The 144179-nt window shown below is 37.3% G+C and overlaps 3 protein-coding genes across 11 annotated transcripts; all 3 read right to left on the minus strand.

Moving 5' to 3' along the window:
* Positions 1-31582: 31582 nt before the first annotated feature.
* On the minus strand, positions 31583-102277 carry LOC143853464 (Early-responsive to dehydration stress protein (ERD4)). 7 transcript variants are annotated; one of them, XM_077363242.1, is made up of 10 exons: positions 101955-102277; positions 96006-96152; positions 74739-74802; positions 70623-70835; positions 51114-51308; positions 42452-42750; positions 41772-42051; positions 37188-37466; positions 34978-35127; positions 31583-31974 (listed from the first exon to the last, which is right to left on the minus strand). In XM_077363242.1, exons 1-10 carry the CDS (start codon positions 102233-102235, stop codon positions 31819-31821), a joined length of 2064 nt encoding a protein of 687 aa, XP_077219357.1. In that variant the 5' UTR covers positions 102236-102277; the 3' UTR covers positions 31583-31818. The 7 variants fall into 7 exon arrangements, with proteins under 7 accessions (XP_077219357.1, XP_077219355.1, XP_077219359.1 ...); XM_077363240.1 differs by having other exon boundaries at positions 34894-35127; XM_077363244.1 differs by lacking the exon at positions 101955-102277 and adding an exon at positions 100402-100516 and having other exon boundaries at positions 34894-35127.
* On the minus strand, positions 80435-92725 carry LOC143853148 (uncharacterized). Its single transcript, XM_077362881.1, has 3 exons — positions 92581-92725; positions 80987-81191; positions 80435-80891 (listed from the first exon to the last, which is right to left on the minus strand). Exons 1-3 carry the CDS (start codon positions 92723-92725, stop codon positions 80579-80581), a joined length of 663 nt encoding a protein of 220 aa, XP_077218996.1. The 3' UTR covers positions 80435-80578.
* A 2185-nt stretch (positions 102278-104462) lies between the features above and the next one.
* On the minus strand, positions 104463-119898 carry LOC143853321 (mitochondrial fission 1 protein A-like). 3 transcript variants are annotated; one of them, XM_077363045.1, is made up of 6 exons: positions 119851-119898; positions 119617-119715; positions 107357-107495; positions 107052-107173; positions 105545-105608; positions 104463-104702 (listed from the first exon to the last, which is right to left on the minus strand). In XM_077363045.1, exons 2-6 carry the CDS (start codon positions 119707-119709, stop codon positions 104617-104619), a joined length of 504 nt encoding a protein of 167 aa, XP_077219160.1. In that variant the 5' UTR covers positions 119710-119715; positions 119851-119898; the 3' UTR covers positions 104463-104616. The 3 variants fall into 3 exon arrangements, with proteins under 3 accessions (XP_077219160.1, XP_077219161.1, XP_077219159.1); XM_077363046.1 differs by having other exon boundaries at positions 119846-119864; XM_077363044.1 differs by lacking the exon at positions 119851-119898 and having other exon boundaries at positions 119617-119839.
* Between the last annotated feature and the right edge of the window lie 24281 nt (positions 119899-144179).

Below are 144179 nucleotides of genomic sequence, written 5' to 3' on the forward strand. Positions count from 1 at the left end.
TCTTCAAGTCTTCATTTGTCTTGGATCTCCAATGTCTTTGACCTTCATAATGTGGTCCAATTGGAGAGCTTCTTGGCCTCAATCTAAGCAATCTTGTCTTTAAGCAATCATGATCTACAACTTAGATAATCAAACACATTAGTGATCTTAAATCACTTGTGTATTGGAATCATCAAAATAAGATGGGAATTGCCAAGGTGAGAACCATTGGCCTTACAATCTCCCCATTTTTTATGATGACAAGAACAAGAGATTTTTGAATAAAAGCAACCTATATTTCCTTACACTAGATTTCTCTCCCCCTTTGGCATCTATCAAAAAGATGGGGTAAAAGAAAATCAAGGGGATGAAATTTACAAATTTTAAGCTCCCCCTTTTTCAAGGAAAAAGACAAACATAGAACTCCCCCTATTTGAAAAAATAAATTCAATACAACAGGGGATTTTAAATAACCATAAAAAGATATTCAATTTTTAAGAGCTAACCCCTAATCTAAACACATATGAATAGAATCATATGGGGGCTTTGGGAACCCAAGATTTCTTGGTTCCACCACAATTCCTAATTTTAGATGCACATTGAAATTGGTAATGACCATTAATTCCACAATATCATCTAACATGGGGGTTAGATAGACTAGTCCTATCATAAATTGCATGATTAGGTCTATGACTAGTCTTCTTCAAGATTATGTCAATAATTTTGTCACCATTTAGGAATCCATGGAGACATAATCTTAACCTTTCATTTTCATTATGAAGATGTGTTAATTGATTTAAAGAATCATTAAATTCATCTTCATAAGATTTTGAAGAGCTTGCCACATTTTGAAATTGTGCTAATTGGCAAGTTTTCTCATCTAAAATACCCTTAAGGGTTTCAATCTCAAGTTTAAAATTTTCAAGTTTTACTTTAGCTTGAAATATGGAAGAAGAAGATTCATTTTTCAAAAGATCAAGTTCATTTTCTAATTTTGAAATAGATTTTTTTTTAACTTTATTTTTTGAAATTTGAGAATGCAAGGTAATGCATAATTCATCATAAGATATGTTTCCACTATCACTACTTGATGAATTACAAGAGGAGTTAGAGTTTACCTCAACTTCATGGGAGAGTGCCATGAGGCAAAGGTCATCTTTATTTTCTTCCCCTTCACTTGAGCTCTTTTCCGAGGTGCTAGTAGCATCCCAACCGGCTACAAGAGCCTTGTTCTTCTTCCAATCCTTCTTTCCCTTGTACTTTGAGGAAGATGACTTGAGAAGTGGACAATCCGGTCTTTTGTGTCCCGTCTTCTTGCAATTGTAACACCTTATTCCTCCATCTACTTCATTTTCTTCTTTCTTCTTCTTTTTATCCTTCTTATGTTTCTTTCTCCATAAGCTTTTAAATTTTCTTAACGCTTTTTCCTCATCACTATCCGCTTCACTTGAGGATGATGAGTCCGTCTTGGAGGCTTTTAGAGCTAGAGATCGACTTTCTCTTTCTTTCTCCTTCAGCTTCCTCTCTTCTTGACGGCTAGTGAGGAGCATCTCATGAGTGATAAGAGATCCTACAAGCTCCTCCATAGTTAGCGCCTTGAGATTCTTTGATTCTTGTATTGCAGTGACTTTTGGATCCCAATGAGGAGGAAGTGACCTAAGCAACTTACTCACAAGCTCATCAATAGGATAAGATTTACCAAGATTAGCTAATTCATTTGAAATTTTAGAAAAACGGGTATACATTTCGGAAATACTTTCATTTTGACCCATTCTAAACATTTCATATTTGCTCTTTAACAAGTTTATTTTGGAATCCTTGACTTGTGATGTTCCCTCATGGGTGACGGCAAGAGTATCCCAAATAAGCTTGGCGGAATAAAAAAGAGCTACTCTATTAAACTCCTCCGTAGATAAGGCGCAAAACAAAGAGTTTATAGCTTTGTAATTTAAATTTGCATGCCTTTTCTCTTCAACATTTCATTCTTCAAATGGCTTGGAAGGCAAAATGTATCTATTTTCAACAATATGCCAAAGTTCCACATCTATCGAAAAGAGATAGATGCGCATCCTTGTTTTCCAATGTCCATAGTTGGACCTATTGAAGAAAGGAGGTCTAGTTGTGGAATGGCCTTCCGGAAGTCCGGTTCCATTTATATTTGCCATTTCACAAATAGAAAGTTGCCAAAGATCTTATGATCTTTCCCTTGTTTGAAATTTTAAAGAAAAATTTACCAAACATTTTTAAGAAAAGAAAATCTTTTAAGAGCCAAGGCTCTGATACCAAGTGAAATTCCAAGGGTAGTCCCGAGTACGACAACTTAAGAGGAGGTAAAAATTAGGTTCCTAACAAGTTTTAACCTTCTGAAAAAATACTAACCCAATTTTGAAGATTAAGAGATCAAGAATGAAATTATAAGTACACAAGTTAAATCCTAAGCGCAAATAAAAGAAAGGCAAGAGATAAGAGAGATTGCACCCGAGATTTAAAGTGGTTCGGTCCTCAAATCGCGAGGCCTACTCCACTCCACCAACTAAACCCGTTGATGGCTTCACTATTTGATCTTCTTAACTCCGGCGAAGATCGGTGCAGATTACAATTCCAACCGCCTTTAACCTTGGTGGCGATCTTCACCACGGAGAGTGGGCTACGCTTCTCCAAACACTTGCCCGAATACAATGTTTAGAATAAGAAAGAAGGAACAAAAAATCCCTCACAAGGGTTTACAAAATGTAGAAGATGTACAAATTTGAGCCTAATGATCCAAATCCTAATTCAAGAGGATGAGAGGCATAAACAAGCTTTAATCACTCTTTGGATGTTCAAATGGAGTTTTTGAGTGTTAGGATTGATAATTTGGAAGTTTAGAATACTCATATATATAGAAGAACCAAAATATGACCGTTTGGTGGCATTGCCGTAAATCTGGCAAAGTTACCAACGGCTCTTTTTTCTTCCCGAAATAGTGGTCTCGGAGTTCCAAGAATTTTTCTCAGAGTTTCGAGAAATTCTCGGAGTTCCAGGAATACAAACAGAAATTGGAAAAATGCTACTGGACCATTTCTCGGAGCTCCGAGGAACATCTCGGAGTTCCGAGCTCAGAGCTCCGAGAATTCTCTCAGAGTTCCGAGAAGCCTATGTCAAGCAGATTTTCAATTCATATTTTTGGGCTTCCAACTCTACACAAAGTTGAGATTGTTATGAGGGTTCCAAAGTATTGGAACACCACAAAGACAATCACTTAAACATTTAGGGTGTGTGAGATTAACTTAATTTATGCCTCTTAAAATCTAAACTAAGATTGGATCATATACATTCTAAAAATGACTTCGATCTTCAATTGGATTCTTCAAGTCTTCATTTGTCTTGGATCTCCAATGTCTTTGGCCTTCATAATGTGGTCCAATTGGAGAGCTTCTTGGCCTCAATCCAAGCAATCTTGTCTTTAAACAATAATGATTTACAACTTAGACAATCAAACACATTAGTGATCTTAAATCACTTGTGTATTGGAATCATCAAAATAAGATGGGAATTGCCAAGGTGGGAACCATTGGGCTTACAATTACTTAAGAAACAGACACAAATGAACTATTGGGACTGAAATTTTATTTAAAGAAAAAGCTATTACATCTGACGACCTATCCTGAGCATGCTCAGGATTCACAACTCTACATAAAAATAAAAGCAAAAGATAACTTGCCTGGACTAGGCATTGACCTTGAACTGTAAGACCGGACTCAACAATTGTACTGACCATGATGACTGACTCAACATAAAATAGCAAATGACTAAAATTTTAACCGTTGCAACTGTCTAGCTTTGGAGGCTCGACGAAGGCTGGTTCACATGAGGATAGTAGCTACTAGAACATCTTCACTGTTTGTATCTTCTTCTTCTTCAAAAGGATCTGACCCAGACGTTCAGAGGTAGGTTCTAAGGCACAGATAAGAGTGAGATGATCAAAATTTGGGTCTACTATGGTTATAGCATTGATAGCAGCAGCAGGGTTTGCACGACCAGGTAATGGGTTATTGGTAGCATTGGGTCTTGGCTCGAACACAAGGCCTCTATTGTCGAGCAACCTCTGGATTCTGAATTTTAGGGCAATGCAATTATCAATGAGATGGCCGGAATTTCTATGGTATTCACAGTGTTGATCTGCTCGCCAATTTGCTGGCAAAGGATTGGGAGGAGCCCTAATGTCGGGTAGGGTTATGCGACCTGAGGCTAGACACTCCTTGAGTATCTCAGATGGTAGAAGAGGGAGAGGGGTAAATTTTGTCTGGGCCTGTAGTCGAGGTGCGGTAGCAGGTTGGGTATAGTCCATCACCATGGGGTTCTGAGGTTTTGGAGGCTGAGGCTTGGAGCGGGAAAGGTTATTAATTTCAGTTGATGGAGGCTTCCTGAATTCTCTGGTATTCGGGTTACTTCGGTTAAATACTCCTTGAGCCATAGCTTCCTCAATCTGTGTGCCTGCTACGATGAAGTGTTTGAAATCCGGATAATATTGGAGAGACATGTGATATTGGAGCTGAGAGGATATATTCTTCATAATCATCTGGACCTGTTCGTCTTCAGAAGGGCGCTCCATCATCTGCGCCGCTAACCTTCTCCATCTTTTCACAAAAGTTAGGAAAGACTCCTTCGTATCTTGTTTGGTCCTCTCCAGATCTTTTCTGGTGATCTCGGTGCCATCATCATACTTGAACTGTTTGATAAATTATTCCCCTATGTCTTTCCATGTCTTATAACGGGTTTTGTCTAAGACCATGAACCATCTTCTAGCAACTTTAGTGAGGGAAACAGGGAATAGTTGGGCTATTTGCTTGGGAGATAGGCCTTGAGGCTGACACATGATGGTAAACATCTGCAAGTGAGTGACGGGACAACCAATGCCGTCATATTTGTTGAAGTCTGGCATCGAGAAGTTTGCCGGGAGACTGATTTCAGGGAACAATGTCAGGTCACTCGGATTAAAACCTCCTTGATCTTGACATTGCATATCTTGAACCTGCTTGGTAAGACTATCCAATTTTTCCATAACCGACCTATCAACCATCGATTGAGAAAGTTTACTGTGATCTTCGTTGTACTTCTTTTTCTTAAACTCTTCTTCAGTTTTATCTGGGATAGGGATGAACATTGGCTGGGCTGGTGCTGCAGAAGTAGTTGTATGGTGCATGGGCTCTTTACCTTTAGAACTGGAAGGCGATGGCCCGAGTTTCTCAGCAAGTTGGGCTTTGATGGCCTGATTTTCATCTTTGATCTCTTGTAATTGCTGGAGAACTAAGGCAAGAGTTTCAACAACAGTAGCGAGCGGAGGATTCTCTTGGTTTTCTGCCATGGGTGAGGAGAAAAAAGGGGACACCAGAGTTCTCACAGAGGGTGGTGGAGAGACAGATTTCCTCTCCAACAGTGAAGAAGTCCGAACCCAAGGAGTGGTAGACTTAGCTATGGTGCCAACTTCCTGTCATTGAAACAATGAACACGAGGTATATGAGCTTGACATTCATGGAGTGTTTCTTCTCAATGACTGAAAAAGATTATGGAGTAAGCAAGTAATTGGGACAATAAGATGAATCCTAAAGGACCAAAACATGACAATGATGACAAAATCGTATAAGAAAATGCCCCTAGTTCAAGGATCATGAGAGTGAACTCTGAAGGACTTAGCAAAATATTCTTGAAAAAGATTGCCCTTAGAGTAAGAAGAGACTAAGGGTACAAGTACGATCAGATCATCAAGATTGCATAATCAAATGATTGAGACACAATTCCTGCCAATTGAGAAAGGGAATGAAGACATAATCGAATCCCACAAGAGGTGAATGATAGACACATGATCAAAAGATGAGATTGCATAGGATTGCTTTCAACGGGTAGATCAGGAATGGCTAATCCTAAGAGATCTTAGGAAAGATGGGATTTATATCATAATCCCAAAGGAAAAGTTTTTTAATCTTCGTACATTTTAACAGTGTTACCTGAAGGCATCAAACCCTAATCCTAATCTAGCGGAGTGGAGAGAGGATCTCGACTCAAGACTTTGTTAGTGTTCCTAAGAACCAATCTTAGCCATTGGAACATGGACTACGGCCTAATCTAGAAACCATTGGATAAGATATCCTAATCTAAGCTCACACACGTGATGCACGTGTGTTCGTATACTATATGCATGTGTGGGGTAATCTAGGGCTAAGGCCAAGAGTTCCCTTAGCGCGAATCCGTGCTCAATATACTGTACCAGTGTCCGGCATATCAGTACGTGAACAAGAGATCCGTTTACGCACCATAAAGGTACTAGGCTAAGAGTGGAATGCTTCTCTAGCACAGAGGCACCAGGTGATGAAATCCCAGTCAACCATGCTAGATAACACTCTGGGTTCCTAAAATAGGACGTGTGTGCATGTGAGATGCAAGGGTTTAGATGCAAGTGATGTAAGGGTGTGCAATAAGTTTGCGCAATCTATGATGCCTTCAGGTTTCGTTAGATTAAATTTGAGTAAAATGTGATGAGAAAATAAAACATACAAACTAATCTAACAAGTATAAGATATAAGATAGAGTTTTTAATGAGCCAATTAAATTAAATTCAAATGAGTTATCCTTTGAAGTTTTAATGAAGTTAGGTGGTCCCCAGCAGAGTCACCAAACTGTGAGACCTGATCCCGCGAGAGGGTCGTGAGCGCGCGAGGCGCTACACTCTCTCTTGGTCTCTCGTACCCACGCGAATGACGTGTGCTTTTTATTATTGATTTTAATTACCCAACAAAGCAGGCAGCAACCAAGCCATAAGGTGCAAACAAACGTGCAACCCAGTACCCATAAGGGCAGGGGTAAGCCGCCGAGCCTAGCAAGGTGTGATTAATTCATCTTTTCCGTGAACTTGGGATCTCTAAGGCAATCCGAATTCCACGCAAAAGAGAGCGACAGAGTCACCACCTAGATGAGGGATCTATGACCCATAATTGACCAGAAATCTAGATTCGTTACCTGGTTACAAGAATGGAAGCTATGGGGCGTTACCACCACATGCATCATTCCTGCCCGATAATCGGTCTTCAATTCCAAAAGTTACCTCTTTTAAATTTCTTTTAAATGGCTCATTTAACTCTATATTAATGTGCGAACTACGTGACATCCATCCTAAGATCTAATTTCAATGTAATTCCTAAATGTGTATCTTGATTTTCTTAATTTGTTCGAATTCAATCTAAGTGAAAGTTCTCCTAAAATTCTAATTTCATGGAAAGTCCTAAGTGATTTAATTAATTTTAATTTAAGGATTAATATACAAAACCCCACCACTTATGTGTGGAGCCGACTCTGGCTTGGTATGCCACTCAAGTATCCAAGTTGCCTATGTATCCCAGCCTCACTAGAATCAGAGTCGATCGTAGTTCGGTACACCTAAACTAAGCTACTTATGCCTAACTCATCTAGGATACCGATCTAGACTGGATTGACTGTTTCAACAGTTTTAAGAGAAATTATTTAGTTCAAGTTGAAGATTTTATTATCCTAGGATTTCATCTAAGATGCTACATGATCCTAGCTAAGTGCAAGATGTCCCTTTGACTAATGCAGGTTAACCTATATCCTATGTAACTAGGCCCGTCTTATGGGAAAATTGGGTTACTAGTGTTACTAGATCTATGGCACGGTTGCTATCCATAGCAAGCGGCAGTGAAGAAGCTAGACTCTTAACTCTAGGACTCCCTATAACCTAGGACATGACGTGACGTAAGTGTTCCTAAGGGGGCCCTAAAGGTCCTTACGAAGAGATACCGTTATCCAACGGTTCCAAAAGCATTGATCAAATGATCTTAATTTATTAAGTAAGTAATTTTTAATTTTTTAAAGATTTTCGATTCCTAACATCTAAGGAATACCAAATGCTCTATTGTTGGCAAATTTCAGCCCTGAGTTGCATCCATGAAAGGGCATCGTGCTCACAATCCTTGTATAATTTAACACATAAATTATAGTATATTATTGCCTGGCATGATTCTCAGGATTTTCGTGGATAGTGGACCTCGAAGCCAACAACATACTATAATTTACATGCTCAAATTATGGAGGAACGATCACAATTAGTATACAATTATGAATGCGATCTCGGCAGTTAAACCGTCACAGCATAGCCAATTTACAAAAGGAATCTATAACCTCTAGGGTTTCTGTTTCAAACAATTTTAAGATTAAATATATGATGAAAAATTAGGATTTTTTGAAAGTTTTCACTGACTTTTGTGCTGATTTACTATTAAGTTGTGATTTATTAACAATAAGACCGGATTGCTAGGATTACACAGTAACCCTAAGCAATCGAACTCCAAATTCATTGCAACCTTTTCAGTAACAAGATATGAATAAGTTTTGCTATCAATTTCGAAATTTTCAAAAGTTAGGTCAGATTGGAAATTAACAAATCAACTCATAGCATACGAATCTCAAATCAAGTAAAATTGTTACAGTATATATAGAATCATGATATTAGACTACTGTAAAAAGTTCAAAGGTGTTTATTAAGATTTGATGCCAATTCAAATTCACACAAAATTCGGATAAAATCAATGAATCAATTAAAAAGTAGATTAAATGGTATCCTAAATTCATGTACAAATTCCAGAAGATATAAAATAGGTTTTATGATTTACTGTCAAATTTTTAAGACCTAATAATTAATTCCCATCTATTAAAATGGATTTTTGAATAAAAAGGGTATTTCGTTTCCTAGGAATTAAAACCCGTTTGTTTTAAAGAAATTTGTGAAATCATATTAAACCTTGGTAAAATCTTTTGAAATTTTTTTACTAACCTTCTAATGGCCTAAACTACTGGTTTGTAGGAAAAAGATTCAAATTTTCATTAATTTAATATAAAAAAGAATTACGACATGTAAAATGAAGAAGCGATTAGAAAACAAATAAAAAAACATTTTTTTGAAAAAACAATATCATGAGAAATTCAATTTATTATTGAACATTAATTCTGGAGAGTTTCATCAATTTTAAAAATCTTTTGATATTTATTAAAAATTGCAGAATTTTAAACTAATTTAAAACCGGATTAAAAAAATTCTAAAAAATCCAAAAAAATTTGGGTGGTCTGAAAATCAAAAAATTGATTTGGAAACAAGATTTCACAAATTTTGGACATGGTTTGATATACTTGTGGCTTCGTTCAATGAAAAATAGAATGAAAATTAAAACGGCCAAACCGCGATTGGAAATTAAGTTTCCAGTAGTATTTTATTTTATAGAAATCCCAAAAAATATCAGTTTTTAAAGAAACCAACATTTTCAAACACTTGCTTTGATAATCCGATTTAAATCCATATTGAATAAAAAACGAAAGAAAATCATTATTAAATGGAGAAAAATTATTTTTTTGGTGAAATTTTGGATTTTGAAAACTTATAGTCTATATTATAACATACAGGAATTTCAAAGAAAAATTCATTGATTTGATCTATCAAAATTAAAACCCTAGCATGCTTTTCTACTTTTGATATTACAAAGATAAATATCCTACCGTTGATCGTGCTCCTTGTCTCTAGGGTGCGTAGATCCGAGATATATGCTTTGTCGCACCCTTTTATATGATGAAAAAGACCCAAAGAACACCCCAAAGATCCTTGATGTGTGATTTGCTGAAGAAAAAAAGGGAATTCAAGAATTCCTTTTGTGAAGAACCCGTGAGAGAGATGAACACACTTAAAGAGATAAGAGGTTTTTTTCTTTTTTTCTTTTTTTGGGAGGAGAGAGAAAAAGGACGAATTTGGATTTTTTTTTTATCCTTCTAGGATTGTTTGCTTTGATTTTTATAGTTAGGGTTATGAGAGAAATAGTAGTTTCCAATGTGAGAGGTCCCATTTTTGGCTTGTTTCAAATTTTTCCCTCTTGCTTTTTTTCTTTCTTGTTTTCAAATTGGATTTGATTCCAATCTTAATTTCTTGTCATTCAAGACATGCTATTCTCATTATACATTACTTCTTTGGAAGAAAACCTTTTTAAGCAATCAATAATCTTTTCCTTCTTTCCTTCTTTTCTTTTTTTTATTCTTTTTATTTTTCTTTTAACAAATATGATGTCACCATCGTGATGATGGTGACATCATCAAGGTTGGGTGCTCAACTCATGTGCGTCAGCCATGTGGGACGCCCACCATGGTGGTCGACCCATATGGGTGAACCCACATGAGCTCCATCTTTGCGGGCTTTAACCCAATGGGCCATTTCACACGAGTTTCGGGCTTTTCCGTAAAATTTCAATAAAATCTTTCTAAATTCAACATTCTATATATGGACCAAACCCATTTGACATTTATAGTGCATCCCTCACACATGATCGAACCATCTTTTTTGGGAAAATAATTTTTCGGACCAAAATGCCCCAATTTAACAATTACACATCCAAATGTGACCAAATACCCTTAAATTGGTTCACCCTTAAAGGGAAAAGTTAAAATGGAAAGTCTTTGTGATCAAACTTCAAAAATAGAAACTTTTAAAATTAGGTCCTTTCGGTGAGTAATATTAAATAGGATCATTTGGTATTCCCTGAAATACCCAAAATCCTCAACACTCAGAATTTTCAAATTAAGCGAAACCCCTGAGAAATTCTAATTTTAGCAGGTTTTCAAAATTCAGAAAATCATTCATAATCTCTCAGACATATTTCGGGGATCAAAAGAATTTCACAGGAAAAGACCAAATTACCCCGAGGTGCTAGAATTTGGCGAGACAAGGGAAAACCCTGAGAAATTCCAAAAATAGCAGATTTCCCAAAATTTATGAACGGACTCAAGATTTCTTAGACACAACTTAGGGACCAAATATATTAAGTTGAAAATGTCTAAAATACCCCCGAAATGCAAGACTAAGAGAAAATCTTGAGAGGTCTAAATTTAAAACCCGTTTTTCTTAAAGAAAATTGTGAAATCATATTAAACCTTGGTAAAATCTTTTAAATTTTTTTTACTAACCTTCTAATGGCCTAAACTACTGGTTTGTAGGAAAAAGATTCAAAATTTCATTAATTTAATATAAAAAAGAATTATGACACGTAAAACGAAGAAGCGATTAGAAAACAAATAAAAAAATATTTTTTTGAAAAAACAATTTCATGTGAAATTCAATATATTATTGAACATTAATTCTGGAGAGTTTCATCAATTTTAAAAACCTTTTGATATTTATTAAAAATGGCGGAAATTTAAACTGATTTAAAATCGGATTAAAAAAATTATAAAAATCCAAAAAATTTTGGGTGGTCTGGAAATCAAAAAATTGGTTTTAAAACAAGATTTCACAAATTTTGGACATGGTTTGATATACTTGTGGCTTTGTTCAATAAAAAATAGAATGAAAATTAAAACAGCCAAACCGCGATTGGAAATTAAGTTTCCAGCAGTATTTTATTTTATAGAAATTCCAAAAAATATCAGTTTTTAAACAAACCCACATTTTGAAACACTTGCTTTGATAATCCGATTTAAATCCATATTGAATAAAAATGAAAGAAAATCATTATTAAATGGAGAAAAATTAAGTTTTTGGTGAAATTTTGGATTTTGAAAACTTATAATCTATATTATAACATACTGGAATTTCAAGGAAAAATTCATTGATTTGATCTATCAAAAGTAAAACCCTAGCATGCTTTTCTACTTTTGATATTACAAAGATAAATATCATACCGTTGATCACGCTCCTTGTCGCTAGGGTGCGTAGATCCGGGGTATACGCTTTGTCGCACCCTTTTATATGATGAAGAAGACCCAAAGAACACCCCAAAGATCCTTGAAGAAAAAAAGGGAATTCAAGAATCCTTTTTGTGAAGAACCCGTGAGAGAGATGAACACACTTAAAGAGAGAAGAGGTTTTTTTTCTTTTTTTTTTCTTTTTTTTTTTTGGGAGGAGAGAGAAAAATGACGAATTTGGATTTTTTTATTTTATCTTTTCTAGGATTGTTTGCTTTGATTTTTATAGTTAGGGTTATGAGAGAAATAGTAGTTTCCAATGTGAGAGGTCCCATTTTTTGCTTGTTTTCAATTTTCCCCTCTTGCTTTCTTTCTTTCTTGTTTCCAAATTGGATTTAATTCCAATTTTAATTTCTTGTCATTCAAGACATGCTATTCTCATTCTACATTACTTCTTTGGAAGAAAACGTTTTTTAGCAATCATTCATCTTTTCCTTCTTTCCTTCTTTTCTTTTTTTTTATTCTTTTTATTTTTCTTTTAACAAATATGATGTCACCATTGTGACATTATCAAGGTTGGGTGCTCAACTCATGTAGGTCAGCCATGTGGGACGCTCACCATGGTGGTCGACCCATATGGGTGAACCCACATGAGCTCAATCGTTGCGGGCCTTAACCCAATGGGCCATTTCACACGGGTTTCGGGCTTTTCCGTAAAATTTCAATAAAATCTTTCTAAATTCAGCATTCTATATATGGACCAAACCCATTTGACATTTATGGTGCATCCCTCACACATGATCGAACCATTTTTTTTGGGAAAATAATTTTTTGGACCAAAATGCCCCTATTTGACAATTACACATCCAAATGTGACCAAAATACCCTTAAATTGGTTCACCCTTAAAGGAAAAAGTTAAAAATGGAAAGTCTTTGTGATCAAACTTCAAAAATAGAAACTATTAAAATTAGGTCCTTTCGGTGAGCAATATTAAACAGGATCATTTGGTATCCCTTGAAAATACCCAAAATGCCCTCAACACTCAGAATTTTCAAATTAAGCGAAACCTCTGAGAAATTCTAATTTTAGCAGGTTTTCCAAAATTCAGAAAATCATTCATAATCTCTCAGACATATTTCGAGGATCAGAAGAATTACACAGGAAAATACCAAATTACCCCGAGGTGCTAGAATTTGGCGAGACTATGGAAAACCCTGAGAAATTCCAAAAATAGCAGATTTCCCAAAATTTATGAACGGACTCAAGATTTCTTAGACACAACTTAGGGACCAAATATAATATGTTGAAAATGTCTAAAATACCCCCGAAATGCAAGACTAAGAGAAAATCTTGAGAGATCTAAATTTAGCAGGTTTCCCAAATCTGGAAGCCCAATGAGTTTATAAAAATAACAGCTTTTTCAAAATTTGTAAAATCATGCAAGATTTCTCAAATATAACTCGGGAGTCAAACGAGACACATCGGGAATGACCAAAATACCCCTGTAGTATAAAAATGGGCAAAAATGAGGGAAACCCCAAAAATTCTAAAAATAACAGGTTTTTTCAGTTGGTTGGAAACTTAAATTTTCATCTTCTAGATACCATTGGAACACCCTAGAAACCTTCAGGATCGCGAATGAACTTCAGAATTCCTTCAACGAGGTAAAATCTACCTTAAAATGCATAGATGCTTACTCGAAACTTTATAAACTACCAAATCTTTTGCTTTTTAAAGTATTACAAAATTGGGGTGTCTACAGTTCTGCAGGATCTACCGTTAAATCCCTGCTACGATCCCACTCACTACTCGATTGACCTATTACAATCTATTAGATAGAGGTCCCGCATTTATTTGGTTGGATATACGAACTAGTTTCGTGGCATTTGATGCATTGAAAGGATATACACAATATATATATAGTGTATTTGCACTATGGGATACATTGGGAATACCAAAATGGTTAATTATTAATCATAAAGGTTATTATGAGAATTATAGAAAAATATGGATGCAGCTTTTATCTCATTGGATGGGAGGAAATATGTTTATTTAATTAATTAAACAATTGTAAGTTTAGCTTATATACTGGTTTTACTAAAACATTAATAACTTACTCATCTCTATGCCAAAATTAGTGTGTAAGTACTTGCTTTGAAGAAGTTTGAAATATCTACAACTTTGTAGTTTATGACATTTTCTAATTCGCCCATTTACTTCTCTAAAAATGAGGTCAAAATTTGTCCTACAACATTATAGCGGGAATGTAGAAAAGGAAAGAGTATATGAGATATTTTAGGGATTGTTTTTATCCAATAAAGCAACCACGTGTTTTACTTGAAAAAACTCAATTTAGGAATTTCTAAAAGTTCAAGAATTTCTAAAAACATTCCCCACATTGTTTGGTTTCTATTTTGAAAAAATAAACTAGCTTGTTTCCAAATTGTAGCTTCCAATTGTTGCTAGTTTCCATTATTTTTTGGATTTCTATAAAAACATTGGAATGTGTAAATGAAAATTGAGAACTCTATAAATACAAGACAAAAGAATAGAGTTTGCAACAGCTCTTCCATAATTCAATGTGCTGGAAATTGGTAGAGACACCCCAAAGTCTTTCTCTTCTTCTTCCTCAATCCATCAACTAGTTTTGTCTTTTCTAAGTCGAAGACAAACATCCAACCAAGCTCCATTGATCTAAATACATATTCCCATATTATAATTTGATTTAGATCTAATTATAAAGTAAATAAAGAGTTGTTTACAAGATCCTTTGTGCAACAAAAGGAATCCATCGGTTCAACTTGCAGTTTCGCATCGATTAGATCGTTGCCGGATTTTCGAGGGTAGATCACGCGGACGTTTTTCTTCTTATCAGTAAAATAAGGTATTTATATTTATGTTTATTAAATCACTATAAAATCAATTAGTCCCTAGGAATCCTGGGTTAGAGCAAAAATTTTGTTCTACACGGTTTAATTTTCCGCTACGTGTAGCAATTTTGCTCGGAATCTTTCCAACCTTTCTAACAAGTGGTATCAGCGCTAACTAGGGAATAGATTAGGAGGCTAACGAACCAAAGATAGATCATGCAGTAATCCGCTGTGAGACCGGACGTTTATTCCGGCTATCCGAGATTTATAATGTTGGTGTGTTTTTAATAAACATAGGACTGTTTATCAGAAAATAGCAAAACTGAACCGAACGGTGGATTTTTTTAGACTGGTCTCTTTACATGGTTGGAAAGTACACTCGAATACGAGTCCAACGCATCAAGAATCATCAAAATCCAACAAGCGGTTTACGACATATGATTTTTCAAAGTTTCGTACAAGTTGGTGGAATTTAGGAAATTAATTCTGAAAATTGATTTGGGTTTTTATTTCTCCACCCCAAAATGATTTGAAAAGCCTATAACCCAGGCATAGACTTTTGAAACAATGTCTTGGGCCGTATGTAGCATGATCAGATCCTTGAGAAAGCATTCGAGTAACTATATCACACTCAAAGTTACTCGAAAGGTCATGTTATCCGGAATGTGTTCCACGTATAGAACAATTTTATTTTTCATAAATCAAACGATCTTGTTTTTGCACAAAATTTTGTACCCTGATTTATTAGACCATATAAAAGTGTTTTATGATGTTTCTAATTAAAATCAGAATGGTTGTGTGTTAATCAAAATTGAATTAACTCGGTATTTGTGCGAATTGATCGTTATTAGTGAAAGATGGGCAAATGGAGAATGGACCTCATGTAAAAATTAGCATGTTTAATTTTAGAGTTTTTACCCTAAAAAAGCATGTTAAAATCTGATTTGAATGTTAAAATAAGCACTCTTTTTTACCAAAAAAATATCATGTTAAATTCTAATTTTAATGTAAAAGTCAGAATGCAGAATTCTGGATCTTAGCTTTATGAATTCCAGGATAACAGTTGACTGGAAATTGCATTTTGGATTTCAATTTCCAGGAAATATTTTTTTCTTTTTTCTCCAAATTTGGGATGGACGGATTGTCCAACCCCTTCCTTATTTATGTTGCTTTTTAGCTTCCTTTATTATTATTCTTTCCCTCTCTTTTATTCTTCTAATTTCATTTCCTGTATCCACTTTCCTTTGTTTTTTCTTTTCTAACTTGCTATTGACTTTCGAATAAAAGATTTTTTATGATCTTCCTATTAATACTTTCCCTCAATTCTTGTTTGAATTTTGAAAATTATGCCAACATGCCAAAAATGTGGGAGATTTTTGTTTACTTTCTAAGTTAAATCTCTAAAAGTCAACCTCCTATAGTTTACCAATATTGTTTAGATTTCAATCATTCCAAACAAACTGGTATAGAATTTTAGTCCAAATTTGGAGAAGATTTTCTATAAATTTTAAGGAAAATAGCTTACTTTAGATTTAGGGAAATTTACAATTAAAATAAAACCATGATTTCCTAGATTAGATGAAATGAGGAGCCTTGATTTTCATTTTTCTCGATTTTTAGAAGATCAAGAAGGATCCACACACGGTGACATGATCTCGCATCAACTCGAGCTTGATCGATGAACTGATCCGATGATCATCCGACGGTCCGGATTGATTAGATTTTGTATCCAATTTATGCGGCCTTCGATCAAGAGGGATCAAAGCGACCTCCCGACAAATTTGAGGGGATCGTCCACCGGCTTGGGCTAGCCAATTAGTTCTGAGGGTTCTAAGGATATCAGATCATAGATCTAGATCGTTAATCTCTAATTTAAGAGACCGATGCGATCAGATCTATCGATCAGAAGCTTGCTGGACTGGGCTTCTAAGGCTCAATCCAATCCATCCATATCGATCAGGGAATCTACAGTCAGGATTAACTAAATTACTTACATTACCAAGCCATGGTGGGGTCAGGCGTTACAAAAAATCATGGAAAAATGCAGAGCCCTTCGTACAAACCCTACCGCATAGCGCTTCTCTTCTTCCTCTGCATCTATGGTTGTTAAGTCCCCATAAATCAAAAAACCCTCAGTAGATTGAAGGAATTCATCGCTCCCGATCTGTCATTCCATCTGAAAGAAACAAGAGGGAGAGAGAGAGAGAGAGAGAGAGAGAGAGAGAGAGAACAAAGAGTTGCCTTCTGCCTGCATCTAGTCTGATTAAAAATTTGAATTAATTAAAACCCTCATCTCCTCTTTTCTGATATCTTTTATTCTACGGCATGCAGTTCTAATATCTTTTCATGTTTTTACAAAACTGTAGGACCTGATCTGGGAGGTTATCCCTTCACACTCATGAGAGTGGTGTCATTTTGCTTATCTTTTTTGGCATTTTGATTTTTCTATGTATTTCTTTCTTTTCCATGAATTTGGGATTAAGGACAAATCCAAACTTCACGCAAAAGAATGATGACCAGAGTCGCCACCTAGGTTTGGGACCTATGACCCATAAGTGACACTGTAAATTAGTCGCAACCCCATATGTTCTAGGTCAGGTACCTAGTTACGAGAATGGAATGTGCTAGGCACCATTATCACCCGGTAAATCGATTTTCAATTTCGAGAATTAATTTACTTAAACTTGATTGAAAGGCTATTAAATCCTATGAATGAGAGCTAAGATGTGATCTACGGGACATGCGACCTAGAAAGTCTAATTTGATGTGGACTCTAAATTAGTTGACTATTTTAATATACTTGCAAGGTAATTATAATGGATTTGAGAAGGGAATTGAATGATGAAGAATACGGAGTTTGAAAAAGGTATGACTGAACTTAGGGATCGCCAAGTTGCCTATGTCCTAAACATTAGGGATCGAGTCAATACGTAGTTCAAATTCCAAAAGGAGGTTTAATGAGCAATTCTTCCCAAATTATGTCAAGAGAGAACTCGCATCACAGTTTGCGTCATTAAAGCAGGGGACTATGACAATGGCTCAGTATGGAGCCAAATTCAGAGAATTGTCAAGGTATGCACCAGGTTATGCCTCTACAGAAGAAGATAAGGTTGAGAAGTTAATGGATGGTCTTCGCCCTTCCATTTTGGAAAGCATCATCAACCTTGATCCTCAAACTTTAGCTGAGGCCTGTGGAAAGGGTGAGAGGGCAGAGCACATGGAAAAGAAAGGTCAGGCGGCATGGATTCAAGCATCAGGAAGTAAAAACCGACACCACCTTTAAAGAAGCTAAGAATTGATGGCAATGCTCAAGTAAGGGTGCCATGTGCCTTATGTGGAAAATATCATGGAGGAAAGTGTTGGAGGATGATGGGAATTTGTTTCAATTGTGGTGACCCAAATCATAAGATACAAAACTGCCCAAAACCAGTTATTCCACATTCCCTGGCACCAAGGAGACAGAAACTGAATTTTCAGTCGGCAATGAATCAAGGCAACATAAACTTCAATAGTCAGCCACCTCAGCAGCAGAGACAGTCAGTTCCGCCTAGACCGCCAGTACAACAGCAACAGAACCAGTGGAAAGGAAATCAAATTCGCCATCAGGACCAAGGAAAGAGTGCACCTCAAGCACCAGTTAATTGAGTCTTCGCACTCAATCAGCGAGACGTCGAGGCATCTGATGCCGTGATAGAAGGTCAGCTTCTAGTTAATTATATTTCAGTCCATATTCTTGTTGATTCTGGTTCTACCTTGTCGTTTATATCACCTGCTTTTGTTGAGGAGTTAGATTTGACTCCTATCCCTCTATTGCATCCTTTGAAAGTTGTCACACCAGTAGGAGATATTGTAGTTACTGGTTTGGTTTGCAAGGGCTGTGTGATTAAGATTGGTGATAGGGAGCTTCTGGGAGATCTAGTGTTGCTAGATATGAATGATTTTAAAGTTATTCTGGGAATGGACTGGTTGGCTTCCTACCATGCCAGTGTCGATTGTTTTCATAAACTAGTAAGATTTAATATTCCTGGAGAAGAAGAATTTACTTTTGAAGGGGTACAGCGTCCTAGAAAGATCAAATTGATACCGGCTCTGCAAGCTCAAAAATTATTAAATAAGGGTTGTGAAGGGTAATTGGCATATGTAACGGACGAAGATGGTAAAGAAGAGCTTTTTGTGACAGATGTTCCTGTGGTGAGTGAGTTCTTAGATGTTTTTCTAGAGGACTTGACGGAATTACCTCCCCATAGAGAGGTTGATTTCACTATTAACCTTGAGCTAGGAACTAAGCCTATTTCTAAAGCACCTTACAGAATGGCCCTGACAGAGTTGAAGGAGCTGAAGGACCAGTTAACAGAGTTGCTTGAGAAGGGATTCATTAGACCGAGTTCGTCACCATGGGGTGCCCCTGTGTTATTTGTGAAGAAGAAGGATGGTAGTCTTCGTTTGTGTATCGACTACAGACAGTTGAATAAAGTGACCATCGAGAATCGTTATCCACTCCCTCGGATTGACGATCTTCTTGATCAGTTGCAGGGAGCCGGTCACTTTTTGAAAGTTGATTTAAGGTCTGGGTACCATCAGCTTCATGTTGAGATGAAGATATTCCTAAGACAGCATTTCACACTCGGTATGGACATTATGAATTTGTGGTGATGCCTTTTGGGTTGACGAATGCTCCAGCTATATTTATGGATGTAATGAACAGGGTATTCAAGCCTTTTCTAGATCAGATTGTTGTGGTTTTTATAGAGGATATTCTCATTTATTATAAATCCAGAGAAGAGCATGCTGAACATTTGAGGCTGGCACTAGAGACTTTGAGGGAGAATCAGTTGTATGCAAAGTTCTCAAAATGTGAGTTTTGGTTGGAGCGCGTGTCATTCTTGAGTCACGTGGTATCTAAAGAAGGAATAGCAGTTGATCCCGCTAAGGTTGCGGCAGTTACTTTATGGAAGCAGCCAACAAACGCACCGGAGGTCAAGAGTTTCTTGGGATTAGCGGGATACTATCGGAAATTCATTGGAGGCTTTTCTATTCTGGCGGGACCGCTGACTAAGTTGACAAGGAAGAATGCTAAGTGTGTTTGGATCGAGGAATGTGAGAACAGCTTTCAAGAATTAAAGAAGAGGTTGACTTCTGCGCCAGTTTTGGTACTTCCTTCTGAGGAAGGGGATTTTGTTGTATACAGCGATGCATCTTTTAGAGGCTTGGGATGTGTTCTCATGCAGTCGGGAAAGGTTATAGCTTATGGTTCGAGGCAATTGAAATGGCACGAGGTGAATTATCCTACTCATGACTTGGAGTTAGCAGTGGTGGTTTTTGCTTTAAGGATCTGGCGGCACTGTTTATATGTAGTGAAATTCGAGGTTTTTACATATCATAAGAGCCTCAAATATCTTTTTGATCAGAAAGAGTTGAATATGCGCCAAAGGAGATGGCTCGAATTCCTTAAGGATTATGACTTTACTTTTAACTATCATCCGGGGAAAGCGAATGTCGTGGCAGATGCTCTTAGTAGGCAAGGGTATTCTAAGTTGGCTTGTTTAATGATTGAGGAGTGGAAGTTATTGGAGCAATTTAGAGACCTCGATTTAGAGACTTGCGAGGTTGGTAACAGTTCTTTTATTGCTAATCTTCGAGTTAAATCGAGTTTTGTGGAGGCTATTAAAGAACCTCAAGCAGAGGATGACGAAATCAAGATGTTCAAGGCTGAGGCAAATTTAAAGCCCGATTTCTCTATTGGAGCAGATGGTGGTCTGTATTTCAAGGGCAGAATTTGTGTACCAAATAAGGAAGGACTCAGAAATAGCATCTTGGAAGAGGCTCATAAGCCTTGTTACACCATCCATCCGGGTAACACCAAGATGTATCAGGATCTAAAGAGAAATTTTTGGTGGAGCGGTATGAAAAGAGAAGTGGCTGAATATGTTTATAAATGCCTGACTTGTCAGAAGGTAAAAGCGGAACATAGGAAGCCTGAAGGTATGTTAGATCCTTTGGAGATTCCTGTCTAGATGGACTTCATCATGGGCTTGCCAAAAACAAAGAAAGGATTTGATGCATTATGGGTTATTGTGGATCGACTTACTAAATCGGCTAACTTTATCCCTATCAAGAAGACTTGGAAATTAGAAAAGCTAGCAGATGAATATGTGGACAAGATTGTAAAGTACATTGAGTGCCTTCAAACATTGTTTCAGATCGAAATACACGATTTACTTCAGGATTTTGGAAAACCTTGCATACAGCCTTGGGGACAAATTTGAGTTTTAGCACCGCCTATCACCCTCAGACAGATGGTCAGACGAAAGGGTAAATCAAATTTTAGAAGATTTGTTGAGGGCTTGCATTCTGGATTTCAGAGGAGATTGGGAGCAACACTTATATCTTTGTGAGTTTGCTTACAATAACAGCTACCAACAGAGTATTCAGATGGCTCCATTTGAAGCTTTGTATAGTCGTGCTTGCAAATCTCATTTGTGTTGGGCAGAGGTTGGTGAGAAACAATTAATTGGGCCGAAGTTGGTATAGGAATCCACAGAGAAAGTTACATTAATCAGATATCGGTTAAAAATAGCTCAAAGCAGACAGAAAAGCTATGCAGATCAACGACAGAGAGAGTTTGAATTCGCTGAAGCAGATATGGTGTTTGTGAAAATTTCTCCGTTCATGGCGATCCACTAAACTCCCCTTCAATTTTCTTAAGTTAGTCAACTAAAATAATGGTAGGGGCAGTAACTAAGGACATATAAATAGCAATATCTTAGAGGCAATCATAGAAAGGGATAAGAAAAAAATAAATTGGAGCATGGCAAGCATTGCGCATGTGCACTCTCTCATATGGAGAGTGCCATACCTTTAGTGGGCCTCCCTATTATTTTGACGTGAGAGTTAGAGAGAGAGTGAGAAACCAAGAGTTATATTTGAGCTATTCCACTCTTGTTAGTCTACTCCCTCGATCATCCACTTCTCTGTGTGAAATTCAATCTCTCTCCAAGTAAACAACTCGTCTTTTTACTTGTTCTTAATTTATTTTTATTTTTTGTGGAAGTATCGATCTCTTAGCTGTAATCAAAATTACTTCTCTAAATTTTTCTTTACTAGACATGATATAGCTTGAATAATCAACTATTAGATGTAGAATTTTAAACCCACAAATCCCTTCAAATACCAAAAACCCACTTGTTTGAAATTTCACAAACTAGACAACACAATGTCTAGATCCAATCACAAATATATATATATATATATATATAAGAATTTAATTTTACCTAGACCCAAAAATTCAAAACCCACTTCAACAGACCGTATTTCGCACTCAAAAGTTACAATTTTTCAGTCTCAAATATTAAATTTTGCAGCCCCTATTATGCAGCCCAACTATCCACTTTTGAAGCCCAATGATCTAATCTTGCAGTCATGAACCTAAAAACCCCAAATCTATATATATATATACACTAGTAAAAAACCCCGTGCGATGCACGGGCCGACAAAGAACTGTACGGACCACGTCATAGGTTGATCCAAACCGTCCATGTGATGGAACACAACATCAATACATGGTGCTCGTAAAATCATTTCCATAGGTTGATCCTAGCCCTCCAATCTGTAGAGGTTTCCATAATTCCTCTTAAATCGGATGGTTAAGATCACCCTATAGATTTTTTTATTAAAAACCCATAAAGGAGGGGGGTAAGATTGAAATTATGTGGCTGTAATGGGTGCCTTTGTTAAAAAGAATAAAGGAGGGGGTAGGATTGAAAATATGTGAGTTGAATGGGTGCATTTGTTAAAAAAAGTCAAAAAAAGTGATGTGTAATTCTCATAGAATTTTGAAAAAATTTAAAAAATTCTCTTCTTTTCTCTTCTGCTATGTAGTATAAGTATATACTAGTAAAAAACCCATGCGATGCACGGGCCGACAAAGAACTGTACGGACCACGTCATAGGTTGATCCAAACCGTCCATGTGATGGAACACAACATAAATAGGTTGTGCCCCAAAAATCATTTCCATAGGCCGATCCTAGCCCTCCAATCTATAGATGTTTCCATAATTCTTCTTATCTTAAATCGGATGGTCAAGATCACCCTATAGTTTTTTAATTAAAAAACCATAAAGGAGGGGGGTAAGATCGAAATTATACGGCTCTAATGGGTGCCTTTGTTAAAAGCATAAAGGAGGGGTAGGATTGAAATTATATGATCTAATGGGTGCCTTTGTTAAAAGCATAAAGGAGGGGGGTTAGGATTGCAATTATATGAGTTGAATGGGGGCATTTGTTCAAAAAAGTCAAAAAATGTGAGGTGTAATTCTCACGGATTTTTCAAAAAAATCGAAAAAACTCTCTCTTTTTATCCCGGCTTATTATAGTAGATACTAGTAAAAAACTCGTGCGATGCGCCTTCAAAGAACTGTACGAACCACGTCATAGGTTGATCCAAACCGTCCATCTGATGGAACACAACATAAATAGGTTGTGCCCCAAAAATTATTTCCATAGGCTGATCCTAGCCCTCCAATCTAGGATCATAATTCCTCTTAAATTGAATGGTTAAGATCACCCTATAGATTTTTTATTAAAAAACCAACGGACCACGTCATAGGTTGATCCAAACCGTCCATGTGATGGAACACAACATAAATAGGTTGTGCCTCAAAAATCATTTCCATAGGCCGATCCTAGCACTCCAATCTATAGATGTTCCCATAATTCCTCTTATCTTAAATCGGATGGTCAAGATCACCCTATAGTTTTTTAATTAAAAAACCATAAAGGAGAGGGGTAAGATCGAAATTATATGGCTTTAATGGGTGCCTTTGTTAAAAGCATAAAGGAGGGGGTAGGATTGAAATTATATGATTTAATGGGTGCCTTTGTTAAAAGCATAAAGGGGGGGGTAAGGATTGAAATTATATGAGTTGAATGGGTGCATTTGTTCAAAAAAGTCAAAAAATGTGATGTGTAATTCTCACGGGATTTTCAAAAAAATGGAAAAAACTCTCATCTTTTCATCCCAGCTTATAGTAGAGATTAGATTATATATATATATATATGAGGAAAGTGAAGCTACACCACCGGTGTAGCTAACTTAGCTACACCGCCGGCTTAAAATACAATGGGCCCACATTGTTTTGGTGATCCAAAGAATTCATTTGATTGGCCCTCACATAGATAGAGTGTCCACCAAAAATCAGCTCCATAGGATCATCCCAACCCTACGATTTATGGAGGCAAAAATGGACGTGTAAAAACCTTCACAAATTTGTCCATTTTTGCCTCCACAGTTTGAAGGGTTGGGATGATCCTATGGAGCTGATTTTTGGTGGACACCCTATCTATGTGAAGGCCAATCAAATGAATTCTTTGGATCACCAAAACAATATGGGCCCATTGTATTTTAAGCCGGTGGTGTAGCTAAGTTAGCTACACCGGTGGTGTAGCTTCACTTTCCTCTCTCTCTCTCTCTCTCTCTCTCTATATATATATATATATATATATATATATATATATATATATATATATATATATGAGGAAACTGTTGGTGAGCTTAAGCTCACCAAACTTATGGTGAGCTAGCTTGCCCAATCACATGGGGGCCCACTTTGTTAGGATGATCCAAACCATTCATTTGAAAGTCCCTTACATAGATGGGGGGTGTACCAAAAATCAGGTCCATAGGATCATCCTAACCCCTCCATTTGTGGAGGACAAAAATGGACAGACACAAATCTGCCCCATTTTTGTCCTCCACAAATGGAGGGGTTAGGATGATCCTATGGAGCTGATTTTTGGTACACCCCCTATCTATGATAAGGCCTTGCAAATGAATGGTTTGGATCACTCCCCAAAATGTGGGACCCATGTGATTGGGCAAGCTAGCTCACCATAAGTTTGGTGAGCTTAAGCTCACCAAGAGTTTCCTCTATATATATATAATATGAGAAAACATTTTCTACACACTTGTGTAGGTAAGTTACCTACACACTAGCTTAAAATACAGTGGGGGCCCACATTGTTTGGGTGATCCAAACCATTCATTTGAATGGTCCTCACAGAGATAGGGTGTCCACAAAAAATCAGATCCATAGGATCATCCCAACCCTACGATTTGTGGAGGTAAAATGGACGTGTATAAACCTTCACAAATTAGTCCATTTTTTGCCTCCACAGTTTGAATGGTTGGGATGATCCTATGGATTTGATTTTTTGTGGACACCCTATCTATGTGAGGATCATTCAAATGAATGGTTTGGATCACCCAAACAATGTGGGCCCCCACTGTATTTTAAGCTAGTGTGTAGGTAACTTACCTACACAAGTGTGTAGGAAATGTTTTCTCATATGAGAAAACATTTTCTACACACTTGTGTAGGTAAGTTACCTACACACTAGCTTAAAATACAGTGGGGGCCCACATTGTTTGGGTGATCCAAACCATTCATTTGAATGGTCCTCACAGAGATAGGGTGTCCACAAAAAATCAGATCCATAGGATCATCCCAACCCTACGATTTGTGGAGGTAAAATGGACGTGTATAAACCTTCACAAATTAGTCCATTTTTTGCCTCCACAGTTTGAATGGTTGGGATGATCCTATGGATTTGATTTTTTGTGGACACCCTATCTATGTGAGGATCATTCAAATGAATGGTTTGGATCACCCAAACAATGTGGGCCCCCACTGTATTTTAAGCTAGTGTGTAGGTAACTTACCTACACAAGTGTGTAGGAAATGTTTTCTCTCTCTCTCTCTCTCTCTCTCTCTCTCTCTCTCTCTATATATATATATATATATATATATATATATATATATATATACAGAGAGAGAGAGAGAGAGAAAGTGAAGCTACACCGCCGGCTTAAAATACAATGGGCCCACATTGTTTTGGTGATCCAAACCATTCATTTGATTGGCCCTCACATAGATAGGGTGTCCACCAAAAATCAGCTCCATATGATCATCCCAACCCTTCAAACTGTGGAGGCAAAAATGGACAAATTTGTGAAGGTTTTTACACCTTCATTTTTGCCTCCACAAATCGTAGGGTTGGGATGATCCTATGGAGCTGATTTTTGGTGGACACCCTATCTATGTGAGGGCCAATCAAATGAATTCTTTGGATCACCAAAACAATGTGGGCCCATTGTATTTTAAGCCAGCGGTGTAGCTAAGTTAGCTACACCGGCGGTGTAGCTTCACTTTCCTCATATATATATATATATATATATATATATATATATATATATATATGAGAAAACGGTTCCTACACATATGTGTAGATAAGTTATCTACACACTAGCTTAAAATACAGTGGGGGCCACATTATTTGGGTGATCCAAACCATTCATTTTTAAGGCCCTCACATAGATAGGGTGTCCACAAAAAATCAGATCCATAGGATCATCCTAACCATTCGAACTGTGGAGGCAAAAAATGGACTAATTTGTGAAGGTTTAAAGACATCCATTTTACCTCCACAAATCGTAGGGTTGGGATGATCCTATGGATCTGATTTTTTGTAGACACCCTATCTATGTGAGGGCCTTTAAAATGGATGGCTTGGATCACCAAAACAATGTGGGCCCCCACTGTATTTTAAGCTAGTGTGTAGAGAACTCTCTACACATATGTGTAGGAACCGTTCTCTCTCTCTCTATATATATATATATATATGAAAAGGGTTAGAGAGGTGACCAAAGATAAAATGGAGGTTGAATATAACATCTTCCCTTTTATGAAAATAAGGCTTTACTATTTCCTCTTCACATGGAAAGAAATATATTAGTGTAATTATCAGTTTCCCCCTTTTAACATAGTCTTACCCTTTAACATATTCTTGTTCTCACCTACCAAATATAATATTAGATTAAAGAACCTTATGTGACCTAGTTCAACTGGTCATGTTGACCAACATAATAGATTTTATATGGTGAAAGCCCTTTAATGGGCTTGACCTAATTAAGCCCCTTACCTCTCTTTTGGACAATCCCATAGTGAATTCTTTACACTACAAGTGGGTGGCTAAGGGATTAGAGGGGGGTGGATATACCACTACTAAAAGAAGGGCGACATATAGAAAGCTATTGATGATATATTGACCCTTTTTATTCCATGGATCACCCTCTTTATTCACTTTGACTACTCTTTTACATGATAAGGAGGTGGCTCTAGAAACAAATGTGGGGCGAATATCATTAAGAGCTTGATATTAACATAATACAGTTATGATAACTGCACCCACGCATCTTGCCTTATTAGATTTGTTACGAGTATTAACGCTATCATGCTTTAATAACTCTGCCCCACCTTGTCTTTTCTGTGTCCAGGGGTATAGTGGCAGATTTTGAGAACTAGATTGTCTGTATAGCTGTCCATAAAATAAATAAATAAATAAAACTTATTAGAGAATAATGGTTAGTGCAATTATCAAAAACGTAATTGAGTTGATATCACCTGGTGAGATGCTACAATAATTGGATAACTGTATAAGTAATAAAATGGTAGCCCATTGTCATATTGTAATAAACACTCCCATTCGATAAAGACGGCGCAAGAAGACGAAATTTACCCAATTTACATAATATGATAAACAGGTTAGTCAAAAGAAGATTATGACTATTGAAATGTAATTTGTACAGGGTATTTTCCTGATTCAGTAGTAGAAACTTTCTCGCTAGTTCTTACAGTCACAAAAAGGACTCGAGACAAGTGATAGTTTACTCATTTTATAAGATCAGTTTAATGAATTGCTATTATAATATCGTTCATACGTCTTTCCGTTCTTATGTTGTTTCTAGCAGATCATTTTAAAAGAAAATTAAGTAAGATTATTGTCATATGTATACAGTAGTGCATTTTAGTGTTACTTTGGTAACACTATGGCCTATATATATATATATATACTATATTACTATGTATATATATATTAAACTTACCGCATGCAAAAGCATGTGAGGTTATAAAGAAAAAAAAAAGGGAAAATTATATACAACACTGTGTATACATATGATGCAAGTAAATAAGAAATTGTTAGTCTCTTGATTTGATGTTTCTTTTCATCTATTCGATATTGTTTTGACTACTATTCCTTGGCATGATATAGTGACCTTCTTGTTTCTCATATTGTACATATCTTTTTGGGTAGTCTACATGCCTCTTATTGAGATCTTTGTATTCTTGTTTTGCTCCAATTTCTTTATACATTCTGAATGAAACCTCATTATAGTACAGACTCATTAAATTGACTTTTATTTTATGAGTAAACTTTGCTCAGTTTATACTGACCCCAAATTCATCCACAGGTGAAAATGATGAAAATAATGAAAATGAGGGAGCCTTAACAAACGAACAAATATGAAATCACAGTAGGATGGGGATGAGCGATCCGTTTTGGGAATGACAATATAGTCATACCTTAGAGATTGAGTGTTTGTTGAGCTTCCGCTGTTTTATTTTAAAACTATGTACTGTTGTGTGAAATAAAGATCTCTCACTCATTTATAAAAATAAAAATAAAAAACTGTCTTTTTATCGATATTTTCCCCGTAGTGACCCGATGCGGAAATTGGGTCGTTACAATAGGTATACTAATCCTACAGTTTTTTAGCTTTGACATAGATTTTATAATGAGAAAACATAAAAACTTGAAAAAGCGGTCATAAACATGGATTAAACTTTGCATAATTAGGAAACCTAATCTAATATGGATTCTTAACATGCAAACTTCATAAACATTGCTAAATGCATAAAGAACTAACTGTAAACATGCTGGAAAATATGAAGAACTTGAAAAACTACTTAGTCATGCTTGAATATGAAGAAACTAGCATATATGAGATTTTTTGGAAGAAATATTCATGGACATGCTTTGATCTTGTAAAAACTAACTATGGACATAATCTAACTTTTTAAGTAAAGATCATAGACATAGTCTAATCCTTATGAGCTTAATCATGCATGAAACCTAAGGGGTTGCATGGAGGGCATAGATCAAAGGGGTTATGATCTAATGTTGTGGTGGGTTGGTGGAGAAAGGATACGGTCAAAGGAAATGGTGGAGCTTTGTGGTTGGCTCACTTTAGATGAGCTTGCGACATAAGCCTTCATGTAGATGATTTTTGATGGCTAAGATGATTCCACCATCAAGTGATGGCTCTTGGGTGAACTAGATCGTGCTATGCAATGGAGATGGATTGATTTTACACAAACCAACCAAGAGAGGATCACTTCCAATTTGATCCATCTTAGGGAAGGATTACATGTGCACAAAAGACAAGATCTTATTCAAAAAAGGTGAAGTGAGGTGGCTCATCAAAATGAGGGAAAAGTCACTGTGTGGCTTTTGGATTTCTTGGGGGAGGAAAAATAATGGGAGAAAGTGTTGTACAAGGGGTGCCTATGGGGCCTTGGGGGCTGGAAAAAAGAGGGGAAATGGGTTATTCCTTTTATTAATCCCTTGTTAAATGCGAGTCATCGATTTCGCCGGCAGTCCAATCATCGTATTTTCAACATGGTCGAAGCGTGTGACTTATCCTCACTCCTAATTGATGATCTAAACCATTAATTAGTGGATTTGATCACTTTAAATGGATAAATCACTGTTGTGTAAATCAGCCCTTTCGATCTCAACAGCTCTCATCGATCCGTTGTCGGTCCGTGTTTTTCCTATTCGATTGCACTAGCCTTTAATCGGGTCCCAACCATGATCCTAGGGGCCGTGGTACTGACCTAACAACCTTACGTAACCATGAAAATTCTTTAATCATTTCTAGCCCTTGATTTAGGATCCTTCGAAAACTGAGCTTCTGTATGTGAATCGGGGCACACAGTATGTTATTTGTTGTTCGGCCAAAAAGCAACCACAGGTAGTTTTGACCAGATTGAAGATCAGTACAATCGAATTAGTGAGACTTTCCTAAACTTTAGGAAATGGTCCAAAATGACTTTAAACATGAGAAATACACTAAAATATAGGACTTTTCTAAAATTTAGAAATTTTCCTAAAATTTACGAATGGTTCAAAACGACTCAAAATAACTCGAATCATGGTAAATACTGCAAAACTTAAGGGATGCCCTAGAATACAAGACTTTCTTAAAATTTAGGAAATGATATAAAATGACTCAAAATGACTCGAAATATGGAAAATACACTAAAACTTAAGGAATGCCCTAAAATATAGGGCTTTTCTAAATTTAGGAATACCCCAGAGATGGAGAAAACTTACACGTAGGGGAGGGAAAGTGAGAAACGGAACAAATATAGGGTTGTCGACTAATGTAAAGCAAAATGGGGGTGTCTATAAAAACATATTTCTTTTCTTTTCTATAATTCATTAGCGTGTAGAGCACCATAGTAATCCTAATCTACACTAGTGTGTAGAAACTAGTGTAGATTAGGATTAAAACCGCTTGCCTCTTATCTACACTAGTGTGTAGAAACTCTTTTGTAGAAACTCTTTTCTATATATATATATATATATATATATATATATATATATATATATATATATATATAGAGAGAGAGAGAGAGAGAGAGAGAGAGAGAGAGAGAGCCTCATCCATGGTAGCCCAGAATAATCCTAATCCCGATTAGAATTGTATACCAAAATTTCCCTCAAAATATCTGCACTTTTCAAAGGCATAATAACCATCTACAATTTTATTGTAGTTGTGCCATCAATTATCTGAATTAAAATTTTGCCAATTATATTTTGTGTTAATTCTCAATTTGCCTAATACGAAAGGTAGTCAAACCAATGCTACAAAATCAACCATTTACCAATCCTAACCATCCATACCTCATCTCAAATACTGAAACCTAAAAGGTGAGACCTCATGGACCAAATCACCTTCTCAGCACTGAAGCACCGTAGTAAATCTCCATCTGACCAGCACAACAACATCCCAATCCCATTCAGGCCCTAGACCCATATGATATATACCAAGATGAATTTTGCTTTAATCCCTGAGAGCCTCAATCCACCTAAGCATGCACTTGTTCATTTGTGAGTAAATTGATGCTTTGCAAACCCATTTTCTAAAATAAATATATTTAATTAAGTAAATAGATTTAGAAAAAAATTTGCAGAATGGGTGCTAATAAAAACCCGATAAAAATGTCGCAGCCGATAAAGAGAAATAAGTACATGTCATGACCCAACCATAGAATATCACTGGATCTTTTCCAAGCACATATGCTACTCCATATCAGCCTGCACTAAACAAAATACAATATATTTTCCCTGCTTTTTAGCTACTTCTAACCCACTTTTCATCCCCCACACTCCCCAGACCTCCCTCAGCACTTGATAAACTAATATATCATAGAGAAAAAAATTCACGATTGCCAAATGTGGCCATAAGCAAAACCAAATGTTGAAAAACTAAAACTCTTGGTGTACAAAACAGACAGCTTCAAATTCACCAGCATTGCCTATCTAAAGTTGAAAATTACAGAAACAGTCTACGTCCACAGATACAGGCAAAACCGCCATTTAAAAAAGTTCTCAATCTTTAGAAAACTTTGGAAAGAATTGTCATTGCCGACACTTCTGGGCTAAGGTCAATTGATCGACTACACCAAACAGTACACAGTTCCGCACCAGAGATGTCCAACCATGGTCGAGAGCCCATGGTAGCACTTCACTAGTTCTAACACCATGGAGAAGTTATATAGTTCCCAGTTACCTTTTGCCAAGAAAAATAAGGGAAGGCGAAAGTACAAGTGGGTATGTCACTCGTTCAACAATCTGAACCATTCATTTACTGGCCCAAACTGTAGATAGGCTTGCCCCAAAATCATTCTCCATTGAGCAATCCTAGCCGTTCACATTGTAAGGTGTAAAATGGATTGCCCAGTGCCAGAGAATGTAGTGTATGATCAACTATTGTAGGGATTGAACAGCATATAACACAACTGACGGAGGCTTCCAATTTGTGCACCAGATAACAATGATAAAAAGAACATATAAATGGCAACTGCTGAATGAAAAATAACTTCATGGGTGCAACAAGAATAAGATTGTCTTCCAGACATGCAAATCATCATTGAACCATTATCCTTAAAAGTAAATACAACATGATAAAAATTTACTTGAATGTCCAAAATAAAAGAATTATCAAGGAACATTTGAGCAAATATTGTACATATACTCCACAACAAGCTTGGAGAGGCAGTTGAATAGTTTGGTGGGCATACTGGTTCAAAGCTAAAAGAAAGTATTGGAGCTCCGACTAAACTGAGGAAGATACATCATGTTGATGACACCAAAGGCTGCATAGAGCTAGGTTTTGGAGAAGTGAAGTTCATCGGCCGCAGACAAGGTGGACGATAGGCATTGATTACATTCTCGCGGTTGGCTTCCATCAGACCCTCCCTCTCATCACTTTCATCAGCTTCCATTGCATTCTTCAATCAGAAAAGTCACACATTGGACTGTAATTAGTAATTATCCTGCATGATGAACCTTTTGACATAGTAAAATTTTCGAAGTAACAGTTTAATAATCTAGGAAGTCGTTGCTGTTCATGGGCTATAAAATATATATTTGTGAAGGAAGCCAGAAACTGTGCTTGAAGATTGGCAATTGAAAGATATGAATGCCACTAATATGCATCACCAAGTTCTCATAATCAAGCAGAAAACTACAAGCTGTTTTTGAAGATTGGCCATGAGGGGTGCTATCTTCGGTTGAAAGATTAGGAATATTTTTTAAAATGTTTCATGTACTTCCAACTTATCACAAGGGTTCCTAACGATCATAATTGTAAAGATAGAAATGTAACGCCTGATTGGTATATGAATAGAAGAGGTTACACGAACAGGTAATCACAAAACCAAAAAAATTCAGAATATTTCCTTCAGTGAATGTAACATCCTTTCCCCACCTATAATTTCAGGCTTTGTAACTTATTTAATTTACAAAATACCCTTAATCTTTTGACAGAATACCCTGGCAAGTGGGACATAACACTAGGTTGACTAAGGAACCCCAAAAATCTATTGAATCAGTTACTATTCATGAATCTCAAAAGAGAGATTTAAATCACCCGATAGATTTAAAACAGCAGATTTTTATTGAGTTATGAGTTTTCTATATGAATTAATAATGTATTCTGTGAAGTGGAAAACAACTAAATACGAGAGAATATAAGTTTTTAATATTTCTGTATGAAATAATATTGTATTTAAGTATGCTTTCAAATCATCACATATGATGCTATGATTTAGTTGACGCTTTGCTGACACCAACATGACACGTGTCGACACACCTTTCGACACTTAAATGTACTTCTAGAAGTGTCAAACTTAATGTGGATGTGTTGACACATTTTTGTACAGTATCAAGTGTAGCCTTCTGTTATATTATTGAATATTGTTTTTAACTCTTTTATTATCAACTCTTCTTTTATTACAAACTCTTCCTTTAGTTCATCTTTATCTAATATTTGATGTTATAAACCTTCCCCTAAACCTAAAACCCTAAACAAACTCTTATTCTAATATTCATTGTATTCTGTTGTTCTACCTTTCTCGCTGCATATTGGAGATTGAAGAGAACTAGATCAAATTGATGAATGCGTTGTTATTCGATTATCTCATGTTTGTTTTAATAATACTTCATTAAATCTAATATTTATTAGTTTGTTAAATGAATGCCATGTTTACATTGTTGCAAATTATGATAGTAATCAGTAATTTTATATGTACGTACGTGTATGGGCATGTCCATTTCTAGATTTTTAGGAGTTGCCATGTCAGACACCTCATATCAGCGTCGAAACTTGACAAATGAATCTGTGTCCACAAATCATGGCTATATATACTTTCTGTTTTTGCCGTGTCACTGTTTTTAAATTTTGGGGATTTTCCATGTCCGACACTCCGCGTCCTTGTCCACAAATCATAGATATGATGTGATTGATTTTATATGAGGATTATCAAATAAGAATACCCGTAATTTCAATCAACGCTATAGTGTAGAGAAGAAAATGGTGGGCACCCTTCTAAAGTCGGTTATACAAGTTGTTGCTCACGAATAGGAGTACTCTCTGTGTGTGTGTGTGTGTGTGTGTGTGTGTGTGTGTTCGTCATCCCCCCCCCCCCTGCTGCTCCTCTATTGTACGAACTCTTTTTCACTAGAGGGGGCTGTCCCAAGTAAGAAAAAGTGCCCATATATATGTTAAACTGTAGGGTGCCCGTGCAAAAACCCAGCCGCAAGGTTGCCCCATTGAATCCACAATCACTTCTCCATCAGCTTCTCCTATCTCATACTTAATATCTTTTGATATACAATGGCCTATCCAACAACTTGGTTTTCTTTCCTTAGCTATGGAGTGGGATCTCAATAGTTTTTATAGACAATGTCTCCACCTTTTGCACAAACTTCAGTATGTTATGAACTCACATTTAGACCTATAATAGGAATCCAAAGTTTTTGTTAGTCTAAATTATGCTTATCCAAATTTCCTTGAACATATTACAAATCTAATTCATAAACTCTTCATTGTCTAACATAAATATCTTTAGACTTCATTTTTCATATAAAACAATTTGCTAATGATAATAAAAGAAAGATAACAAAATTTTGACAAATAAATTTGAAAAAATTACTTACAACAACCAAAATTAATTAACGAAGCTTAATTTAAGTTGATGCATAATAACTAAGGTCAAATTATGCTTGCTGATAAGGGTTAAAACTTAAAAAGTACATAAAATGGATTCCACTTGCCAATCAGGTTTCCAATGCATTTAGTAAGTCCTAGGCCATTAGTCACTCTTTTATTTTCGGTAGCACTTCACATTCCACAACCAAAGAACGTATTGCATGTTTGGTTTCAAAGATTGATTCTATGTCAAAGGTAGCTTAGATAATTCTTTACTTGAATTCAAGTTGCTCACTGGAAGAAACAATGATTTCATGTGACAGCCAATTATGTCAACAGTAACAAATGTACATGGAACATGTCATAACAAGGTCTCTCAAAGAGGCAAAGAGTTGTATAGGAACGAGGATTTCTCTGGACATGAGAAAAGCGGCTTGATGTGTCAATTATTACAACGAACATGAAATTTGTACCAGATTGATTAATATAACTTGAAATAGAAAGCATACTATGAAACAAAAATAATTGAATCTTTGTTATCTTCATACATTAGTTTATCATTCTTAAATCTCAAAACATAGAATATTCAGATTAATCCAGGGTTGATTGATATGTTACTCTTGTTATCAAATTCATACAATTTAACAAAAATCCCAGGGCATGCCATGTTAAAATGGTTCTACACTCATAAAATTCTGTATATAACCATTCAAGATACCTGGATGGAGTAATAGAAAAATGTTGGAAGAAACCGCATCTTGCAATACTCGTTAAATAATAAAGTTGTCAAAAGGAGTAGTACTGTTGAAATGGATGCCGCAGGCTTTGACTTCAATCCAAATAGACCAATCATAGTGATTTGCATAAGAACAATGGCAATGAAGATATAGTGATGAATGTATGGCCAGTACTGTCCGCATGTCTCATAAACAATGTCATATACATCTTGAATCTGGAAAAAGTCACGCATTCACAGAATCATTAAAAGTTGAAGAAAAACCAAAGTGACTATTCAAATCAGGGTTGCTATCAGCACATTAAATACTGAAAGAATGTAGTAGACTATTACCCTAGGATATTCATACTTATGAGGGTAAGCACTACTAAGTGATGACTACATAGAAGTACCTGAGAGAAAAATGAAACAATTCTATTGATGAAAGAGAATTTTTTTCATATAGAAACATAAACCCATAAATAACGCGATATAAATAATAAGGAATGGAGATAGATATTTCATATGCTGAAATCTAATCAATAGGGACAACACATTTGGAGAGTTTATCTTGGGATGGATGAGTGCTTCTTTTCCATTGTAAATGGTTCGAAAATACTTGGGAATTTACCTAGGGATGAATCTCTAGTGAACTAATTTTCCCCAAATTTTGGTTTCAGCGAGGAAATAAAATGTAGATTTATGTATTATACTCACCGGTAGTATAGTTCTTTGATGGAAATTTAACAATAAGAAAGATTGCAATTATCAAGAGTTGATCTCACAATAAATACAGAAATGTATTGCAAATCATTGTTCAGGTATCCCTTTATGAATGCGCCAATGAGTCAGTAAGGTTCACCTCAAGGTTAAACATTGAAAAAAATACTATGATATAGAGAAAAAATGCTAGGATATCGAGAACTAGCATTCATATTCCATTTTACAGGCTTGCAAAGAGATAATAAAGTAAAAGGTAAAGAAGATTAGAAGCAAGCAATTTTCAAGACAATAAAACATGGGGAATCATGAAATAAAACCCAGCAGGTAGAAAAAAAGCTATTTCCCTGGTTCTAGGTATTTGCTGAGGCATCCTCCCTACAAATACTTTGTCAGTTACTCTTTTGTGAACTCCACAACCATGCAAGGCCATGCTAAATAGAATACAAGGCTATGGAAATGTCATTAGAAATATTTCTTGCCAAGATTGGATTTGATATCGACCTTCCAATTTCATTATATTGTTACAACTAGAATGCCTCAGATAATGCATCTAATCCAGTCTTCATGGGACTACTAAGCATATAAATGTTGACTATCACTTCATCATCGAGGTGATATGGGAGAGATATGAACTCCCTATGAGCAGTTAAAGGAAATGTACTCCCTATGAGGAGTCAGAGGATCTGCAAATAGATGTGCTCACAAAACCAATGACTAGAAATATTTTCAGAGGACTTGTTGCAAGGTGGAATTGTGTTTACAAAGGCAAAGGGTTGTTACATAGAAGGTATATATGTGCCTAAGGGCACATTGGTCCTTGTACTCCTTCCTTTATATAAATACATAAGTGAGTTGAGGAATGGATCCCCCTCACTTATGTATTTATATAAAAGAAGAAAGAGTACAAGGACCAAAGTGACCTTACACCTTCTAACAAGGGTACACATATCTTCGTGTGATTTACTGCTAGTTGGATACTGGATATCATTGCTCCATCTTGTGGAACATTATTTTCTTTAGTGGTATTTTTCATATTACATACACAACTAATGAAAGAAATTTCTGTAAGTTATTCAAGAGGGGTGGTGGTGAGAAAAGAGTCAATTGAGACTGAGTTATGCCCTTCCTCTCCTTTCTGTATTCCACACAATCAGAGATCAAGCAGAAGAATCATGTGACATAAGCATTAAAACCAAAAAAAAAAGACAAACTTTATTGAATACCATTGTTAATTATGTTATAAATAAACTCTTACAGAATTACAAAAAATGCTTAGAAAGATTTTGCAGTAAAAATCAAATTCTATGCAATAACCAAATTCTATGCAATAACGAAGATTTTACAAGATAACTGGACTTTTAGTACAAGACCTAGCATAGAATGCTGGTACAAGGATTAATAAACATAAAAATCTGTGGTTCCATTAGAATGTGACAATTTAAATTAAGTTACCGAAAAATATTATAAAGAAATTAAAAGAAACACTTATCAGACAAAGCTGCCATTTCTCTACATGAAAGAAACAATAAAGGAATTGAAATTACAATTAGTGGAAGATGAAGAGGAAAAATAACCTGATTCAGATACACCACGTAACCAAGAAAGAAATAAACGATAAGAAATGGAAGCAGCAACGGGGCGATGACGGCATATACCATTCCAATTAATATTGATAATGAGACAATAGGAATAACTCTGTAGTATGGTAGTGAATAAAGATAAGGTTTTCTCTTTGTTCCACCACAACATGAATGAGATTTCATACAGTGCCAAATTAATAAGCCAGGCTGAAGAACTTCCAGTGAAAACCCTGACAATCCATCTGTTAAAATATATGTAATAAAGAAATCTGCCTGCATTATGAATATGAGAATGTTAAGACGCCAATATTTGAACAAATTGAAGTTTGGGTACAGTCAAAAGCTATCAAAAACTAAAACTAATCACTACGGTAAGTAGGCCGCCCAAAATTCTTCACGCCCTAACTTCAGAACTAGTTTAAAATATTTTGCATCACCCTTTTTCTACTATGCTCAACAATAAATTTTTGATTGTATAAACATGCCTTTTCCATCAATAACTTGTAATCTAAGGGCGTGTTCAGTAAACATCGCGATAATGCGTTCTGCCATTTAATTAGGTGGGGATAATGAAAATAAATAGGAAACATAAGAATCTTGTTCGGCATCCCAACCCGCAACGTTTCTAAGTTTTCCCAGTTTTACATGGGTAAAAAATAGGATTTCGCTGAGAGACTTGGAGTTGCTTTTGCTGATTCTCATCTACCTGTTTCTGCCCGATTCTTTTGGCGAAAATGAGAAGTGTTGCCGAACATGCCCTAAGACAGTGAATCTAAGCCCGTCCGTCCTTAGTGATTAATAGTGTGATTGATTTTACTGTTCTACTGGGAGTCCATAAACTTTATCTAAATTACCTCAAGCAACAGCAAAGATTTGGAAAGTAAAAATACTTCCTATATATTTGACACGTAATGATGCAGCCTCAAATTTAGCACAAAATAAGGCACAATAGATCCCACATATCAACCAAGTGAAACCATAGGAAAGGATAATTCGGAATCTGCATAGAGGGGCCAACAAATTGGGCAAAACTGGTGACATCAACTTGATGACATGCGACATCAGTAGGTGGCCTATAGGTTAGTTTCAGGAAATAGAAAGAATTTTAATTTTCAATTTAAAGAAATATTAGGAACTTCTACTTTTCTTTTTAAAATTCTTTTTCTTGGATTTTATAAATTGGTGTTTTTCGGAAAGTTTCTTGGACTGATTACAAAATCCCCTTTCTACTCTTGTTTTGAAGTTGGATTTAGACTAGAAAGTCAATTTTGGAAATTGTTAGAGGTGGTTCGAGTCCAGAAAGATTTTAAGTTGAATTTGGAAGTTGAAATTAGGTTAAAGGCACTTATATATAGGACAATAAGTGTGGTTTTCTGCAAGTAATGAAATTTTCTTGTCTTGTTTATTTTTTATTTTTTACATTATATTGCAAAGTTTTTGAGTTTCGTAGTCATTTTCTTCGTGATTCTAGATTTGATTGTTTAGCCTATTCTATTCTTTCATCTCTATCTCATCAACTATATTCACTATGAGTTGCATAAGGTGGAGGCAGAAATTTCAGTGAATTTTCATGATTTCAATAATATTTGAGTCGAGGTGTCCAAATGAGCAAGCTACACAAACTCTATTGCAGCATCATAAAAAAAGGATTAAAAATTCTATATAACCTCTTGAACATGGCCTCTTGATTAAATTAAGATAATTACAATCTTCAAGCCATCGTGTGATGGAGATATGAAAACTGGGCTAATCAAAGGGTAAAAAATATCAATTACAAAGTCAGATTGTTAGAGTTTGATTGACAACAAAAGAATTCTTGGTTGACTTAGTGGTGTGAAGAAAATTCATTCAATACATGGAGGTTCGAACTACAAGGAGGTCAACTTGAAAGTCTATGACATAGCCTGATGCGATCAACTACAAGTTACACATTATTGAAGATACAGATCACGGCATGGAAAAAGATGAAAACAATATCTGAACAATTATTCTTTCACATCAATATTCTTTGGAGTTAACTTTTGAGATACCATAATTTGAATATAAACTTATTTAAAGGATTTCAGCATCTATTTGCATGTAATGACTTGCCTGAAATAGAAGAGAAACTGATATAAGAATCTATATATGGGATTCAATTGCCAAACTGGAACCTTGTGGCTTGACAAACTGTTTGGTGTTTAAGAACAAAATGCGATCTTTCAAAAAAAAAAGAAAGGAACAAAATGTGATGAACGCACATCAAACAGGTTTATCTCTATGAATGGTGTTACTTTATATGGTCACATGCACTAACAGCTTAAGCTTTTGGAGTAATTGGTCGTTTCACATGGTAGCAGAGCCGAGGGCGTGGTAACCCTAGTGTGCCTCCGAGGACGGAAAAGTCCTCCGGGGAAGATTTCGGTAAACCCGGTGTGCCACCGAGGAAAGTAAATTCCCTCGGAGAGGATCTTTGGGTTCCCACGTTGCCGTTACATGGAGGGGCGAGATTGTCCACGTTGCTTCTGCATGGAGAGAGAGAGATTGTTGGGGGTTCCACGCAAAAGAAATATCCCACATCGGAAAAGTGTAGTGATGTGGATGGGCTTATAAGGGAATGGGCACCCTCCCTTTAAAGGCTAGCTTTTAAGGGTGAGTTCTACCCAGGTCCCTAACAAGTGGTATCAGAGCTGAGGCGTGGTAACCTCAATGTGCTTGGGAGGATGGAAAAGTTCCTCGGGGAAGACCTCAGTATCCCCGTTCTGCCTCCAAGGACGGTGAAATTACCTCGAAGAGGATCTTGTAGTTCCCACGTTGCCGTCACATGGAGGGGTGAGACTGTCCACGTTGCTTCCGCATGGAGAGGGAGTTTTAAAATATAAATGATTAAATAATGCCTTCTCCTACAGTTTAAGTTTTTGGAGTAATTGGTTGTTTCACATGGTATCAGAGCTATTGCCGCACGGTAGGTCCTGGGTTCAAAACTCAACAACTGTTTGATATTAAAAATCCACGTGTATGGCCAACCCAAAAAAAGTGGGGACACGTGTGAGGGGGAGTGTTGAAGTACAAATGATTAAATAACACCAACTTTAACAGCTTAAGCTTTTGGAAATTTGGAGTAATTGGTCGTTTCACATGAAGCTAGAAACTTTCTATGACCAAACAATATTCCAACACAATTACCCATTTAAATTTGATGGGTAGTATTAAAAAGAAGTTTCTGATTTTCATTTTGAGTTGTTTCCTCTCATATGTATGCTAGGGGTAATATTTATCTTCTGTATGTATTGCTTGGGGTATTTATTTCTAATGAAAAATGCCTATTATTATTTTAAGTATTTTATGATTCATGATAGGAGCAAGTTGTTTCCTCTCATATGTATGCCAGGGGTAATATTTATGTTCTGTATGTATTGCTTGGGCTATTTATTTCTAGTGAAAAATACCTATTATTATTTTAATTATTTTATGATTCATGATAGGAGCAAGTTGTTTCCCCTCGTATGTATATTAAGGGTAATATTTATCTTTTGTATATGTTGCTTGGGGTATTTATTTCTAAGGGGGCGTGGTTTCTGAGCTCAAGCTCAAATAGCTTATCTGAGCTAGCCACTATAAATATGCCATCTCCCATGTTGTTTCACTCATCCAACCCATTCATTCCATACATCCTGACATAGATAGGGTGTTCCTAAGAAACCATCTCCATACGATCATCCTAACCATTCGATCTGCAGAGTCACAAATGGACCCAATTTCTAGCCGTCCATTTTAAACCTCCACAAATCAACACTTAGAATGATCCTATGGAGATGATTTCTTAGGGACACCCTATCTTTGTTAGGTCCTATAAAATCAATATCTAACATAACCAAAACAACATAGGCACCCACCCTATTTCTGAGCTCTAGCTCAGATAAGCTATTTGAGCTCGAGCTCAGAAACCATTTCCTATATTTCTAATGGTGAATCCTATTAATATTTATGATTTGGCCGACACTTCGAATTTCTTGTTGACACACGTGTCAAAACTCCTTTAGACACTTTTAAATGTACTGCTTAAGTTTTATTAACTTTATATGTATGTACATGTATGAGTGTGCCACTATTTCTAGATTTTAAAGGGTTTCCATGTCAGATTCCTCATATCCGTGTCAAAACTCGGCACACGAATCCGTATCCACAAATCATGATTATATGTACTTTCTATTTTAGTCGTGTCCCCATTTCTAAATTTTGGGAGTTTGCCGTATCCGACACTCCGTGTCCATGTCGACACGCGACACTCATGTCCGTGCCACAAATCATAGGCTTATATTAAAAATTGCCCACTTTATAGTTCTTTTTTTCCCAATTAATAAATGATTGGTTTTTACAACAATATGATTCATGAGAGGAGCATTCCTTTTTTTTTTCAAAGAACGCATCATATTAAGTTCTCTTTCTTTCAAAGAACAACTTATATTAAAAATCGCCCACTTTATAGTTCTTTTTTGCTTGAGCATAATAGAGATCAGCCTTTTTCGGTTTTTCCAATTTTTTGAATACAAAGAACCCTTGAACAACAAATAAGAGTAGAAAGATTGATAGAGTTACCTGTGCAGAGACAGCACTTGCGAGATGACTAGGAAAGCTCCTGGGATGAGTGAAGGATTCTCCAATTTGGTCTAGTAAAGACCCTGATAAAAGGCTCAAGAAGAACACATTTCCAACTAAGAAATAGAAGACCATGCTGCAAGCTTTCATCTCCTTCTTGCTCCTTGACACGCAACCTTCTAGTGTCGCCATTGAGCGCATTGCATAGGGAATAACATATATGAAGCTGTTCAGAATGACGCTTGGGAGGTACCCAGTTAAAACGGAGCTCAATCCTGGTCTAGAAGATTGCTGGAAGATGTTAGAGCAAAACCATGGAAAAATCTTCAATTTGTCATCTTTTAACCAATAAAAATCATGAAATGAAAATATTCAAAGCAAATATCAACTTACCTATCACAAGAATAGCAAGTACATGACCGAATCATAAATGGAAATAAATATTAACATAAGAAATATAAAAGTAACATCATGTAAACTTATTTATTACAGAAAGTAACAACATAAAACATTTTAATAGGCTTAACATCAGATATAAATTATACCAAACTATTAACAACCAATGAAAGTTTCATCAAATGTGGAAAATTAAAAAGAAACTACAGTTTAAACATGGCTTAAAAAATGTATTCATAAGACTTATAAATTTCAATGAAGAAACTTCTCAATAAAATACTTACATCAACTGTACAGCTCTTGCTGGGGGGAACCACTTCTTTATTTTCTCTAGTTGGACGATTCCTTGAACTGTGGTGACTGGGAGAGCAAAGAAAATAGTAAGAACTGCGGCTGCAATAAAAACTCCAATTTTGTGGAATATCAAATGACTATATGGTATAGCCAAATTATTCCACAGTACATCCCGTGGTTCTGGGGCCGGTTCAGTGATCCATAAAATAGGATTTACATGTTGGCGAGTTTGGGAAGCTATTGCCGCACCCCATCGGGACTTGAATGATACAAATGCGACAGGCAACTCCTAGAAAATGAGTGAACTATGAGAAGTAAGAGTTTGTATATGCTTGGTAGAATCTATAATGAATGGGCATAATATGCTTGGAAAGAAGACAGTTTTTGAGTACTTGGTCGACATAATAGACTTGGAAAGATAACCTAAGTTGTAAATTTCGTTTTGGTGGCCATTTTGTTTTGGCCACCGAAATGAAATTTCAGTGAATTTCATTCGAAACTTTTCGGTCACACAAAAAAATATTAAAAAATATGAGAAAAATCCCAAAAAATAAGAAATTGAATGAAAAAGATAAAAAAACTAATAAATAGTCCAAAATATGTAAACCAAAAGGCATATTTATTAATTAAACACTGAAAGGTCTTGCACAAGTCCAACTGATAGTCTGATACATAGAAAAACTTTAAAAAAAAAGAAGAAATATATGAGACATAGACAGGAGGCAGTAGCTCTCAACAACAACTCTCATTCATAACCCGAATGATCATACTTAATGTCTTCTTCTTCGTCGTCGTCGCCGCCGCCGCCATCACTACCTGGACCACCAGTAGGGACATCTTCTTCAAGAGGCATGTCGTCCTCGGCCCCTGTCCCAACCATAGTAGTAGGTGCTTCAAGATTTTCCCAACCAATGTCTTTCGGCGTGAAACTAACAGTGTGAAACTAACATCTTCTTCTTCCGCAACCCAATCCATGATGACATCCAGATGATCTATACTCATAGGGTCATTAGTTGTAGAAGATTTCCTCAACAAATCCCTGAAAAGGAAAACATTAAGTTTAATGTCAAAGTTTAAACTTAAAACTTAAAGTGATAAGGTGAGAGTTGAAAAAATTATATTATGTTGTATACATTTGGCGAAACTTGAGGTTGTAATGGACAAACACCAAGTCATTCAATCTCTGGTGCTCCAACCTGTTTCTCTTTGCGGAGTGGATGTGTTTGAAGGTGCTCCAGTTCCTTTCACATCCAGTCGCACTACAGGTCTGACTGAGGATTCTGACGCCAAAGTTTTGTAATTCCTCCACGTCACCTCCGAATTGATTCCACCATGCAACTGTAAAGTAACAAATAGTAAAGCATTTATTTGTTGAGAAACTGAAAGTTAAAATGAAGTAAACTTAATTAAACAAACAAATCAAATATACCTGGTCCCAACTTCGATCGGTTACGGATTGCAAGCTTCATTCCAAACATACCACTAATCTCTCGATAACTCTCAATTTGATGGCTGATGAGGTCTTGTGTAGGTTCATCAGGTACCAGTCGAGTGATGCATGCCAGCAAGCCTTTGGTGACTTCACTGTACTTAGAGAAAGTAGGAGTGAAAAGGAGAGCAGGATTAAGAAAGTATCCTGCTGCATGGAGGGACTGTGGAGTTGCCTATCCCATCTTTGGTCGATGATCCTCCAGATGGACATATAATCTTATTTTTTCTTCAACCTCTCCTTGATGTTCTCTTTGGCCCTATTCATGGCCTCATATAAGTAAACCATCATCGGTTTGTCCTGCCGATCTACCAAAAGTAGCACTCTCACTAAAGGCTCGCTGACGTTTAGAATGTACTTCCACTGGTCCCAAAAACATTTGTCTAACACAGTACTAACTACCTCGTCACTCAGTGGGTGTTGGACAAACCTACTAGTACTATACTCGTCAGACATGAACATTTGTTAAAGTACTTTCCGATTTAACACCAGACTTTGTATGCTTATGAAATTTGTAACAAATATGGGCCAAGCAGGACGGCACAACTCCCTCCCACCTGTGAACTTCTTCCTCATCAAATTCAAGAGGCCTCCGTGGTTGTAGATGAACTTTGTAATCGTTGAGCACTCTCAATTGTGCTTGTTATGTGAGAAAATATAATCGGTTTGCTCAGGTGCTCCAAGATGAGATCTAAGCAATGGGCTGCACACAGAGTCCAGAAGAATGTACCATATTTGGCTTCTAATCTTTTCCCAGCAGTTTATAACTTGGCTCATTGTCAGTTACAAACTGCACCACATTTTCAGGATTAACTTTGTTACAATTTATCAAAGATATTGAATAATTCATTGCCATTCTTCACTATGCCAAATGCATCAACAGAATTTAGGAATATGACTCTTTTAAGGCAGTACACCAAAAGGTTTATTAAGGAATGTTGTTTGGTGTCTGTCCATCCATCGGCCATAACGCTGTACAGCCAGTGTATCTCCATGACATCTTAATCTCCTCCAAGTAGTTGTTTACTTCATCTACTGTATTCTTCAAAATGGAACCCCTTAAAGCATGATAAGCAGGTGCCTTATAATCCGAACCCACGGCATTCACAGCATCAAACATAGGTTGCCAAAAAGGTGAATTGGCAACATTGAAAGGGAGATTGGAATCCTAGCAAAGTATGCCAACTGCCATGTCTTCCCTATCCACTATTTCTTTTGTAGCCAAAGCACTTTTAATGCTTGGCTGGGCTCCCGGGATTGTTCGTGATGCAAAGAAATTCCTGATCCCTCTTGTGATTCCCTTCTTCTTCCTTTTGTACCACTCGGTTCTTCAAGAACTTCCTTACCCTTTCGCCGAGGCAATGGTCTAGTGCCAATGTCTTCTTCATCATCCTGCTCTTTTCCTCTTCTTCTTCTAGTGTGCCATAAAAACCTCCAACCTCTGCTCTGGATACGCTCTTCCTAGCCCTTTCTTTTCTCTTTGAATCTAAGAGTTGCTCCATTCGGTATTGTACATCTTCACTCTTTTTCGCAGGCTGCTACCCTACCAGGAATAGCCGCTAAATGTTCTTTCAAGCGGGTTATACCTCCACCGGATATGACTGCCACAAAATATGCAAATTACTTTGTTTTTTTTACCCGGAACCAATGTTACGTAAGCCCATGCCAGGTCATCCGATCTAGCAGGTGCCGAACCAATAGAGGATGCTCCTCCAGAAGGTCCTAAACCACTCATTTTGTAATGAAAGAAGAGTAGAAGAAGGGGAGAAATGAAGTTTGAAATGAAACTGAAATTAAAGAAACGAAATGGAAACAAAAGCTTTTAACTTTCCTAAAACTAGAAGCCTTTAGAGGAGAATCAAAGCCCTTGAACTTGAACTTGAGTTGAAGAAAGTAGCCTTCAGTTAAAGTGTGAGGGGTGTTGTAGTTGTAAACCTTCCCCTTGCACCAAAATAAGCTTATATTAAAGATTATAATAGTTGAAGACGACTTAGTAGAAGGGTGTAAGTGAGAGTGTAAAGAGAAGTAATGAAAGATATATGTGAAGGTGGAGAAGTTGGCGGGGAAATGGGTATTTATAGAGGTTTAATGGTTTGTATAAGTGAAAATGACAAAAATACCCTTCCCAAAAGCTATAAAACAGATATAGACGGTCACATTTTGGGGCTAAAACAATAAAAAAAAGCAAAAAATAGCCGTTACAAGGGTATTGTGGTAATTTCTTGCAAAAACCAGTCAAAAGTAGCCGTTATGGCCAATTCCGGACGAAATCTGGAATTCTGTCCATTTCGGACAAAATTCTGGATTTCGAAAAATTTCGTCCGAAATGTCCGAAATTTACTGAAATTCCCACCGAAACGAAATTGATGGAATTTTGTTCCGTTTTCGGAACGAAACCGAAACGTTTCGTCCATGAAATGTACGAAACGAAACGAAATTTACTAGAAGATGACAGTTTTTTAGTACCACATAATTACGTATATCGTTTTAGAATCACAGGTAAACAAAATCCGCAAAAAGAAACAAAAGCACAAAGCATACACAAATAATCACAAGTACAGAGTAGCATCCACAGGAACAGACCCACAAATTTACAAATTCAAATGCAAACATGGAAATCAGTCTGCAGATTTCAAAATCTGGCAGGCGAGTTGTCAGAACAGTACCACAACGCCCACTAACAGAGAAATTCCGTTTAATCTCTGTATGATGTGATCTATAAAAAACATTATTTTTCAGGAAAACACATTTACCCATATTTTATGAAATATTGAGAGGGCCATCCAAGTACATATCATTACATATCTTAATTTTTAAGTTTTTGGTTTGAACAAATATGTATAATTTATGTTTCATACTCATTATTCTCAACCAAAAATGGGTTTCTTGCTGATTTATATTTTCCTCAAAGCTTCATAAGCATGACAAGGTCAAACACTAATTACATTATTAAGAAGAATAGAAGATAAATAATCTTCCCAAAAAATGCTTAAACTGAGATTGTATTTGAACTAGTGCTCAGTTCTAGGTCAAATGAAGCAACTAGGACGAGTACCCTGTCTTAGTCCCAAGTTTATAAACAGGGAGAAGAGAATATCCCACGTGTGAATATGTGACACTAGATATCTGCCAACCTGCATGAGAGTACAGGGACACAACGCCTCACTCCAAGCACTCACGTAAGCACATCCATATAAGATAAAAATGATAGCAGAAGACAAATGATAAAAAAAGGTGGAGTCACAAATTAGCAATGGCAAAACAATTGAAATGGTCATACACGCAAGTCATTTTCTTCCTAATTTTAAAAAATGCATACATTGATGGGTCTATTAGTGTGTTTGCTATTGTTAAGACAAATGAGCTTATCCCTGACAAATTTTATTTCACAAGCGATCATAAATTTCTATTCAGTTTCAGTTATTTTATTTGTAGATCTTAAGCTTCTGACCATATCTCCCACTAAATATATTGCCTCACTAAATAAATTGTTTCTCCATGCATATAGTCTCAGATTGCCTAAAGTTATCATCATGAGTCAATTGAAATGGAGAAACACAACAATTAATCAAACTTTGGTATTAAGTAGACGTTGAAGTTGAGCAAATTCGTAAGACTGACGCGTAAACTTATCACAATTAATGGACTTCAAACTGGAACCAAACACTTGAGACTTAACAAAGATTGGATGCCCTAAGCATCCATCTTTGGATGCCCTAGGCGAGAGTGCCAGTGATGGAAATCATCTTTATCACAATTAAGACTGACGCATAAACTTATCACAATGAATGGACTTCAAACTGGAACCAAACACTTGCGACTTAACAAAGATTGATGCCCTAGGCGAGAGTGCCAGTGACGGAAGTCATCTTTATTCCGACCCAATAAATCAATATAAGGTTGTGAAATTAGAGGATCTAAGAGATAGACTGACTGTGTCATGACCTCAACCAATATTTTTTTTTTGTTCACTGGAAAACATACCTAGAAGGAAAGTGATGCTAATTCCAAATTTTAGTCAAGGAACTTACCGACAGAAGATTAGTGGACAGGCTGAGAACATGAAAAGAATAAGTTAAAGCAGCAGAAACAAAGACGGATCCCTCATCAAAAATCTTGGTAAGACTACCATCTTCTAGATGAACATGACAAACATTATTTGAACTGAAAAGAAATGAAAAATACTGAGATGTACCATACATGCAATCATTAGCCCATGAGGGGTTCTGGGATGGACAATGAATAATATGAAGGGTCATTGAAGTACTTGACTGAGAAAGGGAGGGTGTGAACATGCGCCAGATGTAGTTCATCTGTTGAATCAAGAGTTATAATCACCTTGGGATACCTGGATCATGTCACCATAAGTACACAATTGAGAAGCTTCTTGTCGGATTGAACCATGTGAAGTAGTAGTCACTATAGACTCTGAGGCAGCATTGTTAGCCATAGATGGTTTTTGTTGAGAATTTGAGATCCCAACAACAATCTCAAGTGTGGTTACTTACTATTAGTCCTACAATAGGAGCACTTCTCACCTACTACTCATCCTTGGCCTCAACCCAGATCTTAATTACAATTATTATTTTAATGACCACTTAAATCATTGTTTCTGCCACGTTGTCTACGCTTTTTGATGTGTCCCTCCAAATAAGATGATAATGCAGACATGTCATGTATAGGGGGTGATTTATTCATAACAATCCATCTATGATCATCTCTGCAATAAGGCACACACTGTTTAGGGGATGGAAGTGTAGCTCAGCCAAGAATTTGTGCCCGAACAGGATAAGAAATTACATATTCAAACCAGCCAATAACTCAAATTTTCTTTTGTACTCTTGATGCATATTGAGTTACTCCCTGCATTTGCCGAACAATGGAGAATTTAGGAGCAAAGACATCACCAACAAATTATTTGATTCCCAATCACAATATTTGGGGTCCTAAGGTTTAGTAGGTTTAATTGAGCCATTTATATAACCTAACTTCTACATAACAAAATATATATTGCGTTACTCTCCGCATTTTCCGAACAATGGAGAATTTAGGAGCTAAGACATCACCAACAAATTATTTGATTCCCAATCACAATACTTGGGATCTTCAGGCATAGGAGGTATAATTGAGCCATTTATATAACCCAACTTCTATTTAACTTGACCAAACAATTTGACAGTCCGTGACCACTACAAAAAATTAACACAATTCAACCAAGATGTAGTATCTATAATCCAGGATTTTTAGTGTGGTTGGAAATGAATATCCCACTATCTGATGACCTAGTGGATACCCGTGATGATTATTCTTCGGCCATTAGATGCTCACCAATACCAAACAGCAAACTACACTAGAAATCACCACACTACAACAATTATAGCAGGCACACTAAAACGTAGGTTTAATTGAGCCATTTATATAACCTAAGTCTCTATATTGCGTTACTTTCTGCATTTTCCGAACAATGGAGAATTAGGAGCTAAGACATCACCAACAAAATATTTGATTCCCAATCACAATACTTGGGATTTCAGGCGTAGAAAGTATAATTGAACCATTTGTATAACCCAACTTCTATTTAACTTGACCAAACAATTTGACAGTCCGTGACCACTGCAAAAAATTAACACAATTCCACCAAGATGTAGTATCTATAATCCAGGATTTTTAGTGTGGTTGGAAATGAATATCGCACCATCTGATAACCTAGTGGATACCCGTGATGATTATTCTTCGGCCATTAGATGCTCACCAATACCAAACAGAAAACTACACTAGTAATCATCACACGACAACAATTATAGCAGGCACACTAAAACCGGTAACCATCACATTATTCTTCACAGAACAATTCACAAACACTTCATTGGACACCAATTATAGCAGTCACACTTGACACATGTAACCGGCAGGTTATTCTTCACAGAGCAATTTACAAACACTAGTTGGGAGTTGGGACACCACACCACACCACAGCAGTTTCATTACATAAGCACAATACTACCCTTCATAAAAATATAAAAAGAAATCTGAACCTTCAACATCATAATATAATTTTCCTTTATGAATGGAGGCACTTTTGGCTAAGGAAACATCACAGCTCGCTCAAACTGAAAGACTTCTAATCACCCTTATAGATCACTCTATCATTGATTTGATCAAATTGAACAGGACTTGTTTTAGAAATCAATGTTAAAGAGATCTAAATCTAAAGATCTACATTAAAACTGAATTATTTCTAGATTAAAGAAATTGGGTTTTAGGTTTAACCCTTAAATCTTTCTCCAAACAGCCAACAACCACTGATAAGGGTGATTGAAAAGGATTTATTCAAACGAATATATGCTTCAAAGGAGATTCCCTTTGGAGCCATATGAGTGATGATGTCAGTTATATGAACATATGGAAGCCCTGGGAGAGATCTTCTTTCAATCCCAAAGGGAAAAGAAAAAAATCATGAATCTGAGATGGATGAAAATACATTGAGAGGAACCCTTGGATTTGAGTTTAGGACTTATCCATGCGTTCATTTGAGGAGAAGGAACAAAAGACAACGTAGTAAGAGGAGAAGAGAGACGTGAAGCTTTGGGAGAAATAGTGAGGGCTCCTATCTTGGGATTTCCTCTCTTTTATTATAACTTATGTCATTACAGGAAAATTACAATATTTCCCTTGATGATGGGAAATAGACAACAAGGGAAAAACAACTACAGCAAACATGTCACACGTGTAATATCTCAAGCGCGGACAAGCCAACCAATCCTTTTAGAAAGGAAGAAAATGTATCAGATAGATATAGAAGAGACTTTCAAAGATGAAAATTTCAAGCTAAAATTCAGATTAGTTGAAAAAAGTAGGATAAACAGAGAGAACAACCTTTCTGCATCAACTTGAAAGATAAATGAGCCAATCTTTAACTTTCTAGGAGCATCTCAAATACATGAAATTGGATTTTGATTTTTCAAAACAATACCCAATCAATCATTTGTTTTATGAATTAAAACCGAGAGCCATTATTTAAAACAATATAATACATATAAATTTCCAACAACATTACTTTGATGCTCTGATCAACATATCTACTGCTCAATTAAACTTGAAAATAGAACATAAAATGCAGCTTCTTTTTAAATCATAAATACTTATAGTGACTCAGAATAAACCTTTTGTCTGAGCATATTTTCACATTGTAAATGGCGTAACTTATGACATAATACTTGAAACCTTTCCTCAAGTATCCCTATCTGTGAAACATTTTCTCGAAATATATTCAAGAACCCAGATGCTCTGCTGCATTTATTTGTCATAGATCTCTGTCGCAAGTGTTTAATCTTCCTTGAAATGGATGACGCTTGATGCTGCATATACAGAAATTATCAAAAACAAAAGATGGTGAAAGACACCCTTTAAAGAGATCAAGACATAAATTAAGAAATGGAACATCCAAATATGAGATCTTTTGCATTCCATAATGTTAAAGTATAAAAGATAAATAACGCCTTTCTCCAACAACTTAAACTTTTGGAGAAGTAGGTAAGCTAACAAGGTATTAGAGCCAAAGGTCTCGAGTTCAAACCTTCCGGATAGCAAAATTCCACATGCGATGGTCGGCCCAAAGTGGGACCACATATGACGCAGGGAGCGTGGAGCAGCAGCACCAAGATAAAGATCAACACAAGAAGCGACTAAAATAATCTCGTTGGGGTTTGAAAACCCATGCCACGGTTTTGGAGAAAAACTCCAATATAACACGTGAAAGGAGCGAAGCTCCTTCACCCACGTGAAAGAGCCAATGCTCTCTTCACAAGTGATAAATAAACTTTATTCAATCTTCCTTCTTTCCTCATGCCATTACATTATATAAAAAAGCCAAAACCTACGAATAGCAACCCTAAATTCTTGCCTAACTATTATTCTCAATCTTCTAACTAAAGCAACATAAATAAAAAGTAGAAACATGACTAAAACTTTCCTAAAATAGTAATCCTGTAATATAACTATACCATATCCGTAAAATGCCTATAACTTAGCCAAACAAGTCCAAATCGCGTAATCTTGGGATTTTAGATAGGTAATCGAAAAACCTTTCTAAAAACACCAAAATCATGCCAAAAGAACAAGATTTGATGCCCTACAAATAAAATGACGAAAATAGAAAATAAAAATAAAAGACTTGTTCAACACCACGCGTTCTACATCAACATGCGCCACGTGTTTGCCAAGTGGGCCACATGTACGGGGGAGTGTTAAAGTATAAAAGATAAATAACACCTTTCTCCAACAGCTTAAGCTTTTGGAGAAGTTGATAAGTTAACACATAATATTTTTGTCAAAGAGTGACTTCAAATTAACAGTAACTGTGAGCAGCATGCATAGAAATGATCAAAAACAAAAGATGGTTAAGGACAACCTTTAACGAGAGTAAGACAAAAACTAAGAAATGGAACATGCAAATATGAGATCCTTAGCTTACCATAATATTTTTGTCAAAGAGTGACTTCAAATGCACAAAGGAAAGCAAGACTCATTCAAAAAGTACTACTATTTGTCATTTAATAGGTCAGCATTCTATAATTTAGTGTTACATTACAGAGTTCAGCTAGGGAAGAAGTAAAGAAGAGAATCTCATCTTACGCCACGAATATATATAGCAAGACGATCTTTCACCACAAATATATGTAGCAAGATCAAATCTAGGTAGAACTCTCTGTTTTCGTCTCTCTCTTCGCAATTTCTATCAAGTCCCTCTACATTTCCTTTTCTTCCTGACACATCCTTATTGTTGACGCATCACTTCCAGTCTGCCCCCTCTTTGCCTCCATCCCATGTGTAACCGACCCCGTGCCACTTAACGCATAAATGTCGTCCCTCCCTCCCCTTGTGAAACTGCAACTCTCACCAATTTCTGGATCTATCGGCATAGCCACCTCATCTCTCTCATCCATAGGACGGATTACCCAGAAACTAGCTAACGTAGGATGGGAACAACTTCTATGATTTAACCATGAAAATATGATTAAACGGTTGAGATTTTAAGATTATCCATGAGTAAATTTAATTATGTAATCAATCTACACATATGCATGCAAATAGCAAGAATTCCAAAAAGTAACAATTCTCACAAACAAGAAATTTCGTTAACCCCACAAAATATATTTCAATCCCACGTACGAAATTTCACAAGGTCTCACACAATAACAATATGCCTATGAGGAAGGTTTTGGTCCTCAAAAGGGGTAGCTGTCGAAGGATGCCGGGATGGTGTACACTATTGGGCGTAGGGAATATGGGTAAAAAGATGAGTAAATCTAGGGCTTGGGTTCTAAAATATGTGATTAGGCTAAGGAAAAATTCCTACAAGGTTTACAATAGGTTTGGATGGTGTTTTAAGGATTGAGGATTTTTTTTATTGGGAGGTAGGTGAAAAAGAAAATGCAAGATAGGTTTAGGGTTTTCTGAGGAAGGTAGGTTATGGGAGAAAAACTAAAACAGAAGACAGAAAATAGTAAATCGATAGATGAGAAGTAATAAAAGTATGCTACTTATCTCAAGGCTTCACACCATGAGTTTCTTTGGCATCTCACCAAAGAAGATGACGAAGAAGATGAAACCATTTTCTTCAAGAAGCTCTCCATATCTCATAACAAAATGAAAGTAGTGTTCTCTTTTACAAACCCAACATAAAGTATTATATCAAACCAATAGAAAACCCTAAGGACCAAACTACCCTTTTTATAAAGACTCAAAGACATGCTCCCACTTAAAATCCCATAATACATGTGTGGGGCCAATTTAAAACAACCATAAATCACATAACTTGAGTTATTTTGATGCAAAAAGACCCTATTACCCCCATATAACTAAAAAGACTCATAAAAGACTATTTTAACACCCTAAAACTCAACTCAACTCAACTCAACAAAGCCTTTGTCCCAAACTAATTGGGGTCGGCTAAATGAATCCTTTAGAAAAATTTCATGAAGAATGTGAAATTTAAGACTCAAAGGGCCCGCATAATCTATGAACCATCTTTGAAAATGTACATGGACTGGTCGGGCATCTGAAAAGTATCTGCAACATCTGTGCTGTCAGATCGTCGATCTAAAACATCTAGATCAAAGAATCTAGTCGTCCATCCAGATCGAAGTCAACCCTGCCCCTATGTCTCCTCCAACGTTGGTATACTCGAAATCCTGATTCTGGATCCCCATCACTAGCTTACCTCCTCCTCCTCCGCCCCTTCCCTTTTCCTTCTTCTCTATGTCCTCTTTGGCTGACCCACAACCCCAGCGATCTCCGAAAGCCACCAGCAGCCCCATTTCTCCCTATTTCCTCCTAAAGTTCCGTTTTCGTATTCCAAAATGACCTTTTCGTATTCCCCACTTCGGCCCGTAATCAATCATTTCCTAACACCAAACGAACAAACTGATAAGAGTTTGAATGAACAAATTGACAAGAGTTTTATTCATGGATTCAATGATTCTATTTTGTTTGTGGTAAAGATCTAGGGTATATAATATTTTACCTCTTATCTATATATTTTATTATCATATGCCCCTTTTTTATATGTGCTAAACCCTAACTCCAAATTTTCTCTAGATTTTTTTTTAACTATTCTTTTTAAACTCCTGTGTTAACTTACCAACTTCTTCAAAAGCTTAAGCTGTTGGAGAAAGGCGTTATTTATGTTTTATACTTTGAACTCCAGTGAACTACTTTCCTCCTCTCTTCTTTTCTTCATTCCATTCATTCCCCTTTGAAAGAAGTCAAAAAAAGAATCTAACGCTCTAGTCTAATTGAAGACTTTCAATGCTCATGCTATTGGAAAGAGCTTTCAACATGGAGTGGAGACTCCATAACGTACACAAAGAGTCACTGATCCATGAATAGAATCCTAATTCCGGTCTTGTTCCGCACAACAATGGATAACTCCAACCCTTACCTTGACCAATTTGTAGTGGTCTACCTTGATTACATAAGTACGGTACTCCGGGTGTAGGAGGAGAAGAAGCTTTATGTGAACAAACTCTCCATGAGATTCAGAGTTGCATTACTTATAGCTTCCTTGTTCGTAGACAAAGCTGATTCGGAATTGTCTTTCATTCCAAGGCATAACTTGTATCCAAGCGCTTCATATTAGCCTGGAGTTCGCTCCCGGCAATATAGCCATCCCTACCCTCTCACGTCAATCCCACGAGCCTCTTATCCATTCTCATTCGATCATGGCGGGAGAGCAAGTCCGAACAGAAAAACTCACATTGGGTTTAGGGATCATCAGGCTCGAACTGATGACTTCCACCATGTCAAGTTGACACTCTACTGCTGAGTTATATCCCTTCCCTGCCCCCATCGAGAAATAGAACTGACTAATCCTAAGGCAAAGGGTCTAGAATCTCAACGCCACTATTCCTGAACAACTTGTGGAGCCAGGGATGCAACCCATTACACGTGAGAAGGATCTCATTGTTATGGATGCTATTTCAAAACTATAACAGTCCCCCACACGTGTGGCGCCTTGGAAAACACGTGGCACATGTGGTCCCACTTTGGGCGACCATCGCATGTGGATTTTTCCTATTCGGGAGGTTTGAACTCGAGACCTTTGGCTCTAATCCAACTTCTCCAACAGATTAAGCTTTTGGAGAAAACTGGTAGTTAAACAAATCCACATGCGATAGTCGGACCAAGGTGGGACCACATGTGCCACGTGTTTGCCAAGTGGGCCACACGTGAGGGGGAGTGTTAAAGTATAAAAGATTAAATACTGTCCTTCTCCAACAGCTTAAGCTTTTGGAGAAATTGGTAAATTAACATGGTATCAGAGCAAAAAGTCTTGAGTTCAAACCTCCCGGATAGCAAAAATCCACATGCGATGATCGGCCCAAAGTGAACTGTGAAACCACATGTGCCACGTGTTTGCTAAGTGGGCCACACATGCGGGGGAGTGTTAAAGTATAAAAGGTAAATAACGCCTTTCTCCAAAAGCTTAAGCTTTTGGAGAAGTTGGTAAGTTAACATCATGCAAAGGAAAGCCCTCTCACTTTTCAAAGTTTATAGTGATGATTCGTTTCATTTATTCTCTGACAACCCAACCCATTTTTAAATCATCTGTCTCTTCTTTAAATTTTTTTCGCAAAACTGAATTACAACATTCTAAAATATATGGATTCACTTTCAAGTTTAATTTCTACAAATGCAACAACTGGAAAATTTTGGGGTTTTAATTAAAATATTTTCACCCCAAAAGTTTATGATACGGAGTGTGTTAAATTAACCTAGTTAATATGTTTCATAAAAAGGGTTTCAAGACGAGCCTTTAATTTTCAATTTTTGGTGGGACCCTACAATTTAACTGTGTAACCATATCCCTTCTTAACCGACCCTCTTGTTTATGTCTTGTAAAACAAAAAAATTGATATTTCCACCCCAAATTTAAATTAAAGTGGGTGTGTCAAGAATGCCCAAACAAGATTTTTCCGCTAGGCATAAGTGAAGGGGCATTCTTGGCATATAAAGTTAAGTTGAGAAATAACTTTTATGATTGGAGGCCTCAAAAGGTTTGCCGAAATTCAATCCCTTAAATATAGCAAATCAAATCTTAGCCGAAATTCTTAGGCCTCTAATATTGGGCAATTATTTCTTAATCCCAAAATTTATGGGACGTCCCTCTTTTTCTCCAAATTTATTGCCGCCCACTCCAATTTGAAGTGGGAACGACAGTTAAATTTCCATTTGGGCGTCCCATGTGGCCCCTAGTTATTCATATATTTAGATAATTATATTTCTTTTGCAAAGGTTTAAAAAAAAATTATATATATATATATATATATATAGATTAGAAGATCTAATTTTATAAAGAAGGAAAGCTAATAAGAGGAATTAAAGGAAGATGGTAAAAGTGGAGAATTTCAAATCTCTTCAAACAATATTGGGCATGTATACTTTCCCAAGTTGGGGACGTGTGCACTTATGCCTTCCCATACTCCCTTAAAATATTGTGTGGGCCACCTTCAAAATTTCAATCAAAGATTTTTTCATATAAACCTTTTAATCTTATTGGTGGGTCAATTAGAAATAAAGTAAAGAAAATAGGAAGTTGAAGCAAATAAGGGGTTGCTTGGGGAGGAATCCAATTGTTAAATTTAGGAAGTTTTCCTCTCACTCTCTCTCCCTCTTGAAAATATATGTACGTATTTTTGGCCCTTCTTCTCTGCCCCAAAAGCAAAATTCGTAAGAGAGAGAGAGAGAGAGAGAGGTGTTCGGCCATTTAAAAGAAAAAGGAGAAGGGAGGTTCATATTGACTCTTTGACTTCAAGTAAGTGCTCAAATAATTAACTATTCATTTTCTTTCATAAAAGTATTATTTTTGTTTTCATACCACACTTGTTAGATAGGTATAAGCAAAAGATTTTAACTATCAAGATTGTACTTTGTCCATGTAAAATAAGTTCATAAATTCTTAATTAATCGATATTTTTATGCCAAACAAAATTTTATTTAACTGATATCTTTTTATAGCTATGCTTCCAACTGAAACTTTAGTACCTTATGTAAATCAAGTGATTTTATATAATAAGTCAGTACAATATCTATATAAACATGCTTGTAGTATGAGATTTTATTTTTATCCGTTTCGTCATCAATATATTAACTTTGAAATTTCTGCGTGGCAGTATTATTGTGTAGAAAATAGGTACATAGGATCGTTAAATTATTCATCTCAAAATCATACGATGAACTTTATCATTTTCTCTAGGATTCGGAATGTTATCTGGTGCAAAGTTTTTTTTAGAAAATCTTGTAGTACCTTAGGACAATACTATTATACGTATAAAGTATTGGAAATTTTGTTAAGATATATATATATATATATATATATATATATATATATATATATGAGAGAAGAGAAGGTACTCCCTGGAGTAGATAACTTATCTACTCCCTACCTTAAAATAACAGTTGGGGCCATATTGTTTAGGTGATCCAAAGCATTCATTTGATGGGCCCTCACATAGATAGGGTGTGCCCAAAAAATCAGCTCGATAGGATCATCCTAACCCTATGAACTGTGGAGGCAAAAATGGACGTGTATAAGCCTGCACAAATCTGTCCATTTTTTGCCTCCATAGTTCATTGGGTTAGGATGATCCTATCGAGCTGATTTTTTGGGCACACCCTATCTATGTGAGGGCCCATCAAATGAATGCTTTGGATCACCCAAACAATGTGGCCCCAACTGTTATTTTAAGGTAGGGAGTAGATAAGCTATCTACTCCAAGGAGTACCTTCTCTTTTCTATATATATATATATATATATATATATATATATATATATATATATATATATATATATATATATAAACAGGTAGATGTCCACTAATAAGAAATTTTTTTAATTTAGTACTTTCATATTAAGTTAAGGAAATTTCTTATAGTTTAGTTCAATCAATGTTTTCGTAAAAGTTAAAATTTAAATAAAACAAAAGTAGACTTTTCTATCGCGATGTTTTTAATATCAAATTATTTTGATATCTATGATCAATATATAAGTAGTAAGGGGCTGGTAATCAATGGTTAATTTAAACCCATTAGATATAAGTAATCACTTATTCAAATAAATCGAAAATATTGGAGTAAAGAGAACTAGGTGCCTGACTTAGGACGAGATTTAACGATTCAATGAAAAGCTTAGTTGTTTGTGCGGTTCCATGATCCCAGGATTTGTGCTTCTCTGATTCTAGTTAGAAGCGGCTTCGAATTTCCCAAGTTCTGACATCAAGGCAAGTTTTGGTTACTCACTTAATAATGCTTTTAATGTTGATGTGCTTTTATTATTCTATTTTCCATAATAATGAAATGAATAATTTAGCATGTGTAATAAGAGTGGATTGTTCTAGCCATGTTATTCCGATTTCAATTATTTAATGCTTGGAATTGGGTAATGATTGGAAAAATTGAGATTTGGATTGTAAAAGAAAGGCTTTATTGGAAAATAATTGTACACATATTTAGGATTGGGAATAATGGGAGGGAGGACTAAGGAGAACCCTTAGATCCAACCTTGGGCGGAAAGCCAAAAGCCAACCAGTCCGAGAGCGTACGACAGCTGATGGGCGATGCATTGGGAGGAACCCTTGTGGTGAACCGATCGAAATCCTAAAGTGGATCACGTTCCATTAGGGAACGGAGGGTCCTTGATGGTCAATGATCACCAGCCAGGCTAGAAAGCCACTGCAGTACATGAGGAGAAAATCAATGGGAACTACCGCATGATCATTGGGGAAAAGGAGAGATCATTTAAAGTTTCACTCGTGCATTGCATTTTACAATTATTTGTTTTAGTTTTAAGTTGATAATAAGACTGCTACAGTTCATGTTTTATTATTGTTCCATTGTTGTAGAAAATATTATAGTGAAATGCATGTCGCTTAAATTCATTATTCAGAGAGTTTCCTTTACTTGCTTCTAACCCTCATATCCTACAGGAATGGTAGGTGAAGAAGAGGGAGCTTTTGCGAATGAAGACATTTGATGAGACCAATGCGGGCATTTGGGGTGCTAGAGTCATAGAGTGCGGATTGACATCATGGTCACTTCCGTGGTTTTGGTTATTTGGATTTAGGATTTATTATTTGGGTTATTCAGACTTTGGGTTTAATTATGTTAGTGGGTCTCAAATTTGGAGACATTTTGTTTATTGTTAGTTGTTCACGAGAATAATGATGATGGGACGGTTTTAATTTATTTTGTTTTAATTAATCGCTTCCGCTATTTGTTATCTGCTTAAAAAAAAAAAAAAAGTTTCAATGGTTTTGGTAGCGACCTCAGGCAATGGAAGCCGGGTCGTTACAACAAATGTGAATTTTGTTGAATATTTGAACATTTTATCTGAAAATTAATGATGTATTTTATTTTTCTATTCCACAAGTCTAAGATTTTGCTTTAGCCTTCTATATAGCTTGTACAGGTCTTTAGGCTGGATTTTGAATTTATTTGAGATATGGATTTTCAGACGCAAGCACCGAAATCTAACAATTCCATGGAAGTATGTCAAAGATGGGAATAGGCAAATTCCAACAATTCAATGCTATCCTTTGTCCCTTTCTAGCAGTTTTTATGGATCAGTATGTCAATATTTAGATAATTAATTGTTGGAATTTATGGATGATGGAAATTCATGTGTGAGTTAATTTACCCGAGTTGTTTTCTAAAATAACTGCAATTTACTTTGTAATCCTGGACTGTGATGATGTTTTAGCAGCTGTTTATGTAGACAACTGTGAGCGAAATTGTAGGAACTGTGAAGACTTTTTACTTCAAGTAATTGATTGCATCAAACATGTATGCACTCATATTGTAACGACCGACCCTTTAATTGGGTTTTGTAAATTAAAAATTTTGATAATTCCACCCCAAATTTTAATAAAGTGGGTGTGAATAAATTACCCAAATAAGTGTATTACATTAAGTATTAGTTTAGGGGTCTTTTGGACTTGCAAAGTTAAATTGAGAATCCACCTTTAGGCCTCCAAAAAAGTTGCCTCCAAAAAAGTTGTCGTATCTCAACTCCCAAAGAAATAGGCGGTGTGTTCCATTATTTTCTGCCCAAAATTTGATCGAAATCCCAAATCCTAAAAATATTGCCGCCCACTTGAAAATTGGAGTGGGTACGGCAAATAAACCTCTTTCCCTTTTTGGGCGTGTATGGTGGGCCCTCAAATCAACCATAAAAATGTATAATTATAAAAGCAAAAAGCCGACCAGTCCGAGAGCTTACAACAGCTGGTAGGCGATGCAATTGGGAGGAACCCTTGTGGTGAACCGATAGAAATCCTAAAGGGGATCACATTCCATTAGGGAATGGCTCCTTGATGGTCAACGATCGACGGCCAGGCTATAAGCCATCATTATACATGAGAAAAAAAAAATTTGGGATGCCGCATGATCATTGTTGTTACATGAGAGAACCATATTGATTGTTCATTTAGATTTGCTTTCAGTTATTTATTTCCTGTTATTATTAGAATAATTGATTCAGTACACTGTTAATTATGATGCAAAATATGTTTATTCATTTTAATGAAGAATTGTGAATAATGCAATGGTTGTTATGCTTGATTTTTATCCCTCTGGTCTTCCAAATGACCTTGCTCTCTGACTTAGTTACCCTACAGTCATTTTAGGTGAGGAAGATGGAGCATTCGCCAACGAAGACATCTGAACATAGGATCAGGGAAGGGGAGAAAGATCGTGTCAAGTCCGCCTGACTATATAAGTCATGGAATAGTCAGTTGTTTTGAATTTTGGTTATTTTATTGGTTTTAAGTTGCAACATTGCAAAGTTGTGGATTTGTTTCAAGAAATTTAAAAGAGTGTTTGAATCTTGGAATAAGAATTTATTGCTTCCACTACTTATTTATCTTGTTGTTATAAAAAAAATTTCCTGTGGTCTTTGGTAGCAATCCCAGTCGATGGAAGCCAGGTCGTTACACATTCATGCTAGAAAGATATCTCTGTAAATTAATCCAAGAAAAGGATTTTTGGTTGAGATTGGGAACTTAACAATCATCTCCCTAGCCATTTACTGATATTGGCCTGATAACTGAAAGAAGCCACCATTCTATTGCGCTCAAAACAACTTTAAGAACCCCCAAACAGCACAGGAACATTCGGGCGACATTATTTGGCACAAATTGTTGGAAATGATGCATAAACAAAGTCATATTCAAATAAATAACAGTTTCGGTGTCATAAATCAGTTCAATTATACATTTTTCTTTTATTTTTATTCTTTGATCCATAATTCCAATATCTGTCCATCAGTCCATCTCTCTCTCTCCCTCTCTCTCTCTCTCTCTCTCTCTCTCTCTCTCTCTCTCTCTCTCTACACGCACACACACATAATGTGCCACCACATTGTAGACATGCAACATTTGTGGCTGGAATTAACTAGTGGTTACCATGTGAAAATATATCCTGCCAAATTTGCAGGGTGCAAATGTGGGTAGACTGTTATATACTCTTGTCCTCTTCTCCAAATTGCTTTTGATGCCCTTGCATTTCAATTTTTCTTCTGTGTGTTGCCGGCATGGTTCTAGGATAATCAGATGGACCTGCCTTCTGTCTCCAGTATTTCCTACATTTCTTCCCTACCATTCTGACCAAATTTCGTGAATGTAATGATAGTTGTTTACCATTCAAAAAAAAATGATAGTTGTTTACGCTTTAGGTATTGGCTCTGTGCAGCAGTCAAGTTGAAGTGTTTGCTTGTGACGAATGATAGAGAAGGGAGATCACATTTTTGAACTGTAAAGACCCGGCCCCACACGGGCCTAGAAAGTTAATAACCTTAATTAATCTGGACCGTAGATCCCTAGACCAAAAATCACAGTGTATTTTCGTTTTTTTAGTATAACCAATTTTTGGGGCATCAAATCTTGTCCGTTCAACATAATTTTGGTCCCGGTAGATAGGTATTTCGAATACCTATCCAATGGACCCAAGATTTAGCGATTCGGACGTGATTTGAGTAAGTTATGACCTTTTTTCTATTAGGATTAGGCATAGTTACAAGTTTTGTCTTATTAGGCAATTTTTTAGGAGTGCCAATATTAAAATTTAGTATTTTCCTTTTTAATTAAGTTAAGTAATAAGATAAAATGTAAAGAGTCCGAGAGAGACTAGGAAACTTACTAACTAGTAGTAGTTGATTAGGAAACAACTCTAAACAAAAAGGAAAGCTAGGATTTATAAAAGACCCTTCATGTGGTTCTCCCCTCTCATGCATGTCCAAAAACCGAGAGAGAGAGAGAGAGAGAGAGAGAGAGAGAGAGAGAGAGAGAGAGAGAAGAGAGAAAAAGAAGAAAAGAAAAGAAAAAGGAGAAGAGGGATTGATTTTCAAACCCTAATCTTGTTTCGAGTAAGTGCCTAAAATCTTTCTCTATGTGTTTTTTATTGTGATTCATGGTGTTTTATTTTTTATTTCCTTAAATCTTTTTCGAATTAGGGTTCAAAGCTATTTTTCCTTCAAATCAAGATTTTCTTATGATCTTTATATGTAAAAGATGATTTTCTTGGAAGACAATTCATGTGCATGATCCGTAGTATATATATGTGATTTTTTTTAATAAAAATCAAATCATGTGTGTCCTATATTAAGCCCCATGGCTGTTTTTCCATAAAATCAGCATGATTATAATGAGTATCATGTAGAAAAGATGTTCTTTTAAAATCATATATATATATAGAGAGAGAGAGAGAGTGTGTAGATAACTTATCTACACATATGTGTAGAGAGTTCTCTACACACTAGCTTAAAATACAGTGGGGGCCCACATTGTTTGGGTGATCCAAGCCATCCATTTTAAAGGCCCTCACATAGATAGGGTGTCTACAAAAAATCAGATCCATAGGATCATCCCAACCCTACGATTTGTGGAGGTAAAATGGATGTCTTTAAACCTTCACAAATTAGTCCATTTTTTGCCTCCACAGTTCGAATGGTTAGGATGATCCTATGGATCTGATTTTTTGTGGACACCCTATCTATGTGAGGGCCTTAAAAATGAATGGTTTGGATCACCCAAATAATGTGGCCCCCACTGTATTTTAAGCTAGTGTGTAGATCACTTATCTACACATATGTGTAGGAACCGTTTTCTCATACATATATATATATATATTAGAAGCTTTGGTTTTCTACAAATTTAATCATGCGCATGCTATATATATATATATACACACACACACACATACACACACACACACACTAAAGAATTGTTTCCTAGATATATCAATGCATGTGTGTGATTTGAATATGAAATAACAACTGTTTTTCTTCCAAACAGTGTGATTTTATTTTATGTGAAAATCATGTCCTTCAAAAATCAGCCCATAGGTGATATGCTTGATAAATCATATAATTATTTTTCTTTCGGAGAAAGGCCTAGTGTTTATATAAATTGTTCGTACTTGTCTTTTTGTTAAAAACAGCCCCTAACATGATTTTTGCCCAAGTATATATATATATATATATATATATATATATATATATATATATATATATATAATGCAAATAATTAAGAATCTGATCACTATATGAATTACGCATAGGTATTACTACCCATGAGTGTATCTTTTTGATGTATGACACTGGAATCTTTGGAAATAGAATTTAAAGAACAAAACCTAAAAAGTTATGACTCTCCAACTATTCTAGGGTCAGAGTTCAAGTATAATTTAACGGGAAACTTAGTGTGAGTACATGATTTTTGTTTCAGATTTGGTAGCGCATTCGACTCTGACATTAAGGATTTCTCACTCTCTCACACCACAAGTAATTAAGGTAGGTGACGGTGCCCTAAACTTGTACTCTTAAGCAATGATTGATTTATACGCATGCAATGAAAATTCTTAGTAGACATAGAATTGTTCATGCTAACGATGTAGTTAAGATGATTGTTTCTTATTAATATGCATCTCGCTCTCGTGTTTGGTTATACTAGTAGCATGCAACAAATATTGGAAAATGATGTTATGTCAGTAGCTTACAAAAGATGAATATTATGATTCCTTATTAAAGGAAAAAGAAAAAAATGTGGGAAGCAAGAAAACTGCTAAAAATATCTTTAAGATATTGATAAAAAAAGATATGGATGATATGCTAGAAAAACTGGTAAGAAACAAAGGCATTGGGAAAATAATTTTGTGGATTGGGCGGAGGTATGAGTCGTCCAGGAATAATGAAATTCCAAGCCGGCCTTCGCTTTTAGCGCACCCCCTTGGCGGTAAATGCATCATCTTAGACCATGCTGTCAAGAGGCGGAGTGGCTATTAAGCATGTCGTAAAAAGTCCTTCATGCCCACTACTTGTAGACGAGGGTAGTGGAACGTATTGGAGGCAAGGTAACAAGCTATGAGGAGCTGGATTGCCTTGGGGAGTCGTCTCATGCATTAAATTAATAATAAACACAAACCTCTTAAATGTAAAATGTTGTCTGTTTATGAAATCAGTAGATTCACATTCAATGGATATTATGACGTGTTCTTTTATTAATATTTCATGTTTCAATTTGAAATAATTGTTATCACATGTTCACCATTGAATTGATTTGTATGCTTTTAAATTCAAGAGTTGTTTAATTATATTTGTTTAGGTACCGAATGAATCTAAATAGTTCTTTGAACTAACATAAAAAATCCCCCACAAGTTTTGCTACAATTGATCACATTGAGACAAATGCTAATGAGGAAATCGAGAAAAAAAAAGAGGTCTGCAAGAGCGAGGATAGAGTAATTGGTGTGGCCGTGTGGCCTTGGCAGCTATTCGTCTTATTCTTAGTTTGTTTCTGTTTTTTGTAATTATGTAAAATACTCTTTAGTAAGCTTTTAAATGAGTTTTCAAATTTGTAAAAAAAAAAAAAAAAATTATTGTCTTTTGTTATCGGTCCGGGTTTAGAGTTATCTAAAAATCCAGGTCGTTACATGAGCTCCTAGGAAGAAACTTTTATCTCAAATGGAAGAAACGATATCCCGTACGCTATGTAACAACCCTATCTTGATATTTGATTGCAATTTGCATTAAGGTATTCATTTTATAGTTGCACTTAGATTACAGTTACATTCAGCTTTATGTAATCCAATGCTTCACCTGTGATTAATAAGCAAATTCTATGGATGAATTTTGTATGAGATTGTTTGTGAAACCAATGTTTTTTAAAGTTGTTATTAACTCAGAAATCAGTCTTTTCTGTGTGTGACTTGGTCAAATCAATGAAAAAATCTCCACTTCGTCTATAATTTTTGGGAGATGGGCATTCATGGTAGCTAGGAACCATCCATTGGTTAGTAAGTTCCTTCTAAGCCATTTTTATATGCTTTATTTTCAGTCACATGTCTGAATACCAATTAAAGCCCTACGGTAGGGATCGGGTATCCACACTATGCCATGGTAAACTACAGGTGTTACCAACGGCGCGAGCAGTCGATTAAATTGTCTTTGCAGAAAAAAAAAACTCCCAAATCTTGCTCCGATACCAAGTAGGGGTTCTAGAAATGATGTAGCACCACAAGAAGAAGATAAATGGAGAGAAAAATAGAGTGAGAAGAAGGTTGGAGAGAATGGAATAGATCCGACAACAGGTGATTCCTCTGTATTTATATGAAATACCCCAAAATACACTTACTTCGACGCTTATATACGCAATAATATGATATATAGATGATACACAAAGGTACAAATTAGGATGATTTCAACAGAAACTAATCGAATGGTTACAATCTGTCAAGATGTTAACTGGTTATATAAATGGATAAATAATAGATCCAAAGGAAGATGATCCTAATTATGCGAAGTAAGAATCTGAGAATCTTACTGTGATTATGTAACCCGGCATCAGCAGGGGATTGTTCTTATTAAGTACAGTACAGGATGGTGCATTGTTGCCAAGAAATAATCCCGTAAATACGATGTTGTTAGAATCTATTACTTCAAGACAGAAAAAATCTTATTCGAGGGGAGATGTCTATTGAGGAATATTATGGTATCCTTAGAAGAAGGGAAGAGCTATATCACAGCTACCTATCCATTGCTCTAAGTATTGAAGACATAGGGAAATATAAAGAACATAAGAATTTTTGAATTTTGATTGGAGAGATGTCTATCAGGGAATATTATGGCATCCTTAGAAGAAAAAGGGAAGAGCTATATCACCGCTACCTATCCATTGGTATTGAAGACATGGGGAAATATAAAGAATATAGAAGAATTTTTGAATTTCTAAATCGACTGAACTTTAATTTACCACACCATCCTCTTGACATCGCCTATGTTGTATGGTTAGCACATATATGCACTCATCAAGGTTCCAATATTTGAAAGTGGTTCAAAAAATATTGTGAAATCTTAAGGGGACACCTGACAAAGGTGTTCTATACGCCAATAAGGGACAGATGACCATAGAATGGTATGCAGATAAATAATGGGTTGATCCATGTATTGATTGTAGATCTATGAGTGGTTACTGCATATTCATTGTAGGTAACCTAGTAACCTAGAAGAGCAAGGAACACGTTGTGGTTGCTAGATCCAACATTGAGACTGAATGCTAAGTTATTGGCTCATGTTACATGAGAACTTATGTGGCTCCAAACACTTCTAAGAAGTTAGGCGTAAAGTTAATGGTCCCATAAACCCCATTGTGATAACCGGGAAGCCATTCATTTCACCCCTAACGTAGTCTAGGATGAGAGAACAAATTATATAGAGGTCAATTGTCACCTTGTGAGAGAAAAAGTTAAGCCGAAGATCATCATTGTTCCTTAAGTTGGAACAAAGGATCGGATTGCTGACATTCTAATCACAGTGTTCTCCGAAAGTCATTTAAAAAATATTCTTAGAACGCTATACATATTTGACATTTGTGTGCCAGCTCGAGGGAGAGTTTTGAAAGACTCTAGTTACATGGCTTTAGTATAGACTGTATAGTGGGCCACATCTTACGGTGTATTCATTGTTTATTTCTTGTTTATTCATGTAACATTTTTTTAATTCATGCAACTTAAGTCGGGGTATTTTTTTTATTATGTAATCTTTCACTTAAGTGAATAAAATAGGGCATGCCCCACATGGAGCAAACCCTCATTCACAAGCATTCTTTCCCTTCTGTTCTTCTCCTTACTTCTTGAGATCAACAAATTTCAACATATACTATTATAATTTTAGGGAAATTTGGTTATTTTTAATTGAAGATAGGAAGGAGTTTCATTTGGTTTTAGTGGGCCTCATAACAAAAATAGTATATCCATGATAGATCTTTTCACGGGTTCGAGTCACGGAAACAGCCTCTCTGTAAGGTTGCTCCATTGTGACCTGGTGGTAACGGATTCGAGTCACGGAAACAACCTCTCTGTAAAGCAGGGGTAAGGCTGCGTACATCTAGCCCTCCCCAGACCGCGCAATCGTGGGAGCCTCGTGCACTGGGCTGCCCTTTTTTTTTAGTGATAGATCTTTTCAGTTCTTCATATGACAATCTCAATAGGTTTATGGGGAGTTTCATTGTTCTTGAAGGACCCAAGCTTGTCTGGGATCATTTTAGAAGTATTTTGCAGTTAAAATGTCCGTAGGAAAGGCTTAGAAAATGTGTTGGACAGTGTGCTGGTGGTGAAAAGGGCCTACACTTATTATGTAAAACACTCTGTTTTGAGATTTTGATTGATTATGAGGCTTTAAGTTTATGAAAATTATCGTTGCTTAGCAGCTGATTTTGTCATTGAAAACAGCGCCCAATACTTTTGTTCTCTATATCATTTGTTGTTTTCTTCAAGTATCATACCGTCTTTGCTAACCTCTAAATATCAATATCGTGAAGTTGTGAAATCTTTATCACTGGTATTACAGTTGGTATCAGAGTGGGTTAATTGTTGCATTAATTGGTATCATAGCAAGATTGCCTCCTGGGCTTTCTACTAGTTGCCATGGCTATAGGTGGTGCAACAGGAAAAATCATCCAATTCTTTGGTGCAATTCATGCCTTGACAAGAAAAGTAAATGCCTTGATGGGGTAGATGCATAGAGTACAACAAGAACTAGACTACGGTGGGCTGTTCAAGTGTTGAAGCTGAATACAACATAGTGGTTGTAACTAGTAACTACTTGAGTTTATTTGGTTAAAGGAAATTCTTGGAGATGGGGGTTTTAATGCAGGAGACAACACCTAGCTAGCACCTGGCTTTCCTGAACCTTGCTCCTACGCCTCAGGATCGCTTGTTCGTTTGACCTGGAGGATTGAACGGATCCGTCTTTGGTGGTAATCAAGTTATTTACCTCGCATAAAATCCTGTTTACCCTGAGAGAAGAATATTGGCGTTAATTGTCACTTCATTCAAGAGAAGGTGGAAATTGAAGAGATTTCCATACCCTACATTTGTAGGGCTGAACATGTAGCTGTCGAACTCACCAAAGCTTACCAAGAAATCAGAATCACATGATCACTACCAAGCTGGGACTGATGGATATTTGTTCGTCATCCTGAGTGAGAGTGTGAAAGGTATATGGTGTAATTAGTTTAATCTTAATGTTAAGATATTTCACCCTCACTAGGGGTATTTGCATAAATACATCATAAGTGATTAATAAAGAATCTCTCCATGTATAGAAGAGGCAATATTGCCTTCTCCAAAAAGGTCATATTCTTCTAACTTCAACATATAATTCCAATGCAAGGTGGATAAATCTTTTTGAGATACTGCTACTCCAATTTGTAGAAAAGTACCATAGTGAGCCCAAATATTTGATCTCACATGTCTTTCCAAGTCTTCCGAGATTGGATATAGGTTCTCCATCCTAAATTACAATAATATCCTTATTATGCTAGTAAGATGGTAGTCATTTGTCTCCTATTTACAATGGTAGTATAGTTAGAACAGAATCTTCAGAACCAAATATAGAGCTTTCCCTCAGTAAATATATCTAGAAAAACCCAAGGTGTTAATTTTAGAACATAAATAGCCTTTGACAATGCGTATACCGTCCTCCCTCTAAAGGTGGCAACATATATCTTAGGTGCATCATAGAGCTTTCCTTAACTAAATATATCTAGAAAGACCCAAGGGGTTCATTTTAGACCGTAAATAGCCTTTGACAATGTGCATGCCGTCCTCCCTCTAAAGGTGGCAACATGTATCTTAGGTGCAATTACCTAAATACACCTTCATACATTAATAGGAAGTTATAGATATAAGAGTTCAAGTCCAAACGTAGTGAGGGCATTGACAATGCGCATACCGTCCTCCCTCTAAAGGTGGCAACAAATATCTTAGGTGCAATATAGAGCTTTCCCTCACTAAATATACCTAGAAAAACCCAAGGTGTTCATTTTAGACTGTAAATAGCCTTTGACAATTCACATACCGTCCTCCCTCTAAAGGTGGCAACATGTATCTTAGGTGCAATTACCTAAATACACCTTTATACATCAATAGGAAGTTGTAGATATAAGAGTTAAATTCCAAATGTAGTGAGGGCATCAGCACAAAAAATACGAAGTTTTAGATACAAGAGTTCAATTCCAAACATAGTGAGTGAGTCGGCACAAAAAAAACCCATTGATGTGAGCTCCTACCAATAGGATATAATTGCTAATTTCAACTCGTCAAAGTGGAATATAGCATCTCACTATGCTTTCAACTCCAATATTTCCTCCAAATGTGCGTTCTTATCAATGACCTAGTTTCCGTAACATGTATTTGCACCAGCCTATGTTAGCAGAAAGAGACAATTTCAAAACTAGGATCGGTAATAAGCCATCAATGGGTCCTACAAACACCATGCAGTGACAGTAAAGAATGATATTTAATGAGCAAGAAAGATCCAATTGGATGCTTGAGCATTGAAGTATTCTATTCTTTTCACTCTTCCATAAAAAAGATTGTCATGCTCATAAATTCTCACCTTCAAAATTAATCAAGGTATACTGTATAGGCATAGAAACCTTTTGGTATGAAGTATTTTCACAATTTAAAAGCTTACGTTACTATTCATAAAACATGAAAATATGAGTTCTGAAAATGCATTTTTTCTCATGAGTTCTAATTTCACAAATGGGACCAGACCCTGATAATTATATAAACCAAATGAAACCATTTTAGCATGGTAAATGATCTAAAGAACATACCAACAACGCCTCAACATGTTTCCCATCGTACAATATCTGATATGATTGATAAGAATATGGATGGTGTTTGGAGAAGAAGTGATCCACGCAACACCCACGAGTCTGGTGTTCAGGGCAAAAGGGTATCTCTCGAACTAAAATGGTGAACCGGTCAGGCCGATGTCTAATATTATAAAGGTGTTGGATCCTTATGTCCATGATCTCATTACACTCCTGTATATGAAAAAAGAACAGAAAGCATCATTCATATCAGATTGCCTAGACCTAAATTTCAAACAACAGCTCAACATAACAAGCATATAGATTCCATTTTAATTTAAAGAGCATCATAAGAAGCTCGTAGCAAATAAAATCACCAAAAAGTAGTGGAAACAATACAAAATGAATATATGGGCACTGTGGAGGACAATGAGTCTATTTCATATGTTGAATTCAATCACCATCTCGAGTACGAGTATCGAACGGATGAAGTCAAAATATTTGTTGCCACTCAGAAAATATTTGACCAGCATGTAGGCTGTTAAAGTATAAAAGAATAAATAACGCCGCCTCAAACAACTTAAGCTTTTGGAGTAACTGGTTGTTTCACATGGTATCAGAGCAAAGGTCCTGAGTTCAAACCTCCTTGATGCCAAAAATCCACATGTAATGGTCAACCCAAAAAGTGGGGTCACATGTGCCAAGTGTAGGCAAATCCAAAGGAGGAGGGGCCACACGTGAGGGGGAGTGTGTAAGTATAAAAGAATAAATATTTCCTTCTCCAACAGCTTAAGCTTTTGGAGTAACTGGTTGTTTCACATAGGCATATATGCATTAGAGGCACTTTAGGGACAATGTGATGCAAGATAAAATCATGTAGTCCATAATTTAGCAAAGCTGATCTTGGAGAAGAAGAGGGTCTAACGAACTCAAGAAGTAGGGCCAAAGGTGGCCAAAAATCATGCTAACGTCAACGGTGAGTCCTATAGATCTCTGTTATCACAAAAATTGCCACTCTTTATCATTACGATTCATGGATATTTTTAGTATTTTTTATTTTTGGGTGAAGTTTCATTAGATGGGCACTATGAAAATAAAACAGAATTTTTTAGGTTGGAAATTGGAGATTTTCTAATTTTTAAAGTTTTCAAGTGGAGATAGTGGAATATCTAGGCTGTGAAAAGCATCTTCTGATAGGGGAAAAAGTCCAAAATTGAGTTTAGCAAGTAAAGATTCTAATTTTAGAAGTCCGTTTATCGTGTTCGTCAGACCACAACATGTAATACAGTTTCTATATTTATTTTTGGTTGCTCTAATTTTATTTTTGGGTGAAGTTTCATTAGATGGGCACTACGAAAATAAAACATAATTTTTTAGGTTGGAAATTGGAGATTTTCTAATTTTTAAAGTTTTCAAGTGGAGATAGTGGTATATCTAGCCTGTGAAAAGCATCTTCTGATAGGGGAAAAAGTCCCAAATTGAGTTTAGCAAGTAAAGATTCTAATTTTAGAAGTTTGTTTATTATGTTCGTCAGACCACAACATGTAATACAGTTTCTATATTTATTTTTGGTTGCTCTAAAATAGAAATAAGGCCTTATTTAGGTTGATCTAAGGGATGGGATTGATCTTATAGCAATGCTTATTTATTTGGAAATAGAACCGATGCATAAAATTAAACTAGGGGTTTAAGGTATTTTGGGCATATATATATATATATATATATATATATATATATATATATATGTGTGTGTGTGTGTGTGTGTGTGTGTGTGTGTGTGTGTGTGTGTGTTAAGTGTAGAGAAGAGAAGAGAATGGGAGAAAATGAGTGAATTAGAGACTTGCCCTCCCCCCCCCCTCACTAATGTATTTATATAAGAGAAAAGAAGTATAATGACCAAAATGCCCTTAGGCACATATACACCTTCTAACACTCCCCCTCAAGGTAGAATGTATATATCATACATTCCTAGATTGTTACAAATATCTTCAATGACTTGGTAAATATATCGGCTAGTTGGTCCACTGATCGAGTGGAAGTGGTGCTTATCTCACCTTCTGAATTCTTTGAAGACTAAAGTGACGGTCCACTTCAATATGTCTTCCATCTCCTACTTTCCCTGTGAACTCTCTTGTTGCTTCCGGTACTCGTTCCCATTCTAAAGCCTATCCTATTTCTAATTTTGTGTCCTATGATAATCTCACCCCTGTATTTCATAGCTTTGTCTATTATTTGTCTTCTGTTTCTTTACCGCAGTAAGTGGCCGAGGCCCTTGCTCACCCAGGATGGCACCCCGCTATGGACCTTGAGATGGGTGCCCTTCAGGCCAATTAGATATGGGATTTGGTATCTCTTCCTTAGAGTGCTCAACCTGTGGGCTGTCATTGAGTTTTCTCTATCAAATACTTGCCAACTGGGACATTTGAGCGCCTAAAGGCGCGCTTAGTTGTGAAGGGGTACACACAGACATTTGGGGTTGACTATACTAAGACTTTCTCCTCAATTTCCAAAATTCCTTCAATTCGCCATGTTGCTTTCCTTGGTTGTTAACCGTGGTTGGCCCCTGTATCAGTTAGATGTGAATGACGCTTTTCTTCATGGTGACCTCACTGAGGAGGTGTACATATAGCAACCTTCTTGGTATGTTGCTCAGGGGGAGATTGTGTCGATTGCGGAAATCTCTTTATGGCCTAAAGCAATCTCCTAGAGCATGGTTTGGGATATTCAGATATTCGGATATGCGGTTTGGCATGAAACATTGTTTAGTTGATCACTCAGTCTTTAGCCATCAGTTTGATGCCGGATAAGTCCTAATAGTATACGTGGATGATATTATCATTACTAGGAGTGACTCAATGGGAATAAAGAAGTTAAAGGCCTTCTTGCAGAAAGAGTCTTCCATCAAAGACCTAGGGTGTCTAAGATATTTTCTGGGGATTAAGGTAGCTTATTCTCGTAGTAATCTCTCCCTCTTGCAGAGAAAATATGTTCTAGATCTATTGGATGAGACAGGTCCTCTGAGTCTGAAACCAGATGTTGTTCCCACTGACCCACATACAAAGCCGCTTCCAGAAGAGGAAGACTTGTTCGATGACCCTGGCAGGTACAGACGGCTAGTTGGGAAACTTATATACCTCATAGTCACTCGTCCAGATATTTCATATGCAATAGGGGTAGTTAGCTAGTTCATGAGTACACCACATACCTCCCACTAGGCAGCCGTGATTCAGAGTCTTCTCTACGTAAAAAGCATGCCAGGGAAAGGTCTATTGTTCAAGAAACATGGCCATGAGAAGTTGGAGGGATTTTGTGATGCAGACTGGACAGGTCACCAGCAGATAGGAGATCCACTACTGGATATTTTACCTTTGTTGGGGTAACTTAGTATCGTGGCGAAGTAAGAAACAAGACGTAGTAGCCAAATCAAGTGCAGAAGCCGAATACCAAGCCATGTCACATACAAGTGGAGAGCTTATCTGGTTGCACTCTCTCCTCCCTAAGATTGGTTTCTCTTCATCATCCCCAGCTCGGCTTTATTGTGATAATAAGGTTGTTATCCACATTGCTACCAATCCAGTTTTTCAGAAGAGAACCAAGCACATCGAAGTAGACTGTCATTTCATCCGTCAAAGGATCCAGAAGGGAGAGATGCACAAAATTCACTCGATTGGTGGATCAACTAGCCGATGTGTTTACCAAGTCATTGAATAAAGCAAAGGTAACTAATATTTGTAACAAGCTAGGACTATATGATATATACAATCCAGCTTGGGGGGGAGTGTCAGAAGATATATATACCTAAGGGTACTCATCTTTTATAGATATATGTATATATAGATATATCTGTGTTTGAGTGGGAGATTACCTCTAACTCACTTCTTCTCTCATTCTTCTCTCCTCACCCTTCTCTTAACGCCAGTTTTAAGTATTACAACTTGAAGAAATGAGCTAAAAGATAGAAAATTGATTAGGAAGACATTTTCTTCAAGAAAAAAAAGATTAGGAAGACATTAGACCATTCCAAATAAGAAAATCTTCCAATATTTATCAGTTAATATTGCTGTCCAAAATATTGCATAAAATGCTTCCACAAATAACTTCTGCAAAGTATCAAGAATGATTGAGTGAAATCCTCACCTTATACAGTAGGTACAATCCATAAAAAGATATAAAACATAGGCATGAAAAATGTACCCAAAGCCTGCCACATAAGAAAAAGATCCAGAAATTGATTTCAAGGAAAATTTTCCCAGGATGAAGTAAAATAACTTCAAAGAAAAATAATATATAATAGGCATTGAAACATGTGAAAGAATATCCAGATTTCAGCTTGCCATTTCTAACCAAGTGTATTATGTATGAACAAGTAAACATGCAGGGGATCTTTCAGAAGATGGAACAATCAACTGCTGAAAAACAAAATCTTTGCCAAACTTATTTAGTGAATTCATAGTGCAATGAGGATGACCAAATAGGATGAGTCAATAATTATGCCACCTAATTCAACATGCCAAATCGTGGCACACTGGGGAAAAAGGTATAGCTTGCAAATGTACTATAAAACACAAAACCAACTCTTGTAATCGTTTCTGACTAAGAAATTATTTGAAAATACGATTGACTCAAAAACGAATTATAAGAAAATGGGGAAGATAATAACTAGAAAATATCCAGTAGGAAGCTTAAGAAAGTTTTGTCAAGATTATGTGGACCCTTTGTAGGTGTGGACCATACGGGCAATAGGAGGAATATCAGATGCTGCTGTCTTATTAAAGGACTACTTTAAAAGTATAACTCAAAATTTAGTGGGAAATGTGTTTCACCATATCTTGTTTTTCCTGAATTTTAAAACCCTTAAGCATCAAATTTTAGTCCCACATTGGTTGGGAATAAAAACTTTCCACGTTATATAAATGTTGATCGTTTTCGTAGAGTTGCGATCTAGAGAAGAGAGGAGCCTTGGGAAAGATCTTCACACCATGTGTGGTGGGTGCTGCCGATCCAAGCTGGGTTGGGCAGTGGCTTGTGCATGTGTGTGTTTACTCTGTAAGGAGTAAGGACCCCTCCAGCATTCTATTTATTTAACTTAATTTAGGTTATTAACCTTTTTTACCATATTTAGGTTATTAACCTTTTCAATGATGGTTTTATGCTACTTTTTTTAGAACATTTTCTAACGTTCTATTTTTTTTTGGTTAAAACGTGCCTAGTGCGGAGCATGTGATTAGAATGATAACGTCGTTGGGAGACAGTTAAGGGAAATAGTGTTCTAAAATAAGTTACTCTCTTCTTCAATAGGCTCAGAAAATCCTACCTCTCTTTGCAATGTATTTTTCTGCTTTCTATTCACTTGTGCATCCCCTTCATTTAGGTTTCACAATCAAGGAAACATAAGCGCACTCGTTGATATTGCAGTCTGCGTGAGTGCACGTTAACATCGAACGACATGTCTTTGGTTTTAGGAGGCAGTATTCAGGAAACCCATCTACACCTTAGAGACCATCTAGTTTGGGCAATATTTGGTTTAAGGGCAGTAAGCTTTGACTCGTGGCTCGACTAAATTGATAAGTTTATCTTCCTTGATTTTCTAATATTCTTCATGATTTATCTTTTAAATTTCTTAGAGACAACATTTGTTCTATATTTGCCTATTCATCTCAATGAACTTGGACAATAACTTGTATTTACTTGCTTGAGGACATACAATTTTGTAATTTTTACGAGTATTATAATACTATATTTGCAAACATCTCAGATTAAAATCTTAAGCCAAATATTTTGAATTTCCTATTGGTCAAATATGACTTCTCATCCCAATAGATCTAAAAATTCTATAGTTTTAATTTTAGGAGAAGAAAACATAAAAATCTTTTTCTTAACCACTCTAGAATTGGATTGTGCTATGGAAATCAGATATTAACTACCTACAGAATGAATTGATTAGATTTCCATGAATTGATCAGAATGAATCTTTTTTTTAAAGGATAAGAGAAGAACCACTCTAGAATTGGATTGTGTTATGGAAATCGGATATTAACAACCAAGAGAATGAATTGACTAGATCTCACATGACACAAAAAAGGATAAGAGAAGAATATTTATGCAAAGCTTATATGCTGAATTGTTTAAGTTTAGATAATAAACTTTATGATTTTATTGTGGGATCAATACTGCAAAAGAACTTTATGAAACCCATGAATGTAAATATCTAGTTGAAGCAGCTGGATCAAGAAACATGTATCAGGAAAATACTTTTGATTTCAAATGATTGATTATAAATCAAAGATGGACCAAGTCAGTTGAAGGCATTTCCACCCCATCTTTTTTTTATCCCGTGATGTTAGCTTCACCAAGTTTTTATTTTAAAAAACTGATATGCTAAGGCATGGCCAGAATCCATTTTCATAAAGAATAGAATGAGCTACTCTCCATGAAAATGGGTTGAAATTTTGAGTCCCATTTGTCTAGCAACAGACGCTTGTTTTTACACTTCCAAGTGACAAATTGCCTCCAACTTGAAGAGGTCCAAGGGATTGGTGGTGTAGAGGCTTCAGTTCATCATTTTCATGAAGTATAGCGCATGTTTCATTTACTCAAACAATTAGTGTTAGTATGGGATGATGTAATGACCCGCCCCACAGGGGCAGGTAAAGTTAACAATTTTTATTAAATCTTGGCCATATATCCTTCGATCAAAGATCAACGGTCTAGATCTTTGATTTGGAGCCGTTCGGACTATCAGATTCGCACTTACTATAAATAGTAAACCCCGTTTTTACTATAAATAGTAATCCCACCACCTTATTTATAATTCACTTTTGGGACATCAAACGTTCGATGTGATTTAGGCTTCATTAGATGGGTTTTCAACTATGTATCCAACGGGCCCAAAACTTTGCAATTTTGACGCGATTTGGCGAAGTTATGGGCCTTTTTTCCGTTAAGGTGGAACCTTATGATGGGATTTGTCCTATTAGGCCACATATTGTTTAAAAATTTTATATTTTAGTTTATTTACTTCATTTACTAAAGATAGAATTAAAGAGACCTAAACAACTTGAACTCTTGCCATTCTTTTAGACTTAGAATAGGAATCATACACTAGGCCTAATAAAAAAAGAAAAAAATATACATGGACTCTCAATTCACGCCCAACTTGTGCGCACGCCCATTGTAGAGAGAGAGAGAGAGAGAGAGAGAGAGAGAGAGAGAGAGAGAGAGAGAAGAAAAGAAAGAAGAGAAAGAGAAAGAAAAAGAGGAGAAAAAAGAAAAGAAAAGAAGATCAGAGGCTTTTCTTCAATCCGATTTTTCTCTTTCGAGTAAGTACCCAAAACATGTATTTTTCGTATTTCTTGGTTTAAATTCAATCTTTTTGTTTTTGTTTGAGTCAATTTAATCTAATTAGGGTTTACACCATGTTTACTTAAATGCTTTGGTTACTTTAAGGATCAAGAACCTTATTTTGGAATTTCTTTTCAAAATCTTATACCCTAAATTAGTATATATTTTGTTTTCTTTTTGTAGAATTCCACTAGGAGTAAACCCAAAGTAATTAAGGGTTGCTTTTGAATGATTAAAAGCCATGTGTGTGATTTTATTGGAAATTTGCCGCTGCTTGTCGGAAAAATCAGCACTTAAAAGTGACTGTTTTGCATGGGTTGCTTTTGAATGATTAAAAGCCATGTGTGTGATTTTATTGGGAATTTGCCGCTACTTTTCGGAAAAATCAGCACTTAAAAGTGACTGTTTTCCATGGGTTTTAGTGAGTTTTTGAACCCTAAGTTTTATAGGTTGTTTTTCATGTAAAGTATGATACGTGGGTGTATATGCCTTAGAGGTTTTATATGGGTTTTTAAGAGTGTATTTCCCCAAAAGTCAGCATATAAGCAGTGTAAATATGGGCTGTTTTGTGATGATTTTTTTACTTATATACTTTACAAGTAATAGGTATTGTCTTATGTGAAGTATGTGTCATATATATAGGATATTTAAAACTTGCAAGGGGCTGATTTCTATAAAAATCAGCAAGTATTATTGAGTCTAAGGACTGTTTTTGTGTATTCTATTATATAAAATTGATATATGGGGTATAAACATTGTTTTTCAAAGAGGGTATGACATATGAGAAAAGAGTAGGTACTCCCTGGAGTAGATAACTTATCTACTCCCTAGCTTAAAATAACAGTTGGGGCCACATTGTTTGGGTGATCCAAAGCATTCATTTGATGGGCCCTCACATCGATAGGGTGTGCCCAAAAAATCAGCCTGATAGGATCATCCTAACCCTATGAACTGTGGAGGCGAAAATGGACATGTATAAACCTACACAAATCTGTCCATTTTTTGCCTCCACAGTTCATAGCGTTAGGATGATCCTATCGGGCTGATTTTTTGGGTAGACCCTATCTATGTGAGGGCCCATCAAATGAATGCTTTGGATCACTCAAACAATGTGGCCCCAACTGTTATTTTAAGCTAGAAGTAGATAAGTTATCTACTCCAGGGAGTACCTGCTCTTCTCTCATGATATATATATATATATATATATATATATATATATATATATATATATATATATAATCTACAAGCTTCAGGGCGTTATTTTGATTAAAAATCAGCACTTAAGGTTATAAAAAAATTAAGTTTTGATGAGAATCGTAAATACGACATGGTTACGATAAGCTTCTTTAAGGCGGAAGGTTATGTTTAGGTTTGCATGTGAAAATAGTTTGGAAATAGATTTAGTGAGGGGAAACAAATACGTTAGGAGGAACAAATAAAATTAAAGAAGAATTTGAAACACTAAAGATAATTGGATTGACACCCACTAACACGTCATATTTTCACGTCATATTTTCAGGTGACCTTCCAAGTGACACAGAACATCATACTTCATCTCTTTACACTAAAAAAATTCAAGGTAAGTGATAGTGGACTATATGATAATGGTTCCTTTAATAGCTTTGATATTATAGTTTTATTCCCTGTGATCATGCTCATGTCCTTCGTTTCCTATATTTTAGAACTACAAAACAATAACCACATGAAATAGTTGTTTTATATCTTTTTTATTTTTGGTCATATGCATATACGTGATGACTTTGTGCCGCATTACTTCGGTATGAAATGGATATTGACCCATATATATACACACACATATATATATATATATGGGGGCGAGGTATCTGAGGTAGAGTTTTTATATAGGGCATCTCCCATGTTGTTTGACTCATCCAAGCCATTCATTCCATAGAAGCTGACAGAGATAGGTTGTTCCTAAGAAACCATCTCCATAGGATCCTCCTACCCGTTTGATCTGTAGAGGCACAAAATGGACCATGTTGTAGACGTCCATTTTAAACCTCCACAAATCATTGCTTACCATGATCCTATGAAGATGATTTCTTAGGAACACCCTATCTATGTTAGGTCCTATAGAATCAATATCTAACATAACCCAAACAACATTGGCAGCCACCCTATTTAAAAACTCTACCTCAGAAATTTTATCTGAGCTTGAGCTCAGAAACCATTTACTATATATATATATATATATATATATATATATATATATATGGAAAAGGTTTATGAGGTATTGCGCAACCTGAGCAGCACTCTATATATGCCATCTCCCATGGTGTCTGACTCCTCCTTAGTTGTAAATTCCGTTTCAGTCGCCATTTCGTTTTGGCCACCGAAACGAAATTTCGGTGGGATTTCGGTAATTTCGGTCGAAACTTTTCGTTCACACTAAAAATATATTAAAAAATATGAGAAAATTTCAAAAAAAATAAAATCAATAGAAAAAGATGAAAAACTAATAAATAGTCCAAAATATGTGTCCCAAAAGGCATATTCATTACTTAAACACATAAAGTCTTGCACAAGTCCAACTGATAGTCTGATACATAGAAAAACATAAAAAAAAAAGAGATACATGAAAGTGAAACATAGACAATAGCTAGTAGCAACAACTCTCAGTCATCATAACCCGGATGATCATACTCAATGTCTTCTTCGTCGTCGTCGTCGTCGTCGCCGCCGCCGTCATCACCACCTGGACCACCAGTAGGGACATCTTCTTCAAGAGGCATGAGAAAGTCGTCGTCGTCGTCGTCGTCGTCGTCGTCCTCGGCCCCAACCACAGCAGTAGGTGCTTCAAGATTTTCCCACCCAATGTCTTCCAGCGTGAATATGACATCTTCTTCTTCTGCAACCCAATCCATCATGACATCCAGATGGTCTATGCTCAAAGGGTCACTAGTGGTAGATGATTTCCTCAACAAGTCCCTGAAAAGAAAAACATTAAGTTTAATGTCAAAGGTTAAACTTAAAAGCTTAAAGTGATGAAGTGAGAGTTGAAAACATTATATTACGTTATATACCTTTCTCGAAACTTAAGATTGTAATGGACAAACACCAAGTCATCTAATCTCTGGTGCTCCAACCTATTTCTCTTTGCAGAGTGAATGTGTTCGAAGGTGCTCCAATTCCTTTCACACCCAGTCGCACTGCAGGTCTGACTGAGGATTCTAATCGCAAAGATCTGTAATTCTTCCACGTCACCTCCAAATTGATTCCACCATGCAACTGTAAAATAACAAATAGTAAAGCATTATTTGTTGAGAAACTGAAAGTTAAAATGAATTATACTTAATTAAACAAACAACTCAAATATACCTGGTCCTAACTTCGTTCGGTTGCGGATTGCAAATTTCATTCCAAACATACCCTTAGCCTCTCGATAATCCTCAATCTGATTGGTGATGAGGTCTTGTGTACCTTCATCAGGTACCAGTAGAGTGATGCATGCCAACAAGCCTCTGGTTACTTCACTGTGCCTAGAGAAGGTAGGAGTGAAAAAGAGAGCAGGGTTAGGAAAATATCCTGCTGCATGGAGGGGATTGTGGAGTTGCCTATCCCATCTTTGGTCGATGATCGTCCAGATGGGATTGTAATCTGATTTTCTCTTCAACCTCTCATTGATGTTCTCTTTGGCCTTATCCATGGCCTCATATAGGTAACCCATCGCCTGTTTGTCCTGCCGATCTACCAAACGCAGCACTCTCACTAAAGGCTCGCTGATGTTTAGAATGTACTTGCATTGGTCCCAAAAAGATTTATCCAACACAGTACTAATTAGCCCTTCACTCAGTGGGTGTTGGACAAACCTACTAGTACTATACTCATCAGACACAAACATCTGCTGAAGTGCTTTCCGATTCAACACCAGACTTTGTATGCTAATGAAATTTGTAGCAAATCTAGTTGCAGCAGGGCGGCACAACTCCTTCCCACCTGTAAACTTCTTCCTCATCAAATTCAAGAGGCTTCCATGGTTGTAGATGAACTTTGTAATCGTCCGAGCCCTCTCAATTGTGGTTGCTATGTGAGGAAATACAGTCGGTTTGCACAGATGCTCCAAGATGAGATCTAAGCAATGAGCTACGCACGGAGTCCAGAAGAATGTACCAAAGGCGGCTTCTAGTCTTTTTCCAACAGCTATGTAACTTGGCTCACTGTCAGTTACAAATTGCACCACATATTCCGGATTCACCTCTCCGACAATCTTTGCAAAGATATTGTATAATTCATCGGCATTCTTCACTATGCCAGACGCATCAACGGATTTGAGGAATATGACTCCTTTAGGGCAGTACACCAAAAAGTTGATTAGGGAACGTTGTTTGGTGTCTGTCCATCCATCTGCCATAATGCTACAGCCAGTGTATCTCCATGACATCTTAATCTCCTCCAAGTAATTGTTTACCTCATCCACTGTATTCTTCAAAATGGGACCCCTTAAAGCATGATAAGTAGGTGCCTTATAACCCGAACCCACGGCATTCACAGCATCAAACATAGGTTGCCAGAAAGGTGAATTGGCAACGTTGAAAGGGAGATTGGCATCGTAACAAAGCATGCCAACCGCCATGTCTGCTCTATCCATTGTTTCTTTAGTAGCCAAAGCACTTTTAATGCTTGGCTGGGCTCCAGGGGTTGTTCGTGGTGCAAAGAAATTCCTGATCCCTCCTGTGATTCCCTTTTTCTTCCTTTTTGTACCACTCGGTTCTACAAGAACTTCCTTACCTCTTCATTGAGGGACTTGAGGCAATTGTGTGTCAATGTCTTCTTCATCCTCCTCTTCTTCTTCGTCTGGTGTGCCATAAAAACCTCCAACCTCTGCTCTGGATAGGCTCATCCTAGCCCTTTCTTTTCTCTTTGCATCTAAAAGTTGCTTCATTCGATATTTTACATCTTCAGTCACTTTTTTGCATGATGCTACTTCACCAGGAACAGCCGCTAAATGTTCTTTCAAGCAGGTTATACCTCCACCCGATATGACTTTGCCACAGAATATGCAAGTTACTTTATTTTTTTGACCCCGAACCAATGTACCGTAAGCCCATGCCGGGTCATCCGATCTAGTGGGTGCCGAACCAATAGAGGATGCTCCTGCAGAAGGTCCCGAGCCCGACCCACTCATTCTGAAATGAAGTAGAAGAAGGGGGAAAATGAATTAGAAGAAAGAAAATTGAAACAAATTACAAAAAAATGAAGTAGAAGGGGACAAATGAAGTAAGAAATAAAGGAAAGGAAATGGAAAGAAATAAGGAGAACCTTGAGGTTGAACTTGAGTTGAAGAGAAAAAGAAAAAATTAGCCTTCACTCACTTGAAATAAGCCTTTGGAAATAGTTCTTGACTTCTTGTAGTGGTAAGTTGAATGTATGCCTTCCCTTTGCTCCAAAATAGACTTGGATTGAGTTGAAGAAGAGGGTAGACTTGTAGGAAATTTAGTATAATAGATAACGTAAGTGAAAGTAAAGAAAGAAAGAGAATCACTTATGTGAAGGTGGAGGATAAGAAGATAGGGAAAAGGCTATTTATAGAGTTTTTAATTGATTGTGCATTTAAAAATGACTAAAATACCCTTCCCAACAGCTATAAACGGTCACATTTTGAGGTTAAAATGGTCAAAAACCAAAAAGAACCGTTCCAAGGTAATTGTCGTAAATTCTGCAAAATCCAGTCAAACTAGCCGTTATTTTGAATTTAGGACGAAATTCAAAATTTCGTCCATTTCGTCCGAAATCCGGAATTTCGGTCAATTTCGAACGAAATTGACCGAAATTTTGCAGATTTCGTTTCGTTTTCGTTCCTAAACGAAATGTTTCGTCCATTTCGGACGAAACGAAACGAAATTTATAACTATGGACTCCTCCAACCTGTTCATTCTGTAGGACCTAGCATAGGTAGGGTGTCCCTTAGAAATCATCTCCATAGGATCATGGTATGTGTTGATTTGTCGAGTTTTAGAATGGACGACTAGAAACTAGGCGTCTATAGATTGAATGGTTAGGATGATTGTATGGAGCTGGTTTCTTAGGAACACCCTATGTAACAACTGGAAATTTTTGGAGTTTTATTTAAAATATTTTCACCCCAAAAGTTTATGATTCGGAGTGTATTAAATTAACCTAGTTAATATGTTTCATAAAAAGGGTTTCAAGGGATATTTTTGGCACTTTATAAAAAGTCAGTGGAGGCTTTAATTTTCGATTTTTGGTGGGACCCTACAATTTAGCCTGTAACTCATATTCTCTCATAACCGACCCTCTTGATTTTGATTTAAAATTTGATATTTGCACCCCAAGTTTTAATTAAAGTGGGTGTGGCAAGATTCCCAAACAAGATTATCACACTAGGCAATTGTGTGAGGGGCATTCTTGGCATACAATTTTGGGACGTGTTCCCATCTTTAGCAAGAAATCTAAAAATTTCAGCTGTGGGTATCACTTTCAAAAATTTTGGCGCTACTCCCATTTTGGATGAGATTACAATTAATTATTCCCTAGTTGGGGCGCCACTTGTGGGCCCATATTTTATATACATATATTATATGTCTATACTCATACATCATAAGTGAAGAACCGGCTTCCTTTTTAAGAAAACCTCTGTACATTTCTCCTTAGAAGGAAAACGTACAGTATTAACAAAATTAGAGAGCCACTTGCTTTACAAAGTGGAATTTTGGGGAAACTTACTTCAAATTTAATATATAAAGAAAGAAAGAAGTGGGGACGTGTGCACTTATGCCATCCCATACTTCCTTAAAATATTTTATGTGCCACCTTCAATCTTGCAATCAAAGATTTTCTTTCGTTAACCTTTTTAATTTTCCTTGGTGGATCAATTGGAAGCATGGTAAGTAAAAATAGAAAACTTATATAAATAGGGATTTCTTAGGTAGGAAATCCAATTTCATAAATTAAGAAGTCTTCCTCTTTTTCTCTCCCTCTTATGAACGTGTATTGCAGCCTTTCTATTCCCAACAAATTTTTAGAGAGAGAGAGAGAGGTGTTCGGTCATTAAAAGAAAAAGGAGAAGAGAAGTTCATATTGATTCTTTGACTACAAGTAAGTGCTCAGTGAACTAATCATTTCTTTTCTTCGAATAGGCTTATGTAACAAAAATAAAATGAAATAATGGGATTTCTAAAACCTTCTTACAAAGCCCATATCTTATCTCCTTGAGTTATAATTTGTCTTTTTCGGAACAAGACTATATACAGATAAATGGCAAATTAATTAATGTTCAAAAGAAATTAAGAAAACTTTTTGAGCACACATATTAGATAGGAGCCAAAGATTTTAGTTCCAAGATTTGTGCCTTGCCAATGTCAAATACATCTGTAAAATTTTTGGTAATCGACATTGGTATGCCAAACGAAATGTTATTGATAGTTTTCTTTTTATATCTACGCTTTCAACTGAAATTTTAATACCTTATGTACATCCAGTGCTTTTGTATTACGAGTTAGCACAGTATCTATATAAGCGTGCATATAATGTGGGATTTTATTTTTCATTTCGTTTCGTCAGTAATATATATTAATTTTGAAATTTTTCTTCGTGACAGTATTATTGTGTAGAAAATAGGTACATAGAAACTTCAAAATTTTCATGTCAATATCATGCGATGAACTTTATCATTTTCTCTAAAATACTGGAGGTTATCTAGTGCAAAATTTTTAGTACCTTAGACAGTACTATTATACGTATAAATTATTGGAAATTTTGTTATATATATAAACAGGTAGATGTCCTCTAATAAGATTTTTTTAAAATCGGTACTTTCATATTAAGTTAAGGAAATTTCTTATATTTTAGTTCGATTAGTGTTTTTAATATCAAGTTATTTTGATATCTATGTTCGTTATATAAGTAGTAAAGGCTGGAATGGCTAATTTAACACCTTAAATATAAGTAATCACTTATTCAAATAAATCGAGAATATTGGAGTAAAGAGAACTAGGTGCCTAACTTAGGATGAGATTTAGCGATTTAATGAAAAGCTTAGTTGTGTGTGCGGTTCCATGATCCCAGGATTTGTGCTTCTCTGATTCTTGTTAGAAGCGGCTTTGAATTTCCCAAGTTCTGACGACAAGGCAAGTTTTGGTTACTCACTTAATAATGTTTTTAATGTTGATGTGGTTTTCTTATTCTATTTTCCATAATAATGAAATGAATAATTTAGCATGTGTAATAAGAGTGGATTGTTCTAGGCATGTTATTCCGATTTCAATTATTTAATGCTTGGAATTGGATAATGATTGGAAAATTGAGAAATGGATTGCAAAATAATTGTACACATATTTAGGATTGAGAATAATGGGAGGGAGGAATAAGGAGAACCCTTAGATCCAACCTTGGGCGGAAAGCCAAAAGCCAACCAGTCCGAGAGCGTACGACAACTGGTGGCCGATGCATTGGGAGGAACCCTTGTGGTGAACCGATCGAAATCCTAAAGTGGATCACGTTCCATTAGGGAACGGAGGGTCCTTGATGGTCAATGATCACCGGCCAGGCTAGAAAGCCACCGCAGTACATGAGGAGAAAATCAATGGGAACTACCGCATGATCATTGGGGAAAAGGAGAGAGCATTTAAAGTTTCACACACGCATTGCATCTTATTATTATTTGCTTTAGTTATAAGTTGATAATAAGACTGCTACAGTTCATGTTTTATTATTGTTCCATTGTTGTAGAAAATATTATGGTGAAATGCATGTCGCTTAATTTCATTATTCAGAGAGTTTCCTTTACTTGCTTCTAACCCTCATATCCTACAGGAATGGTAGGTGAAGAGGAGGGAGCTTTTGCGAATGAAGACATTTGATGAGACCAATGCGGGCATTTGGGGTGCTAGAGTCATAGAGTGCGGATTGACATCATGGTCACTTCCGTGGTTTTGGTTTATTGGATTTAGGATTTATTATTTTGGTTATTCAGACTTTGGGTTTAATTATGTTAGTGGGTCTCAAATTTGGAGACATTTTTTTTATTGTTAGTTGTTCACGAGAATAATGATGGTGGGAAGGTTTTAATTTATTTAGTTTTAATTAATCGCTTCCGCTATTTGTTATCTGTTTTAAAAAATAAAAATAAAAAATTTCAGTGGTTTTGGTAGCGACCTCAGGCAATAGAAGCCAGGTCGTTACACCCTATCTATGTGAGGTCCAATGGAATGAACAGGTGGGATCATCGTTTTAAATTTCGGTGGAGACCGAAACCGAAATTTGGCGAAATTCAGAATTTCGGACTTTACCAGATTTCGGTCCGAAATTTCAAGAAAATATAATTTAAAAAAAAACAAAAAGAAACGGACCGAAGTTTTGAAATAAATTAAATAATCTTTTTAAATTTTTACGAAATTTCGGATTTCGCCGAAATTTCGGATTTCGGTGGGGTCCGAAATTAGTACCGAAACCGAAATTTAAAACCTTGGGTGGGATGAGTCACACAACATGGGAGATGGTGTTATATAGAGGCTTGCTCAGACTGCGCAATACCTCAGAAACCTCGCCCCATATATATATATATATATATAGTGGGAAAACTATTTTTGAGCTCAAGCTCAGATAGCTTATCTGAGCTCGAGCGTCAAAAACTCATGCGAGCCCACATTTTTGGGGTGATCCAAAGCATTCATTCGAAAGGCCCTTACATAGATAAGGTGTGTACCAAAATCAGATGGTTAGGATCATCCTAACCCTTCCATCTGTGGAGGGAAAACGGACAGACACTGTTTCTCCACAAATCTGCCCATTTTTTCCCTCCATCAATGGAAGGGTTAGGATGATCCTAAGCACGTGATTTTTTGTGGACACCATATCTATGTAAGGGTCTTTCAACTGAATGCTTTGGATCACCCCAAAAAGGTGGGCCCACACTGTTTTTGAGCTCAAGATCAGATAAGCTTATCTGAGCTTGAGCTCATAAACAGTTCTCCCATATTATATATTATATTATATGAGAAAAAGGTTCCTGCGCTCGAGCGCAGATAGCTTATATGTGCTCGAGTGCAGGAAACAAGGGTGGGGCCACATTGTTGGGGTGATCGTAAGCATTCATTTGAAAGGGCCTCATCATGGATGGGGTGTGTACCAAAAATCAGCTCCATTGGATCATCATAAGGTGTCCAAATGTGGGGGTGAAAATGGACAGATATGTTTGTCCACTAATCTGCCCATTTTTTCACCCCACAAATGGACACCCTAAGATGATCTAATGGAGCTGATTTTTGGTGGACACCCTATCCATGAAAGGGCCTTCCAAATGAATGCTTTGGATCCCTCCAACAATGTGGGCCCACCCCTGTTTTCACTTGAGCGCAGAAACTCTTTACTCATATTATATTATATATATATAGAGAGAGAAAAGTGTAGCTACACATACGTGTAGCTAACTTAGCTACACCGACGGCTTAAAATACAGTGGGCCCCACATTGTTTGGGTGATGCAAACCATTCATTTGATGGGCCCTCACATAGATACGGTGTGCCCAAAAAATCAGCTCCATAGGATCATCCCAACCCTACGATTTGTGGAGGCAAAAATGGACGTGTAAAAACCTTCACAAATCTTTCAATTTTTGCCTCCACAGTTTGAAGGGTTGAGATCATCCAATGGAGCTGATTTTTTGGGCACACCCTATCAATGTGAGGTCCTATCAAATGAATGGTTTGGATCACCCAAATAATGTGGGCCCACTGTATTTTAAGCCATCGGTGTAGCTAAGTTAGCTACACGTATGTGTAGCTTCACTTAACTCATATATATATATATATATATATATATATATATATATGATGACTTTGATCCACATGCTTCGATATGTGATGGATATTGCTGTTGTGTATATATACATATGATGATCTGGATTTGGGACCGTATACTTATGTAAACGATGTGATTTTTTATTGTGTCTATCTATATCTTTCCACCTATACGATACTTTGGTTTTTGCGTTATTTTTCTCTACCATGATCTATTGATACTTGCATGTTCTCATGTCTTTTGGCTATCGTCCCCATGATCTTATTGTGATTCTCATGATCCTAATCTCATTCTGTTGCCTATCTGATAATTGACATAAGGACCATTGTTGTAAAGCAATTTCATTATTGTGCACTCTCATTATGTGAGCCCACTATGTGATCTTGCCCAGCTTGTTCTGACTCAGTTACTACATACAGATTTTGTAGGTTGACATGATGACATGAACATAAAATAAGGGAGCATAAAGGGATCGAGTGAAGAGTGTCCGGTCAGGTGGCCTTGTTGGTTTGACTATCCTTGTCAGGGAACTTTTGGATTTTAATGATAATGGTTAGAAATTTCAAAAAGAAATATAATTAGTAATTTTAGATGTGTGTCGGCTTGTTTCCCTTTTTAGGTAGCGATTCGGATTTTAGGATTTTGGAAAAAGGAAAAAAATCACGTTTAAAAACAGCCCCTAAACTATTGATATCACCCAAAGGTAATTATTATAAACAAAGATAATTAAGAATAATAAAAGGAAATGGTCGCACATAAGCCTTTGGTGTGTGTGTGTGTCACTTGGAAATACGGATTGAGGAAACTTAGAATTTGGTATATCATTGTGTTTCAGATTCGGTAGCAATCCCTACTCAGACATAGAGGATTTCTTACTCTTTCATATCACAAATAACTAAGGTAGGTGACGGTACCCTAAACTTGTACTCTTAAGCAATGATTGATTTATATGCATGCAATGAAATTCTTAGTAAACATAGAATTATTCATGATAATGATGTAGTTAAGATGATTGTTTCTTATTAATATGCATCTCGCTCTCATGTTTGGTTATATTAGTAGCATGCAATAAATATTGGAAAATGATGCTATGCTAGTAGCTTACAAAAGATGAATGTTACGATTCCTTATTAAAGGAAAAAAAGATGTGGGACGCAAGAAAATTACTAAAAATATCTCTAAGATATTGAAAAAACAAGATATGGATGATATGCCAGAAAAACAGGTAACAAACAAAGGCAATGGGAAAATAATTTGGTGGATTGGGCTGAGGTATGAGTCGTCCAGGAATAATGAAATTCCGAGCCGGCCTTGGGTTTTAGCGCATCCCCTTGGCGGTAAATGCATCCTCTTAGACCATGATGTCAAGAGGCGGAGTGGCTATTAAGCACGTCGTAAAAAGTCCTCCATGCCCACTACCTGTAGACGAGGGTAGTGGAATGTATTGGAGGCAAGGTAACAATGAGGAGTTGGATTGGCTTGGGGAGTCGTCTCATGCATTAAATTAATAATAAACATAAACCTCTTAAATGTAAAATGTTGTATGTTTTATGAGATCAGTAGATTCACATTCAATGGATATTATGGCGTGTTCTTTTATTAATATTTCATGTTTCAATTTAAATAATTGTTATCACATGTTCACTTTTGGTACAATTGATGACATTGGATTACATGCTAACGAGGAGATCTAGAATTAAAAGGGGTGTGCAAGAGCAAGGATAGAGTAATTAGTGTAGCTGTGTGGCATTCGTGGCTATCCGTCTTATTCTTAGTTGTTGTTTTTTTTGTAATTATGTCAAATACTCTTGTTAGATCCTTTAGTAAACTTTTAATTGAGTTTTCAAATTTGTTAAAAAAAAATTGTTGCCTTTTGTTAACGGTCCGGGTTTAGAGTTATCCAAAAATCCGGGTCGTTACAACATTTCTTAGCCTGGTTTTCATGGCCTTGAATCAAACCTTGCATTTTCTTGGTGATTTTTTTGTTTATCTCAACTTACAATTATGTTGGTTAATATTAGAGCAGATCGGTTCGAGGTAATTTGGTGTCCAAAGATGGCTTAAAGAGGAGCATGTAAAGGAGTCACAGCCTGATTTTCATGGTACAAAACCTTCTTCTGATCTGTAGTGAGCAGATCTTCGAAAAGTGAGCAGATCATCGAAAGGTGCTAAGTTGCCTTTCCCATCAGCACAACCCATCATAGAATGCATTTCATACCCCCATCTTGGTCATCATACTGATGGATTTCGAATCGTAGAAGGAGATGGGTAAGTCAGAATCACCTTCCTAATCTTAGGCCAACACGGAAGACACAAGCACAAACTTCATTTGATAAAGAAATATTTTCCCTTCTGCTTGCGGCAAGCTTTCCGAACTTTTGCGACGGTAGAGGAGTTCAAAGTAGCCTTGTCGGGGATCTCTTCTCCAAACACTCGGAAGAAGCATCTTATTGTCTCCTTTACTCCTTTGGAATATATCTTAAAATCGTTTGTTGGAAGAAGATGTTCTTCTCATAAGATGCCTTGGATTGTTTTTTAGTCTTCATTTCAGACGGCGCCTTCAACTGGGGCTTTGTTCAAGAAAAAGTCATGTGTTAACTTTTTGTTTTTATAGATGCCGTGGAGTAATCTAAATAGGATTGATTCTTGGCCTTGCTATCGTTATCGAGATTCTTGCCTTTTGCTTCCCTTGACGATGTATCATTAGGGGTCGAAGGTTTACCCATGTAGAGTTCAGAATCAGCATAAAACAATTCTGCTTCTATAAATGGCTAAGTATTACTAAAGACTCTTCGCGCTTATGCATTAGGTGTCTTATATTTGAACAGATGCAAGGATGAAGATATGACTCCACGCCCATGCAGCCATGGACATCCTAGCAGTGAAATTTAGGACATAAAGATGTCGATCACATCAAAGATGACCTAAGACACGAAGTTTTAAAATTTCAATGTGAGTCGAATCGTGCATTAAGGCTCATTGACCGGTTCGGTTGAAACCATGGATGAAAATAGTGTTGGATGGAAGATTTATGGATGTGTATCTATGTTTTATTAATGTCTTCAAAGGGAGAAGGTTTATTGCGAAGTCGCAATCCAACATGATGCAATTAACCAGTGTATCTTCTAATTCACAGTCACTAAGAAAGGCGTAATTTGGACCATAGCCAAAGATCTTCATATGTGAAGAGATTCAAATGGTGAAATTTCCGCATTAGCCATAACTACCTTATAACTATTAGAAAAGTATATGGCAAAAATTAAAGTCGTCTGTAGTTCAGGAGACACGCATAATGCATCCTACACACTAAGAATAGATGGTATTTTCTATACATGTGTGAGTACATTATACATGACCGCATGATTTTGAGAGGCCACATAAGCATTTACATTATTACTAGAAGAAGGGGATGGATAAATTTTAGCTAATTGAGTCGAGGAGCGGGTGGTGATGTGATGAAATTCATTTAGTTCTCCAAGGAAACATAATGGGGTATCATCTTCAGTGAGTACACACAACATTGAAGACACGTCCCACGGAGTGACGTTATTTATTGCAGTGGTCGGAGTTCGAATTTGTAGGTCCCGAGTCACCCTTACAAAGAATCCATCAATCTACTCTTTTTGTATTACTTTGCAGAGAATCCGATACCAAAGCGTTTGCTTCATCTTCATATGCCAAAACGATCGTAACAAGGCTCTAAGAAGTCAATCGAGTCTAAATCCCCATCATCAATAGTGTTTGATACAGGAATCAAAACATGGTTGTCGCTCCTGGGTCAAGGTGGTGAAGATTCTACAGCTCGGTGTCAGGCCCCAGCATGTAGAGGGACGAACACGACTGACACTAGAGGTGTACCCCCAGGCTGGGCGTCGCCTCTGTGAAGAAAGGGAAGGCACACTTGACAGGAGGCATCATCCGAGACTCTTGTGAAGTCGACAGTGTCATATTTCCCCCTGCCACCATCATTGCCTTCCATCCCATCACCACCATCACCATCCATTCCTCATCCATATCGAACTTCGTGATCAACTCTGCCTCATTCTCTGTTGTCCTCAAACATAGAAGAGCTCACGCCCATCCAAGGGCACACCTCTAGTGCCACCCAAGTTTGCCCCTCTACAAATTGGAGCAGACATCAAGCCACAGAATCTTCGCCTCCTAGACTCGGGAGTGAAGCCCATATTTTAAATCATGTCCCCGGCTCCAACTTACCCGTCGCCCACAATTGATGATGACGAGTTGGAGTCAGCTGACTGCTCGGAACCACGTTACGATCGTTTTAATCAACATTCGCCATATTCGAAGAAGCAAACACCTCTATCGAATTCCTTGCAAAGTAATGCCAAAGGAGCAAATTGACAGAGTCATTGCAAGCGTAACTCGGGACCTACAAATTCGAACTCCCTCCACTGCAATAAATAACGAGATTGTGGGACGTGTCTTTGTATAATGTTTTGGGTGTGTTCGCTTAACATGATGGCAGGTTGTGTTTTCCTAAAGATCCAAATGAAGTTCATCGCATCACACACGCTCTGGGACTCAATTAGCTGACATTGGTCTGTCAGCCGAACCTAAACCTGTGCTCGAGAGATAGCTGTCCACACACCGATAAGGGATGTATGGATTCTCGATAAGAGAGGAGCCATGGCGGTCTCCCGAACCGCCTGGTGGGATTCCCTCCAGTGATTAAAAAGTGAGATCGACACTGGATCTTATCATCTCTCCAGCCTCGTTTTGTGCACTATTGGACAGCTCACCGGGTCCTCCACTTTCTCAATCGAAAATGGAAACTGACAAGATTAGTGTACTAAATGATTTCGATTATTATCTATGTTATTTCATAATTGATTGTCATTGATCGGATCGGATCGAGCACATAGGGTGCGGGCCTTCTTCTAATAATATAATATAAATACTCTTGTGGCTTGTTAAAATCAGAAGTCAAGCACAATGTAATCATACACATTTAAAGAAAATATCATCTCTTCTTAGTCTGTATGATGTGTTGTGCTTGTCTCCTGAATTAGGCAAGGCATTAATTTTTGCCATATCTTTTTTTTATGATTATAAGGTAGACGTGGCTAATGCAGAAATTTCACCATCTGAATCTCTTCTTATCGAATTCATCGATGAAGATCTCTTGCTAGGGTCAAAATTACAAAATAGGCCGTTATAAGTGAATTAGAACACATACACAGATTAATCACATCATGTTGAACTTTGGCTCCGTAGTAAACTTTCTCCCTTTGAAGGCATTAATAAAAATTGTATACATATCAAGAGATCTTACATGTAGCACTATCGTCATCGAAGGTTTTTGCAAAACCACTCAATAAGCCTTGAGCAAGATTCGACTCACATTGAAATTTTAGAACTTCATATCTTCAGTCCGCTTTCATATGATCGACCCCTTTACTTCCTACAATGCAGTGCTAGGACATTCATGGCTACATGAGCATGGAGGCACATCTTCATCCTTGCATCAGTGATTCAAATATGAGGCACCAATGGAGAAGTGCTAGGACGTCCATGGCTGCATGAGCATGGAGTCATATCTTCATCCTTGCATCGGTGCTTTAAATATGAGGTACCAATGGAGAAGTGCGATGAGTCTTTGCCGATACTAAGCCATTTACAGTAGTAGAATCATTCTACGAGGACGCTAGACTCAACATTAATAAACCTTCGACGCCTAATTATACATCGACAAGGGAAGCAAAAGGCAAAAATCTATACAAGGATCGCAAGACAAAGAAACGATATTCTTAAGATTGCTCCAAGGCATCTGCATGATCAAAGATTCAATCCATGACTTTTGCTAGAACAAAGCCCCAATTGAAGGAGTCAACTGAAATGAATACTCAAAAGCAATCCAAAGAATATGATGAAACGAAATTCATCTTCCAACAGAAGATTTTTAGATATATTCCAAAGGAGCAAATGAAAGAAGGAGATCTTATCTTCCCAGTATAAAGAGAATAAATTGAGGCTACTTTCAAGTATGCTACAGCCACAGAAGTTCGCAAAGCTCCCCGCAAGCAGAAGGCAAAGAAATTTCTTCATCCAGTGAAGTTTGTGCCCGCGTCTTCTATGTCGGTCCAAGATCAGGAAGTTGATTCCCACTTACCCATCTCCTTCTACAAACCGAAAGCCACCGACATGATGACCAAGATGGGGTACAACATGCATTCCAGCCATGGTCATAGTGATGGTAAATGCAAACCAACACCTTTCAAAGATCTGCTAATTACAGATCAGAAGAAGGCTTTGTACCATGAATAGAAGATCACTCCATCCAATAAGGGTCTTGCAGTATAATGTGCATGACCTCTTTACACAATGTTGAATTCATCAATTCACAAACCGCGCTGCCTCAACTAGAAGATGGTGGATAGGCTACCGTCGACGAGCTCAAGGAGATCAACCTTGGTATTGCTGAGGGCCCTCGACCCACATTCATTGGTGCTCATATGAGCCACAAAGAAAAACCACAACACAAAAGTTGTCACAGAACAGAGACGTTTTCACTTGAAACTACAAGGAGATGCCCGGTCTAATAGATCTTGTGTGTGGTATTGTACAACTTATGACATCACATAAAACTCTCCTCCTACAATCCAAAGCCTCTTCTAATAGATCTTGCAATGAGGATAAAGGATTTGAAGCTTGATTTTATGTGTTCTTGATAGACTGAGAAAATCTAAATCAAGGATCTAATACCATGTAGAAAATAACAGAAGAGGAAGTACGAAAACTTCATTGAATAGGGTGTACTGCCTAACCTTCTTATTGACTCTAGAGAAAATTACACATGAGAGATGAGGATTACGTATTTGAATTGCATGTGAAATGTGGTGCATATATTGAATTGCATATCACTAGGTGTTCGATGTTGTCAAATCATTATGGATGGTTGTCATGCTTATGTGATGGTTTCTAAGTGTATTTGTATTTAATCCAACATTCCCTGAAGTTTCATTTTAAAATTCTATCATTTGCAGATGTTTTCATACCAAATTTCCAACTGAAGCTGAAATGTTTTTGTTCCTGTTGTAACTAAAACCGAAATTTAAAACCTTGTGTGTGTGTGTGTGTGTGTGTGTGTGCGTGTGTACGCGCGCGTGTGTGTGTGAGTGTGAATATAAAATGTTAGTCTATCCAACTTTTGGTCGTTGACATACAAAAGTGCATCAGTTAACAATGATCTAATCTTTGGAAAAAAAAAGGACTGGAAGTAAACATAACTTACAGAGTCTAATACGTAGATAAGAAAGACTCACCTGTTAGAGCCTTTCCCAATATTAGAAATTGTAAAAGAATCCATAGAATGTGATAGTTTACTCCTAGATGGACCTTTTTCGCAGGTATAATTAACTGGAAGAAGAATCACCAGCCCAACTACTGAGCAAATCAAGAAAAATTTGATGCTGCAAAAATAAGCATTGATAATGTAAATGAATATGATGCAAGAATCACCAGTCCAACTACAGAGCAAATCAAGAAAAAATTGATGCTGTAAAAATAAGCATTGATAATGTAAATGAATATGATGAACACAATTAAAATAAATGATCAAATCTAACACTAGCGGTTTTGAGTTGAAGAAAATCCTTGTGTTGGGGTTTTGAGTTTGATTTGACTAATCAATTGAGATGCAATCATAAAAACCTTAGGAAAGACGGATTGGATCGAGAGGCGATGCTTATGCCTCTTCTTTATCGATAGGATTCCCATCATTTGCAGTCTCCGGCGTCATCTAATATAATAATAATAAGAAGAGAGATCTTTGTCTCCCTTGATTGACTCCCGCTTGGCGTATCCCTAAAAGGATTGTTCATGGAACTACTATAGAGATTATTCGGACCATATTTCCTAGTGCTGTGGGAAGAACAGGACTAGCTCTGCTAGTGCTTTAGTTATCCCTAAATGTTCCAGACACAATGAATCAAAAATCATTATTCTAGAGGCCAAAAAAGGACCAAAATGAATATAGAAATAAATAGCGACAGTAAAACAGATCATGTGTATAACTAAATGACAAGGCAAATAAGCAAAAGAGTAATTTGCCGATGCAATATAAACCATTGAAGTAACTCTGACTGCCAAAACATAGTTGCAAAACAGGATCGACATAGATGGAAGAGAAATAAGTCTCTGACAGAATGATAAATACACCCTGCGGGATTTAAACCTCATGCAGTATGGATCAGTCATTGTCTACCCACCTTAGTTATCAATTCAGTTCTGCTCCAAACAGAGCTCTAGATATATCTGTTCTAGAATAGGAAATAAAACTAAACAATCTGGTCAAAATTCTGGAACATTCTAGAACTTGTGTGGAATAGTGTGTTTCTGATATTCCGTACAGAACACCCTTCTACGTCCTGAACTGACCAAAAACATAGTGAACTTCATTTATGAAATTAGGGGCCTTTACAGTATTCCACCTGTCCTAATCAAATGAGAGGGTTAATATCCATTAGTCCCATATGATATAGGATTACTTTTTTCCCGAAAACCTTGTACTGAGGTCGAAGACAACCCGTTTTGGTTATTTTCTTAGTACTTTCTGTCAAAGTTTTCTACAACCATATTATTCCGAACTATTCTAAGCCTAGGAGCGTCTTTTCCAAAATGAACACCAAAACAGGTAAAATGTTCCAAACCAAGAAAAGAAAAGAACGCCGTTCGAAATGTAATTGACAGCTAAGCTATCCACTCTCTTTTTTATGATAGAGATGATAGTGAAACGAGGGTCGGGTTTGGTGTTATGCATTTATAGGCAGAACCATGCCTTTCCAAAAGGGTATAATATCGTTCGCATCACCTCTAACCCAATGTTTGACAAAAGAACGAAACACATCGAGGTCTACTGTTACTTTGTAAGAGAAAACGTGGAGTATAATATCATTACAGTTCTCTACGTCATAAGATAAAAACTGGAGTATAATATCATTACAGTTCCATATGTCAGATCAGAGGATCAGCTCCCTTACATTCTCACCAAAGTTATTCCTAAGAATTGGTACAAAGGATTATTGGCAAGCTAGACATATTCGACATTCATGGACTGTCCAGCTTGGGGGGATGGATAGGAGTTGAAAGATGCATTTTATTGTTTCTAATTTCAGCATTTGTTAGTGTAGCTTAAGTCAAGGTAGATTTTTCATTTTATAAGTGAATAAAATAAGGAAATTCCCCAGGATGAAACAAAACCCCTATTCCATGAACTCTCACTTTTGTTTGTTCCTTTGTTGCATGGATTCTTTGCCCACCTATGCCCAATCCATGTCGACATGTCTCCACATGCAAATAGGACATGGATTCACGTGGGACACACACAGTTTCTTGTCGTAGCCGTGTCCCACACGAATCCTTTTTTTTTCTCGGGCAAATCTGATTCATCGTTGTCTCTTTTAAAATGTGAATCCTGTATATTTTCCCTTTTAATGTGTTTTCTTCTTAACTTTTTTTTTATATGAAAACACAACCCGTACTTTTTTAATAAAACCATAGAGCCTCGACCCTCGAACATTGACCCCCTTCCTCATTCGACTCTCTCAATACAAAACTTGCCTCGACCCTCTACCCTTGAAATTTTCATGAATATATATAAATATATATATATATATATATATATATATATATATATGAGGAAAAGGATTGTACGCTCGAGCGTCCCAAGCTTATGGTACGCTCGAGTGCCCCAATCACATGGATCCCACATTTTTTGTGGTGATCCACAGCATTCATTTGCAAGGCCCTATCATAGATAGGGTGTGTACCAAAAATCAAGTCCATTGAATCATCCTAACCCCTCCAAAAGTGGAGGGCAAAAATGGGCAGATTTGTGGTCTGTCCATTTTGCCCTCCACAAATGGATGGGTTAGGATGATCCTATGGAGCTGATTTTTGGTACACACCCTATCTATGATAGGGCCTTTCAAACGAATGCTTTGGATCATCCTAACAAAGTGGGCCCATATATGATTGGGTACTCGAGCGTACCATAAGCTTGGTACACTCAAGCGTACAATCCTTTTATATATATATATATATATATATATATATATAGAGAGAGAGAGAGAGAGAGAGAAAGAGAGAGAGAGAGAGAGAGAAAAAACGGTTCCTACACATATGTGTAGAGGGTTCTCTACACACTAGCTTAAAATACAGTGGGGGCCCACATTGTTTGGGTGATCCAAGCCATCCATTTTAAAGGCCCTCACATAGATAGGGTGTCTACAAAAAATTAGATCCATAGGATCATCCCAACCCTGCGATTTGTGGAGGTAAAATGGATGTCTTTAAACCTTCACAAATTAGTCCATTTTTTGCCTCCACAGTTCGAATGGTTAGGATGATGATGATCCTATGGATCTGATTTTTTGTGGACACCCTATCTATGTGAGGACCTTAAAAATGAATGGTTTGGATCACCCAAATAATGTGGCCCCCACTGTATTTTAAGCTAGTGTGTAGATAACTTATCTACACATGTGTAGGAACCGTTTTCTCATATATATATATATATATATATATATATATATATATATATATAAATTTTTAATTTTGAAAATTTTATTTTATTTAAAACTACTGAATCCGAATCCTAGTTTTGGGGGTTTGCCGAATCCGACACCTCGAATCCGTGCCAGATCCCGACACAAATCCGAATCCATGAAACACTGGTTTGTTCCCTTCTCTCTCTTCTTTCTTCTTCACGCATCAAATCTCAGCACAAGACTTAATTCAACTAATGAATGGGACTACCACCACAAATAGAGGTTTTGATGCCCTGAACTCATTTTAAAGGAATCAAATGATCCAAGTCCCAAAATATCATAAAAATACTCTTTCAACCACTTTCGACGCCTAAATAGAAACCCTTTTGAATCGAACACATCTGAAGTTGACATCAGAATGTAATGAACTCGATTTTAAAGCTTGCAAGCTTCACCAAAAGAAGTCTAAAGTAACAAAAAAATCATCATGAGCTCTATTAGTATCATTCTCAATCTGAATGAGGCATTCAAAAGCATGCCTGAAGCAAGTATTACAGCACCATGCACTGAGAAATCACGAATCAAGGCAAAGAAATTTCTACAGAAATATCATAATCAATAAAGATTTAGCGAGTGCAACCAAGCAATCAAAGAATAATCAATAAATAATTTAAGAAATGAAACCAAGCAATTAAAGAATAATCAATAAAGAATTAAGAAATGCAGCCAAGCAATAAAGAATCTAGATATAATTCTAAAACCAATTCAAAATAATAAAAAAACAACCTTAATTAACTAACTCTAAACAAAAATAACCCCAAATATCTACAACATAACTTACCTAAATAACCCATGTAATGATTAAAAAAGAAAGCAAGGAAAAGAAAAACAAAAAAGCAGTTTTGAAAATGTAGAAGATACTGACAAATATAAGAAAAATAGAAAAACCAAGATATGCAGAACTTGAAACCAGGAAGAAAAATTAGCTTCCCCTTGCGGGAATAGCAACAATGCACAAATTTTGCATCCTCCCCATGATGCCCCACATACAAACATCACAACCCATTTCCATTGAGTGACATTGAATCCAAAAACAAGCACAAAAAAATTTTCATTCAATTCTTTTGTCATCAACAAAATCCACCCCCTCATCCGATAGTTTAATGCCCACATTTTCCTGGTGTTCTGTTTAAACTCCAATGATATCGTAAATTCTCTCATTCTAGGACTAATTTTCACACTGCCAGTGAAAAGAAAAAGGGGTGAAAACAGGGAGAAGAACACCAGCAAGGACTTCAGGAAAAAAAGAGGGTTTTTGCAAAAGAAGTCTTCTACTTCGCTTTATTTGCAAAAACACTCTTCTAGTTTGAAAATTTTCAAATAGTCATCACATTTGAGTGAATTTTGCAAATCCGATCATGCCATAAATTTTTAACCAAAATACCCATGATAGATTTTTTGACTCGTAAAAAGACCAGAATGTCCTTAGTGATGCTCGCTTTATGTTTTGATAGGGTGGGTCCCACCAACTAAAGTAGGGGTGCAACTCGGGTCGGGTTGAGGCCAACCTGAGGAACCCATTTTTCCAGCCCGACCCGACCCAACCCGATTTCCAACCCGACTGGACCCAACCCGACCCAACCCAATTTGTAATTTTCTCAACCCGACCCAACCCGATTTCACCATTTGTTTGATTTCTCCATTTTATTCTTGTATTTCCATCTCATCCTAGTCATTAGATGTTCCCCAGCAAGAGAGTTAATTAAGACAACTTTCACCAAGTTTTTTATTTCTTTCTAGATTTGAGTTATATAATGACAAAACAAACATAGAAGTAAAAATTTTATACATAATGGAATTGGAAATCGGGTTTCGGGTCGGGTCGCCCGACACCCCAACCCGACCCAACCCGATTTCCAATTCGGGTTGATTTTTCCCAACCCAACCCAACCCGATTTTAAAAAAAACCCAACCCAGCCCAACCCAAATTCGGGTTCAACCCGACCCAAGTTGCACCCCTAAAACTCAAACACATGCATTTTGGTGGAGCCACCATTTTCGCTTTGATGAGTAGGTCTCACGATATCCACCCAACCATGGGGGCATAGGTGGGGCCCACTATTTTAAATGTATTTGATGGGAGTGTCAATGTGTCTGGGTATTTTGGTCTTTTAACAAGGTAATTTCCGAGTATTCCCATGTAGACATTTTTGGTCCATCATTGTATGACCGGATTTGCAATAGGGTGCAACTCGGGCGGGTTCAACCCGGAAAAAAGTCGGGTTGGGTTGAGTTCGGGTCGGTTTCGGGTTGAGTTCGTGTCAGGTTCGGGTTGAGGGCTTGGTCAACCCGACCCGAGTGAACCCGACATTTTTAATATTTTTTTAATTTTTTAATTTTTTAAAGCTTAAAGTCTCAGGTTAGGTCGGGTTGAACTCGGGTCGGGTAGGGTTCGGGTTGGCAAAAAAGGGTTCCTCGGATCGGGTCGGGTTGAACCTCGTCGGATCGGGTTCAGGTTGAGCAAATGGTTGCTCGGGTCGGGTTCGGGTTGGCCTCAACCCAACCCAACCCAAGTTGCACCCCTCATAATTCACTCTTAATGTGATGACTCTATTTGCAAATTCCCAAACTAGAGTACTGTTTTTGTAAATTCATTTGCCAAAAAACCCAAAAACTTGAAAAAACAGAAAAAGAGGTGGAAGGAAAGAAAGAGAGAATTCGGACCCGAGTTTGAAGAGCCTGATGACTACGAGGGCATCAAGCCCAGAGTGTTGGAGGATTTCCTGCTCGGTAACAGAAAAAGCGCGCCGAATCCAAGAAACAGAAGGTAGGAACCTGGAGAGAGTAGTTTGTGGGAAGGAGATGTGGTGTTGTTTGGAGAGGTGACGAGGGTAGTAAACCACGGCATTTGAAGGCTGTTTTTTCAATATGGAGAATAGTGAGAGCACAACCAGAGCCAACCCTATGTTTATTCCGGCCGAAGCCAACAAACTCTCTGCGTTCATCTTCTTTTTCTTCTTCTTCTTCTTTGAGAGAGAGAGAGAGAGAGAGAGAGAGAGAGAGCGAGAGATTTAAATTTGAATGAGAGAGAGAGAGACGTTAGACGTAGTGGTGGCAGTTTTTATGCTACGTGGCTTACTTGCATGAGAACCACTAGGCAGAAAGTGGCTCTTATTGTGAATGAATAGCGAAAGGGGAATTTTGGGTCTCTAGAGGGGCATCGAGGGATATGAATGTAAAATCAAGACAGTTGATCTTTTAGAAGTACAACAATGTGGGGGTAGATCACGTGGTCTTGGTCACAACCTCTGAACGGGTATCTCGAGCGTAAGATAAGGACTAGGAAGATCAACGGTTTAGATTTTCTTGGCAAAAACCTAAACCGGGCCTATGGATCGAGGGCTTAGGATCATCCGATCAAGACATTATCAACGCAATCTGGATGGACATATGGTTTACCTAGTGTAACAGGAGAGGGAGAGATTTCAAATCAGTCGGTCCATCGGAGTGTCCTAGGTCCTACTTCAACTGGACACAATTAGTAGGGATGCAACTTGGTTCGGGTAGGGGTGGCAAAATTTGCCGAACCGGAACTGAACCGAAATTTTGGTTTCGGTTTGGGGATTAAACCGATCCGAAATCGAATATTTCCAATGATTATGAGTAAGGGGTGGAAAATTGGCAGAACCGAACCGAAAATTTCTGTTCCCAAACCGATTCAAATTTCGGTTCGGTTCGGTTTGGGGTTCAAACCGAACCATTGCCACCCCTAGGTTAGGGTTGAACTTTTGCTAAAAATTAATAGGATTTAACCCCAACCTGACCCAATTTTAAGGTAAAATCTCAACCTAAATTGCCAAAAATCAACGTGGATTTACATTGTGGCCCATCACATGGACGGTTTGGATCATCATGTAGTGTGGTCCATACAGTACCTTTTGAAAAATACGGGACTATAAGGGCTTACACCAGATAATTTAACTTGATTGAGTACTGACCATATACATTCAAATTTCCTTCGTTTGATATCCAAGTAATCAGGACTTGTTCGGCAAGAACCCTCATTATCCAGTTTTTTAAACAAACGAAAAACGTGGAAACATAAAACTGAGAATCACCCCGAGCTTCGGAAAACAGGCCAAAATAGGAAACAGAAGAATAAAGTTGCTTCTTTAACCATTCTCATGATTCACATTCTCAAAGCGAAAATCAATTCTTATTCTATAGTCATGATTCCAGAAAATCTTGTTTTCTAACCCATTGGTGAGAAACATTTTTTTCTAATTACGGTATTAATTTGTGAGCCTGTGGGATATCCATGATGAATTACTGATGAGAAGAAAGATGAACTGATGAATTAATGAGAGAAGAAAGACGAACTACTCTGATTCTTTTAATTAACAACAAATTACCAAAACCCGACCATCTGAAACAAGGGAGAGTTTGATGACTGCTTCTTGGCAATAAGCAATGAGCAATGAGCAATGAGGTCTCACAAGTTACAACTCTTTGACTACCAGACCTCAATCTATTTACTAAATGCCTATGTAAAGGTAAATAAACCCATTAATAACCATGGTTTTAAATTTCGACCGTAATCCAAAATTTCAGTGAGGATTTGGTGAGGACCGAAACCGTCCTCACGGACGAAATTTACCAAATTTCAGTCAAAATTTTGGAAATTTCCAGAATTTCGGCGAATTTTATTCTGTTACAGAATTCCGTACGGAATTGCCGAAATTTCGGTAATTTTGGTCAACATTTCGTCCAAAAAAAACGTTAGCTGTATGTAATTTCGGTTTCAGATAAGTGAAATTTTAGCCGAAACCAAAATTTATAACCATGTTAATAACTACAAATGAGCCATGAAGAAAAATGCAAAATAATAATAATAATAATAAAAAGAACTCTTCAATCTTGCCAGTAGATTACACATCTAACAAAGGGACTTGGGGATTTGAGAAACAGGAGCAACAGGTCAGGTTTGCCGAACTCCATCATTTTTTCATTTCTGTCATTCTCCCCACAGAAAAAATGACAGAAAGTCATGTGGCAGCATGAATGGTTGCCGAACTGTCCCATCCATTTAGGGGATCTGTAGCTTTTTATGAGCCATTTGAAAAAAAAATGTTTTACGTGATCCACAGAGCTTATTTATACATTCAAGAGGGAAGAGAAAGCTTACAAACTACAGAAAAGGCAGAAGCAAGCAATTCAAAAGGCAGAATGAAGAATCCAAAACAGCCCAACCTGGGGCACATATTATTGAGCATCTTCCACAACAAGAAAAATCTAAGTTCTACATAAAGCAAGCTAAAAACTCTGTATTTGAAGAAAAGGGGATGACATTCTGGAAATTTCAGTATTATTAACAAGACGGGTTCCATCATTTCTTACGCGCCAACGCAGCAGCTATCCCACCAGCCACAAGTCCTACAGCAGTTGCAGCAATGCCTATCCCAATCACACCATCTGCTTCCAACAATAAGTTAGTAGCTGCGGAGTACTAGGGAAAGGAATACCATCTGTTTCTAAGTAGAGAAAATGACCAATTTACTATTTAATAAAACTTGCTAAAAAAATCGCATAATGTCTAAACCTTCGCAAAATCAACTACCACCTCAGTAAAAGACAGTTATTTAGGATAATTGTACCCTTCTATGCATGTATGTATGCATGGAGTCAAAAAGTAAATGTTGGGTTCATTGGTTAGTGATTGAAAGCTTTCATCTGCTGGGCCGCACCACAGAAGGGTCATGTATGGAAAATCTCCCCTAAAACGAACAATACTAATCCTTCCATTTATTGTATTCTTAAAATTTTATTTTTTGAACTGTCTATTTTATATGCTACAATTTGAAGGATTTGGATCATTCAAATGGGATGTTACCTGAGGCATGGTTTATCGATGATGATGCCACTACTTATACATATACTGATGTATTTCAAGGCGTTTTAGTGTACACATCATATAATAGTTCTCTAAAAATTATTTACTTCCAGAAATATGGCTGAGAATTCCAAATTGAAAGGGTAAAATTGTCCTAAAATACTACCTGACAGTAGCTAATCTTTTGTGTGTTTTTGTAAAGAGTTTAAAATTAAAAGTTTTAGACATCAAGCATAAGCATTTTGTGCAAGTCCTTAAAAGTCGTTAGGTTTTGGTTATTTACCCTTCCAATAAAATGTTACTAGTAGCTGTCTCATTCTTGACATTTTGTTAGTGCAGGCTGTATTGTAATTAGAGTCAAAAGATAAAATTTAACCATGGAAAGGTATTGACTTTTGAAACAAGATAGAAATATAATCATTACCTTTAGCTATTTTATCTTCAACGACCTTCTTCAGTGACAGGGCCTGTCTCCAATCTGGTGCAATCTACAAAATCAATTCAATAAATGGATAAATCCCATTGCAGAGACTGCCTCCAATATTCATGCAGAATATTTTAATATTTTTTTCCTTACGGCCCTGTTTGGATTGCAAGAAAAACATTTTTTATAGAAAAAAAATTCTTGGGAGTTTATTTTCTTTCCTCAATTTAAAGGGAAATGATATGATTATAGTTGAAGGCCCTCCAAAATAAAAACTGAATATGGTAGGTTCCAGTTATTGTTTCCATGTCTAAAAAAGTAAGAAATTTTAGAAATATTTTTCCTTCCCAAAATTTTCCACAAAATTCATGGAATCCAAAGAGGGCCGAAGGATAGGACAATACTTAATATCTATGAAGCATGGGTACGGTACGAGGTGCAGGTACGACACGACATGGGTACGTGGGTACGTGATTTTCCAGGAAAAAAAAACGGGTGAGGGTACGTTCGGGTATGCCGAATATAATAATATATTTTAATATTTATTATATATTTATAAAAATAAAATAAAAATAATTGGAGAGCAATCAAATAACAATAACATCACAAAAATGGAAAATTCTAATATTACTCTTCATTTCATAAGTGATTAAGTTCCATATTTCATAACATGAGGCATCAATACATCATTCATTAGAAAAAAAAGTCTTTCGCCAGTGTGTTGACCAGTGCCTGACAAGATGAATAATTTTTAGAGACCAAATTATGAGATTTTTTATATCGGACTTTTAGGATTTAATAATGTTTGGACATGATAGATTTTATGAATTTTTAAAATTTGAAAAATGCCCCACCGTTTGGAAGTTACGAAAGTTAAAATTTTGACCCGACCCTTTTTCTTCGAATTTTGTACTAGAACAGGAGAGTTGACTTTTTTTCCTTTCAGATTTGGGTCTTGAAACTATTTTTAATAAATCCAAATGGGGGAATTTCCGTTATTTACATGTAAATCTTAAGTAAATGGACTATAAAATAGTAAAGACATTTACATGTAAGTATTAAGTACAGGACAGGAGAGAGAAGAAGCAGGAAGGATTTACACCAGATGACAGAAGCAGGATGTGTCGGGTACGCATGGGTGCGTACCCTAAACGCACCCGACACGCACGCAACAACCAAAATTGGGTTTTTTTTCTTTCTAAATATGGGTACGTACCCAGGGCGTACCCGAACGTACCCGCACCCCATACATGTCGAGTACGGGTACGGGAGCCCCGGGAGAGTACCCGTGCTTCCTAGCTTAATATACCCGATTCCTTCCACTCCCATGTGGGATCCAGAGGATCTCCAGTTGAAAATAATTATAGTACTCAACAACCACTTCCCATCCATATCATAGAAAACTCTCTTTCGTTTGTTTAGATGGTCTCCCTCATTTGATTGCTTTAGGAGGGAAGGTAAACTAAATTGGCTATTTATGATGGTAATGCACGAACAAAGATCAAACCTCCAAAGATCGTTCCACAAGCTGCCGACTCCTTGAATAGTCACCGCTTCTGTAATGTCCTACTGCCAGGAGATAGAGCTTCTCTCTCTTTTGCAGCGGGCTGTTAGAACTGTCCAAAGAAGCTACTTACACCAAATTTTTGTGTTAAAAAGATACGCCGGTTCATATATACATGAAGAAAAATAGAATTATGCAAATAAACCAGTTTGTTTCACATCAGGAGCTCTACCGAATAAAGGCAAGTCAGAACATCTAGCACATCGCAAAAGTCAATAAAGTATTATGTTAAAACTGCCAATATTTACCTTCAAGCATAGCTATCCCACGTTGCACATCTTCTGGTTGTCTTGAATGAACAAGAGCCCAAGATAACCTCATGATGCTCTCGTTTTTAATTTCATCAGAGACACCACTTCCGGCTTCTGCAAGTTCTCTCTCACAACCCTGCCAACAATTGTAGAGTTCAGAACACAAGCATACTCAGCAGAAACAATTCCATGTGTGCAAACATCTTGATAATAAAATAACTTCAACAAGTTTTTCTGTTTGAAATATAACAAGGATGTTAAAAGAATAAACAATAATAAAGAGGGTACGAGATGGCCCCAACCAAAAAAAAAGTAGAGACAAAAAGAACAGGGAAAAAACAAAAGGTAAAGGCCACACACAATCCTTTAGAACTCCATGCCAATCTCCCATAACAAAAGATTCTACAAAGCCATTAGCACTTCTAATGATATGCTTGGAATGCAGACTGACTTCCTTTCTCAAATTATCCCTAAGATGATGTTAGCTGACCCCAACAGGACAAGGTCAATATTGACTCTCAAGCAATGACACTTAAAAAATCGCCCTCAACCCAAAGAACACCGGACAAGGTTCCACTTCATGGAATTTGTAGTGTCACTAGGTCAAAAGATCACCTTGATGATCTCCCCATTGACATTCCTAAACGCCCTTCTGATGCCACATGATTTGGGTTTCTACAAGAAGTTCCATCAAAGATCTACCTTAGGGAGCTAAATAGGGCCTTACCACAGTCCTAGCATTTGTTGGAAGGCTAAAAGAAATAGGTCTCCATTTCTAAAGCAGGCTGACATTTGAGATGCCAACAAAAAAAAAAAAAAATTCCTTTCTATAAAGCACCTAAGAGATTATGAGAAATTCATGTCCATAAATAGTAAGTAAAGTGGATTAGAATCCTATCGAAGATCCTCCGATTCTTCTAATGCCAAATGGCCCAAAACACTGCAGAATGCATTACTCCGCAAAGGAGTTTACCTTTGCTTCCAAAAGCTATGAAAAGGTCCAAAAATTTTACCGAAAGAACCCAAGAGATATCAAAGCTTTTGAGGTCAGATGACCGAACCACTACAGTCACCTTGCAATGGATGATAATGTGATTAGTCATCGCATCTATGTCCCTACGCATCAACACGCATGGTAGTAAGTATAAAAGGTTTTTCTTCAAAACATCATGTGTTACCCAGCCCCCTCCAAGATGAAGTCTTCCAATGAAGAAGAAACGGGGGCAACACTAAACTATAGCAACAGTGAGAGAGGTGATCCCAAACTTAACGGAAGGTTTGAAGAGAGTTGGCAAAAAAAAGGCACCGTTGCAATCCCAGGTACACACTCCCTTATCATTTTTCAATAAAAGAAAGGTTTGAAGAGAGCTGGCAAAAAAAAAGGCACCGTTGCAATCCCAGGCGCACACTCCCTTATCATTTTTCAATAAAAGAAATGAAGACATACACTACGTACCAAAGAAACCACAATAAGCACTCAGACTCTACATCTTTAAGATTGCCGCCCCCTCCCCACAAAGATGCTATTGTAACCAGGGGTTTTAAATTTTGATTTTGGTCGGCATGAAAATGGAAACGTTTCAGTTTCAGTTGGAAATTTTGGTGGAAATCTTGTAAAATTGCGGAAACGTATGGAAATATATGCAAATGATAGACATGTGTTGCCTCATACGTCTAATAATTTAGTATATGCCTCATTTGACATGTAATTCATATAAATATATATAAATAATATAGACACCACATTTCACGTGCAATTCATATAAATATAATTACATAGCACATACTGGTATGGTATACCAATAATACACTTGCAATTTTGGTTTCGCTATGCGTTTGAAATTCTATATGCATTCTGGCGGGTATGAAAACAGAAACATTTCGGTTGTTATGTGTCGATTTTGGTAAAAATTTGAAACTATACTTGTAACATCCTAAATACTTCCCCACTACTACTTAACAATCCTAAAGAGAATAAAAAATGCATGGCACAAAGGAAATTCACCGAACAAAGATCCCCCCAAAATCCATTGCTTCTTTAAAACATCATGTGTTTAAGCTATCTATTGTCATCGAAGATAGGGTCTCTACATGAAGAAGTAAGGCACCACAAACTATATAAATGGGGGAGTTGGTCAACACAATTGACAACGAAAAGAAACTTGACCAAAAGGAAACACTAGGTATCAAACACCCATACTCCTTTATCCAACAATCCTAAAGAGACTAAAAAATCCAGAGCACAAAGGCAAACTTAATGTCTCATTAAAACATCATGAGTTTAAGCCACCTATCATCGTCCATGAGAGGGGGTCATCACGTGAGGCACTACGCCACAACAAACTATAGCAACAGAGGAGTTGGGCAACACACTCGACAACGAAAAAAAACTTGACCAAAAGGACGCACTTGGCATCCCAAACCCATACTTCTAGAGAACCATTCCCCAAACCCACCCTCTATCCACTACTGTAAACAATCCTTGATAGTAACTACCTGTTACCACCAACCCTATAAGAGCCTCAGAAAAGCACGAGACAAAGGCAACTGACCAATACAAAATCAACCAAAACCTAATGCACCACCCCCACCCCCTCCCTTGACACACGCACACACAAAAGAAAATGGGAGGAAAAAAAAAAGAAAAAAGGCCAACCCCCAAGCCCCAAACATGATCCCTTCCCTCTACACAACCAAAACAAAAAAAAAGGAAAAAAATGCCAAGCCCTAAACTCCAAACATGATCCCTTCCCTCTAAAAGGTAATGTAGACACCAACAAATTGACTACCATGCAAACCCATAAGCTCTAAGACACTAGGTACCTTTCCATCACTCGTAACCCAGCCTGTATTTGTCCATAAAGATATTCCCTTATGTTAAAGTATAAAACATTAAATAACGCCTTCTCAAACAGCTTAAGCTTTTGGAGTTACTGGTAGTTTCATATGGTATCAGAGCATTGCTCTGGGTTCAAACCTCCTTGATAGTAAAAGTAAAAGTCCACATGAAATGGCCAGCCCAAAAAGTGGGGTGACATGTGCCACATGTAGGCCAACCCTAAAAAGAGGGGCCACACGTGAGGGGGAGTGTTAAAGTATAAAAGATTAAATAATGCCTTCTCCAACAGCTTAAACTTTTGGAGTTGCTGGTAGTTTCACACCCTATAAAGTATCTATCTTCCCCCTTCTCCATACCCATTTACCTAAAAGTGTTTAGCTTTGTAACCTAATGTTGTCCAAACAAAGGCCCCTCTAATTATTTTAGGTCACTTCTTTTTTTTCAACCAAAAAAAAAGCTCAACCAAGAAGGTTTACATATGTCCTTCCAGTCAATGAAGTGTTTGGTTTTTTCTTCTTTTTTCTTGTCAACTTCAATTTCATTAAAGAAAACTGGTAAGCTCACCAGGGCTAACAAAGGCAAGAAACAAGAGAAATAAGGAAAAGAATAAAAGCGAAAGCGGAAAAAGAGAATAAGGTTGCAATTTAAGCATCCCATGCCAAATCATCAAACAATCACAAGAAACACCATAATTAGCCAATGAGTCGGCCATATTGTTGTCCTCCGTATTAATACAAAAAATAAAGCACTCAATGTACGAAAGATGTCCAACATCTCCCTAGAGTAGTGATTGAATCTCCAAGGAGAGGAGAGGAGAGGTACGCCATACAATGGTGTTGTGAGACTGGCCTTCAGCACCAATCCTAGAAGCACACTTGATACCACTCCAGAAAGCTAAAACCTCCGCTGCCTCCACATCAATAGCACTGTAAGGAACCTAGCAAAGGATAAAATATTTCTGCTATTAGAACGTCAGAGAAGACCCACCAATCCCCGCCTTGTAGATAGTAGTGTCATTCCTGCGAAGGAGCTTACTACTGCCACTGAAGTTAAATTTAATGAAGGGGGCTATCCACACCTCAGAAGGCACAATTGGTGTGTGTGTGTGTGTGTGTGTGTGTGTGTGTGTGTGTGTGTGTGTGTGTGTGTGTGTGTGTGTGTGTGTGTGTGTGTGTGTGAGTGTGTGTGTGTGTGTGTGTGTGTGTGTGTGTGTGTGTGTTGGGGGGATTTTCATAAAATCAGCACTTTTCAAAATCCAGAAAACAGACAGGATTCTAGGATTCCTCCTTGGGGTGGTTGTGTGTGGGTGTTGGGAGGTGGTGGAAGGGCGGGGCGGGACGGGGGGGGGGGGACCCTGCTCTAACTGAAATCCGATTATTGATGATGTCCTGAATAGATAATGTTTGAGAACGGAGAACCAATTTCGACTTTGAGAAGTGTTTACAAGCTTCAACAATAACAGAACTAATTATTTTGCAATCGAGATAGATTAATTATTGAAGCCATTTCAAAAAATATTATTGAAAATGCGATCATTTCTATCCTTCCAGATAATCCACAAAGTAGATGGCAAAAGGATTCTCCAATCATTTTTATCCTTCAAGGTAATCCACGAAGTAGATGGGAAATGATCTCTCCATAAGCATTCAAGGCTCTTAATATCCATAGGTTTATGCCACTAAAACCAAAAAGATTTCATAGATGATAGCTCAGACATGTATGGGGACATATTAAAAAGATCAACAAAGTAACACCAAGTTTGCAAAGCCCAAGGAAATTGGACATAGGGAGAGTCCAACTGAAATCCTCAGTCCACAAACTCGAGAATCACAGATATTTCGTTTCACAAGTTTATCTCAGTTAGGATCTTATCATGGATAATGCACCGTAAGAACATTGTAGCTCTGGGCGAAGCAAGAGAGATCCAAATATTAGAAAATCTGGGGCCAGATCGAAAAATATAGTATGAAGTGATAGAAAACATCCCACTATGTTCAAAGGTCCATATAATTCAACTCCTCATCATAAATCGAAGAAACATAATGGGCACTTAGACCCTAAGAGACATGTCATCATGAAGGAGCAAGACGATAACCCGACGAGGAGCCACTCAATTTTCTTGTTACCTTCTTCCCTCCATTGCATAGAAGCCTCTAACAACCTACCCGCTATTTCAACTGAGGGACATAAAATACACAACTGCGTCAACAAGGAAAGGCTTGAAGAGGGTGATTCTAATTGCAATAGACAGGTAATTCTTTTGGCAAAACAACCTCTTTTCCAATTTCTACAGCTAGAATCCAGAACACTTACGATAGATTACCTAGGCCAAATGGACCCCAGTTAAATATTAGGAGAACATCTGCAAAGAAGTATCAACACCAATAATTACACCCACAATCGATCCCGTCCCTCAATGCACTCCAACGCATTGTTTCTATCTATAATTTGTGGAAACTGACATGAGTATCGCGTGTCAACACTGACACAGAGTGTCGGACACGGCAAACCCCCATAATCTAGAAACAGGGACACGATAAAATAGAAAGTATATATAATCATAATTTGTCAACATGGATTCGTGTGTCGAGTTACGACACGGATATGAGTTGTCTGACATGGCAACATCTGAAAATCTAGAAATGTGACACGTACATACACATAAAATTATTGACTACAACACAAATATGTGCCCACTCGCCCACATTAATTCTATCAACACATTTAAAAGTGTCCAAAGGAGTGTCGACATGTGTGAACACATGTGTCCTGCCAAATCATAGGTTTCTGTCCATTATCATAACAAATTGCAAACTAATTATTAATTAGGTTGCAATGAGTGACCATTTGTGACTTTAAGAATGTGTTTCCTTTCACACAAATTTCATAATAAATCTCTATAAACAGTTGATAATATCCAAATTAATTTGTATTATATTTCTGCTAAACGTTTCTTGGATGCTCAAAATCATATCATGTGCAACCACATAATTAGCACAACTGGATCAGGTAGGATCTATTTTGACTCTTTTGAATCAAACCCATCCTTCTCCTCCCACTTACAAATCCTCCTCTTCGTATTCGTTGTCATCCTCCACGGCTTCAATCTACGGACTGCAATCCACCTCTTCTTCGGTGTCCTCAACTTAGCCTCACTGCCACCACCGCCGTTTTTCAGCAAATATGTGAAAACATCCATAGCCGTCCCCCACATCCTCAGCCCTCTTTGCCACTCGCCACACCTTGGCTACAAAGAAGAAAGCAATGTCTGAGTAACAAATGTCCAATAAGTCTCCTCCTGACCGAAATCTGTCTCTTCTTCCTGGACGAAATCCACATCCACATCCTTAGTCGGTCGCATTATCACGGTTGTCAACGTCTCCCCGAGGGAGAAATTCGTGTATGCCAAAACCGCATTCTCTCGTTGTCTTCACCTTTCCCTTTCATTATCCTCCCGAGCAAAATTTGTTGATACCAAAATGCAAGACACTGATAGCGGAGTGATGGCGGCAAGAATGAGATGATGAAGAGGTGGAGCGGGAATTGTAATGAGAGGATAGTGGCACGGGATTAGGATTCGATTTCCCCAACTTTTTACCCAAGCAAACTTATATCTCCGCTAATAGTATCAGATTGCGATTACAATGATGTCATGCGTATTGGTGGGTTAATGTCTATGATTTGTGGAGCCTAGGGTTTGCATTACAAGAGTGTCAGAAACGGCAAACCCCAAAATTTAAAAATGGAGACACAACTAAAATAGAAAGATATATAATCATGAATTCATGATTTGTGGATACAGATTCGTGTGTCAAGTTTCAGTACGGATGCGAGGTGTCTAACATGACAACCCCTAAAATTTTAGAAACGGTGACATGCCCATACACATACATACATACATATAAAATTAATGATTATTATCATAATTTGCAGCAATATAAATACATGAGATAATCAAATAACAATCCATTCAACAATTTATTCCAGTTCTCTTCAGTCTCCAATATGTAGTCAGAAAGGGAGACCAATAAGATACAATGAATATAATATTGGAATAGGAGTTTGTTTAGGGTTTCATGTTTTGGGGAGGAGATATAACAACATCTATTAGAGAAAAGAGTTAAAAGAGGAGTTAATAATAAACGAGGTAAACACAATATTCAATAATAAAACCAAATGTAACATTGGTACAAAAACGTGTCGACATGCCCATGTTAATTCTAACACCTAGTAGTAAGTGTCAACATGTGTCGGCAATAAATTCAAAGTGTCGGCTGAATCATAGATTATTGCGATCTGATTAGATTGAAATAGGCTACAATTCGACATGTAAACATGCACTAATTTGATAGGATTAATAGTTTAATGGTATTGTTTTCATTTCAAGAAAAATAAATATATTATAAACTATGATTTGGCCGACACTTCGAATTTATTGCCGACTCATGAGTCCTGCCGTGTCCGACACGACACGCGTGTCCACACGTGTCGACACTCCTTTGGACACTTTTACTTGTATTACTGCAAGTGCTAGACTTGATGTGGATGTGTGGACATGTTTTTGTTCTGTGTCGAGTGTGACATTCTGTTTTTTTTATTGAATATTGTGTTTACCTCATTTAGACAACTTGTATCCATGTCGAAACTGGACACAGGAATCCATATCCACAAATTATGATTACATATACTTTCTATTTTAGCCGTGTCCCCGTTTCTAAAGTTTGGGGGTTTGCCGTGTCCACAAATCATAGATTATAAATAATCATTTGACTTTTATGGAGATTCCTTTTCTTCTGTTTCTTTCACATGAACAAGTGGCTAGATCTACAAGAACAAGGATCCCCCTTCCTAACTATTCTCAAGAGGAAGAAGCTTGCACGTCGAGATCGAGAGGGGGGGGGGAGATAGAGATCGAAAAGGAGCAATTTGAACAAGTCTTACCCGTTTTATAAATAATTGACATTCCGGATTGTTTCAGGATTATATCGAACATACACTGTGCAAGCCAACAACATCTTTTGATTAAGAATTTAACCCTAATTAATCTCTATTAAAATAGTTTCTAGCTGTTTATAGCAATTTTTTCTGCAATGAAGTGCACCCTAAACTTGGTGGCTGCCTCAAACAATCTTAACAAAATTCGAAGGTTATAAATGTGTTCCAACCTTTGATTGCCAAAAATCAAGACAACACGCCACCTTTCATTGCTAAGAACAAGACAATGCGCACAATAAGGGAGATAGAATGAAGAGGGCTCCCAAGTCCCAACCATAAAACCCTTCAATTGAGCTACTTTTACGTAATAACTAACGAGGAAGAATTAAAGCTTGCCAAGTAATATGAATAGGGAAAAGGGAAGAGAGGATCTAGCGTAAATCCCCTCAAACTATTAAAAAACCATTATTCATCTATAAGGATCAAAAAACTTGTAAATGAGATGAACATGTGAATCCATTTTCAGGATCTCTAACCAACCATTCTCAATAAGATGTGGCCGATGAACTACCAATCCACACTTGTATCTACCTTTACGATTGTTTAGAATAGATCCATCATTGGCGCTTAGGGCACATCAAGAATTAGCACCCCATCAACAAAAGCTCCTAGGGAAGACGAGATAATATCTCAGGAACTGCATCCAAACTAAGAGAGTCTTTTCCACAATTTTATTTAAGCTAGAGATAGACTAATATAATGGGAGTCCTTGACTTCCTCATGACAAAATTAGCCATAAGCCTTCTGTTAAAGCAACCATGTCCATAGTACTCAACCGAAACCTCCAACTCCCCCTCTGGAAAATACAAATACTCTTGATAGAAAGCCATAGTGAAACTGCCCAAACCCAGACTTTGTCCTCTACATACTTAAAAGTGCATTCCCCACTTTAAATTTTAATCAAGTTCTTTCCAAGGACAGTCTTTCTAGCAAACTCGAAGACCGAGCCATCAAGCTTGAGTCTCCACAAAATTACAAACCCAGTACTTGTCCTCTCCATACTTAAAAGTGCATCCCTCACTTCTACTCAAGTTCTCCACAAGATAACAAACACAGTATTTGTCCTCTCCATACTTAAATGTGCATCCCTCACTTTTACTCAAGTTCTTGTCAAAGACAAAGTCTTTCTAGCAAACTCGACGACCAAGCCATCAAGCATGAATCATTTGAGTCTGCACAAAACAACTTAAGGACTCTTGCAGAAATTCACAACATCTTCAACTTCATTTACTTCCACCAAGTGGTTCCCATCCTTGATGAAGAGGATAAAGGTTGTTGAAGTTATACATAACCATGAATGAAAGAAATAATTACATATTTTGGCATGTTAATAATACATTTTAGGGACATTTTTAACACATTTAGCATATATGTCAAGTATGTTTTCCTGTAACATTTGCAGTAGGTTACACACATTACAACATAAACCAATACATGTGTAAATTAAGAACTACACTGATGTAGTACTATAACATAAAAGAAGGAACAAAATGGAATAATTTATCAAAAACTAAGTTAACATTAGTACATTGAGATTGATGACTTCAGCCAATCAAGTGAAATAGAACAGTTCAGATGCTCATAAAATCTACCTAAGCAACTGATAAACAGATCATAGAATATATAAAACAGCAAAGGCATTCAGACCAATGAGAAGCAAGACCACTTTCACAAATCACAAGGACCTTTTTCCCAAATCAAAAGCATTATCCTACCCACTGACTCACTTTCATTTAGACTCTCAATCATACTCTACAGTCTACTTACATTTATATAAAAAATGAACATATGGCCACTAAAGTTTTGCAACTATTGGACAAAAAAAAATCGAAAAGAAAACGGCAAAAGTTTGCCCAATCAAATAACGAGCACACGGTTTTGGCTTTAACCACTGCAAAATACTAACAGTTATACAAAAATGACAAAACATAAGAAACCATTTAAGACTTCCATTATAGATATCAAAATTAAGTTTCTAAAATGCATGTCAATAATGTACTGCTTTAAATAAAATAACATTTTGAAGGAGGTAAAAAAGAACTGAAGTTCTCCACCTAAACTAGAGTCATCATATACCCTGTTAAGAAAATGCTGACCTCCATATACAAAAGATTGACCGTTGAGTTAATGTCACAATAGAGCTTGGAGTGTCATAACACATGTATCTAAAATAGATAAATTCCAAAGAAGACCTCTCCAGCCTCCTTGACAGCAGCCAATTCGCACACAAACTATGACAGTTACCTAGTACAGTAGGGCATCTAGCTCATATTTTAAAAATCAGCAACACACAAAACGGTTTGAAACAAGCGTTTAAGAAAAATAGTTATTTGAAATACTGCGATAAGGATACCTCTTCAGTCAAACACCAATCATAGGGCAAAACAAAAGATTGAAAGGTCAGGCGGAATAGCATGGAAACCAAGGGTTTGAAATGTGCCTTTTCAGAAATATAGGGCAAAGTGCACACAGTCCATAAGAGGAATCGAATACAGTTCTGGGTTAGAAGACTTCTTCAGAGGCTTGGAGGTTAGCAGGCATTAATGAAATATTTGTTTTTTGTAATTTTAATTCTTTTCTTTTGTCATATGCCTCTTAGAGCTTAGCAGACAATCTTGCCAAGGAGGAGGCAATAGGGCATCTTTGTATGTGGGGCAATCTCTGCCCCACTTTCATTGTAGCCTTCTCTTTGTTTTATAAAGTTTTATATGCTGCCTAGGAAAAAAAGGAATCAATACAACTGGACATTCAAGTTCAACACGAGACAAACACTCATACGCCAATTGAGCTGCCTAAAAAGAATATTGAAGGTTTCTTTAGGAGATAAGTGGAAGTTTTTATAAAGAAAAATGTTGAAACTATTGCACTATCATTTTCTGTATTTTAAATGAAACGAATGTCTTTCTCTTTATGCCTTTTCTATATTTTGAAATAAATTCTAAAGCCATTTTACTTGAATTCATATTGTAAGGTTAGCTTTGTTAAAGAATCTGATGTTGATAATGTTGGAGTCTAATCTTCTAAATAGAGAGGGGATATCTACAATGAAGAGATGATAAATGCAGATTTCATTCACTACTCTGGAGTTTAACCAAAAGATTAATGTGGCAAGTTTCTACTGAGTCTGGAGTTTTTGATTGACACACGTGGGCATAAAGATTATTGACTAGAGAGAGTCAATGATTGATCAGGAAGATTATAAAGAAAGGGTTTCTAGAAACAATTCATTAAAAATATATGACATTTTACATTATTATTTAACATAATATTTTTTTTTTGAAATAGTTTATTTAACATAATATTGTATACACAATCACAGTGGGTTTTTAATAAAACCCTATAAGTCACCACCAACATGAAAATTTCTGTTGCTTTGTAGAAATAATATTAGCAGGCATTAAAAATAGGGAAATGAAATCAGCACTGCAATGTTTTGATAATTCCGCAAAAGCTTCTTGTCTTTTAGTATTTAAAGGGCTGTCCAAAGGGTTATTACAGTCCCCAAAAGCTCTGAAAAGCCAATTAAAAAAGCAAAGACAAGCTAGGACCATGGAAACATCAAAACATGACAGTGCTGATAGCATTTCCCTAAAAATATTAGAAATTTCGGTAAAGGTGCCAAAAGAATTTCTACTGCAAAGGAACATATGCAACTGAAGGATTATTTCACACATTAAAAACAAATTTTGGGTTTTGAAGGGGTTTGGTGTATGCAGGAATTACTCTCAGCAATGTAGACAGAAGTATCACCAGAGGCTCCTCCAAAGGGTTGCAATTTTTATTAAATCTCTAAGTAGCTGAGGAACAATGTGGTGGAGTGCAATAGATGTAGAACTTTTTAGCTTTGTGGAACAACTCATACTTAGAAAGTGAGTCTGGATTGGTGGACTCAATAAAGAAACTCCATGGAGATTCCTAATTAAAATCTTTGAGAGAATCAATTCTAACTAAGTCTAAGGGAGATTGCCCAATAGTTTTAGAATCCTGGTTATACATTTTTTTTGGTTCCTGATCATACATGTCTGATATATAGAGTCAATTTACCTATAATATCTAATTGTTTTTTAATAAAATACCACTTGGTCGAAAAAAGAAGAAGAAAAAGGGGGCGGGGCTTCATCAAAAAATACAAGAGATATATTGATATGTAAATTAAAATCTAAAACACAAAATTAACCTACTGATAACGGGATTCATCAAACAATACAACGGTATGGACATATCCAGAATTCCAACTACACAATCAATAGGATCAAATGAGAGTATATTAAACTTAAATCAGAAAAAGGACAAAAGAAGATAAAATTCCATCATAGAAACCCTAATTCCTTTGAACCAGAATTCATTGAAAACCATCAAATAAAAAATAACAAAAAAAATAAAAATAAATGGGAGAAGGGAGAAATCAAGAGAGAGAACTTACAGCGATGACATCGCGATCGCACCAGGGGATATGATCTCCGCCGCTGAAGAAGGCCCCGACAGAATCGAAGAATTTGCCGATCTTAGCGTCCATGACTTCCTGCAAATGAAGAAACAAGGATTCGGGGTTTATGATCCTAGGGTTTTAGCTTTTCAAAATGCTAAAAAGACTAGAGAAGGAATTAGTATCGGATAAGTAATAAGCATTGGGGGAAGAGAAAGTGTCACACTCAGCTCAAGTCTTTGTTCTTAAGTTATCGAACTATACCCATAAAAAAAAAAAAAAAAGGGTTATCGAACAAAAATGACTCTTCAAATTAGGCAATTCCACCATCTCTCTTTTTTTTTATATTTTATGACATAGGGTATGCCACGCCAATTTTTAGGGCGGGACTAATCCTTACGGATGCGCGCAATCACCCCCGTAAACCCTGCACATTGGGTAAGCTTGGGAATTCGAACTCACGTCACTAGGGAGCAAACCCATGACTTTAAGCCAAAGAGTCACACATGTACGGGTTCAATTCCACGCATATGTTAAGAAGACAAAAGCACACTTTTGCTTAGTGCCATGTAATAGGAAAGCTCTGTTTGGATGCATATAGTTACCGCGTAGATTAGTGGTATGATTAGTCAAATGGGAGGAGACAAACATTTGTAATGTTTGATCTACTTAGGATTTACCTGGTAGAAGAGTGATGAGTAGTGTTTGGTTGCCAATCTCATAAGAGTAATGGGAGGGGGTGTCATTACCAATATATAGAAAGAGAAGAGGGGGAGAGGGAAGAGAGAGAAAAAGCAATGCTATATGAAAATTTTGCCCCGGCTCCTCTCTCAATCCAAAACCCCCTGACCGTGGAAAAGCTGCAGTCCAAGAAGCCACAGACTTCGACGAGGAATATTGGCCTGGCTTCATCGGACTTCCTAATCCAGAGAAAGAAAAGTCCAAGAGCCTGATTATTCCCGTGGAAGAGATGAGTAAAGTTCTCTCAAATGTTTCTGAGGATGAGTTACGCTATAACCCAGAAACTCACTTCAAAAGGGGAACTAGGATCAACAAAATCCTCCCTAAAGCCCTCCCCCAATCCAGAAAACCAACCCAAACTTCTGCTGGTAAGATCTCTGGAAAGAACCAGTCTTCTAAGAAGCCTAGCACTCAGATTTCTAAGCCAATGGATGCAGAAACCTTCAGACGATTTACCCCCCCAGCAAATCCTGTGATGAACCATTTTCTCTCCTCTTTACCTCTTGTGAGGGAAACGGAGAAAGCCTCAGTTCCCAACCAGGCGAGCACAAGGTTGCTGGAGCTTTCCAAAAATAGCATTATCCTTAAACCCTCTCAATCAGAGCCCAAAGTTGGAAAAACCTCTAACCATGGTTATCATGACCATAGTCCCCTGGTGTAACCGCTGGATAGAGAATCCGAGGTGGGTAATATCCAATCCCCCCTTTTACCCAGTATGCATGCAAACCCGTCAACTCCTCCCAGCTCGGGCCCACCTCTAAATCAGAGGCTTATGAAGGCAGGAAATTATGAAATCCTCTTTAGACCAGAATATGGGCGCCAATCTCTATTTTGTTCAAAAGAAGGAAATTTCGTAGAAATCCAGCCTAGTGGGACCTCTAATCAAGCCCATGATGTCATCCGCCCAAATTTGATTTCAAATTCGGGGGGGGGGGGGATCCCATCGCAAACCCAAAAAACTCATGGAGTGCTCTCTTTGAGGAGAAAAAAGAAAAATCTTCAATGAATCTCACATTTGAAAAACCTTCTGAAGATGAAAATGGAAGCCGAAAAATCCAGTTCGAACCAGATGAAGTCTTCAAGGTTGCTAGCAAGTGGAACAATGCGCTTGTGGGATATTTCATTGGGCGCAGGCCCTATTTCTTAAACTTGAGAGATAATCTCATGAAAAAGTGGCGCCTCAAAGGGGAAATGCAGATCTTTTCTCTGAACAAGAGGTTTTATCTCTTTCAATTCACTTGCTCGGAGGATTGCGAATCTGTTCTTGAAGCAGGTGGCCATTCCTATGCCGGACGCCCTTTAATCCTTAGGAAATGGAAACCTGGTATTCCCCTTGAAAAATTGAACCTCAGTTCAGTCCCCATCTGGATTCGCCTCCCAAGGTTACCCCTGGAATTCTGGAGCTCATCAGGTATTAGCAAGATAGCCAGCTTTATTGGAAATCCATTATATATGGATTCCCAAACGGCGGAAGAAACAAGACTCAGCTATGCTCGCCTCTGTGTTGAGGTTGAAGCAGGATCCTCATATCCTGATTATATCCCAATCCACTCCCCCAATGGAATCCATAATCAGGCTGTGGAATACGATTGGAGACCGATGGCGTGTAAATGTTGTATGAATTTCAGCCATGTGAGCGAAGCCTGTCCGAAAATTGTTCAACCACCAAAAAGCAAGGTCAGACAAGAATGGAAACCTGTCATGGTATCAACTCAGAATCAGCAAATTCACATTGTCGATCGAGTTAATATCCTTCCGCAATCTTCGGTTCCAGAGAGCACCCAAGACTCCACCCAACCTTCGAATCCTCTGAAGGAAACCCGGATTGTAAGCTATCTAGGAGATCCTTCCCCCGGGCACAAGCAGCCTTCTGAATCATTAGCGCTCCAAAACAGTTTCTCTGCTCTCAGTGGCGATGAGGATCCTGAAACTGCCAAGGAATCATCCCAAGTGGAAGGGGAATCTAATGGATGCCCTCAACCTGGTGATAGTCCTAACATTAGGAGGAAGATAGAAGATTTGGAAGAGGCTCCTAACTCTTTCAAAGAAGTTGTAAGTTCTGGCAGGGATGAGCAAATGCTCCTTCAGGGTACAAACATGATTGAAGATGATCCTGTCCGGGGATCTGAAAACCGCACTCTCGAATCTAGTTTTAATGATGATAAACATGGGAGCCTGGAATGTTAGGGGCTGTGCTCCCAATCTAGGAGGAAGGATATCAAAGAGATGATTATTGAAAGTCAAACTCCTCTGTTTTGCCTGCTGGAAACTAAAGCCTTTGAAAATGTTATGAATGATTACATTTCTGAAATTGCTGACAATTGGAACGCCCACGCTAATTACGCTCATACTGAAAAAGGAAGAATTTGGGTTCTCTGGAACCCCCAACTGGTCCATGTCGTCATTATTCTTAAAAAGGATCAATTCATCCATGGAGAAGCAACTGTCCTCCACTCCAACAATCAGTTCGAATTCACTGCTGTTTATGCTTCAAACAACGCAGTAGAGAGGAGAATCTTATGGGACAATATGAACAACTTGGCTAGGGGAATTCACAGGCCGTGGATTGCGCTTGGCGACTTTAATGTCATCAGATTCTCTGATGAAAGGTGGGGAGGAAGGGACCCCATTCAAGCTGACATCCAAGACTTCAACTGCTGCATAGACTCCTGCTCCTTAACTGACCTTAGATCGGTTGGGCACTTTTTAACCTAGAACAACAACTCTAGAATGGGAAATCTTAAGCTTCGTAGGCTGGATAGAGCTCTGGTTAATGAAGACTGGTTGGCCTCCTTCCCCCATTCTTTTGCCCAATTCAAAAATTCTGGTTAGTCCGATCACTCCCCTATTATCATCCAATGTCAGCAAAATAGTTCGAGGGGTGGATATCCGTTTAGATTCCATAATATGTGGCTCATGGACACATCTCTTTATGAAATCGTGGAGAGGGCCTGGAACATTCAGATCGATGGAAATCCATGTTTAGAGCTACCAGGAAGCTGAAAGAAGTAAAAAAGTCCATCAAAGAGTGGAATGACAAAACCTTTGGTAGAATTGACACTAAAATTCCTATGTTAAAGCAAAATCTGGAGGGAATTCAGAGCAGGCTTCAAGCTGACCCCTCCAGCTCTGTTCTCAGAAAAGAGGAAACCCTGGCTAAGGAAGACCTCTGCAGAATTTCTAGACAAGAAGAAGCTCTTTTCCACCAAAAATCCAGGATTAATTGGTTGAACTTGGGGGATTCTAATACTGCTTTTTTTCCATTCGGCGATGAATATGAGAAGGAACCAGAACAGCATCCAAGCAATTGCGAGGACCGATGGGGAGATCACGACCAACTCGGGTGAAATTGAAGACATTTTGGTTAGCTATTTCCATTCCTCCCTGAATCATAATCAGTCTTTCGAAGTAGATTCTCCGGATCCTTCTAAAACTCTTTCAATTGAAGAAGCAAATTCCCTCATTTTGCCTTTTTCTAATGAAGAAATCAGGGAGGTTGTTTTCAAGACTAATGGAAATAAAGCCCCGGGTCCCGATGGTTTTAATGGCTCATTTTTTAAAAGTTTTTGGTATCTAATTGGTGACGATATCACTCTAGCTATTCAGCACTTTTTCCATTCAGGTAAAATATTACTTGCTCTTAACACCACATTCATTTCTCTTATTCCCAAATGTGCTAATGCAACCAGTCCTAATCATTTGAGACCTATCTCCCTCTGTAATTTTCTTTACAAAATTATAACCAAGTTGATGGCTAACCGGTTAAAGAAAGTTATGGACAAAATTATAAGTCCAAATCAATCGGCCTTTATTTAAGGAAGATTGATCCAAGACAATATTCTTCTTACGCATGATCTCTACCATGGTTTTCACAGAAACCAAAGGAAAAAAGCAATGTGTGTTAAATTAGATCTAAGGAAGGCTTTCGACAATGTCAATCATAACTCTCTAATATCCTTCATGACGAAAATTGGCTTTCATGAGACTTGGGGCATGTGGGTTTCGCAATGCATCTTCACAGCTTCATTTTCTATCCTCATCAACGGGATTCCCAAAGGTTTCTTCAACTCCACCAATGGGCTCAGACAAGGAGATCCCCTCTCCCCTCTTCTATTTTGTATAATCATGGAAATGTTGACTACCTCCCTTGATCAAGCTCTCCTTCACAAGCGCATTTCGAGCCCCTTTTCCGGAGGAGACCTCACCATCACGCATCTCATATTTGCCGACGACGTAATGATCTTCATTGATCCATCAACGGAATCTGCTTTAGGAGTAAAAAATTGTTTAGCTCAATTCCGGAATTGGTGTGGGCTGGATATCAACACCTTATAGAGCGAAATTTTCTTTACGGGCTGCTCGGATCATGTTAAAGAGCACATTTGTGCGATTCTGAACATTTCTGAGGGAGCCCTCCCCATCAAATATTTGGGCCTCCCGCTTGTCACTACTAGGCTCTCTGCTAATGATTGTCAGCCGCTTTTGAGCAAGATAAGGAACAGGATTGGGCTCTGGAGTAATAGGAACCTTGCAAGGCCAGGGCGTCTTGAACTTATTAAATCTGTCCTGGGTTCCTTTCAATGCTACTGGTCTGCTTCATTCAACCTGCCTGAAGGGGTGCTTCAATCAATTGAAAGAATTATGCGTGACTTTCTTTGGGCTGGTTTGAGTCTCCTGAGGAAGTATCACCCAATTGCGTGGGACACTATCTGTAGGCCCCAAACGGAAGGAGGAGTTGGCCTGAGGAAACTTTCGGATATCAACAAAGCGGCTCAGGCCAAACTGTTCTGGCACTTAATTGATGGGAGAAAATCCCTCTGGGTTAATTGGTTCAAGTTGAAATACCTCAGGAAGAAGAATATTTGGACCAGGCCTATGCCTTCTGATCCTCCTTGGAGAGTGAGAAGCATCTTTAAGATCCGAGACTTTGCTAGATCCCATATCTGCTATGTGGTGGGCCAAGGGAAAAACATTGACTTCTGGAAGCACCCATGGCATCCAGATGGTCCAGTTATCAAGCAGACTTCTGAAGGAACCCAGTATAACCTGTTGAAAGATGTCACAATTGCAGATATGAAATTGTCAGGATTCTGGGATTTCATGCTGCACTCTGAACATCGGAAAGACCTTTAAAAAATCATGAGATATGGTATCTTCTCAACTCATTCTACAGACAGGGCGATTTGGAAGCCCACTTCGAGTGGCATTTTCACAACTGCGAGTGCGTGGAATCAAATTAGATCCCCACATGGTAAAACTGATTGGCACTCGACTTTTGGTTTCGCGGGAATGTTCCTCGGCAAAGCTTCATTTCTTGGCAGGCTATGAGTAATGGCCTTAGCACTAGGGACAGATTGTGCTTCTTGGGCCCGAACCGTGAGGCTAGGTGTGTTCTTTGTCATAGAGAGCCGGAATCTGTAAACCACATCTTCTTCTCTTGCTCTTACTCTGCTTGGCTATGGAGATCTGTTCTTTGGAGGTTTTGCTTCAGAAGAAAAACCTTTAATTCCATACAGCAGGAGGAGGAATGGATCCGTAAGACGTTCAGTGGAAAAGGTCAGACAGCTACAGCAATCAGAATTGGATTCTGTGCTGCCATATATTTCATATGGTTGGAAAGAAATCGTCGAATTCATGATAATGTTTCCACCCACAAGCAGAGTTTCCTTTGGTCAATCATCTCAGCTATGAAGACCCGGCTGTGCTATCTCGGTCTCTAGGATACTCCCTCTTTTAGGAACCTGAAATTCGCTGCCAATTTGAACATTCCATTCTTCCAATCTGTCGTCTCTCCCAAATTATTTTCCTGGATCAGCCCTGAGAACCAAACAATCAAAATCAATTCGGATGCCTCCCTTACGTGTGACAGTGCAGGTATTGGTGGTCTTCTCCGGGGCCCGAAGGGTGAGGTTGTTGCCCTTTTTTCAATCAAAATGGAGAAGGAAGCAATCAATTCCCTTGAAATCAAAGCTATTAACCATGGACTCAATCTTGCTATCTTGAAAAAATTTGAACAGATTTGGGTGGAATCCGACTCCCTCATGGCAATCAACATCATCAACAACACCTGGTTATGTCCTTGGAGACTGATTCTCATTCTTGATAATATTCATAGCTCCCTCTCCAAGTTCAGAAAATGGAAGGTGTCTCACGTTTGGAGGGAAGCTAATGCTGCGGCAGATTTTCTATCTAAAATAGATTGTGTGTGCAAGGGGGAAGATATTCCTCTTGATCTCATCCCTTCCCCGCTTGCCGATATCATTTTTAATGATGCATCAGGTTGTTTGTTCTCCTGATTACAATTCCTATGCTTTAGGCCTTTTATATTGGGAGCATGTTCCCTTTTGGCTGCTTTTTAAGCCCCCCTAGTTGTACTCCTTTTTTTATTAATGATATCTGGTCGGGGTCTTGCCTAACCCCATCTTACCTACCAAAAAAAAAAGAGAAAAAGCAAAATTCTACTAGAAGAATTCTACCATTTTAAAGAAATGAGGCATGGAAGGTGCAAGGAGAGAACATGGGTGCCACCTCACCAGACAAGCAATAATTACCAATGATTCTTGTCTGGTAGTCTTCAGGTATTGTGATGTTAATTTGGCAAACAAATACCATAAAGTGCATCTTTTTACTTGGATTATCCTTGAGGATGCCAAGTATGTGCAACCAAACATAGTCAAATGGTCTCTTTGGTTGCACAATATCCCAGGTTTTATAGGGGTTATGTGTGATTTTTGGTTGCCATGTCATCAAAATACCGTAGGTATATGTAGAATTTCGATGTACGGAGAGACTACTTGGCATGTCTCCTTGTCTGTAAAATCCAAGCAAAAAACCTGAAGTCTTGCTTCTAAAGTCTTCGAGCTGATCTTTCTCTTCTCCATTTCTATATTGGTAATTACACCCTCTACGACTACTCCACGACGTTGACAACCAAGTAGTACTTCTCTCTACGAGGTATCTATGAGGAGACTACTTGGCTTGTCTCCTTGCTATTGCCTTCGTAAGTTTTAATTCACCACCGCTCTACGAGAGTAAGACCAATGGGATAAACCAACAATGGGAATGTGCCGTGTGTTAAAGAAAAAAATCACCTTCTTGGTATTTTCCTTAACCAAAGGATCGATTGTATGCCACTAGTGGTGATGTAGTGGCAACAACCCATTTGTTCGATCTCATGTTCCATTGTAAAGCTAGTTTCCTGAGCATTACTATGGTGGGAGATTGATGTAGATCTGGTTAGAGTTCTTGCTAGATGCAAGATCTAACTCAAATAACATGGATTAACCCTCTTCTAACTCTTGATTCAAAAGAAACTCAAATGAATCTAAGCTAACAATAGATCTAGGTCAGATTTGGTATAAGCAAAGGAAAAGAATCAAATTAACTCTTGGATCTATGACTTATGTAGAAGAAAAGAGAGAGAGAAAAAACTCATGGGACTGTAAAAGGAAGGAAAAAGACTAGGAAGAAGAAGGATTTCATAACAGATCTGTAACAAGAGGTACATGAGGTCCTCACCTGAACTAACAGGGAAGAAGATGAGAAAGAAAAGAGCCTTCTGCTACAGGAGCTCCTCCTTCAAAATCCGTACCTCCGTCTCACTATTACAGAATCCCAAATCACTCTCTGAACTGAAATTACCAGCAAGAGAAAAATTGCAAACAATGGCAAGGAAAATTCGTTCCTTTCTTCTCCTCCGCCTCCCCTATTTGTAGGTGAGGGCTGGGGTATTGAGGCCCATTAAGCTTGCTAGATGGTTGCCACTTGTCAGCTTGTGATCTCACTACAAAGACCCCTCGAATGCACTCAAATTACATCCCTATCCTCACTACAAATGCCACTCAATGTTTCAAACAATTACATCACATGCAAACACCTACAAGCTATGTACAAATGTACAAAAACACAAGCATCCCTTCTCTACAGACTTACCACTATGTTTCCTCTCTTGGCTGCCTTGTCCTTCAACCTTTCTAATCGCCTTAGAATTTTTGGATGATCTAATCTTTGCATAATCTTCTCCTTTGCCTGTACAGCCATGTCGGATGTGGGGTCAAGAGTAGGATCCACATCAGAAATGGTGGAGGAAGAAGATAAGAGAGAAAGAAAAAAGTGCTAGCATGACACCTAGAAGGAAGTCAAGGCTAGGATCCCCCTCCCCCCAACACACACAAGTGCACGCATCCACACAGACACACATGAAGGAAGGTTATCCCCTTTCGGCAAGATTGCTATGCGCAGCGGAGACAAACATCTCATAGAACTTTAAATTTTCTTTTCGATCTTGCTTTCGCCCAAAATCCTAGAGTCTAGATTAGTTATTTTTGTTAATTAAATATCAGTGAATACCTCTTTAAAGAAGAAATCAAGAAATCATGCTGCTTGATCCACTCCTCGAACGGTTGTGATCATTCTGAACGTAGCGAACCCCGTAAGTTGAACCGATGGATTCTTTTCTTTGCACCATTGATTGTGGATGTGAATGAGAGAGAGAGAGAGAGAGAGAGAGAGAGAGAGAGAGAGAGAGAGAGAGAGAGAAGTGAAAACAGATTTTCAAGGGGGAGAAGGGTGGACGAATTTTGGGGTGCTCAATCTCTGAAATTTGTCCAGCCCTTTTTCCTATTTAATTCACAAAGAGTTTGTCTTATCTTGTCCTCCTTTCTCTCATCCAATTCCTATCCAAAGTGAAAACTGTGTCGCATCGAAACTCCTCGAATGAATGGGACTCTCCCAAAAAGTCCAAGGCAGAGTGGGGCGCCCATCACTGATTAGGGAGAGTGTATTTGAATCATTCTCCAACCCTTTGTGGCCTTATCCAATAAGTGTTCGAGTTGGAAATGAATTGCTCAAAGTCTAGAAGCTTCATTTGAGCAATTCATATCCAAAGAGAAGTTCTAGTACAATTCAAACTCCTAGAGCAATAGGGAAACATTTTCCCAGCCCTCCCAACTAATTTGGGCGTGTGGTGGGCCCCACCAAAGGTTTCCAAAGTGTAGGAAAATTCAATTCCCTATTCCGTTCCCATTTCGCTCCTCTTACAAAATCGGTTTGGGAATAACTATCCTCATTTGGATTTCTCATTATTATACTTATTATTAATCACATTAATAATACATAATAATGTATAATAAATAAATAATTAATTAATAATTAATTATTCACTTAATTAATTAATAACCACATCAAATGGGAGTTATACGGCTCCAATTTTGTTCTCGAAAAATTCTCTTATTGTCTCTTGTTACTTAACAAGCAAAGACATATATATATATATATATATATATATATAATAATAATAATAATAATAATAAATATCCACATTGATCTAACATATCGTATTTGTCCGTGCAAATACAAAAAATGCTGAACCCTGATCCGTTTGGATGTTACCAGGTCATTCGAGTTATGAGTGGGATCGTCGCAGGGATCCGACGATCATTCGAGTTATGAGTGGGATTGTTGCAGGGATCCGACGGTCGATCCTGTAGAACCCTATGGTGGGCCTCACTGCGATCTCACTCTGTAGTTATACTCCACTCGCATTAGGTCCATCGAGACGTAACTCTGAAAATGACTGTCAGATCATCTCACTCTTAATCTCATCTTGTATGTGCAAATCCTTTCTTCTTAACTACATCTACTAAGTTGAGTCATATGGGGAGGTGGACATCTCTGACCACCTTGGCCCACTCTTGGTATACCATTTTGGTCAAGCGGTGTTCGACCTCCAGATGCATTTGTACAATCGTTTGAAAACATTTCAATGTTTCATAAAATATTTCGATAAATCTTTTATTAAGTCCGCCTGGAGAGGCTATTTAATAGGCCTATCGCTCTGATAAAATTGTAGATAACAATCTCTAAATTTTAGGGCGAAGAATCCCATGTTGAGTATCACTAATGGTCTCGAGGGTTTGCTCTAGGATATAACTCTATCCGAATGTGACTCTAAACTAGAATCACTATGAGATAGACTGAGACCCTAGAACAGGCCCACAGACTAATAAGATCTGTCAGGTCTAATGACATGTGAAGGGTCATGTCTGGTAGTACAACTTTATACTCTCTTATCCACAAGTTGTTCTTTATTTGATCCAGTTCCGTTGCGCGATCCAATCATCGCACACACTCTTCTTGCTTAGGGACCTACCCAGATGACCGAGATAAGTCACCTCACGACACAAGCATGTAGGCAAGACTGGTGCCAGTTGTATACAGAAAGATATGCACAGTCACTTTTCCAACCAGGAACTATTAAGGCTTGCATAAAACCGAAATGTCATATCTCCTTCCTTAGATCTGTGAATCCTTTGAGCATGTCATTTCTACTATGCTACCTAAGGACGAACATGTATCATAAAATAAGCACATCACAAACGTTCATTAATATAATTACCCATTTATTTAATGAAAGAAATCTTTATTGATTACTAAATGTCATTCTACTAGCTTTTCAGTGCATATACTCTAACAACACACACGCACCCTAAAGGTGGACCTGAGTACCTAGGTATCTAGCCCATATGCAGGGCACATAGGGACTCCCTATGTCCTAACAAGGTGTCCTTATATTCAATTCTCAAAAAGAAAGAAGTGGAAATTGGTATTCGAGATCATCAAATAAACATGGCAGGGGTATGATGTATCAGAGAATAAGGGTGGTATCAACCCACTAGATAGGTGATTCATACCGAAACTCATTTTGATAAAACCAAGCCCACGCTTGCTAATTCCTATCCCAGTTAGTATTAATGGTGACGATCTTAGGTGATATAGAGCATGGTGGGAGTGAGAGAATGAAGAGTGAAAGGAAAGAAGAAAAGTGACTGGCAATGTCATGGTAAAATAGTACTTGAGAAAATAACTGAGGTCCTGTTTGGATTTCAGGAATTTTTTGGGAAAGTTTGGAAAAAAATATTTTTAAATTTTCTTATTTGTTTGACACACTAATAATGACGACTTGAACCAACCTTATGCAACTTTTAATGGTGGGACTTTCAATCTATTATAGTATCCCTCCAAATTAACCATGATCATATCATTTACCTATAAATAATGGAAAGAAAAAAAAATTCACCAGAAATGTTTTTCTTGGAATCCAAATAGGGCCAAGAAGAATGCTTACATTGAAGGACGGATAAAATGGACGAATAACATCTTTTGAGTTATGAGGGGACTACAAGTTTCCCCCATACATTGGACAACATTTCCTATATCCTTTCCACTTGTACCTTCATGTTTCATAAATCTCTTACAATTTATAGTGTTTTACTTATAATAATAATGTAAGCATGCTTCTTTTTTTCAATAAAATTCTCATTTTTTCTCTTTTTAAGACAACCACCAAAAGGCCTTTAGTTTTCCACCTATTTACAACTCTTGCCACCCTCATTTAAGTATAGAAACACCAAAAACCTTTTTGAATTTACAACTGCATGCCATCAGCCCTAATAAACCGAGATGTCCCCTTTCCAAATGTGATTTCTCCGCAAAATGGAAAACCAGTCCCATTTCTCCATCCAAAATCTTCCAAAAATGGCCAAATCCACGCCAAAATCACAAATCTTTACCTTCAAATTACCATTTCACAAAAAATCCTTTTCCCCCTCAAAAACCTTCCTAAATTAGTTTCAAATCCCAAATTTCTATCCAAACTTTCTGTTGAGAAAATCAACGGGGCAATTCTGATCCGATCGAGCACTATAGACACCCCATTTTGTCAAGACTCGACTAATGATAGGTTGCTACGATGATGAATCCTATGATGAGTTCGGAAGCTTCTATGGTCTTTCTCTCGATATCTCTCTCAGTATCTCTTTAGGTTTTTCCAAGACACAAAGTTCCCCAAACCACCCAAACAACCAAGACACCCAATACCTGTGGAGACCGAGGCCGCGGGGTCTCATCCCTTTATCAAAACAATACCCAAGACATCTTGCAACAAGCTTGCATCAAGAACCTTCCGAGTTCACCAAAACCTTCCGAAAGAGCCCTGTAATGGTCAAACAAAGGTCCCAAGGATGAATCTCGATAGATCAGCACCCACTTTTTACAACAAACACAACATCCTGAAGATCCAAACACCAAAACTCAACAAAAGTTCCACTGAAAGCCATATCTGGGAACCGAAACCGCCTTTCGGTCACCAGAAACCACTTTTTAGGAATCAGAAACCACTTTGGCTACCAGGAACAACCTTCCTAGAGCCAAAGATAACTTATCAAGCAACCCTTATACCCAAGCCAAAGCTCGGTGTGGGGGCCGGTTTTTCCACATCGGGTACTCAGGGAGTGTTAGTTGATCAGCATTTCTTGCAAACTCGGAATCGTGGTCCGGACTTAGCAAGAAAGAGAAACTCAGAGTCACCACCTAGGTTAGGGCCTAGGACCCGTGCCTGTTCTTCAGATGAAAATGGGATAAGTACCCAAGTTTCATTGGAGGAACAGTAACCAAAGGGATTCTTTTGCTTTGGGCCTAGAACCTTTAATTTTGCTCTATTTGTTAAGGCATGGTCCTTACTGATGTACACATTTATGTGTGAATGATAGTGGTAGGTTGCATGCATATTTTATATTTTAAGCGGTGCTACTAAGGTATTTTTGTTGTTTTTGTTATTTCAGGGTTTTTTTTGGAATTATGAAGGAAATGGAGCTTAACATATGAAAATAGTGAAGAAATGACCAATTACCATCAGAATCCAAAGTTCCAAGATGCCTTAGTTGGCCGAATTGAAATGATGCTTTAGTAGGATAAAATTGATATTGCCACACCCCCTTACTTTGCTTTGAAAGATGAAATTTCAAGGATGGATGATGAAAAACAAGAGAAGAGAAAGGATCTTAATTCCAATGGTTGAGATTGAAATGATCAAGAGAGGAGAAGGGAATTATTTGTTGTTTATGTGCATTATAAAGGAAGGGTAGATTTGCCATTTGCGAAAGTATATGGTATGGTTGCAATTCATTCGAAAGATAATGACAATTTGGTCATTTCATGCACATATTCCTCAACTTGGAAACTTTCCATTATTTTTCTACCATTTAGAAAGTTGCTTGACAAAATAATTAGAAGGTTTTAGACAAACCTTTGGAAAGAAAAAGAAAAGAAAAGTAACCCATGTGTTTTTTAGAAGAGATATAGAAAGCCCATTCAAGCCATAATCTTGTCATTTCATTTGTTTCCTAAGATTAGCTTTTTAATCTCCACCTTACATCTTTTTCAATCCCTTAATTTAGCAACCTTTCTCACCCAAAATCTATATATCAATCTCTCTTGAACTCTCTCCGATCTTCTTGAATTTTTAGTCTCGTTTCGTCTCGTCGCGTCTTCAGCAGTTTTTTTATTTTTTTTCTTCTAAAACTTCGACGGACCATAACTTCTTCATTTTAGCTCCGATTCGCGCGTGGTCGGATCCGTTGGACTCGTATCGACGAGAGGAATCCGATCAAGGCTTGAAGGAGGACAATGATTCAACCATTGAAGGAGAAAAAGAATAAGTTTTTCTTATTTTGCTCTTTATTTTTAAATTACAATTTGATGTAATTTTGTTTCAATTCAAGTTAGTGAGGAAGTAATTTGCTTTTGTTTCATTTTCTTTGAAGTTCTATATGACAATTCTTCTTTCATCTATCTTTTTTATTTTTGTTTTTCTTCACTTCTTCATGAATAACTAAATCCTAATTACTTAGGGTTTAGTTGAAGCCATGGGGAAGGAGAAATATTTATAATTAAATCAATCTATTCAATTAAAAAATTGTGAAGGATTATGTGTTTGAAAAATCCCAATCATTCATGCCATTGGCTTTCCCCTTTCGTATGAATGATTGTTGATTAACAAATATAAAGTTCTATATAATTAATATAAATTGGAGAGTGGATTTGATTAATTACTTATAAGGAATGACATCCCTTTGATCTTATTCCTTATTGACTAGTTAATCGAATTTTCAACCGAATTCAAGAGTTTTTTTAATTAATCAATCTAATCCAAACCCATGGTGGATTCTAACCCTAAGTAATCTTTTATATTGAATTAAGGTTTTTACACTATTCCAAATTACTTTTACAATTTTCCAATTTACTTAGGCCCTTAGAATTTTGGTTTTCTAATTAAATTAGATAAGTAGTTAAAAGAGACCATTAGAACCTTGGTACACTTTGCCTAAATTAGGATTTTAAATAAAAAAGATCTTAGTTAAATTTGATTCTTAGATTGATTAGAATATACGCTTATATATAATGTTGGCTCCGAGGTCAAGTCCACGGAAATCCTGAGTCCATTCCAGGCAACATTATATCATAGCTAGTATTCTAATCGGTACAAGAATATGATTGACAACTAGATTTCTCTTCCCTGAGTTCGACTCGTATTTACACGATCCGTGCACTTGCGGTTATTTAATTACGAACAAGTTTTTGGCGCCGTTGCCGGGGAAGAGAGTTGCATTAGAATCTTAATTATTTGAAGTGTTAGATTAGTAGTTAGTTTTAGTTTAGTTATAATTTTGGTTTCTTGCCTATCCATCTATCTTACTTGGTTTTCTTGTGTTTATGAGTGCAGGTTGGGTGCGGAACTCGGCCAATCGACTAGAAAGAGCAAACCGGTTAGAGGCGGCGGAAGACATCGCACCAAATCCAAAGCAAGTAGTCATGGCGGAAGAACAAGAGCCGCCCAAGAGTTTGCGTGATCGCTTCTATCCGGCCCGAATCGCGCAACCTTCTTGCATTAGATTGCCGATTGCACAGGGCAATAATTTTGAGCTAAAATCGCAATTTATCTCTTTGCTTCCTCATTTTCATGGCCTCCCTTTGGAGGATGCTTATTTATTTTTGCGTGAGTTTGAAGATGTATGTGCTTTGATTAAGTTGCAACAACTTACCGATGATGCGGTAAAGTTGCGGTTTATTACGTTTTCACTCAAGGATGGAGCCAAAAAGTAGCTATATGGCTTACCAACAAACTCCATCACCACTTGGGAGGAATTCGCTGTCGCTTTCCTAAAAAAGTTTTTTCCATTACATAAAACTAATAAGCTTAGGAACGATATTTTACAATTCAAACAAAAGCCATTAGAGTCATTTTCTAAGTTTATGGAGATGTTCAAAGACTTACACCAAGAGTGTCCTCACCATGGAATTGATTTGTGGCACTTATGCCAAATTGTTTATGAGGGCATAGATTACCAAACTAAGCAACTTCTTGAGTCCATGTGTCCTAATGGTTTTACATCTTTCACGGATGAGGCCGCGGCATGGAACTTCTTACTTGCTTTGGCGGAAAAAACAAGAGAGTGGGAATCAACTCAAGACGGTGAGAGAGCCACTTCAAGTAAGGGACTTCTAATAGAGGGTGCCGTAGCAAAAGAGGCCCATCTTGATAGCTTAATCAAAAGGCTAGAAGCAATAGTTGTTAAAAGACCTTCACAAGTCAATCAAATTGCACATAGTATTTCCATGTGTAATTGGTGTCAAGCCACGGACCATGTCATGGAAGAGTGTCCAACTCTTGCTAAATTTGGTAATTCTAATGAGAATGTGAGTGCTCTTTATGCTAATAATCCTTATTCTAGCACTTATAATCCGGGATGGAGAAATCATCCCAACTTTTCATGGAGTCAAAGTGGGCCATCTAATTTCTAAGGCCAAGGCTAATTCGGCCAACCTAAGCCCACCTTCCCTCCCACTTTTGTTCGGCCATCCCCTTCCCCTCATACTTTTCAAAACCCCATAATTAATAATGTTTCAAATCAGCAACCGCCGGGTTTTCAAAAACAAGGAGAGTCGGCACTCATAGCTTCCTTCGAAAAAAACATAGAACTTCTCACTAGCACTTTCATGACAAGCCAACACAACATGGAGAAGCAAATCTTCCAACTTGCCATGGCGTTGCATGAGAGGGAAAAGGGGAAGATGCCAAGTCAACCCGTTCCTAATCCAAGGAACGTGAATATGAATGTGAATCAACAGGTACCGCCAAATCAGTTGAATGCAATTCAACCAATTTTGCCGCCGCAAGAGCCCTCCAACGAATGTAATGCCGTATATGCTTTAAGGAGTGGTAGAGATTACCACAAAGAGGAGGTCAGATCTGAACCTTCTATAGATATACAAGATACATCCAAAGAGGTAAGAAAAGACTCCCCTCCAACAGGCTCGATTGCGGAACCCAGACAGGTAAGTGAAGAGCAGGCTGTTTCTCCACCTGAAAATGAGTATGTGCCTAAAGCTCTGAAATTCCAAGGGTGGTCCCGAATTGGCAACTAATGAGGAGTGAAAATTATTAGGTTGCTAACAAGTTTTAGCCTTTTGAAAACTCAAACCTAATTTAGAAGATTAAGAGATCAACAATGAAATTCAAGCACACAAGCTAAATCTAAAGGTGCAACGCAAATAAAGAGCAAGAGTTCAAGAGAGAGTGCACCCGAGATTTAAAGTGGTTCGGTCCTCAAAACGCGAGGCCTACTCCACTCCACCAACCAAACCCGTTGATGGCTTCACTATGTGATCTTCTTAACTTCGGCGAAGATCGGTGCCGATTACAAAATTCCGATTACCTTTAACCTTGGTGGCAATCTTCACCACGGAGAGTGGGCTACGCTTCTCCGAACACTCGCCCGAATACAATCTTGATAAAGAAGAAAGAACTAAAAACAATCCCTCACAAGGGTTTAAAACTTTGTAGAAGATGTACAAATTTAAGCCTATGATCCAAATCCTAATCTTAGAGGATGAGAGGCATAATCAAGTTTGATTCACTCTTTGGATGTTCAAATGAAGTTTTAGAGTGTTAGGATTGATTATTGGGAAGTTTAGAATGCCCATATATAGAAAAACCAAATATGACAGTTTGAGGGGCATAGTGGTAATTCTAGCAAAAAACCAAACGGCTATTTTTCTTCCCGTTATAGTGGTCTCGGAGTTCCGAGAAAAAATCTCGGAGTTCCGGGAATACAAACAGAAAATGAAAAAATGCTACTGGACCATTTCTCGGAGCTCCGAGGAATGTCTCGGAGTTCTGAGCTCGGAGCTCCGAGAATTCTCTCGGAGTTTCGAGAAGCCTATGTCAAGCAGATTTTCATTTCTTGTTTCTTGGGCTTCCAACTCTACACTAAGTTGGGATTGCTATGAGGGTTCCAATGTGTTGGAACTCCACAAAGACAATCTCTTATACATTTAAGGAGTGTGAGATTAACTTAATTATACCTCTTAAAATCTAAAACTAAGATTGGATCTATACAATCTAAATTGACTTCGATCTTCAATACGATTCTTCAAGTCTTCATTCGTCTTGGACTCCGATGACTTTGGCCTTCATGATGTGGTCCAATGAGATCTTCTTGGCCTCAATCCAAGCAATGTTGTCTTAGCACCAATGTGATCTACAACTTAGACAATCAAACACATTAGTGATCATAAATCACTTGTGTATTGGAATCATCAAAATAAGATGGGAATGTCAAGGTGGAAACCATTGGGCTTACAATCTCCCCCTTTTTGATGATGACAAGTACAAGAGATTTTCCAATAAAAGCATATATATTTTTCTTTATACTAGAATTCTCTCCCCCTTTGGCATCAATCAAAAAGATTGGGATAAAAGAGAAACAAAGGGATGAAATATTCAATTTAAAGTTTTCCCTTTTTCAAGGAAAAAAAACAAACTTAGAACTCCCCCTATTTGGAAAACAATTTCAATGCAAGAGGGGATTTTTAACTACCCATAAAAAGATATTCAATTATATTAAGCCCCTAGTCTAAGCACATATGATGAAAATCATATGGGGGCTTTGGGAACCCAAGATTTCTTGGTTCCACCACATTCCCTAATTTTAGATGCACATTGGAATTGGTAATGACCATTTATTCCACAATAATGGCATCTAACATGAGGGTTAGATAAGCTAGTCCTATCATAAAAAGCATGATTAGGTTTATGACTAGCTTTCTTTAAGATTATGTCAATTATTTTATCTCCATTTAGGAATCCATGGAGACATAATCTTAATCTTTCATTTTTATTATGAAGATGTGTTATTTGATTTAAAGAATCATTAAATTCATCTTCATAAGATTTGGAAGAGCCTGCTATATTTTGAAATTGTGTTAATTGGCAAGTTTTCTCATCCAAAATACCCTTAAGGGTTTCAATCTCAAGTTTAAAATTTTCAAGTTGAGCTTGAGATTTAGATATGGAAGAAGATGATTCATTTTTCAAAAAATTAAGTTCATTTTCTAATTTTGAAATAGATTTTTTAAGAACTTTGTTTTTTGAAATTTGAGAATGCAAGGTGTTACACAATTCATCATAAGATATTTTTTCACTATCGCTACATGATGAATTACAAGATGGGTTAGAGTTTACCTCATCTTCATGGGTGAATGCCATGAAGCAAAGATCATCTTTTTTATTTTCTTCCCCTTCACTTGAGCTTTTGCCCGACGTGCTTAACGCATCCTAACCGGCGGCAAGAGCCTTATGCTTCTTCAAATCCTTCTTTCCCTTGTATTTTGAGGAAGATGACTTGAGAAGCGGACACTCCGGTCTTTTGTGCCCCGTCTTCTTGCAATTGTAGCATCTTATAACTCCCTCAACATCACTTTCTTCTTTCTTCTTCTTTTTGTCCTTTTTATGTTTATTTCTCCATAAGCTTTTAAATTTTCTTAAAGCTTCTTCTTCATCACTATCCGCCTCACTAGAGGATGATGAGTCCGCTTTTACCTTGGAGACCTTTAGAGCTAGAGATCGGCTTTCTTTTTCCTTCTCTTTTGGCTTCTTCTCCTCTTGTCGGCTAGTGAGGAGTATCTCATGGGTGATGAGAGATCCTACAAGCTCTTCCACGGTTAGCGCCTTGAGATCCTTTGATTCTTGTATCGCAGTGACCTTTGGATCCCAATGTGGAGGAAGTGACCTAAGCAACTTACTCACAAGCTCATCAGTAGGATAAGATTTACCAAGGTTAGCTAGTTCATTAGAAATTTTAGAAAATCGAGTATACATTTCGGAAATGCTTTCATTTTGACCCATTCTAAACATTTCATATTTGCTCTTTAACAAGTTTATTTTGGAATCTTTGACTTGAGATGTTCCCTCATGGGTAACGACAAGTGTATCCCAAATAACCTTGGCGGAATAAAAAAGAGCAACTCGATTAAACTCGTCCGTAGATAGGGCGCAAAACAAAGAATTTATAGCTTTGTAATTTAAATTTGCATGCCTTTTCTCTACGACATTCCATTTTTCAAATGGTTTGGAAGGCAACATGTATCCATTTTCAACAATGTGCCAAAGCTCCACATCTATCGAAAGAAGATAGATGCGCATCCTTGTCTTCCATTGTCCATAGTTGGACCCATTAAAGAAGGGAGGTCTAGTTGTGGAATGGCCCTCCGGAAGTCCGGTTCCATTTGTATTTGCCATTTCACAATTAGAAAAGTTGCCAAAGATCTTATGATCTTTCCCTTATTGAAATTTATGAAAAAATTTACCAAAGATTTTAAGATAAGAAAATCTTTTAAAAGCCAAGGCTCTGATACCAAGTGAAATTCCAAGGGTGGTCCCGAATTGGCAACTAATGAGGAGTGAAAATTATTAGGTTGCTAACAAGTTTTAGCCTTTTGAAAACTCAAACCTAATTTAGAAGATTAAGAGATCAACAATGAAATTCAAGCACACAAGCTAAATCTAAAGGTGCAATGCAAATAAAGAGCAAGAGTTCAAGAGAGAGTGCACCCGAGATTTAAAGTGGTTCGGTCCTCAAAACGCGAGGCCTACTCCACTCCACCAACCAAACCCGTTGATGGCTTCACCATGTGATCTTCTTAACTTCGGCGAAGATCGGTGCCGATTACAAATTCCGATTACCTTTAACCTTGGTGGCAATCTTCACCACGGAGAGTGGGCTACGCTTCTCCGAACACTCGCCCGAATACAATCTTGATAAAGAAAGAAAGAACTAAAAACAATCCCTCACAAGAGTTTACAACTTTGTAGAAGATATACAAATTTAAGCCTATGATCCAAATCCTAATCTTAGAGGATGAGAGGCATAATCAAGTTTGATTCACTCTTTGGATGTTCAAATGAAGTTTTAGAGTGTTAGGATTGATTATTGGGAAGTTTAGAATGCCCATATATATATATATATAGAAAACCAAATATGACCGTTTGAAGGGCATAGTGGTAATTCTGGCAAAAAACCAAACGACTATTTTTCTTCCCGTTGTAGTGGTCTCGGAGTTCCGAGAAAAAATTCTCGGAGTTCCGGGAATACAAACAGAAAATGGAAAAATGCTACTGGACCATTTCTCGGAGCTCCGAGGAATGTCTCGGAGTTCCGAGCTCGGAGCTCCGAGAAGCCTATGTCAAGCAGATTTTCATTTCTTGTTTCTTGGGCTTCCAACTCTACACTAAGTTGGGATTGCTATGAGGGTTCCAAGGTGTTGGAACTCCACAAAGACAATCTCTTATACATTTAGGGAGTGTGAGATTAACTTAATTATGCCTCTTAAAATCTAAAACTAAGATTGGATCTATACAATCTAAATTGACTTCGATCTTCAATGCGATTCTTTAAGTCCTCATTCGTCTTGGACTCCGATGACTTTGGCCTTCATGATGTGGTCCAATGAGATCTTCTTGGCCTCAATCCAAGCAATGTTGTCTTAGCACCAATGTGATCTACAACTTAGACAATCAAACACATTAGTGATCATAAATCACTTGTGTATTGGAATCATCAAAATAAGATGGGAATGTCAAGGTGGAAACCATTGGGCTTACAAGCTCATTTTCCAAGGAGACTTGCTAATAATAAGAAGGTGGATGCCATGGATAAAATTTTAAATATGTTTAAACAAGTGCAAATTAACATTCCTTTATTAGATGCGATTTCTCAGGTTCCTACTTATGCCAAAGTGTTGAAAGATTTGTGCACACAAAAGCGCACAACTAATGTGCCCAAGAAAGCTTTCTTGGCCGCAAATATAAGTTCCATCTTCTCTCAACAAATGGTGGCTAAGTGTAAGGATCCAGGATGTCCTACTATTTCTTGCACTATTGGTAACACAAATATTGAACATGCTCTTTTGGATTTGGGTGCAAGTGTAAATCTCTTGCCTATTTCTGTATTTAAGCAACTAGGATTAGGAGACGTCAAACCAACCACCATCACTCTTCAATTGGCGGATAGATCAATTAAAACACTCAAAGGAATGGTTGAGGATGTGTTAGTTAAAGTAGGTGATTTTTTATTTTCCGTAGATTTTGTTGTGTTAGATACCGAGCCTGTTGCTAATATCAAGGATCAAATTCCTATCATCCTTGGTAGGCCGTTCCTTGCCACTAGCAACACTCTAATTAATTGTAGAAATGGATTAATGAAATTGTCTTTTGGAAACACATCGGTTGATTTTAATGTCTTTAGATTGGGTAAGCAACCAAATTTTCATGAAGAAATCAATATGTTGCATTCCTTTCCTGACGATATTGTTTCTAATTTTGAAATTGATTTTGATGCAGGATTCTAAGAATGCTTGGACAAACTAGGAAATGATGGAGATGATTTCCTTTCCAAAGCTTTTGCCATCCAAAACGTGGAGCCTGTTGGACCACTCTCAACATCTCTTCCAAAGACATCAATCGAAGAAACGCCACAGTTGGAGTTGAAGCCCTTGCCTTCTCATTTACGTTATGCATTTTTGGGTGATAATTGTACTTTGCCTGTAATAATTGCTGTGGACCTAACCTCCACTCAAGAGGAGGAACTCATTAAATTGCTAAAAGATAACAAGGAAGCCATAGGTTGGACAATGGCCGACATCAAAGAAATTAGCCCTTCGATTGTGCAACATCACATCCATCTCATTGAGGGTGCCAAACCTTCAAGGGAACATCAAAGAAGGGCTAATCCTGTGATGAAGGAAGCCATCCAAAAAGAAATTTTAAAATGGTTAGATAATGGGATCATTTATCCCATCTCGGATAGCCAATGGGTGAGTTCCGTCCAAGTAGTGCCTAAGAAGTCGGGAGTTACCGTTATACAATCCGCCACCAATGAACTTATTCCTACTTGTATTCAAACAGGGTGGCGGGTTTGTATTGACTACCGAAAGCTTAATGCCGCTACTTGGAAGGATCACTTTCCTTTGCCTTTTATTGATCAAATGTTAGAAAGGTTAGCGGGTCATGAGTACTATTGCTTTCTTGATGGATATTCCGGTTACAACCAAATTCCCATAGCTCCTGAAGATCAAGAGAAAACGACATTCACATGCCCCTTTGGAACGTTTGCTTATAGACGCATGCCTTTTGGGTTATGCAATGCACCGACAACTTTCCAAAGATGCATGATGAGTATCTTTTCTGACATGGTGGAGACCTTCTTAGAGGTTTTTATGGATGATTTTTCTATTCATGGCTCCACCTATGCCGAATGTTTACATCACTTAAAATTGGTCTTAGAAAGGAGTAAAGAAAAGAACCTTGTCCTCAATTGGGAAAAGTGTCATTTTATGGTAAAAGAGAGTATAGTTTTAGGTCATGTGATTTCTAAAGTGGGAATTAAGGTTGATAAAGCTAAGGTGGATCTCATCGTCCATCTTCCACCGCCCAAAAGCGTAAAGGATATTCGATCATTTTTGGGCCATGCGAGTTTCTACCGGCATTTTATAAAATATTTTTCTAAACTTGCTAGGTTTCTAACCAACTTGTTAGCAAAAGATCAAAATTTTGAGTTTTCCAAAGAATGCTTCGATTCTTTTGAGTGTTTGAAAAATGAGTTAACTACTGCTCCCATCATTCAAGCACCTAATTGGACCGAACCTTTTGAACTTATGTGTGATGCTTCTGGCTTTGCAATAAGAGCCGTGTTGGGTCAAAGATTTAATAAATTACCGCATGTAATCTATTATGCAAGTAGAACTCTCAATGATTCACAACTCAACTACACCACTACCGAGAAAAAATTTCTAGCGGTTGTGTTTGCATTAGAGAAGTTTCAGTCCTACTTGATTGGATCGCATGTGATAATTTATACCGCTCATTCAGCAATCAAGTATCTTGTTGGAAAGAAGGATGCTAAAGCTCGCCTCATTCGGTGGGTTTTACTTCTTCAAGAGTTTGATTTGGAGATTAGAGATAAAAAGGGTACGGAAAACTTGGTTGCCGATCACTTGTCTAGACTTCCTAATGCAAAGAATGACAAATGTGCAATTAATGAAAACTTCCCTGATGAGCAATTGTTTGCTATTTCTAGTGAGCCGTTGTATGCGGATATTGTGAATTACTTGGTTACAGGTGCTACACCGGAACATTGGTCCAACCAAGACAAATACCAGTTTCACTCACAGGTAAAGTATTTCTTTTGGGATGATCCCTATTTGTTCAAAACTTTTTCGGATCAGATTGTCCGACGATGTGTGCCCGATAATAAGCATCAATCGATTCTATCTTTTTGCCATGATCGCTTGTGGTGACCACTTTAGTGCAAAGAAAACCGCGCACAAATTTTTACAATGTGGTTTCTATTGGCCAAGTCTTTTTAGAGATACTTTTGATTTTTGTAAGGCATGTAGATCTTGTCAGTTATTAGGTAGAGTTACAAAGCGAAATATGATGCCCCTCAACCCGAACTTAGTAGTAGAAATCTTCGATGTGTGAGGTATTGATTTTATAGGTCCGTTTTCCAACTCTTTTGGAAATTTGTATATTTTGTTAGGTGTAGAATACGTGTCGAAATGGATTGAAGCCATTGCTTGCAAATCCAATGACCACAAGGTGGTGGTCAAGTTTCTTAAAGAAAATATTTTTTCGCGCTTCGGTA

Source organism: Tasmannia lanceolata, unplaced genomic scaffold, assembly GCF_043159265.1.
Source record: "Tasmannia lanceolata isolate RefF3 unplaced genomic scaffold, GAP_Taslan_0.1 ptg000019l, whole genome shotgun sequence".
Taxonomy (NCBI): domain Eukaryota; kingdom Viridiplantae; phylum Streptophyta; class Magnoliopsida; order Canellales; family Winteraceae; genus Tasmannia; species Tasmannia lanceolata.

What these genes read in the sequence shown, in the direction of transcription:
- LOC143853148 (XM_077362881.1), bottom strand. Translation starts at nt 92,725, where the DNA reads ATGGATGGTGATGGTGGTGATGGGATGGAAGGCAATGATGGTGGCAGG. An exon ending in AGGCGACGCCCAGCCTGGGG is followed by an intron (nt 81,192 to 92,580) that starts GTACACCTCTAG and finishes GTTATTTTACAG; the next exon opens with TTGCATGGTGGAATCAATTT. An exon ending in AATCTTAAGTTTCGAGAAAG is followed by an intron (nt 80,892 to 80,986) that starts GTATATAACGTA and finishes TTTTCTTTTCAG; the next exon opens with GGACTTGTTGAGGAAATCAT.
- LOC143853464 (XM_077363240.1), bottom strand. Translation starts at nt 102,235, where the DNA reads ATGAACGCAGAGAGTTTGTTGGCTTCGGCCGGAATAAACATAGGGTTG. An exon ending in ATCAGGCTCTTCAAACTCGG is followed by an intron (nt 96,153 to 101,954) that starts GTCCGAATTCTC and finishes TTATTTTTGCAG; the next exon opens with CATCAAATTTTTCTTGATTT. An exon ending in AACATGTTGAGGCGTTGTTG is followed by an intron (nt 51,309 to 70,622) that starts GTATGTTCTTTA and finishes CTGTATATGCAG; the next exon opens with CATCAAGCGTCATCCATTTC.
- LOC143853321 (XM_077363045.1), bottom strand. Translation starts at nt 119,709, where the DNA reads ATGGACGCTAAGATCGGCAAATTCTTCGATTCTGTCGGGGCCTTCTTC. An exon ending in GCGATCGCGATGTCATCGCT is followed by an intron (nt 107,496 to 119,616) that starts GTAAGTTCTCTC and finishes AATTGTTGGCAG; the next exon opens with GGTTGTGAGAGAGAACTTGC. An exon ending in TGAAGATAAAATAGCTAAAG is followed by an intron (nt 104,703 to 105,544) that starts GTAATGATTATA and finishes TGTTGGAAGCAG; the next exon opens with ATGGTGTGATTGGGATAGGC.